The sequence below is a fragment of the Pocillopora damicornis genome, chromosome 7 (assembly GCF_964200805.1).
Source record: "Pocillopora damicornis chromosome 7, jaPocDami1.2, whole genome shotgun sequence".
Classification (NCBI taxonomy): Eukaryota; Metazoa; Cnidaria; class Anthozoa; order Scleractinia; family Pocilloporidae; genus Pocillopora; species Pocillopora damicornis.
Genome location: NC_142676.1, coordinates 6,401,029 through 6,532,977, shown reverse-complemented (window position 1 = coordinate 6,532,977; position 131,949 = coordinate 6,401,029). Strand labels below are relative to the sequence as shown.

The 131,949-nt window shown below is 37.9% G+C and overlaps 13 protein-coding genes and 2 long non-coding RNA genes across 24 annotated transcripts; 8 read left to right on the top strand and 7 right to left on the bottom strand.

The window, feature by feature from the left end:
• Positions 1 to 5,145: 5,145 nt before the first annotated feature.
• LOC149042275 (uncharacterized) lies at positions 5,146 to 12,510 on the bottom strand. The gene is made up of 7 exons (XM_089212284.1): positions 12,414 to 12,510; positions 9,411 to 9,479; positions 8,983 to 9,048; positions 8,014 to 8,175; positions 6,692 to 6,769; positions 6,126 to 6,193; positions 5,146 to 5,256 (listed from the first exon to the last, which is right to left on the bottom strand). Exons 1-5 carry the CDS (start codon positions 12,508 to 12,510, stop codon positions 6,762 to 6,764), a joined length of 402 nt encoding a protein of 133 aa, XP_089068410.1. The 3' UTR covers positions 5,146 to 5,256; positions 6,126 to 6,193; positions 6,692 to 6,761.
• A 6,719-nt stretch (positions 12,511 to 19,229) lies between these two features.
• On the top strand, positions 19,230 to 60,186 carry LOC149042272 (peptidyl-prolyl cis-trans isomerase FKBP2-like). Of its 4 annotated transcripts, XM_089212795.1 has the most exons (7): positions 48,032 to 50,959; positions 51,161 to 51,251; positions 51,564 to 51,617; positions 51,815 to 51,836; positions 52,949 to 52,995; positions 53,253 to 53,288; positions 58,608 to 60,186. In XM_089212795.1, exons 1-7 carry the CDS (start codon positions 50,918 to 50,920, stop codon positions 58,667 to 58,669), a joined length of 354 nt encoding a protein of 117 aa, XP_089068921.1. In that variant the 5' UTR covers positions 48,032 to 50,917; the 3' UTR covers positions 58,670 to 60,186. The 4 variants fall into 4 exon arrangements, with proteins under 4 accessions (XP_089068919.1, XP_089068921.1, XP_089068922.1 ...); XM_089212793.1 differs by lacking the exon at positions 48,032 to 50,959 and adding exons at positions 19,230 to 21,033; positions 21,522 to 21,589; positions 22,358 to 22,620 and having other exon boundaries at positions 51,161 to 52,995; XM_089212796.1 differs by lacking the exon at positions 51,564 to 51,617.
• LOC149042274 (uncharacterized) lies at positions 30,161 to 42,491 on the bottom strand. 2 transcript variants are annotated; one of them, XM_089212780.1, is made up of 9 exons: positions 42,101 to 42,491; positions 41,003 to 41,067; positions 38,983 to 39,051; positions 38,557 to 38,622; positions 37,585 to 37,746; positions 36,194 to 36,271; positions 35,632 to 35,699; positions 31,457 to 34,729; positions 30,161 to 31,139 (listed from the first exon to the last, which is right to left on the bottom strand). In XM_089212780.1, exons 3-8 carry the CDS (start codon positions 39,047 to 39,049, stop codon positions 31,469 to 31,471), a joined length of 3,702 nt encoding a protein of 1,233 aa, XP_089068906.1. In that variant the 5' UTR covers positions 39,050 to 39,051; positions 41,003 to 41,067; positions 42,101 to 42,491; the 3' UTR covers positions 30,161 to 31,139; positions 31,457 to 31,468. The 2 variants fall into 2 exon arrangements, with proteins under 2 accessions (XP_089068906.1, XP_089068905.1); XM_089212779.1 differs by having other exon boundaries at positions 38,983 to 41,067.
• Positions 45,844 to 48,026, top strand: LOC149042273 (uncharacterized). 2 transcript variants are annotated; one of them, XR_016188559.1, is made up of 4 exons: positions 45,844 to 46,064; positions 46,780 to 47,017; positions 47,420 to 47,502; positions 47,731 to 48,015. It is a non-coding gene; the product is annotated as an uncharacterized LOC149042273 (long non-coding RNA). The 2 variants fall into 2 exon arrangements; XR_016188560.1 differs by having other exon boundaries at positions 45,847 to 46,064; positions 46,780 to 47,028; positions 47,731 to 48,026.
• Positions 60,187 to 62,059: 1,873 nt separating the features above from the next.
• Positions 62,060 to 79,320, top strand: LOC113674445 (uncharacterized). Of its 2 annotated transcripts, XM_089212789.1 has the most exons (25): positions 62,060 to 62,406; positions 63,706 to 63,771; positions 64,649 to 64,705; positions 65,221 to 65,286; positions 66,329 to 66,385; positions 66,689 to 66,754; positions 67,159 to 67,215; positions 68,292 to 68,348; positions 68,863 to 68,928; positions 69,814 to 69,870; positions 70,385 to 70,450; positions 71,518 to 71,574; positions 71,855 to 71,911; positions 72,210 to 72,266; positions 72,960 to 73,091; positions 73,538 to 73,699; positions 74,248 to 74,345; positions 74,607 to 74,669; positions 75,252 to 75,381; positions 75,830 to 75,910; positions 76,320 to 76,427; positions 77,352 to 77,489; positions 78,009 to 78,068; positions 78,785 to 78,859; positions 79,271 to 79,320. In XM_089212789.1, the coding sequence occupies exons 1-24, from the start codon at positions 62,320 to 62,322 to the stop codon at positions 78,803 to 78,805; spliced, it is 1,866 nt and encodes a 621-aa protein (XP_089068915.1). In that variant the 5' UTR covers positions 62,060 to 62,319; the 3' UTR covers positions 78,806 to 78,859; positions 79,271 to 79,320. The 2 variants fall into 2 exon arrangements, with proteins under 2 accessions (XP_089068915.1, XP_089068916.1); XM_089212790.1 differs by lacking the exons at positions 64,649 to 64,705; positions 65,221 to 65,286.
• Positions 79,321 to 80,205: 885 nt separating this feature from the next.
• On the top strand, positions 80,206 to 81,864 carry LOC113674450 (gem-associated protein 6). Its single transcript, XM_027190926.2, has one exon. The coding sequence runs from the start codon at positions 80,224 to 80,226 to the stop codon at positions 80,740 to 80,742; it is 519 nt and encodes a 172-aa protein (XP_027046727.2). The 5' UTR covers positions 80,206 to 80,223; the 3' UTR covers positions 80,743 to 81,864.
• On the bottom strand, positions 81,662 to 85,639 carry LOC113674449 (adenosine 3'-phospho 5'-phosphosulfate transporter 1). Its single transcript, XM_027190925.2, has 2 exons — positions 85,172 to 85,639; positions 81,662 to 83,672 (listed from the first exon to the last, which is right to left on the bottom strand). The coding sequence occupies exons 1-2, from the start codon at positions 85,437 to 85,439 to the stop codon at positions 82,591 to 82,593; spliced, it is 1,350 nt and encodes a 449-aa protein (XP_027046726.2). The 5' UTR covers positions 85,440 to 85,639; the 3' UTR covers positions 81,662 to 82,590.
• Positions 85,640 to 86,775: 1,136 nt separating this feature from the next.
• LOC113674444 (tafazzin) lies at positions 86,776 to 94,039 on the bottom strand. Its single transcript, XM_027190921.2, has 11 exons — positions 93,811 to 94,039; positions 93,265 to 93,393; positions 93,054 to 93,102; positions 92,588 to 92,654; positions 92,010 to 92,028; positions 91,618 to 91,698; positions 90,863 to 90,904; positions 90,611 to 90,673; positions 90,060 to 90,112; positions 88,827 to 88,904; positions 86,776 to 87,929 (listed from the first exon to the last, which is right to left on the bottom strand). The coding sequence occupies exons 1-11, from the start codon at positions 93,923 to 93,925 to the stop codon at positions 87,837 to 87,839; spliced, it is 789 nt and encodes a 262-aa protein (XP_027046722.2). The 5' UTR covers positions 93,926 to 94,039; the 3' UTR covers positions 86,776 to 87,836.
• Positions 94,040 to 95,504: 1,465 nt separating this feature from the next.
• On the bottom strand, positions 95,505 to 99,869 carry LOC149042271 (uncharacterized). Its single transcript, XM_089212775.1, has 3 exons — positions 99,648 to 99,869; positions 96,893 to 97,284; positions 95,505 to 96,328 (listed from the first exon to the last, which is right to left on the bottom strand). The coding sequence occupies exons 1-3, from the start codon at positions 99,852 to 99,854 to the stop codon at positions 96,085 to 96,087; spliced, it is 843 nt and encodes a 280-aa protein (XP_089068901.1). The 5' UTR covers positions 99,855 to 99,869; the 3' UTR covers positions 95,505 to 96,084.
• Positions 99,870 to 99,946: 77 nt separating this feature from the next.
• Positions 99,947 to 103,216, top strand: LOC113674446 (uncharacterized). Of its 3 annotated transcripts, XR_016188547.1 has the most exons (3): positions 99,947 to 100,049; positions 100,142 to 101,652; positions 102,359 to 103,216. XR_016188547.1 is itself a non-coding variant. In XM_089212772.1 (2 exons), exon 2 carries the CDS (start codon positions 100,258 to 100,260, stop codon positions 101,233 to 101,235), a length of 978 nt encoding a protein of 325 aa, XP_089068898.1. In that variant the 5' UTR covers positions 99,947 to 100,049; positions 100,142 to 100,257; the 3' UTR covers positions 101,236 to 103,216. The 3 variants fall into 3 exon arrangements, 1 of the variants encoding a protein (XP_089068898.1); XM_089212772.1 differs by having other exon boundaries at positions 100,142 to 103,216; XR_016188546.1 differs by having other exon boundaries at positions 99,974 to 101,652.
• Positions 103,217 to 104,010: 794 nt separating this feature from the next.
• On the bottom strand, positions 104,011 to 105,978 carry LOC113674448 (uncharacterized). The gene is made up of 2 exons (XM_027190924.2): positions 105,514 to 105,978; positions 104,011 to 104,281 (listed from the first exon to the last, which is right to left on the bottom strand). The coding sequence occupies exons 1-2, from the start codon at positions 105,936 to 105,938 to the stop codon at positions 104,233 to 104,235; spliced, it is 474 nt and encodes a 157-aa protein (XP_027046725.2). The 5' UTR covers positions 105,939 to 105,978; the 3' UTR covers positions 104,011 to 104,232.
• A 501-nt stretch (positions 105,979 to 106,479) lies between these two features.
• On the top strand, positions 106,480 to 125,097 carry LOC113674451 (scavenger receptor cysteine-rich domain superfamily protein). Its single transcript, XM_027190928.2, has 17 exons — positions 106,480 to 106,704; positions 108,157 to 108,489; positions 108,926 to 109,261; positions 109,934 to 110,272; positions 110,582 to 110,917; positions 111,338 to 111,509; positions 111,585 to 111,742; positions 112,413 to 112,781; positions 113,126 to 113,479; positions 114,096 to 114,261; positions 115,138 to 115,349; positions 115,738 to 116,088; positions 121,568 to 122,179; positions 122,540 to 122,583; positions 123,028 to 123,110; positions 123,691 to 124,119; positions 124,687 to 125,097. The coding sequence occupies exons 1-17, from the start codon at positions 106,593 to 106,595 to the stop codon at positions 124,763 to 124,765; spliced, it is 4,485 nt and encodes a 1,494-aa protein (XP_027046729.2). The 5' UTR covers positions 106,480 to 106,592; the 3' UTR covers positions 124,766 to 125,097.
• LOC113678188 (uncharacterized) lies at positions 116,642 to 118,706 on the top strand. Its single transcript, XR_016188548.1, has 2 exons — positions 116,642 to 116,972; positions 117,291 to 118,706. It is a non-coding gene; the product is annotated as an uncharacterized LOC113678188 (long non-coding RNA).
• Positions 117,917 to 120,252, bottom strand: LOC113666049 (uncharacterized). Of its 2 annotated transcripts, none has more exons than XM_089212774.1 (5): positions 119,691 to 120,252; positions 119,226 to 119,468; positions 119,045 to 119,121; positions 118,708 to 118,910; positions 117,917 to 118,631 (listed from the first exon to the last, which is right to left on the bottom strand). In XM_089212774.1, the coding sequence occupies exons 2-5, from the start codon at positions 119,378 to 119,380 to the stop codon at positions 118,230 to 118,232; spliced, it is 837 nt and encodes a 278-aa protein (XP_089068900.1). In that variant the 5' UTR covers positions 119,381 to 119,468; positions 119,691 to 120,252; the 3' UTR covers positions 117,917 to 118,229. The 2 variants fall into 2 exon arrangements, with proteins under 2 accessions (XP_089068900.1, XP_089068899.1); XM_089212773.1 differs by having other exon boundaries at positions 119,592 to 119,745.
• Positions 125,098 to 125,697: 600 nt separating the features above from the next.
• On the top strand, positions 125,698 to 130,967 carry LOC149042270 (AN1-type zinc finger protein 3 homolog). The gene is made up of 4 exons (XM_089212776.1): positions 125,698 to 125,884; positions 126,026 to 126,069; positions 126,226 to 126,579; positions 128,850 to 130,967. Exons 1-4 carry the CDS (start codon positions 125,835 to 125,837, stop codon positions 128,996 to 128,998), a joined length of 597 nt encoding a protein of 198 aa, XP_089068902.1. The 5' UTR covers positions 125,698 to 125,834; the 3' UTR covers positions 128,999 to 130,967.
• Positions 130,968 to 131,949: the final 982 nt, after the last annotated feature.

Genomic DNA, 131,949 nt, shown 5'->3' with positions numbered 1-131,949 from the left:
TGTTCTTTCAGTGCGTGGTCATAAAGACAGCTATTTTTCAGTGATCATTAAGTGAGCTTTGTCAAAGTTAGATCTCGTTATTGCGAAAAAAATGTCGAAGTACTACGAAGTCGCAAAAATTCTGGCTGTGCGTTCCATTGACGGACGTAAAGAGTATCGGGTGAGATAGAAGGGTTTCGGAAGCAAGGACGACATTAAATTCATTTTCTTCCATAACTGGAAACCTCAAGTTGTCTATGATGTCATCTCCAAGGATTTTACGGCGTTCCACTGTATCAAGTCCGAGCTTTTCACATTGGTTTGCCGCCCACTTATTGATGGCAGTGAACAATTCAATTTCCTTGACGTTGAGTGTGTTCCTTTTCACCAATTCAATCAAGTCTGATCGGTCCATTTCGAAGAACTCGCTTGATTCCAAAACATCTTTGGCTTCTTTATCTATAAATTTCCAGCAAGAGCGCCAGAGAGACTTATTTTCAATTAACTTGGAGTGTTTCAAGACACAAAAGATGTTACTTGAATCCAGATGCTCATGAAGCGGCCGCGTATCATGAGAATTGATCGATATCAAGGAATATTGCTGCTTTTTTGCGCTAAGAGCATATGCCATTAAATAACTAATTCGCCCGCGGTTTAAATACTTTGTAAGCATTTGCGTTGTCATTAGATGGTTTCTTTTTGGGTTTCCTTTCAAAATTCTTCATTGCTGAAACCAGTGTGTCGATATCGATGGGGATAAATGTGAGTAACGAGCATCCTTATGTTCCGACATGTATTCGAGAATAAGCCGTAATGTAATAAAGATCGTCGGTGGAAAATGTCGTTTGAGATCAAGAGAGTGAAAAGACAATAGACTTCTTATCTTGTCTCACAAATCTTGCCGTCTGGAAAATCAGATGCCATCTTCACGGTACATAAAATCTTCAGCGGCGTTCAGTCACTCATCTCTCAAAGGATTCAAGTTCATCTCGGTTTTTGTTTTTTGTTTGTTCTTTTTTCCAGAGGATGAAAAACTTCGTCAATGTCAGTGCGCAACAAACGCAAACCAAGACCCTGTTCTAAAGCCGCGGTTACACCTGCGATTTTTTTGCTTGCGATGGTGATGCGATTTTTTCAGTTTCACGGAATGAGTTTAATTCAAACAAGTTTCATTCGTGACCATTCACACAAATTTCATTTGGTTTCATCACTCTTTGTCAGTATCTCAGTTGCGACATGCTATGTCTTGACCAACCCTCCCTGAGTAGCAAGTGACCTTGAACAAAAAGTAACTCCCTACTCCTCCCCAGGGTAAGATTTGACATACACGCGCTTTCGCTAAATATTCAAATTTCGCGCTCGTGCAGTAATCGGCTATGTTTGAATTTACCTCGTGAATTTCGCTATTGTAATGGCAGCGAGTTTGAATTTCCCTCGTGAATTAATAAGCCATTGTTTGGCTCTAAAGCTATTGTTTCAAGATATCCTTTTATGGATATTTGAGATACTAAACAAAGGGCATTGTCTTTGAATTTGACCAGCTTTTCTTGATACGAAAAAAAAAGATACAACAATTAGAGAGCAAAGGAAGCCCAGGCATTAAAAACTTGCTCTTTTTCAGCCTCGTTTCCATGTCCTGGAGGGGCTCCAGATAGCCGTTAGCCGTAATTTCCTGCGCAAAACAAATTTCAATCTTGAAATATTCATTTCGTGATAAAAACCCTTAACCAAGTTTACAAGCAAAATTTGAGCCAAATCTGTGAACGAGCCTGTCTCATTAGCCTCTCGTTTTGCAATTGGGTAATTGGTTTAAACAGCGCCCTCAAAATATGTCGCAATGCCAGTACATGAACACTCTATCACGTTCAAAGGCATAAGAAAAATCTGTCGCAGTATTGGTAATACGAGGATTAAATACTGACCATAAAAAATCTGCCATTTTAATTCCAACAAATCTTATGATCATGACACAATAACTAATTATAACTAAGTATTAAAATTCCTCCGAAAGTTAATCAAAATTTCCATTCGACTGTAACTAAAATAATCAAACAATCAAACGACTGATTATTTTTCAAGTTCTATGGAAATCTTTATACATGCATATGGCTGTAATAGCTGTATATAAACCTTAAGGCAAAAACCGATTAAGAAAAAAATTGTAAAAACATTGTGAGAAAACGTTTTCTAGGTGTTTCAACTTGAATGTAAATGTAACACCTAAAACTTGTTTGTAGATAACAACCTCATTCATGTTAAATACAAAAATTTGATGATGATTTCAAGACATCACGAATTAAAAATATTACTTTTAACCTAGTTCAAACAATTCATTAAAGATCAAAAAACTGCAAAGTCCTTTTCCTTTTGCGTGGCCAAATCCTTACAGCTCATAAGAGCATTCAAGACAAGTAGAGAATCAACTTTTGAAAAAACAGAGATCAGTATGGGCTCTTGAGGGCTCGTTCGGTTGTCCCTGCTCTCAATAGAGGACTCTTACAGATATTTTGTAGGTAGCCGTGTGGTTTCTGCTCCAAATGTCAACGCTTGCGGGCAACTTTTTACTTTCTTGGGTTTCGTCTTTTCTATGATACAGCTCCAATTCTCGCTGCCTTAACTGAAAAGTAAAAAAGTCACAATTCAGGGAGAATCGAGATCATAGAAAATTTTTCATTCAGCCTTGCGACATGAAACGATAAACTGCCCAACAATTATTATAGCAGAAAACTGTATTTACTCCTGTCAAATTATCTAAGAAAAAGTCTGTGTTCACTCAATTTAAAAGCATCTCAATTTCCTCGGGAAAAAAAGAAACTCCTAAACTCTACACAGCAAGAAAACAAAAACAGCATTTATGATCAAATATGTATCTCTAATTTGGATTTAAAGTTACTTTTTAGTGCGTAAATGTTATGAAAAGAATAATTACATGGATCAGCAACTAAATGTCGTTGAAATCAATTGCAAGTGTGACGTCATCACCAATGAGTACAAATGGTGCCCAGTACTTCACCTCCTTGAAGGTTTCGGATTCCCTCAGACACTTCATGGCCTGATTGAGAGCTTTACTTGCCTTCTTGCCTTTAGCAAGTGCATCGTAGAAGAAACTCATGAACTCCAGGGTTCCCTCGTCTGCAATCGCCCACAAGGTTACCACAACAGATCTGGCGCCAGCACCCAAGAATGCTCGGGCGATGCCAACCACATCCTCGGCCATGACCTCCCCACGAGCACTGTGACAACAGCTTAGAACAACCAGTCGCGCCCGCAGTCCAGCCAGTTTCCATTTTACCATTTGCTGCTATGTGTACTAAAGCCACTGATGAGAGTCGTTTTAACACTTCATCTTTTGTTGCCATTTCTCCAATGAGGGGGGAAATACTGAGGATTCGTCCAATCATCTCCACCTCTTTCCTTGCTCCCGGAAGTTGCACCAACCGTCTTCCTTGATAGATGATCTCTTCGAAACATGGGTCGCCAACAAGCAATGCACCGCTCTTCAGGTGAAGTTCAGCTGGGCAATCATTGATTAGTTGTAAGGTCGTCAGGGACGGAAGCACGCGAATTCTGAATAAATCACTGAGATAAGTTGACTTCGAGTCCTCCAATGCTGCATAAGGCACAAGACAAAATGGCCCCTCAGGAACAACTGTAAGCTCGTTTCCTTCGATCAGATCCGCAATAGGAGTAACGATGATGTCATAAAGCTTCTGTAGAGCACTTGATTGTGAGTACCTTACATCAACTTGAATCATATCATTCGCCGCTTCCTCCGCTTTCGGCGAGCCATAGGAAAGATTTTCGCATTTAACAGCATCTCTTGCATCGATCTCCTTCAAAGCAGTTTTATTCAATTGCTCGATGAAAAATTCCAGTTCCTCTTCATATTTATAATTGTTGACATGTACCTTTCTCAACTGGACATTATCGTCGCCAAAGAAAACCCAGTAGTAAACGCACGGTCCACTGATAGCTATGAAAACTGTACCTGTTGGAACAAAACTCAGGGTAAGGAACGGGCCGCTGTTCCTTGAAGAATCTCGGGGCTGATATTTTGTGTCCAGCAGATCTTTTGGAGCTTGAGCACGTCCTTTTTCTGCGGCGAGAAGGGCGTTGACAAATTCATTTTGAATTAGGTTTATACGCCAGAATCCTGTATATGCACTTTTATGCTGATTACGATACCAAATCTTCCACTGATCGTTAAATCTCAGACCGGCCCTGATACTATCATACGCCTCTACACAAGAGTGAAAGCAGTCAAAGGCCCTCTTGAGATTTCCTTCGCACTCAAAATTTTTTCCAAGAGAGCAGAGTGAGAATGCCTCTCCGGCCTTGTCCCCCACTTCTTTAGCAATTTCTAGACCACTTTGATGGTAATCGACTGCTGTTTTGAACTGTCCTAGACCAAAATAAGCGCAGCCGAGATTGGCATAACTCCCTCCCTTTTCAGCCTTTGTTCCCACTTCTTTAGCAATTTCTAGATGACGTTGATGGTAATCGACTGCTGTTTTGAACTGTCCTACACTATCATAAGCGCGGCCGAGATTGCCACGACTTCTTCCCTCTCCAGCCTTGTCTCCCACTTCTTTAGCAATTTCTACATCACGTTGATGGTAATCGATTGCTGTTTTGAACTGTCCTAGACCAAGATAAGCGCAGCCGAGATTGTCATAACTGTATCCCTCTCCAGCCTTGTCTCCCACTTCTTTAGCAATTTCTAGATCACGTTGATGGTAATCATTTGCTGTTTTGAACTGTCCTAGACTATCATAAGCGCAGCCGAGATTGCCATAACTTCTTCCCTCTCCGGCCTTGTCTCCCACTTCTTTAGCAATTTCTAGATCACGTTGATGGTAATCAATTGCTGTTTTGAACTGTCCTAGACTATCATAAGCGCAGCCGAGATTGGCATAACTTCTTCCCTCTCCGGCCTTGTCTCCCACTTCTTTAGCAATTTCTAGATGACGTTGATGGTAATCGATTGCTGTTTTGAATTGTCCTAGACTATCATAAGCGCAGCCGAGATTGCCATAAGTGATTCCCTCTCCGGCCTTGTCTCCCACTTCTTTAGCAATTTCTAGATGACGTTGATGGTAATCAATTGCTGTTTTGAACTGTCCTCGATTATGATGAGCTATTCCTAGAAGGCTACAACGGATTCTCCTCGATCTTTTCTCTGTCTACTTTGGCATTTCCTATAATACGCTCTTGGCTCTCTATTATTGTTTGAGATTTGCTCAGTAAGTGAAGCAGAGGTTTCTTATCCTTCTCAATCTTAAAACGGGTTAAGAATAAATAACTGATGAGTGGATGTGTACAAATTTCAATAAAAATAAAAATATTAAAGGTATTATTCCATAAGTTGAGACATTTCATGTATGTGAATCGCTGAGAAAGTAAGTATTTCAGTCAAATCCTAAAACCTTACATCTAAAATTTGCATTTTTACACTAACTGAAATGATACTGATTCTAATTTTGAAACAATGGCTGAAATATTTCTAGATTGTGAAACGAAATAGCTTCAAGAATTTATCGAAAATGTGGCAAATGTAAACACCAAGAAAATTATGAAGACCTTTATGTGGCCAACAGTTCTGACGACGTGGGCTGAAGAAAAACGGATCCGTCCGTATATTATTAGCTTCGAAGCCAAGGAAATTTATGTGAATCTGAAGAAGTTTTTATCTCAGAAAGAATGACGACTCGGACTATGAGTCAGACAGGAAGCTCGTGGTATTTTGCAGAATTTTGGAACATCGCTCTCGCAGTGTTTTTCTCAAACACCCCTAAAAAAACATGCGCTATTCCCTAAACAATCCTTAGAAAAGGACATAACTGTCGAAAGTGGATTTCTTTTTACGATTTCCTATTTTAAATATTTCTTACCAGAGTGAATATTAATATAAGTGTTAACAAGCTCACTAGGCGTAATCATTGTTTGGTTTGGGCGTCCTGCTGATATTCTTAGAGAGACACTGATGAGGGGCGTTCTGCGAATTAGATAAAATGCCCCTTCTGTCAAGTGAAATGTTTTGGAATAATTGAAAATATTTTAGTGTCTTTTAACTGCTCAGCTTGGTGTTAGTGAACACTGCTTGCATTTCTTTGCGTATAACGTTTGAAACACTCGTCAAAGGATACAGCCAATCCCATATGTAGCCAGCTCCTTGCTTCTTTGTACAAGCAAAGCTCCACGCAAGCACTGGCGGCTGAGAAGGTAATGACGTGAGGTATCTAATTAATTACTATCCACATATAAAAGTAGCCAGAAAATCGTCCCACACCCCATTCACATCAGCAAAACATTTTTAGTCAAACCGGGTTTAACTGAATGAAAACCAGAAAGAGAGGACTGAAAAACTGAATTTTCCATAGAATTCATACAATCGCTTATTTGCATTTTCAATATGTTATATTTGAAGTCGACTAACATCGGTTTATACTAATTCTAGGAAGAAAAAATTTAAACTTTGTTTAACAAACGACTTCAAACATTTAACATTTAATCTTTGGTGTAAATGAACCATTACTGGTTTAATTTTCATTTATAGCTCACTGACCTCAACTTGCACTTTTTATCTACGTAGCAAACATCCACGGGCCAGTTATTGTTGACACCCGAGGTATAGTCAGCTGCCGTAATCCATACAATTCTCTTGAAGAAATCATAGCAAAGTGGTTTGATGAATTTTGACTACAACACCCACCTTTCTTAACAGCTTTGATTAAATTGGGTTCCAACTGAACAGAAACTGTTGCATCATTGAGACATTCTTCTTAGTTTCCTAAGGAATTCAGGAAGTAAGTATCAGTCGTCATCACTTGCCAATTTACGTATCCGTCTTTATACCTGGCCTAGACTTGGCCTTAGTTAAAACCAGGAGAAAATCATTTTATCGGGTAAAATTGGGGGAGATAAGGTTCACATTTTGACCCAGATTTGACCCAGATTTAAGAGAATGTGGTCAAACACCTTCGTTTTTCGCCTCTTGTCCTTTAGATATTTCAAACTTGGCAACTGAGTATGATCACAAGAAACTCACAGAGTTCATCTCAGGGCAATTCTCCTAATATTGATTTTTAGTTGGTGGTTTACTTATCAAAGAAGCAGCTCTACGCTTCCTTGGTATAAAATTATTTCAATTCTCCTTGGGGAACGATGTGTTTCGGAAAAAATATTGTTCTTGGCAACCTTGAAGACCATGAAAAAAAAAAAAACAATTACTCGGATCTGGGAATTTCGGTTTTTCTATAGCTTTTATTCGCTTTAGACTATATGACCCTGTAAGTGCTTTGACCATATTTGATTGCTTTTCCGGGCATCTTTTGAGAAGATTCCTTGCTTTTTTTCTCCATAAAATTCGTCTTTTAAAAAATTCATTGATTCTTAAGTAAGCAGATAGCCGAGCCATTATTTCGGTAGTCGAGTCAGCAGAATATGAGTCACAACGACTGGCTAGGGAGGACATGACGTCACGTAAGAGGATTACCACCTTGATTTAAGGATACGCACTTTTTGAGGGGTAACCGCCATAAACTAAGTTGTTCCTTTTTAGCTTGATATCATCGTAAGCCGGCTGAGACGCAACAATTCGAAATGGAAGATGTTATACTGAGTTAATTGGACGCGTAATTAATTTTAACCACAGAACGGATAAACCTCCGCACAACAACAGTCCTGAGATGTTGGTCTTCGAACCTGTGTGGGAATTTCGATATTCTTATTAGTTGCTTTGCAATTTATTTGGCGAGTATACTTTTCATAATTTACGATAAGAATATCTCACAATTGCGATGAAACTTTGCATGAGAATTTCATCCTAATGGAGAATTTCCACGTGTGCGATCGATGTGAAATATTAAAGTTGTCAGTTTCATTTCAATATTCATGCGATAAAAGGATGCACAAATGGCAGGGAAGACAGCAGGCGAGGATAAAATCCCGTTTAAAATGGGTGCAGATTGTACATTCATTAACTTCACGGAGTACGTTCCATGAAGAATTTAGTTCCTTTAAAAAGATTCTTACCCAAATGGAAATGAGCTGCTGCTCTTTTGCTACAAAGCTTGGCGTTCAGCCGTATATCTTCGCAGTTCACTTGAAGACCTTCCGAGTAGGAGTTTATCGCGTTTTGATGTTCTCCCTGTCTGTATTCTTTGTTACCTTCCTCGAGACATACTCTTGCTATATCTGAAAACACCGGTTTAACATTAATGATTTCGTTTTAACAAGGTTTCGTTTTCATGTCGTTAGATCCCCTTTTTAATTCCTATCCTTTACAGGCCTTTCGTTCTTTTTGAACAGTCGGTTACTGTATACATGGGCCCGCCGACCATAAACCCTCACCTCACTGATATCTGTAAGTTTTACAAACCGTTAACTCTAAGATGATGTTTTGAATCACTTCTAAATGGTCTCCAGACCAATGAAATTCGGGAACTCTGGCCATATATGGTGTGGTGTGTTTGAAGGAACGCAGAATCAGATAAAACTTTTCGTAAACGTTATTGCCCATTTGATTTCCAAGATCAGTTTCCCCTCGACTTTAGTTACAAATGTTTTACCACATATGTTTTTTAATTGTATCAGGATATATTTAGCAATAGCAGTGATTCATAATTTATAAAGCAACTGCAAAAGTGTACGTGGTGTAAATGAGAAGCATTCTCAACATTTTCTTTGATTTTGATTCAAATCTATCCCTGATACTGAGTACGATACTAATTTTTTCATTACATTTTTCTTGAATTTCTAGCGGTAATAAATTTAATGATGATTTTCATTCCATGTATATGTATACAATTGTACACCTCACACCTACAGCTTGTTCGTGACCCACGCAGCAATAAAACTCAGTGTTTCTCTGTTGATAAAGTTTAAATTCGAAAATATAGTTTTTGTTTCAAAAGTTATTCACAGAATAGGTAAAAAACTTAAAGGAAATGTGCCTAGTTAAAAACCACACCGAGGCGTCTTTTAAAGAATCTAATTTCTCACCTCTTAATGGATCATCGTATACCTCGAGTTTGGTGTCATTTGATGTCACTTGACTTTCGTTTGTCCCTGAAATTCAATCATTTGATAAACATTATTACTATTGCCAGAGAAAACGGCAAAAATATGAAAAATATAACTTTATTAAAATGAATTATTATGGGTAAAAATTCATTTATAGTCCATGCGAATTGCTCTAGTAATGACGACCGAGTTTGAAAAGCGCTTGCTGAAAACTGATGTTCAGATCCTTTTTCCCGTGATGTCAACGGCCATTTTGAATCGTTATGTGGATTACCGCTGTACTTCCCGTCCCAGACTTGCCGCTCTTGATAATACCCACTAAAGATGTACTTAACAATTCCACCACTAAACATTACAACCGCTTCAAAATGACCATGTGGCTACCTTTTTCTACTGCTCTCTCTCACCTGTGACCCGAATCTCATTGTTCAAATCCAGTTCTTCTCCCGTTGCCGGAAGTTTAATCTCCGCCATAGCTGGAAATAAAATAGAATAGAATTTTACTGCGCTTGAAAACATCCTCACGAAACAAAAAAGGATACTTAAATGAAAATAATACAAAAAGAAAGGCGGAGAGCAACTTGTCTCTGATACTTAGATAAAACGAAAGAGTGAAAATTTCAAAGCTTTCTCCCTCATGCTGTTGTTATGGGATTTTGCTTAAAAAATTCCCCACTCTCCGGATACGGACGGCAGTGTAATGCCTGTGGGTTTCCCGTGAAACGGGGTTGTTGAATCTTCGAGTTGTACGGCGCATTTTACAAACTCAAAACGCAGTCAATATTTTGCACAACTATCACGAGTTCTTCCAAAATCCCGCAGCCTATTATGCAAAGAAACGCGTTTACATACGATCATCTAAACATACCTATCAACCAATTGGAGCGAGGGTAAGATTTCATTTGGTTTAAGTATTTTCTTGCGAATTTTCCATAGCTCTCGTGAATCAGAGTTATCACTGCGTTTTTCCAATGTGTGAAAAAGGCTCCAGCGAATAAAATATTCCACAAATATTCTTCTAAAGAGAGCTAAGTAATCATAAGTGACCGGAAGCCGCTAACCCGTGACAAAATGTGTCTAGAGAAAAGTCTTCCTTTTTCATTTGTAATTTATTATGATCCAGAATTTTCTGAATAAGATGGTATTTTAGGAGCTGTATATTTATCTTTGCATCGGCCTTCTGGCTATCGTGAACAATAATCTGCTTACACATCAAAAGTAAGTGGAGAACCAAGCGCTGGTTCTCGCATCTTGTAGGCCATTGAGAGACTTTGCTGCCAGATTATAGGAGCATTTGAAACCGAAATAAAACTGGAAAAACCTTTAGATATCACAAAACTATGGAGAAATTAAAAAATATCTGTAAATGCATTGCTGACCTAAAAGAATCTGTTGCTGTTTAATTTTAAAGGGAATATAAGGAAATTTCTCTTGTTAGACAGGCGTGGTATTCTCCGCGTCCTTCAGAGCAGGATTCTACGCAACCATTAGCATTTTCTGAGCCTAAATGTTTACGTTCCGAAGTAAACACATGAGCTAATGTCGTTTGCATTGCGCAAAGAGCATTCCCGCCAAAACTGAATTCCGACCGAACCGCGAAATACGACATATCACCTTTTGGATGAGTAGTTTAAATTGATGAAAAAAAAAATCTTTTTTGAGGACTCGAACAATATTTGCAAAGCTTCCAAAAAAAATAATAAATAAATAAATGGTAACGCTGGCGAAGTTTCATTTTCATACATGATCAAGAATTCGTAATAATTAAAATTTTGGGGTTAAATTTTTAATTTTTATGTCACCTCGCTCTTTATCACGTTACTCCAATTTCTCGTCCTTTTTTTTTCTTTTCATGTGGTGTAACCCACGAGCGAACAAGATTAAGGCGAATCCAGCTGTGTGTGGAATCAGCCACCCGAGAGGGTGTGATGTGCTCTCTCAAAATTTCCCACATTGAAGTCGAAAAAACAAAATGATGTGCTTGTAGCCGGTCCATCACTTTGTAATTTCTTAACCAGACATTTTTTTGTTTCACAAACATAGAACGTTTTTCAGCAGTTTTAAATACAAAGGAGCCACGAGTATATCTCCTTATAAGTCAAAATAAAGAAAACTGCAACGAGTCTCGCAGTTTCATTCATTTTGGTAACCTCTTGGTTTATATAAATAATTTTTCTGTATAATATATCCCTTATTGACGAAACCATCGTCGCGGTCCTTAGCAATCCTGAGAAGGAACTTGGGCGAATTTACGGCTGCTTAAGCTCTTGATCAAGCTTGTCCAGTTGCGGGGTATTACGTGTCATGATTAACAATTACTCGCCGCAGGCTCAGGGAATATTGTTGAATAATCCCCGAGACTAATCATCGGAACAACTACACTATATTAATTTATAATATTAAAATTTTTTAGTACCTGTTCAACCGCCATCCTCTGAATCGGTTTATCCTCCAAAAGTTGTCATTATTATTTCTACATGCCTGAAAATATCAAAAATAATACGTTTAAAATTTCGATAAAACCATGAAAGATTTCATATTAACGAGCAATAGATCAGTCTACAATCCCTTGTCACGAGTAAATAACAAATCTCTTCAAATGTCCAGTTTAGAAATTAAAATTGTTCTTTTACTTCATTAAAGTTCTCGTGCTTGTCTTTTTCTTTGTTTTTGTTCTTTCTCTTGAATTGTGTGTATATTTTTAATGTTTCTGTATTCCTATTACTTCATCCTGCGTTTTAAGGAGCGGAGTAGGTCACAAATATGAATGTAACGCAGAGTCTAACTTCCCAGCGGCCAGGGACAGTCTCATGGACTAAATGTCCAGTAGTCAGGAATTTTCACAGAAATTCTACTGAGAGGTTCTTTCAAGCTTCTTAAAAGTGTTGAATGCTTGTTAAGAAATTTCATACGATTCCAAAGTTTAGTAAGTTTTTTGGTTGACGAGTTATTGCCTAGTGTCATGTAAAGAGTGTTTGATCCGCTCAGGAAGTCATTTCCCATGCGCCCGTTACCTGCCACGTTCTCGTTGCCTTCGCGGTCACACAACAAGCAAGAGCTGCCACTAATTAGTGTTAAGAATTACTAACAGAAATATAATTCCTTGAGTGAGGCTTAAGCGTATAACACGGCGTTTATAGGTTATATTTGGACTGACCAAAAATCACTGTAAATTTTTCAGGTGCACCTGATAGCCGGCAAACTTAAAACTCAACTGACATCATTAGAAACTAAAACCTTGCCGTAGCTTGAATTTATCTAACACTTTTAAAATGTAACAGAAAATTTTCTTTTATATCGACAATGAAACATTTGCGGCTTTGATCACCGCTTGTGTCATAAGAAAAAATCGAGAGAAAATTTCCCTATTGATTAGCGCTGGTGCACACACAGAGTCATCTGCAACCCACCTTCGGATACGTTGGTGGCTGGGATGCATGCGGGCACTGGCCTGGACGTTGAGCCCTCAGCATTTTCTTCGGCAAAGCTGGCTTGGCGGCGGGCCATACCCGCCTTCATAAACAGTAATGCCGCCACAAGATAAATATACCCTCAAAGATGGTTATGAAAAAATTTTAAAATTTGCTTCTCAGCAACTGCTGGTAAGGACCACCTTTAAATAAACAAAGATAGAAGACCTCTTTGGAATAGATACACTGAAGACACTACTGCAACTTTGAAGATCTGTTGAATTATACAATTCTTTTTAGTCAGCCTGTTATTAGAGTATTTTGCATATGGTTGGGTAAGAACAGAGTATAAGAAAGAAGTTCGAAAGAAGGTTTATTCTCCAACTACAATGCTTTGTATCTCCAAGACACTTCGCTGATCAAAACTTTCTTCACGGCCATCGGCGTTTTAACTCGCTGAAGAGGAGTTGAAATCAAATGCTTTGAGGGACCTGAGATGTTCTTTATATAATCAGCTCATAAATCGGTTAAATATTTGTCGCTAAAACCGAGAATATTTTTAATTTTCCCAATCAACGAAATTGTGCCAAAAGCAGGAATTTCAGATAAAGAACGCTTAGAATTTTGTAATCGATGAGTATTGGGAAAAGGCCGTTTTTGAGTGTTTCTTTCGTAGGAGCTAAATGTTTGGAATATTTTATCGAAAATTCCGTGTAAACGTAGCTGATTTCTTCTTATCATTTCTTTTTTTAAAGCTTCCGAACTGGAAGGACTACTTGCTAATATATAGCTGAACTGCATAGAGCGGGCCCGGCATATTCCAAATTCCAAACCCCATCAAACCTTGAAGTTTGAAAGTTTCATCAGAACTGTTGGTATATTTAGGTCACCTTCAAATCCTGTGGAAATAATGCGATAAAATTTTCGTTTAATTTAAGCTTAGAGAAGATGAAAATCACGCTGTGGCAAAAAAACAAACAAAAACAAACAAACAAACTGAGCAAGTCTTTAGTTTGAATTTTTTTTTTAATTGTCAAGGTTTCAACTACACCTAATACAGCAAGCTTGGAAAGAGTACAGAACTAGACGAAGAGTAATAATTTTTAGCCTTAGTGATCTAAATTTTACTTATTTCATCTGTAGTCCGTGTTCAACTTCTACATTTTTAAACATCCCAAAGACCAAAACAATTGACCGTAAAGAGAGTGAATTTTTTGTCTTTCAAAAATTACGATTGCTCGTTTATTCCAGACTGAACAAGAAGACAAGCAATCATTTGATTACTTATAAACGACAAACGTGAGAAATAATAATTCAGACAGCTTTTCATATTAATGCTTATGCAAAGCACGTGAATATTATACAATGTTACAATTAGTTTTTAATTCAATATTTCAAACTACAATCTTCTCCTCCTCCTTAATTTCTTATTTCGTATTGACGTGCGGCTCACGTGTGATATAATCTAACGAGATTTGAACTTGGCATTGGCAGTTGACCCAGACACTTCCGTGTACTCTTTATTTTTGTCTTGTTTCGTTTTGTTGTTTTTTTCTTCAAACTATATAGAATAATCTAGCACCTCTCTGGCCTTCTGATTGGCGGTGTTTCTGTAACATCTAGAAAATTTATCAGTATTAAAGGCTAAGGGTTTAGTCACGGATGCAGAAGGTTCCTATGCAAAACTTAAGCCATCGGCATCACTATTCCTTGCAATGGACCAATAAAAACAATAAATTTTTTTCCATATTGCTCTGTGCAAAGATCCATAGAAAAAGAAAAAGTCAGGAGATGTCCGACTATTTTACCAAAATGCAAAGAGTGGAAGATTTGGACAGCGTTGATTTCCAGGGCCTAATTGAAGTTAAGAAACTTTGGAAAGGAGGCTTTGGCGAGGTAGGAGTTTCTGTAATATGTATATTATAAATATTAAGACACATGCGGCTACTAAGAACCCCCCTTCGATCGACGAGTTAAAGGAATTTGAAGACGACATGCTAAAAATGATACAATCGACGAAACTCAAACAAGTAAACAACCCTTTTCTCAAGACGACGAAGACGACACCAAACGCATAAAAAACGAAACCAAGCTACTCATCGCCGCTGACAAAACAACGAACCTTTACAAACTAGAACCGTCAACATACAACGATCTACTAAAGCAAAATAACACAAAGTCCTACAAAAAAGCACAACCTAATACCACACGAGCCATCCATTCAGAAAACAAAAACATCGCAACGAAACGAGGCATCGATGACAGAGTGGACATGACAGTTAACAAAGACGCTTTCATAACACTGAAAGACCACAAACCGAACTTCGCTAACAAACCGACCTGCCGACTAATTCACCCCAACAAATCCGAGATAGGCAGAATCAGCAAAACAATCCTCGACAGAATCAACAGCAAAATCACGAGAGCATCCGAATTCAATCAATGGAAAAACACAGCATCCGTGATCGAGTGGTTTAAAGCCATTAAAAACAAACAACACCACAGTTTTATTTGGTTTAACATCGAATAATTCAACCCCTCCATCAGCCAAGACCTCCTGAACAGAGCACTCGACTTCGCCTCAGCCTACGACAACATCACCGACAACGAAAGGAACATAACCCATGCAAAGCATTCGATCCTAATGCCCAAACAAAAACTTATGCAAAAGAAGGCCGATACAACATTTGACGTCACAATGGGCGGCTACGACGGTGCCGAAACATGCGAGCTAGAAGGAAGTTCCCTCTTTTCCCAACTGCGGAAACTCAACATCAACATCGGACTTTACAGATACGACGGACTGGCCATTTCAAACACCACACCGAGAGACACAGAAAACATCAAAAAAGAAATATGCCGCATCTTTAATCACAATGGACTACGAATCACCATCAAAGCCAACAAACAGACCATCGATTTCTTAGACGTCACTTTCAACCTGAAAAAAACACCTACCATCCCTTCACAAAGCCTAACACCACACTACAAGACGTCCACCGCGAAAGCAACCACCCACCAACCACCACAAAGAACATACCCGCCGGCATTAACGAAAGACTGTCATCCCTTTCATCTGACAAAGCATCCTTCAACCAAGCCGCTCCTCCATACAAAAAAGCACTCGACGAATGCGGATACCGGTACACTCTACACTACGAACCAGCCACGACTAACAACCGAAAAAACAATGGAACAACATACTCTGGTACAACCCCCCATTCAGCAAAAACGTCAGCACCAATACCGGACACAGATTCCTTGCCCTAGTAGACAAGCACTTCCCGAAAGACCACAAACTTAGAAAAATCTTTAATCGTAACACAATCAAGATCAGTTACAGTTGCATGAATAACACTAAACAGGTCATCGACAACCACAACAAACGCATTTAACTTCATCCAAACACATCAATGACACCGCAGATAACACAAACACAATAGACACCAAAACTTGCAAATTAGTACAATCATTGTAACGGATTGTAACATGGTACAATTTAACGCTTAAAGTCACCGCCTCTAAGCTGGCATTAAGTGCAGTAGCAGTAGTTACTTGCGTTTTATCATAGCAAGTATGTTTAATTCAAGATAAAGAAGATATCAAGCTTTATTAACAATTACAATATAATTTGGTCTTCTTTTCACGAGGTACAGACCTCGCTGCACTCATTCCCGAAGTCATGACCACGAGCCAAATATTTTTCCATCCGACCCACCAACTCAGTCTATAAGTACATAATCTGATACCTTGAGGAACAACTCAAAACAACGAGACAAATGTTTAAAAAAAAAACTGCATAAAAATTTCCCCGTTCACCGGACGACCAGCTGCCAATTTACAGAATGCAGCCAAGGAGTTGCCTAACCTTGGTTGAATTAACAGTTACATTAATGGTTGAATTAATGTCGCAACAAACTGTTCAAAGTATTGTTAAGTAGACTCTTTAACGCTTGGCTATCCTCCTCATACTTCAGGTCTCGCAATATTATTGCCAAAAAACCCATGGATATTACGCAGTAAAAACCTTTAAGAAGAATGAAGCAAAAAAATTGATGGTGTTGAAAGAAACACTCATCCTCCTCCGCTTTGCTGGGAGCTCCTGCGTTACGCAGTTATGCTGGGCATTTACCATCAAAGTATGTATTTAAGAGGTAATTTAGTGTTAACAACTTAAATTAGCCACCGTAAAGGGTAAAAAAGCTAGACTAAAGCTGACACTTCGAGCGTTAGCCCTTCGTCAGAGCGATGCATGTATTTAAGAAACGTTTTTTATGGAACTTTGCACATCGTACCAGTGGAGCGTTGTGAGGACTTCTTTGTTTCAGACTCAACGCAAGTTGAGCCTGCCACTGTTGCAGTCAGTTTTTGTTTATTAACAAATAGCTAGTTATTGTTTAGGAGCCGATTTTTTTAAGGGGGGGGGGAAAGATTTAAGGGAGGGGGAATCAGTCGTCGTCAACAAAGTATAAGGGAGGAGTTAGGGTAAATTGATTTCAATTAACATCCAGTGAGAAAGAATCATAAAACATAAAGCATTAATTGAAACAGCTGTAATGCTGAGTCAATACACTAAGTAGAATATGTTTTTTTCACAGCTCACAAAAACAGCATTAGCGCTGGAGTTTTTGCCCGGCAGGGACTTCGCTGGAGTTCTTCGAGGGGAGGGAGGAAAACTGAGTGAAGAACGCGCCAGGTAAGTTTTGAATGAACATAAATTTTACGCCTTGTGAAGGAAAAAAAGCTAAGCATCCCAGGAGTATTTAAGGTTGTTTTCCTAATTGTCACTCATGCTCATTAATTCTTTACCAAAATGTAGGCTTTTTCTATGCCGCTGTCAATGCATTCAGTCTTAAGTTTGCAGACTTGCAGTTGCTTATTTTCTTTCGACTAAGACCGAGATTACAACGTAGAAAGTCAATTAAATGTATTCATACGACAGCGTCTGGTATTTCAGGTTTTACGCCGTCGACATCGGCCTAAGATTAAAATATTTGAATTAAAAAAAAGTCATCCACAGGTATGTTTGTGGCATAACGCACTCAGTAATGTCTCATTTCGAAGGAAAAATTTGCTTTTTACCCAGTGTCTTGGAGACCTTTGTCAAACAACACAGACGATATTGATAACGATACCAGTAACGATAGAGAAAATGACAGCGACAACGATAACAATAAGACTGACGACAAGAATTATAGAAACGAGAAGGATTATGGGAATGATAAAGATACTTCACAGTTTAGAGAAGATAAAACAGCCGGCATACACCCGTTTCTTTCCAATTGCTTCTAGGATACAAAAATATCTTCTCGTTCATTCCGGCTTAATTCCAATATCAATTAACTTACCTTCCCTGTCAAACAAGCTATCTTGGTGCAAATTGGCTAAAATATAATGCACCAGTGGTGGACGACGAATCTTAGTGAGAAAACGAGAAAGGGCTTGTTTTTGAAATCGTGGCGCCACAATTGACATGAGCTGTATTGGAATGGAATCTAGAAAGAACAGGTAGAAGATTTTCCATTATAACAGAAAAATTGATGTAAATCTGGTTTGCCCTGATGTAAAGTGATGTACACTAAAAATGAGTGAAAGAAGTTTTTTCCAACCTATTTCATCCGAGATCCAAAACCGGAAAATATTCTGGTAAACTCAAATGGCCACCTGAAGTTGTCAGACTTCGGTCTGAGCGAAGTTGTCGCCTTTACAATCACTGAAGAATGTGGAACTTATTCATATATGGCGCCTGAGGTATAAGGCATTGTAGCAGATTATACTGGAAAGTCTTTGTTCAAATTTCTGGTGTTTTTTCTCACTATTTATTTACCTTCTCGTTAGATTTTTAAGAAAGTTCTTCTTTCTTTTCCTCTTACGCTGAGGGTAAAATGTATTCCTATAATCTTCCACTAAGGCCAATCTTAAGTCAAGGCATTGTCAAACGAGAACCAACAATTTTCTCAGCAACAAAGGGGTATGTAACCTCTCTATTTTTCACGAAAATTTGACAAATTATGATAGTAATATTTTGTAATGCCTCTCCGCCCTCAGTTCCGACAAAAAGAGAGTAGAAGGACCCCTTGCCAGAAGACCCTGACCACGCCCATGTTAATGCATTGATATTTCAAATCAGGCTCATGCAGTTGAATTGTTAAAACACTTTTTGCAATGCTAATGAACTGCACTCAGTCTGTGTTACAGATGATCATGGGAGAGTCTTATACTTACTCTGTGGACTGTTGGTCCTTTGGCGTGACTTTATTCCTGATGCTAACCGGCAAGGTTTGTTCAAATAATGTTGCCACAACTCACTCATATAAGACATGTTTGCAGTGTCAATTTAATGATAACGACAATGATATTGAATTTGGATCAATACACTCTCAACATCTGTAAATAATAACTGGCCCTTGGGAAGGACGCAAATGCTTACGAATCAAACCTTTAACAGTGGAGTAATCATGAATTGCCATTACCTTTCGTCCCATGGGAAGAGGACACCCTCCTGTGGCAAATATGGTAAGGGGACATACCACCTGAAAAGGGGATTTGTTTTAGGCTTCAGGTGTCCTAAAGGTTACAGAACAGATTACATTAAATGGACAGTAAAGGAGGTTGGAAATAGTTCACCGAGGGATTTGGAAGAGAACAAAAGTTCAACGCTGATTAATATCATGAGCCCATTTCAATAGTTTAGAAAAACGTTGCAGTCCTTTGTGCGTTTGTGAAATGATTGAAAGTTGTACATGACAGCGGCATCTTTTCTGCAAAATATGGCGAAAGAAAAGACTGAGAAGGGCTTGGATATGACTGAGGACCGAAAAACAAAAAAACAATAAAGGTTCCTACCCCCCATGTGGTATGCTATACAAAACTTACCAAGAGATATACATACATGTACATGTTTATAACTTAAAAATCATGAAATTTATTATTCAAACTAAGTTTTAATAAATCTTTACATTAATATGGATTTTCTCATGAACCAGCTGTCAGTTATGTTAAATGGAAATTACCAACTTCCACAATAATTAACAATAATTACATTGTTATCTTACTTCCCTAACCTACATTACTGGTTGCCTTTGTTAGAAAACCTTGGAACAGTCAAGCTCAGTTGCCTCAAACGCTGTCAGAGACTTTTTGTTGACAATACTTTTAGTAGAAATTTCATGCCTTAGACAAACAAATTCAACACCTAATTAATCTTTCTTTTTTCATGATTATTGTTGCTGCTTTTTTTTTCAGTTTTTGCTCTATTTTCATGACTAATTGCTGTAATTTGTTTTGCTGTTTTTATTCTTACAAAACATTTTTGTAAGAGTTCCAATACTTGTGGATCATCCACACACTTTGCAAACATTTGGCATGCAGACAAGACAGAGGTAGTCAATGTTCCCTTTGAGAAAAAACACCTTTTAAATGACGTCTTCAATTTACTTTATTTGAAACTCTGATCTGAAAATATTTGTCAACAAGACTTGTTAGTAGTGAGAAGTACCAACCAAGTTTCCTTTCATAACTTAATTTCTTAAATGTCCCAATCACTGGATCTCCCAAAAAATATTACATCTTTTATATTTGGTGCATATTACAAGTCCTTCTTTATATAAAAATGAAAAGTGCTAGTCACACTTCAATAATAACAGCTCTTAAGTTTACTTGTTGTTCTTCTCTGTCTGTCAGCTATCAACAAAATTGTTTTATACTTCAGGCAGAGCATAACTATTTGTGGACCAGAGTTCCAACGCACCTCTGTAATCGCATATAGCTACTTCTGTCTCTTGTACAAATGTTTCTCCTTTGTAAGACGCACTCTACTCTGTTGTCAATACTGCTTTAAGTTCAGTGGAAACGACTGACTGAGGAATCGAGATGGCGGTGTTGGAACGTGTTGCTGAACGCTTGCTACGGTCAAGCTTTGTAGATTTAGGTACTGGTACACTGGGATCATCTATGTATCTCTTATACTTCCGAATGTGGTATCCTTCTTTTATAAATATGAGGGTAAAAGACGATTTGTAGTCGCATTCAAAACTTTGATTGGCTTGTGTTATTTCTCACCTTTGCCATTAACACAACTCAAGTGAGTTTCGAGTCTTTGTTTCCTCAACAACTTTCGGCCACAAATCGTGCATTTGTAATACGATCGATTCTTGTCGATTATTTCTACATAGAGTGAGCTCACATCATTATTTATATCACCAAGGTACCATCTTTTAGAAGCAGAGAACCGGTTGAAGAAGTCAGAATAAAGTTGTGCGCTTCTCTTAACACTGCAATCGGCAAGCCAGCGGATTCACTTTGCTAGCCAATGACAAGTCCTAAACGATCCACGTGATCATGCCCGTGATCGGAAACAAAGAAGACTCCATTTGGCGCTCATCTTTGAATGTACTTTTCATCGGTTGATCGCTTTTCTCAACTGTTTTGCTTTATATAACATTTCTAAAGATAGCTTTTATTGTGGTTCAATGGGAAAACGAGAATAGCGTGAGTGTTGTAAAAGAAAAGAAAGTCGTTGGCGCCGTGGAGTTAAAAGAAGGGACAACAGTTGACATATTGATTGGTACAAACAAGGACCGAGTGGCCATCTGTAAAGCTACGATTTTGAAAGTTTGTGGTGAGTAAAAATTGCGATATTCGTTACGTGATTAAAATCTTATAAAAGAATAGATGTAGCGGGTTGAATTAAGCTTACATAACGCTCGGCGCAACTGAAACTAGAATAATTCTGAGAATCGAATCGGTCACTTGCATGCCGCAGTTTCTTAAGCTTGTGAATTACAATGAAATAAACCTATCTGTAAGGTTTCAAGATTCCTTTAGTCACGTTTGGGAACATTCAAGATTCATAATAGGAAATGTTATTAAACAAACCTTAGTACATAAAGAAGCCCTCCTTGGTTAAAACAAAATAATGTATTCAGCCCTTTTTTAGTAAAATCCATGAGAGAGATGTACTAACTCCAATATAAAAGTCACTCAATATAACAGAGATTTCTCAATTTGAGAATCCAATGAATGCCCTTTTCCTCATAGCCATCTTAAAAGCCTGGTCTGAGCTTTAAATATACATATTTTAATACATTATTTTTTTTTCAAATTCAGATGTCAAGGAATCCAGATACAAAATGGTCAAGGTTCTTGTAGACAACCTCATTCAAGGCCAACTCATTGTGAGCCCAGGAAAAAAAATACAAACAGTACAAACAGCAGCTAAGTTTTCGGTGTAGGATAACTTCATTCAAATTTATTGTTACAGTTACAACAAGATTTTAATCAAAAAATCAATTTTATTTGTCTGTAATTAGCCCCTTCACTCCCAAGAGTGCTTGGTTTTCAAATATAACTTAAGATATTGTATTTTATGGAAAAGAATCAACAGATTTTATTCACAATTTGTGTCAAACCAAATTTAATGATTGATTAGATCTATTTTGTATGAATAGCTGTAATTGAGGATTAATCCGTATGAAGTTTTCAAGAAAAGAAAAATAAATCAAATTCCATCCTAATATTACCACACATTGATGTTAATAATTAATCAAAAATATTTTACATGAAAGCCTTAATTAAGCTTCTAAATAAATTTCATTGTATTTATTTTATATCATTAGCCTCACATTTTTGCTTAAAATTCCCAGTAATTCTTAAACATTCCTAAAAATTCCCAGAAATTCCTAGGAATTTTTTAGATTTACAGCTTTTCAGGGAAAGTCATTGGTTCTCTGAGTTGCAATTCCTAGGAAGTCCTAGGAATTCTTAGGAATTCCAAGTCCTGTTGGCTTTAAACTTGGAATTTCTGGGAATTTCTAGGAATTTCTAGGTTTTTAGAACCAGAGTTGTTATGGTTGGGTATTCCTAGGAATTCCTAGGAATTCCCAGTCCGAATTTACCGTGAAAATTCACACCTTTATTCTTAGGAATTCCTAGGAAAATCCTAGGAATTCCTAGGAATTCCAAAAGCCATTTTGCAAGGGATTGCCTTTTAAAGATACCTATTAAAGCTGTATTCAGAAGCAAAGACACGTAGGTAGTATACTTCTGCCTTATTTTTATATTAAGGGATTTCTTTTTATGTAACATATATCCATTTCTTTAATTTCCTCCTTAACCTGCCTGCAAATAATTAAATTTTATGTTTTAATTCAAGTGTGAGATGATAAAACAGAAGTGTTGCAGAGTTCTCCTTCCAGACTGAATTCAGGTGAGAACATCAGTAAACTAGTTGATGTCATATGCTTCTCCTGAATCTTTAATTTTATTGCTCTGTGTTTTTTTTACAAAGGGTCTTTTATATCTTTGTGTGCCAGCTAAAGAGTAAAATCTCGTTGAATAGATAATAAATAAATCCATCTTAAAGTTTTTGGCATTTACTATTTTAAAATTCATAAATGGCATTCTCTTTTAACCCATGTAAAGAGATATTACACATTTCTTGAACTAAAATCTGAATCATGAAGTCAACTTAACTTTAATGAGTTTGAAACTTCATTGTAAATAAGAACACTTTACTGGAGTATGTTACATTTATTTGCTGCCTTTCTGGTGCATATGATTACATAACCCTTTAACTCTGAAGATCTCATCAGTAATTCTCCTTTCTGTCTGCCAAACAATTTATGTGCTGTTAGGTTGGAGGATTTGGAATTGGATCAACCGATTATCCCCTAATTGATATTTTTCCTTATTCTCATTACTTGTCTGTTTGATATTGTACTCATGGTGTAATGAGAAATTCTCTCTAGATCACCAGTGAGACTAAAAGGGTCAAAATGGGGGATTTCATTATATTGTAATGATTAAAATTGTTCAAAATATAGCAAAAAAAAGAATGTTATGTTATGTTTCATTTCTCCCTGCTCTCAATATAGTGGAAAAACCTGTTGCTGGTTGCTTATGTCTTTAATGTTTAAATGTTCATGGGAAATGCTTTTTTCTTTTTTAATTGAAGATAGAGAAGTTTTCAAAGCTGATAGAAATAAGCTGTTTGCAAGTAATGAAAAGCAAACTGACAATCATACCTCAATGCTTGACATGCTTCTCTCAAATATGTCAGTTGTGTGTATTGAAGTGGTGTCTTTCTTGTGCTGTGGTTCATGAGCAGGGTTTTTGTTAAGATTTTTAGTAACAGGGAACTTTTCCTAAGTAAGAGGGACCAAAATGGCGGCTCTGCCCACTGGGGGGGTCCGGGGGGCCTCCCCCGGGAAAATTTGAAAATTTTAGGCCCAAATGGGTGCATTTGAGGCTACTTTTGCACACTTTCTGTTCTTATATTGGCTGAGGTCTGGAAACGTACAGCGGGTTCCATTCCATATGATGCACTCTTATTGTGCTTGCCCTTTGCCTGGTGAAGTCTGCAGAGTAGACAGTACATACCCTTCTCTTTAATGAAAAGAAAATTGTTGCATCGTAAGTTAAATCGCGTCGAAAGATCCATGCATGGTCAAATTTTTTCTTTCCTTTCTCCTTCTGGTAGTTGCACGTAGTTTCAGTGCAGTGGTAAAAACTGTGCACAACTTCGTCCGCTGAGAATAGATCATTGATCATATCGCGCGTAGCATTGATATCGGGAACACTAGGCTTCGTTGAAGCTCGGAGGTGCGGTTGATGTGCTGGCCGCTGAATCTTCCGTAAGCATTTGTTGAGGAGAAACACTCTGATTAGGCTTAGGTAGATATGTCACGTAACGTTGTCACAAAGATGAGAATTGCTGTTTGACTGTTTTCTCTCGAGAGCAAATGCTAGACTGAACTGTAGCGATGGAACAAGCTGAATTTATTGCCGTTGTCTGTCGCAACACCATGAGAAACCGCGACGGAAATACGCATTTTTTTTTCTCGCGAGGCTTTCAGGTTTTGTAACACTATTTATTTTTGACACATTTACTCACGAATGGAGGTTATTCGATACCCCGATGACGAACTTTGGAAGTGCCGATAAATGCGTCTGTTTTGTTTCATAACGTCTCAAGTCACGAACTCCAAATTAGCTGCACGTGCAGAAAATTTATCACAAAGAAACATACCCAAAAGCAGAGAAATAATACAAAATTTTATTTATTTTACCGTAATTTACGTTCAAATTTAAAATTGTCGGCTGACCATAGTCTCCACAGGAGTTTTAGTACAAACTGAGCGTGAAAATAGCCGAGTAAAGGTCCCGGTGTCCCGGCCCTAACAAAAACCCTGATGAGCCGTCACCTCTCATCAAGTCCAGCTTTGTTCACCCCCATTGCACTTGCCTTAAACCAACATCTACCAGAATCCTTTAAATAGTTGATACTAAGATAGGAAAGGGCCCTGGTGGTCAGCATTGAGTTTGGTCTTTTCTCATGATAAATTTTGTAAACAAATACAGGGTTTCTCTCATTGAAAACCCAGTACTTCTGACAGGTTCTTTGTGATTGGACAAAACGTTTTCTCCACAGGTGAAAATGTCATTTCTCTGATTTGATTGGCTGTAAACAGCTGTGAATGGCAAAAATATTTGACAGATCATAATACTTACTTAATGACTGAGTGGGAAGTCCGTGCATCATGATTGAGAGCCAATATTTTCCATCCGATGAGTACGGGAAAGAGCCAGTTTGAATGTGTCTCAAAAGGATAATTTTTAGAATATCCTCTCAAAAATCCCACTCAAAACTTACTTTTGTCTCCTTGGAGTCCCCTAAAATCTTGCATGGTTGTAGGTCAGTGGACACGCATTAGGAACCAAGGAAGGTTCACACATTACTGTTACATTACATGCAATAATAAGATACATGAAAAAGTTACTCAGTTGCGATTGGTTAAGGTAAATGCAGCCTATAGGTGATTCAATGCAGAAGAGGGTTAATTCCGTGCAAAGAAGTAACAAACCAGACTAAACAATTCCTTGAAATGTTTAGCCGGACTTTGAATTTTTTTGCGCCTTAAAGAAGGGAAAATACCATTGCATATTATTGTTTTGATTGTATGTGGTTGTTTTTACCAAATGTACAATGTCATTTGCAGGCTTTGAATAAATTATTTTTGCACTTGATGCGCATGCTTTGCTTCTGCACAATTATTATAAGCTTTCTCGTATTTTTTCATGTATATTATTAATATGTAATCACAATTTTTCTCCTGCAGTTTGGAATAAATGAGCATGAGTAAATTTTTTTCAAAGACCACAGACACATGGTTTAAATGTTGTAAAAGGGTTAAGATTCCCTCTGCTATGCTTCAGCATGTTGATAATTTTGTTTCAAGAAAACATTTTGTTATGCTGTAAATGATCATTTCTTAGATTGGTCAAAAAACTGACAGGTGAATTCATGCGTGTAATTGAACTTTATTTTCTGATTGAATACAAAATTCTCTGAGGGATTTGTTTGCTGACGTCATGAGCGTGCACAATAGGAATATGAAGCAAACTCATGCAATTGAATTTGATCAGACAAATTTACTAGCTATGTTCATTGTAAAATGAATTAATCGTATGACAGTGAGGAAGGAAAATTCACTTTTTCATGTTGGTTTGATTCTTGGCTGGTTTAAAAGGCCCAGTGAGATAAACTATATACCAGGCATAAATTGACTTCACTAATTTAACAGCAGTATGTTTCACTTAATTTTCAACAGTGTCACACTTAATTTTGTGAACTTTTACTCCTTTTTTTGTGGAATAGACTAATGTGTCAAACATGCATAACAGAGAGGGTCTTGTTTCTGCTTGCATGGTTCATTTACAGGGTATTTAAAGATATTTATCAAAGACAAGGGAAATAATTTAATGCAATGTTTCCTCCTCAACTCCTTGTGAGAAAATGGTTTCCTCAGGTAACATGACTTGTAAACCAATTATAATGAAGAAATTGAACTCAATCAGCTGATACAGAATTTTTAAAATTTTTTCCATTCATAACCCAAAATTAGTTAATTTGAATTAGCTGCAAGAGAAAGGTCACAACTTGAAAAGGTTTCCTTCAAACTTGAGTTGTGTTAATTTGTTCTGTGTGTTTAAATTTATTTGATTTTTAGGGTACTCTGAGGGACGGGACACAATTTGACAGCAGTATCCCTTGAGGAGAACCATTCGTGTTTACATTAGGAGTGGGACAAGTTATCAAAGGTGGATACTTGTGATATAGCATGCATGGCTATGTGCAAAACGGGCTGATATTTGTAGTTTGCCGTGATATTATGCATTTAAGCAAGTGATTGCACTTTCTACTGGTTTACCAATTAATTGCCCCATGTGGGAAGTGGGGAGAAGGCAAGAAACATTTGGACATCACAAGCTTATGGGGATCTATTACTTTAATTTATTAACAAGCATTGGGTTTAATGGTTTGATAAACTTTAGGTTTCAGAATGTTTATAGTTAACTTAGTTCCTCAAACATCTCATATGTTTTTTTTTTACCCAACTGTTTTATTTTATAGTCATTTGTTATAAGGCAGGGAAAACAAAGCAAATAGAGGAGTGGTTTGGGACAGGTCTTGTAATGTTCTTGTTGGATTACATTTTAAAATAACCAACTGTCTAAACAGCTGTGCAATTTCACATGATATTTGTACTCAATTTGTGCATTATTTGTACTCTCTGGGAGCAGTTGAGTAATAATGTAAGATATCTGGTTATATTAGAAGTGTTTTTATTATTTAATAAGTCATGATTTAATTTTTGTTACAGGATGGGATCAAGGACTATTAAAGTAAGTTACAACTATAGACCATTCATCATTTGTTTTTAAGTCTTATTTATACACAATAAATTCCTCTCTCCACATTACTTACATTTTCAAACTACTTCCTCAAACTTTTCCAGAACTGTACCGAACTATACAAGAAAAGTAAACTGTGAAAAGCAAGCTTTTGAACCTTGTTGTTCCTTATCTTAATTTTGTTAAAGCTGGGGTGAATTTTGTAGTAAAAGTGCTAGTGCATATGAGTTATGGATAAATGGTCTGGATTTAGTAGTCTGGTGTAAGAGAATTTCTGGCCAGTGATTCAATGTTCAGTGTGCAAGCATGAAGTGTCAAGCATAGTCCACACAACATGGCAGGTATAGATGTATTGGGGGTCTATAAAATTGACATTTTTTTGCTCTCTCTACTTATAGCTAAGGCTGAAGAGAACCTGAACAGTTACTAATAAACTGGCTTCAAACCATTCAGCAAATGTGGAACTAGCAGCAACATAAAATTATTTTTACCCTTGTGGTTTAACCTGTTCAATTACTTATAGACATTAAATTACAAAGCATGAAAACCAACCTCTTTGGAAGTCCTTTTTTCATGCAATCTTGAAAAGCATCAGTTGATTTGTTGACAACTTGAAATACAGTTATTGCAAAAATTTCAATAACTATGAAAAAAATGAAATATTTTTAGTCAGTAGAGTTAAGCCAAAGGGTTGTCATTTAATTTGGTATTGTTTTAGCCTACAAAGTATTATCTTACACTGTTAAATGGTCACTTAATTAGTACAGCAACTAACAATGGCCAATGAAAAAGAGATTCAAGAGAATAGGGTGAGCTGGGAAGAGCTGAGGAGGAAAGGGAAGAATAGGCAACAGTGACGTTCTCTTTTTATGATCATATGTGCCTAAGGGTATGATGAGGACAGGCTGACTGACATATGGTTTAGTTCCTATAGTTCTTTTTGGTGCCCAGCTACCAGCTTTTCTGTTTTAACATTTTGCTGTTACTTACTCAAGGTATAAATAAACTTCTTGTTGTTATTGTTGATTGAAACTTTTTTTTTTTCGTGTTGTTTTTAGTATGTGTGAAGGAGAAAAGAGGAAACTTGTAATCCCATCAGACCTTGGTAAATCCCTGCTCTGATATTTAAGTATATAATTTACGTCCAATGCAGTGAGTAGGAATTGTTGCCAGTAGATACTAGTAGGATTGATAATGGGGCAACTTACCTTGCTTGAAATGCAAGCTTATGTAGATATAATTTATCTGTTACATATGAGCAAGCTGAATTATGCAAGAATTCTACCAGTCATATTCTTATTAAAATAATTTTCAGCTGTTTTTGCTATACTAAGAGGAATTTTCTTTCTTTTGTGCAGGTTATGGGGACAGAGGAGCTCCCCCTAAGATCCCAGGTGAGTAAACAGCTTGTGGTCAACAGAGACAATGCTGAGTCAGAGCATTACATGAACACCGAAGACATTGATACCAACCTCTGAAATTGTGAAATCTGGAAAGATTTGATTTTGAAGCATGGTGTCAAAGCCACCCCACCCACTTCCCCCACAGATTTGTTCATCAACACTCTGCTAGTCCCTCCTCACAGCCTGCAAGTTTGCACATAATCTGACAAAAAAGGAAAAACCACAAAACTACAACTATCTTATTTAAGGAATTATTTTGAAGTATTAATTGCTCATAATTCATATTGTCTCAGTACACTCTTAAACTATGTATTTAACCTAAGGTCACCAGAGAAATTTGAAGTAACCATGACAATGCAAAACACAGGGCAACAAACCAAGTGGTCTATGAGCAATTGTAAAGTGGCAAATAAAAATCCCTTAACACTTTGACCCCTAGAAGTTACCAGCAGCTAATATCTCCCTTTAGTATATACCACACAGGTGAATAGTACTTTTCACACGCACTGATTGGCTATTTGAAAGTGAATAGCAAGTACTAATCACCTTCCAGCAGCCGATGACACAGCACGTCAAGAGTTTAATTTCTGACCATTTTTTGCTATATTGAAAGAAACAAACTAAATGTTTGGTATCTGTACGGTACCTGCTAAAACAATTATTTGCATCCACTTTTGTGAATAATTGTTAAATAATATCAGCCCTGAGTCAGACATTAAGGTCACAAGAATAAAGGAAATCACCAACTAAAGAAGCTCTTGATTGTTACACAAAATTTTTCCTTTTAACACCCTAGGAAATGTAGAGTGAACAGTGTGGAAAATACCCATACTGATGTTAGGCCAGTTAAGGTGTAAGGGGTTCTTTCCTTGTGGGATACATGAAGGGCTTCTTCAATCATATTCCGGCATGAACTTTTTTCCTCAAAGCGCAACTTAAAATGAATGTACGCCAATTATTTTATCTTTTCAGGGGGCGCTACATTGGTATTTGAGGTTGAGCTGTTGAAGATAGAGCGAAAAACAGAATTGTAATCAGATCTTGAACACCATATAGCGTGAAGGAAATCTTCTGATGTCAGAACTTTTTGAAAATAAAACTGTCTGTAAGAAAATCATAGAATACTTTCTGTTCATGTTAATTACGCTTTATATTTACTTATTTAGATTTTCGGGAAAGGACGGTTTTTGATTGACGAGAAAAGTGTTCTTTGATTTTGTGGGTAGAAAGTTATCGGTTTTTGGGCATATCTCTAGCACAGAATATGTCCCCGCATTTCAAACTTGAATTTCTCCCACGTGCTCCTCAAATAGACTTCCTGTTGACTTTTTTGAGTCATGGGTTTGGATTGCCATGAGTTTTCTTAAAGGAACCAATCACACCCGAAGACTTCCTACTACAAGTAATGAGAATTGGCGCATTCATTAAAGTGTGGTGTTGTCAAGTGCCTTAACAAGCGCCTTTGCAAGCGTCTTGACCAGCGCCTTTACAACCGTGTCCTGGAGGGGCTCCTAATGACCGTTCAATCTTAAAATATCCATTTAGCGTTAGAACCTCTAGCCGAGTCTACATGCAAAATTTGAGCCAAATCAGTGAACCTGCTTGTCCGACCAGCCTCTCGGTTTGCAATTGGAAAATTCGCGTAAACAGAGTGTTCATGAACACTTTATAGCATTCAAACGCGTAGGAAAAATCTGTCGTAGTATCGGTAATACTAGGATTAAATACAGGTCTTAAAAAATTGTGCCATTTTAATTCCAACAAATCTGATGTTCTCGACACGAACTAATTATAACTAGGTCTAATACCTCCAAAAGTTAATTAAAATTTCCATTGGACTGAAACTAAGATAATCAAACAATCAAACGACCAATTATTTTTCAAGTTCTATGGAAATCTTTACGAAAACATATGGCTTTAATAGCTTTATGTAAACGTTAAGGCAAAAACCGATTGAAAAAATCTGATGTTCGTGACACAAAAACTAATTAAAACTGGAAAAAATTCCTCCATAAGTTAATTGAAATTTCCATTCGACTGTAACTAAGCTAATTTAACAATCAAACGACCAAACGACCAATTATTTTTCAACGTCTATGGAAATATTTACACACGCATGTGGCTGCAATACTTTATATAAACCTTAAGGCAAAAACCGATTGAGAAAAAAAAAAATGCAAAAACATTTTGGGAATACGTTTTCAAGGTGTTTCAACTTGAACGTAAATATAACACCTAAAACTTGTTTACAGATAACAACCTCGTTCATTTTAGATAAAAAAAATGTGATGATGATTTCAATACATCACTAATTTAAAAAAATTACTTTTAAGCTAGTTCGAACAGTTCATTAAAAATAAAAAAATGCAGTCTTTTTTCTTCTGCGTGTCCAAAATCCTTATAGCTCATAAGAGCATTTAAGACGTGGAGAATCAACTTTTGCAAAAACAGAGATCCATATGGGCTCTTGAAGGCTCTTTCGCTTCTCCTGCTCTCAGTAGAGGACTCTTACAGAGATTTTATAGGTAACCTTGTGGTTTCTGCTCCAAATATGAACGCTTGCGGGCAACTTTTTACTTTCTTGGGTTCTGTCTTTTCTATGATACAGCTCCAATTCTCACTGCCTTAACTGAAAAGTAAAAAAAATTATAATTCAGGGAGAATCGTTGAGATCATCTAAAATTTTTCATTCGGCCTTACGACATGAAACGATAAACTGCCCAACAATTATTATAGCAGAAAACTGTTTTTCACTCCTATCAAATTATCTAAGAAAAAGTCTGTGCCCACTCAATTTAAAAGCATTTCAATTTCTTGGGGAAAAAAAGAAACTCCCAAACTTTACACAGCAAGATAACAAAAAAAGCATTTATGATCAAATATGTATCTCTAATTTGGATTTAAAGTTACTTTGCAATGCATAAATGTTATGAAAAGAATAATTACATGGATCAGCGACTAGATGTCGTTGAAATCAAGTGCGACGTCATCACCAATGAGTACAAATGGTGCCCAGTACTTCACCTCCTTGAAGGTTTCGGATTTTCTCAAACACTTCATGGCCTGATTAAGAGCTTCACTTGCCTTCTTGCCTTTAGCAAGTGCATCGTAGAATAAACTCATGAACTCCAGGGTTCCTTCGTCTGCAATCGCCCATAGGGTTACCACAACAGCTCTAGCGCCAGCACCCAAGAATGCTCGGGCGACGCCAACCACACCCTCGGCCATGACCTCCCCACGAGCACTGTGACAACAGCTTAGAACAACCAGTCGCGCCCGCAGCCCAGCCTCCATGACATCTTTCATCGTCAGTAGATAGTCCTTCTCTTGAGGTTGAGGGGTTTCTCTTGTGGTGTTTGGTGCCAGGATAACTTCACCAGTTTCCATTTTACCATGTGCTGCTATGTGTACTAAAGCCACTGATGAGAGTCGTTTTAACACTTCATCTTTTGTTGCCATTTCTCCAATGAGAGGGGAAATACTGAGGATTCGTCCAATCATCTCCGCCTCTTTCCTTGCTCCCGGAAGTTGTACCAACCGTCTTCCTTGATAGATGATCTCTTCAAAACATGGGTCGCCAACAAGCAATGCACCGCTCTTCAGGTGAAAGTCAGCTGGGCAATCATTGATTAGTTGTAAGGTCGTCAGAGACGGAAGCACGCGGATTCTGAATAAATCACTGAGATAAGTTGACTTCGAGTCCTCCAATGCTGCATAAGGCACAAGACAAAATGGTCCCTCAGGAACAACCGTAAGCTCGTTTCCTTCGATCAGATCAGCAATAGGAGTAACGATGATGTGATAAAGCTTCTGTAGAGCACTTAATTGCGAGTTCCTTACATCAATTTGAATCATATCATTCGCTGCTTCCTCTGCTTTCAGCGAGTCATGGGAAGGATTTTCGTATTTAACAGCATCTCTTGAATTGATCTCCTTCAAGGCAGTTCTGTTCAGTTGCTCGATGAAAAATTCCAGTTCCTCTTCATACTTATAATTGTTGACATGTACCTTTCTCAACTGGACATTATCGTCGCTAAGGAAAACCCAGTAGTAAACGCACGGTCCACTGATAGCTATGAAAACCGTACCTAATGGAACAAAACTCAGGGTAAGGAACGAGACGCTGTTCCTTGAAGAATATCGGGGCTGATATTTTGCTTCTAGCAGATCTTTTAGAGCTTGAGCACGTCCTTTTTCTGCGGCAAGAAGAGCGTTGACAAATTCATTTCGAATTAGGTTTATACGCCACAAGCCTGTGTATGCACTTTTATGCTGATTACGATAAGAAATCTTCCACTGATCGTTGAATCGCAGACCAGCCCTGATACTATCAAACCCCTCTACAGAAGAGTGAAAGCAGTCAGAAGCCCTCTTGAGATTTCCTTGGCACTCAAAATAACTTCCAAGAGAACAGAGTGAGGATGCCTCTCCGGCCTTGTCTCCCACTTCCTTCGCAATTTCTAGATGACGTTGATGGTAATCGATTGCTGTTCTGAACTGTCCCAGACGACCATAAGAGCAGCCGAGATTACCATAACTCTTTCCCTCTCCGGCCTTGTCTCCCACTTCTTTAGCAATTTCTAGATCACGTTGATGGTAATCGATTGCTGTTTTGAACTGTCCTAGACCACGATAAGCGCAGCCGAGATCGCCATAACTCTTTCCCTCTCCGGCCTTGTCTCCCACTTCTTTAGCAATTTCTAGATCACGTTGATGGTAATCGATTGCTGTTTTGAACTGTCCTAGACCACGATAAGCGCAGCCGAGATTGCCATAACTCTTTCCCTCTCCGGCCTTGTCTCCCACTTCTTTAGCAATTTCTAGATGACGTTGATGGTAATCGATTGCTGTTTTGAACTGTCCTAGACTATCATAAGCGCAGCCGAGATTGGCATAACTCTTTCCCTCTCCGGCCTTGTCTCCCACTTCTTTAGCAATTTCTAGATGACGTTGATGGTAATCGATTGCTGTTTTGAACTGTCCTAGACTATCATAGGCGCAGCCGAGATTGGCATAACTGTTTCCCTCTCCGGCCTTGTCTCCCACTTCTTTAGCAATTTCTAGATGACGTTGATGGTAATCGATTGCTGTTTTGAACTGTCCTAGACTATGATAAGCGCAGCCGAGATTGCCATAACTCTTTCCCTCTCCGGCCTTGTCTCCCACTTCTTTAGCAATTTCTAGAACACGTTGATGGTAATCGATTGCTGTTTTGAACTGTCCTAGACTATGATAAGCGCAGCCGAGATTGCCATAACTCTTTCCCTCTCCGGCCTTGTCTCCCACTTCTTTAGCAATTTCTAGATGACGTTGATGGTAATCGATTGCTGTTTTGAACTGTCCTAGACTATCATAAGCGCAGCCGAGATCGCCATAACTCTTTCCCTCTCCGGCCTTGTCTCCCACTTCTTTAGCAATTTCTAGATCACGTTGATGGTAATCGATTGCTGTTTTGAACTGTCCTAGACCACGATAAGCGCAGCCGAGATCGCCATAACTCTTTCCCTCTCCGGCCTTGTCTCCCACTTCTTTAGCAATTTCTAGATGACGTTGATGGTAATGGATTGCTGTTTTGAACTGTCCTAGACCACGATAAGCGCAGCCGAGATTGGCATAACTGTATCCCTCTCCGGCCTTGTCTCCCACTTCTTTAGCAATTTCTAGATGACGTTGATGGTAATCGATTGCTGTTTTGAACTGTCCTAGACTATGATAAGCGCAGCCGAGATTGCCATAACTCTTTCCCTCTCCGGCCTTGTCTCCCACTTCTTTAGCAATTTCTAGATCACGTTGATGGTAATCGATTGCTGTTTTGAACTGTCCTAGACTATGATAAGCGCAACCGAGATTGCCATAACTCTTTCCCTCTCCGGCCTTGTCTCCCACTTCTTTAGCAATTTCTAGATGACGTTGATGGTAATCGATTGCTGTTTTGAACTGTCCTAGACTATGATAAGCGCAACCGAGATTGCCATAACTCTTTCCCTCTCCGGCCTTGTCTCCCACTTCTTTAGCAATTTCTAGATGACGTTGATGGTAATCGATTGCTGTTTTGAACTGTCCTTGATTATAATGAGCTATTCCTAGAAGGTTACAACGGATTCTCTCTTCGGTCTTTTCTCTGTCTACTTTGGCATTTCCCATAATACACTCGTGGCTCTCTATTAATGTTTGAGATTTGCTCAGTAAGTGAAGCAGAGGTTTGTTATCCTTCTCAATCTTATATGGGTTAAGAATAAATAACTGATGAGTAGATGTGTACAAATTTCAATAAAAATAAAAATATTAGAGGTACAATTCTATAAGTTGAGACATTTCATGTATGTGAATCGCTGAGAAAATAAGTATGTCAGTCAAATCCTAGAACCTTACATTTAAAATTTGCATTTTTACATTAACTGAAATGATACTGATTCTAATTTTGAAACAATGGCTGAAATATTTCCAGATTGCGAATCGAAAAAGCTTCAAGAATTTATAGAAAATGCAGCAAATGTAAACACCAAAAAAAAAGACCTTTATGTGGCCAACAGTTCGGACGACGTGGGCTGAAGAAAAACGGATCCGTCTGGATATTATGAGCTTCGAAGCCAAGGAAATTGATGTGAATCTGAAGAAGTTTTTATCTCAGAAAGAATGACGACTCGGACTATAAGCCAGACAGTTTGGGGTTAATGTCAGCGTCACTGGACGTTCTTTTAATGGAAGCTCGTGGTATTTTGCAGAATTTTGGAAAATCGCTCTCGCGGTGTTTTTCTCAAACACCCCTAAAAAACATGCGCTATTCCCTAAACAAACCTTAGAAAAGGACATACCTGTCGAAAGTGGATTTCTTTTGACGATTTCCTATTTTAAATATTTTCTTACCAGAGTGAATATCAATATAAGTGTTAACAAGCTCACTAGGCGTAATCATTGTTTGGTTTGGGCGTCCTGCTGATATTCTTAGAGAGACACTGATGAGGGGCGTTCTGCGAATTAGATAAAATGCCCCTTCTGTCAAATGAAATGTTTTGGAATAACTGAAATATTTTAGTTTCTTTTAACTGCTCAGCTTGGTGTTAGTGAAAACTGCTTGCATTTCTTTGCGTATAACGTTTGAAACACTCGTTAAAGGATACGGCCAATCCCATATGTAGCCAGCTCCTTGCTTCTTTGTACAAGCAAAGCTCCACGCAAGCACTGGCGGCTGAGAAGGTAATGACGTGAGGTATCTAATTAATTACTATCCACATATAAAAGTAGCCAGAAAATCGTCTCACACCCCATTCACATGAGCAAAACATCTTTAGTCAAACCGGGTTTAACTAAATGAAAACCAGAAAGAGAGGACTGAAAAACTGAATTTTCCATAGAATTCATACAATCGCTTATTTGCATTTTCAATATGTTATATGTGAAGTCGACTAACATCGGTTTATACTAATTCTATGAAGAAAAAATTTAAACTGTATTTAACAAAACGACTTCAAACATGTTTAATCTTTGGTGTAAATGAACCATTACTGGTTTAATTTTCATTTATAGCTCACTGACCTTAACTTGCACTTTTTATCTACTGAGCAAACATTCACGGGCCAGTTATTGTTGATACCCGAGGTACAGTCAGCTGCCGTAATCCATACAATTCTCTTGAAGAAACCACAGAAAAGTGGTTTGATGAATTTTGACTGCAACACCCACCTTTCTTAATAGCTTTGATTAAATTGGGTTCCAACTGAACAGAAACTGTTGCATCATTGAGACATTCTTCGTAGTTTCCTAAGGAATTCAGGAACTAAGTGTCAGTCGTCATCACGTGCCAATTTACGTATCCGTCTTTATACCTGTCCTAGACTTGGCCTTAGTTAAAACCAGAAGAAAATCATTTTATCGGGTAAAATTGGGGGAGATAAGGTTCACATTTTGACCCAGATTTTTACGACGCGGGAATTTACCTACGACATTAAGAGAATGTGGTCAAACACCTTCGTTTTTCGCCTCTTATCCTTTAGATATTTCAAACTTGGCAACTGAGTATGGTCACAAGAAACTCAGAGTTCATCTCAGGGCAATTCTCCAAATATTGATTTTTAGTTGGTGGTTTACTTATCAAAGAAGCAGCTCTACGCTTCCTTGGTATCATATTAGTCCATCGCTGGAGTTGCCTTCTTATGCTGAATAAGCCGACGCATACCCGAATTTCCTGAGTGCTGTATTACAAATTATTTCAATTCTCCTTAGGGAACAATGTGTTTCGGAAAAAGTATTGTTCTTTGCAACCTTGAAGACAATGAAAAAAAAAATAATTACTCGGATCTGGGGATTTCGGTTTTTCTATAGCTCTTCTTCGCTTTAGACTATATTTGACCATATTTGATTGCTTTTCCGGGCATCTTTTGAGAGGATTCCTTGCTTTTTTCTCCATAAAATTCGTCTTTTAAAAAAGTGATTGATTCTTAAGTTGGCAGATGGCCGAGCCATTATTTCGGTGGTTGAGTCAGCAGAATATGAGTCACAACGACTGGCGAGGGAGGACATGACGCCCTTTAAGAGGATTACCACCTTGATTTAAGGATACGCACTTTTTGAGGGGTAACCATCATAAACTAAATTGTTCCGTTTTAGCTTGATATAATCGTAAGCCGGCTGAGACGCAACAATTCGAAATGGAAGATGTTATACTGAGTGAATTAGACGCGTAATTAATTTTAACCACAGAACGGATAAACCTCCGCACAACAACAGTCCTGAGATGTTGGTCTTCGAACCTGTGTGGGAATATTCTTATTAGTTGCTTTGCAATTTATTTGGCAAGTATACTTTTCATAATTTACGGTAAGAATATCTCACAATTGCGATGAAACTTTGCAGGAGAATTTCATCCTAATGGAGAATTTCCACGTGTGCGATCGACGTGAAATATTAAAGTTGCCAGTTTCATTTCAATATTCATGCGATAAAAGGATGCAAAAATGGCAGGGAAGACAGCAGGCGAGGATAAAATCCCGTTTAAAATGGGTGCAGAATGTACATTCATTAACTTCACGGAGTACATTCCATGAAGAATTTAGTAGTTTTAAAAAGATTCTTACCCAAATGGAAATGAGCTGCTGCTCTGTTGCTATAAAGCTTGGCGTTCAGCCGTATATCTTCGCAGTTCACTTGAAGACCTTCCGAGTAGGAGTTTATCGCGTTTTGATGTTCTTCCTGTCTGTATTCTTTGTTACCTTCCTCGAGACATACTCTTGCTATATCTGAAAACACACCGGTTTAACATTAATGATTTCGTTTTAACAAGGTTTCGTTTTTATGTCGTTAGATCCCCTTTCTAATTCCTATCCTTTACAGGCCTTTCGTTCTTTTTGAACAGTCGGTTACTGTATACATGAGCCCGCCGACCATTAACCCTCACCCCACTGATATCTATAAGTTTTATAAACCGTTAACTCTAAGATGATGTTTTGAATCACTTCAAATGGTCTCCAGACCAATGAAATTCGGGAACTCTGGCCATATATGGTGTGGTGTGTTTGAAAGAACGCAGAACAGATAAAACTTTTTGCAAACGTTATTGTCCATTTGATTTCCACGATCAGTCTCCTCTCGACCTTATTTGCAAGTGTTTTATCTCAAATGTTTTTAAATTGTATCAGGATATCTTTAGCAAGAGTAGTGATTCATAATTTATAATGCAACTGCAAAAGTGCACGTGGTGTAAATGAGAAGCATTCTCGACATTTTCTTTGATTTTGACTCAAATCCCTCCCTGATACTGAGTACGATACTAATTTTTTCATTACATTTTTCTTTTATTTCTCGCGGTAATAGATTTAATGATGATTTTCATTCCATGTATATGTATACAATTGTACACCTCGCACTGACAGCTCGTTCGTGACCCACGCAAAAAAAAAATTCAGTGTTTGTTCTGGTGATAAAGTTTGAAATTCGAACATATAGTTTCTGTTTCAAAAGTTATTCACAGAATAGGTAAAAAAATTTAATAAAAATGTGCTTAGTTAAAAACCATACCGAGGCGTCTTTTAAAGAATCTAATTTCTCACCTCTTAATGGATCATCGTACACCTCCAGTTTGGTGTCATTTGATGTCACTTGCCTTTCGTTTGTCCCTGAAATTCGATCATTTGATAAACATTATTACTATTGCCAGAGAAAACGCAAAAATATGAAAAATAAAACTTCATTAAAATGAATTATTATGCATAAAAATTCATTTATAGTCCATGCGAATTGCTCAAATTATGACGACCGAGTTTGAAAAGCGCTAGGTCAAAACTGGCGTTCAGTTCCTTTTTCCGTGATGTCATCGGCCATTTTGAATCTTTATGCGGATTACCGCTGTACTTCCAGTCCCAGACTTGCCACTCTTGATAATGCCCACTAAAGATGTACTTAACTATTCCATCACTAAACATCACAACCGCTTCAAAATGACCATGTAGCAGTGTTTTTCTATGGCTCTCTCTCACCTGTGACCCGAATCTCATTGTTCAAATCCAGTCCTTCTCCCGTTGTCCGAAGTTTACTCTCCGCCATAGCTGGAAATAAAATAGAATAGAATTTTACTGCGCTTGAAAACATCCTCACGAAACAAAAAAGGATACTTAAATGAAAATAATACAAAAAGAAAGGCGGAAACCAACTTGTCTCTGATACTTAGATAAAACGAAAGAGTGAGAATTTCAATGTTTTCTCCCTCATGCTGTTGTGATGGGATATTGCTTAAAAAATTCCCCACTCTCCGGATACGGACAGCAGTGTAATGCCTGTGGGTTTCCCGTGAAACGAGGTTGTTGAATCTTCGAGTTGTACGGCGCATTTTACAAACTCAAAACGCAGTCAAGGGTTTGCACAGCTGTCACGAGTTCTTCCAAAATCCCGCAGCCTATTATGCAAAGAAACACGTTTACATACGATCATCTAAACATAACTATCAACTAATTAGAGCGAGAGTAAGATTTCATTTGGTTTACGTATTTTCTAGCGAATTTTCCATAGCTCTCGTGAATCAGAGTTATCAGTGCGTTTTTCCAAAGTGTGAAAAAGGCTCCAGCGAACAATATATTCCACAAATATTCTTCTGAAGAGAGCTAAGTAATCATGAATGACCGGAAGCCACTAACCCGTGACAAAATGTGTTTTGAGAAAAGTCTTCCTTTTTCATTTGTAATTTATTATGATCCAGAATTTTCTGAATAAGATGGTATTTTAGGAGCTGTATATTTATCTTTGCATCGGCCTTCTGGCTATCGAGAACAATAATCTGCTTACACATCAAAAGTAAGTGGAGAACCAAGCGCTGGTTCTCGCATCTTGTAGGCCATCGAGACACTTTGCTGCCACATTATAGGAGCATTTGAAACCGAAATAAAACTGGAAAAACCTTCAGATATCACAAAACTATGGAGAAATTAAAAAATATCTGTAAATGTATTGCTGACATAAAATAATCTGTTGCTGTTTAATTTTAAAGGGAATATAAGGAAATTTCTCTTGTTAGACAGGCGTGGTATTCTCCGCGTTGTTCGGAGCAGGATTCTATGCAACCATTAGCATTTTCAGAGCCTAAATGTTTACCTTCCGAAGTAAACACATGAGCTAATGTAGTTCGTCATTGCGCAGAGAGAGAATTCCCGCCAAAACCGAATTCCGACCAAACCGCGAAATACGACAAATCACCTTTTGGATGAGTAGTTTAAATTGTTGAAGAAAAAATTAATAGTAATTTTTGAGGAGGTCGAACGATGTTTGCAAAGCTTCCAAAAAAATAAATAAATAAATAAATGGTAACGCTGGCGAAGTTTCATTTTCATACATGATCAAGAATTCGTAATAATTAAAATTTTTGGGGTGAAAGTTTTCATTTTTATGTCACCTCGCTCTTCATCACATTACCCCAACTTCCCGTCTTTTTTTTTGTTATTTTCATGTGGTGTAACCCACGAGCGAACAAGATTAAGGCGAATCCAGCTGTGTGTGAATCAGCCACACGAGAGGATGTGATGTGCTCTCTCAGGATTTCCCACATTGAAGTCGAAAAAAAGAAATGATGTGCTTGTAGCCGGTCCATCACTTTGTAATTTCTTAACCAGACATTTTTTTGTTTCACAAATATAGAACGTTTTCCAGCAGTTTTAAATACAAAGGAGCCACGAGTATATCTCCTTATAAGTCAAAATAAAGAAAACTGCAACGAGTCTCGCAGTTTCATTCATTTTGGTAACCTCTTGGTTTATATAAATAATTTTTCTGTATAATATATCCCTCATTGACGAAACCATGGTCTCGGTCCTTAACAATCCTGAGAAGGAACTTGGCCGAATTTACGCCTTCTTAAGCTCTAATCAAGCTTGTCCAGTTGCGGGGTATTACGTGTCATGATTAACAATTATTCGCCACAGGCTCAGTGAATATTGTTGAATAATCCCTGAGACTAATCATCGGAACAATTATACTATAGTAATTTATAATATGAAAACTGTTTAGTACCTGTTAAACCGCCATCCTCTGAATCGGTTTATCCTCTAAAAGTTGTCATTATTATTTCTACATGCCTGAAAATATCAAGAATAATACGTTTTGCTTTACTAAAATTTCGACAAAACCACGAAAGATTTCATATTAACGAGCAATAGATCAGTCTATAATCCCTTGTCACGAGTAAATAACAAATCTCTTCAAATGTTTAGTTTAGATATTAAAATTACTCTTCTACTTCATAAAAGTTCACGTGCTCGTCTTTTTCTTTGTTTTTGTTCTTTCTCTTGAATTGTGTGTATATTTTTAATGTTTCTGTATTCCTATTACTTCATCCTGCGATTTAGGCTCAGTTATATTTCTTTCAATGGAGGACACAGGCCATCCGCAATCAAAGTCTATTTTTCAATTCTCCTGAGCAGGACAGTTTCTGCCATATAAAACTGAATTGACAAGGATGAAGACAACCTACGAGTTATACTGTTATTGTACCAGGAGCACAAGCGGTGCACATAACACTGGAATCAGCCATGCTGTAGTTTCATAAATCTCTCTTGGGCAGATAAATCAGCTACCTCAATGTTTATTATGTTTATCTTAGTGTCAGCATTGAGAAATAATTCCTTCATCGAATTCAAACTTATAAAGAGAGAGGAGAAGTTTTTTTCTCGGGGTCGAATAAAGAAAAATCTTTTTATCCGTCACGGATAAAAAATTAAGAGAATCTAAGCATCTTCGAGGATTCAATCTCTAAACCCGTAGATTTCGATGTTTTTAATTTCTTCATTTGACGATGGAGCTTGAACTTTACTCTCTTTCTTAATCCACTTTCAGACATGACGTTCTCGACAATTCAGATGCCAGGAGAATGCGGGAAGTTTTGTCAAATACGAACCCAGCGTATGTCTTGACTCACTAACGAGGTCTTTTGTAGCTTTTAACTTGAGCTTTAGATCATAAAATTTGAATGTCGAGGTTCGAATCCTCGAGGGAAGCTAGATATTTTTCTTTCTCCCTCGCTTACAACGAATTAATGTCATATTTCTCCGATTCTTTCGTCTTAAGTTTAAATTTTGTTCATTTGTATTTAGTCATTAATCCAGTACTCACCTGCAACTCTTGTGAAATTGTGATTTTCCCCGCAAGCGTATAACAAAACGGTATACTTGGTAACACGAGCAGTTTCGAAGAAGCTGAATACAATTACGAGCTTATTAAACTGAAAACAAAAAATGGTGTATCATTTGTTAAATTTGTAAGTCACGAATCTATTTTTTGGTCCTGCATTCTATTTTACTTTTCAATCGTCATGCTGGAACTGGATGTCAAATAAATCTTCAGCTTTTTCATTTTCGTGTTAAGGAGCGGAGTAGGTCACAAATATGAATGTAACGCTGAGTCTAACTTCCCAGCAGCCACGCACAGTCTCATTGACTAAATGTTCAATAGTCAGGAATTTTTACAGAAATTCTACTGAGAGGTTCTTTCAAACTTCTTAATAGTGTTGGATGCTTGTTAAGAAATTTCATATGAATTCAAAGTTTAGTAAGTTTTTTGGTTGACGAGTTATTGACTAGTGTCATGTAAAGAGCGTTTGATCCGATCATGAAGTCATTTCCCATGCACCGTTTCCTGTCACGCTCTCGTCGCCTTCGCGGTCACACAACAAGCAAGAGCTGGCACTAATTAGTGTTAAGAATTACTAACAGAAATATAATTCCTTCAGTGAAGCTTAAGCGTACAACATGGCGTTTATAGGTTAAATTTGGACTGACCAAAAATCACTGTAAATTTTTCAGGTGCACCTGATGGCCGGCAAACTTGAAACTCACCTGACAAAGAAACTAAAACCTCGTCGTAGCTTGAACTTATCTAACACTTTAAAAACATAACAAAAAATTTTCTTTTATATCGATAATAAAAAATTTATTAAAGAGACTACATTTTGATTTCAGTCGAAGAATTCAACCCCAACGGATTTATTTGCGACTTCTATCACTGCTCGTGTCATTAGAGAAAATCGCGAGCAAATTTCCTTATTGATTAGCGCTGGTGCACACACAGAGTCATTTGCAACTCACCTTGGGATAAAGTGGTGGCTGGGATGCATGCGGGCACTGGCCTTGACGTTAAGCCCTCAGCACTCCCTTTGGGAAAGCTGGCTTGGGGGCGGGCCATACCCACCTTCATAAACAGTAATGCCACCACAAGATAGCTATACCCTTAAAGACGGTTATGTAAAAATTTCAAAATTTGCTTCTCAGCAACTGCTGCATCAAATTTAAATAAACAAAGATAGAAAACCTCTTTGGAATAGATACACTGAAGACACTACTGCAACTTTGAATCTGTTGAATTATGCAATTCTTATTAGTCAGCCTGTTATTAGAGTATTTTGCATATGGTTGGGTTCGAACAGAGTAAGAAAGAAGTTGGAAAGAAGGTTTATTCCCCAACTACAATGCTTTGTATCTCCAAGACACTTCGCTGATCAAAACTTTCTTCACGGCCATCGGCGTTTTAACTCGCTGAACAGGAGTTAAAATCAAATTCTTTGAGGGACGCGAGATGTTCTTTATCGAATCAGCTTGAAATCGGTTAAATGTTTGTCGCTGAAACCGAGAATATTTTTATTATTTCCTATCAACAAAATTGTGCCAAAGGCAGGAATTTTAGATAAAGAACGCTTAGAATTTTGTAATTGATGAGTATCGGGAAAGAGCCGATTTGAGCGTTTCTTTTGTTAGAGCTAAATGTTTGGAACATTTTGTCAAAAATTCCACTCAAAAGCAATTTTGTGTTGCGAGGAGCCACACTGGATTATTCCACGGTTAGAAGTCAGCGGACACCCACCTTGCATTTCTGTTTCTGGCGCGCGCCTATATAAAATGCTGCTATAATGACGCAATCTAATTGTAAATCAGAATCAAGACCACCATTACGAAGGCCAAGATGGTTTTTGTAACGTCTTGGATAAGTTCTTTTACATTCGCATGTTAAAGGGAATATTTTTCGCAGCAGTCAGAAACAGAATGCGAAGAAAGGTAGGTCTTAAATCATTTAGTCCAATTTCAATTAAAGTTTTTAGTCCGTGAGTAAACAACGGAAAACTTTTACAGACTGATTGTGCGGCTAGCTTTATCAAACCATTAAAATACTTCACCGGCTACCAGACAGAAATGTGAATATCCAAGATTTTAAGTCAAAAAATTGTGTTTAACTGCCATAATTGGAAACGAGACCTTATTGAACCAATGTGTGAGAGCTGGGTGGGCGCTTGACAAAAATTGCGAGGTGAGATACGGCGCAGGGGTGATATTTAAATCGGACAACGAAACAGGTGGTAAATATCATTATGCTGTGAAAATATTTAGAGTTTCTCTCGCGACTTGAGGTTTGTAGCTTTAAAAGTCATGTAGCGCGTACAACAACAAAAAAATCCATGCGATCATCACAAGCAAACATTGAGCAATAAACACCTCTCCGATTCAAGTCAATAGACGTGCTCTGTAACGGCTGCCACGCCTTTGCCACCGGACATTGATTCGTTATAAGTTTGTTTCGTATTAAACGTGTAAAACCGCAATAGTGACGTTACTGTTTGTCCATTAGGGACGTGACCTTTAAGTTCCACCCAGAACCGCATATTAGTTAGTTATCTTGCGTTGGGCTAACGATAAGACGTGTTTATCGAAAAGCGCCCTTTTGCCCACCTTATCTCGAAGTTTGTTTCGGTCAAACTCTTACAAGCGGGACTGTAAGTGCTTATGTTCCTTTTCTTTGTGCTTGTTTAAACATCTAGTCTTTCGGTAGTTTCGCCCAGTTTTTTATATCAGTTTATTTGCAACCTCGTAACACGTGGCTTACGTTGTTCATGCTTTGTTAGTAAGCTGCTCGTTTTTCACACTGGGTTATTAGCTTTGTTAGAATTCGTTTTCACTCACTACTCACTACTTATTTAGCTTGTCGCTAGATTTTTAAGAAAGTCCTTCTTTCTTCTCCTATTCTGAGGATAAAATGTATTCATTTAATCCTCCACTAAGGCCAATCTTAATAAAGGCATTGTCAAACGAGACCCAACATCTTTCTCGGTAATATGGGAGTATGTTACCTCTCTGTTTGTCACGAAAATTTAACAAATTATGATAAAAACTTTTGTAATGCCTCTCTGCCCTCAGCTTCCGACAAAAACAGAGTAAAAGGACCCCCTGTTAGAAGATCCTGACCACGCCCTTGTTAATGCATTGATATTTCAAATCAGGCTCATGCAGTTGAATTATTAATACGCTTTTTACAATGCTAACGAATTGAACCTTTTGCCTCACTGTGACATTACATTTGATTAAAAACATTAACACTTTGTAAGAATCGCCAATATTCCAGTCCAAGAGGAAGTACAAGAAATTTACAGATTAGTAGCTGACGCCCTGAGGTGTGTACTCAACAGGATTTACAGTGCAGGTTTTGTTTTATCAACTCAAAATGCTTTTAAATGGAAATGTTCACAAATGACGTTAATTTAGTCAAACAAAAATACGTTGAAACTTAAACCAGCCAAACAAAATGCTCCACCAACCAATCATGATCATCGAGGTTTGCGGATCACAAAGTTTTGCGATGAACTAAAAGGACCCAATGGACTTTGCCTAGAAAGTATGAACAACTCTCTTAGTGAAGTGCTTCTAAATAAATATTTTTGGCAAACACTGCAGAGGAAATAGTGCAGTTCATTTTTTAAGGTATTTCAACTTCAACGAAACAAATCTTTTATTTCTTTCCCCTCCCCCTCTCCTTATTTTTGACCGTCGACCGCCCCCTTGGTATAAATTTATTCCTCTCCCCAGCCTTCCGCTGCCATTTAAATCAAAGATGGCGGCCATAATCGTCATGAAATTACTTAGCACTCGCTTGCCAAAATTACGCCTGCTCTGCAGGCTATAATCACCTGCACACCTTCTTTGAACCAAGCATAATCTGAACCATCCGTATGGCCATTGAGACAATTTCCTTCCAGCTGAAAAGGGGTCATCATCAAAGGGAAGCGAACTACAAGGGATCCCAGATAGAAGAGGAGGTAAGTCGTGTCTTATCTGGGTTTTCTCTAACGGTAAGGCCTAGAAAAATTCAATCTTTTTTTACCAATCGTCGTTTGATGCTAGCTTTAGTTTATAATTAAAATCACGTTTCGGCAAAACAATGACTTTGGCCTTCATCGCCTAAAAACCCTCGCGCCGGTTCATCGCTCGAATAACATTCTAAAGTGTTCGTATTCTTCAAGTTATTTCTTGTCCTGTCGTTTGGAATGTTTTATACGGTCGTGGTGTTAATGGAAAAGAAGTTATCTTACGGATTTTGTTTTGCCTAGAAAGTTTTCAAATGATAGCGAACGGCGAGCGCAAGTTTCTATCTCTTTCTCTCTTCAGTCAACTATCGTAGGATTTACTCTATTTTTTTTTAAAAAAATCGCGCTTTGTCGAAGAAGTATTGTTTTAGCCTGAGAAAGAAGTAGTGGCCTTTCCCGAAATTCAAATAAATCGAGATTGACTCAGCGATGTCCATGTTTACATTAAGTCTGACGCGACAATTTGATTTTGACAATATTGTCATATGAGAACCCGTCAAACACCTGAGAATTAAAATAAATAAAATAAAATACGGACCGGAAATGTGTGGTGCAAACAAACTCGCGGGTGAAGTGGAGTTAGTTCTACTGTGGAATGAGTGAATTTCATTGTTTAGTCATGGTACTTTTCAGCGCTATGTTTTCATGTTTTCTACTCGAACTTCAGGAAATGGTTTCAATTGTCTCACAAAACATGGAGCCACTTTCTCTTCGCTCAACATCTCGAGGCGTACGTAATGCTCGGCTTACGGTGAACATGCCTGCGATACGATATTTTTTTCCTAATGGTGGAAACTGAAGAATCGATCTCTGAAACCGATAATGATCACATTTTGCAAGAAGCGTTTGAGTTGTGATCGTGTAATTAAACGGGGTCTTGGCAATTTGAGATCACAAGCACGCTGGTAAGCACATGGTTAGTGTAAATAATTGTTGTTCACAGTTTTTGAATTCGGGACCCGTTTTTGAAAGTCCGTTTCTGTAACCTTCCTGGATATTTTCTGTTGAATTCATTGAGGTACAATCTCGGAATTTCATAAGCGATTATGAACGATAAATTCGTCTCGGCACCATAATTCAGGGAGGTTTCGTTAACCGTGACATTATCAGTTTACAATTCGTGAACCAATTCTGTAACCTGCTTGGATATTTTCTTTTGAATTAATTGAGTCACACTCTCGAAATCCGTATATGTAGCACAAGTGAAGCACATTTTCAACTTTCCAAATGATTTTAGGAAACTATACTTAATTGATTCACGATAAATTGACCTGCCATAACGCGTTGATTATTTTATCATTTTGTAGCCCCAAAAGCTCGGCTTATGACTCTGGAGGTACTGAACTTGATATACTTGATTCACAATGCAAGGTAGCCTTCAAGGAGGGAGGTTAGAATAAAATTACTTTTACGACCGTATATTGCACCCGGTTTACATATGAAGATAATTGCTTAAAAGATACCTATTTAAGCTTTATTCAGAAGCAAAGACAAGTAGGTAATATACTTCTGCCTTATTTTTATATTAAGGGATCTCTTTTTATGTAACATATATCCATTTCTTTAATTTCCTCCTTAACCTGCCTGGAAATAATTAAATTTTATGTTTTAATTCAAGTGTGAGAAGATAAAACAGAAGTGTTGCAGAGTTTTCTTTGTTGAGATGCCTCAGCAAAACATTTTCATTTCCATAACAATAATTTAAAAGGCTTCCAAACAAACTTTGAAACATTATTTTTACAAGTATCTGTCATAATCTGACACCTGTCAATTAGAAAGTGCATAACTAAAAAAAAGCATAAGAACATTTGAAAAACAACGGAACTAGTTTGGCAAGGACTGTCATGACAATGTTTTCTTCAAAAACAGTCAATGATCTGACAGAAAGTATTATTTACTCTCATCGATGATTCAAAGATTTACCTCTGTTCATTAAATAAACGGCGAGGAAAGTAATTGTGAGTAAATTCAATTTTTTTATTTTGAAGTTGTGAGAGTTTGCTTGTTTGTTTGCTGCAATGGCATGTGTAAATCTGGTCTTTCCTCCACAAAAACTAAATTCAAATGGCACACTCCAACAAGACACACGGGGATTTAATGTGGCCTTTTCTCAAAAAATTCCTTCAGTTTCTCTTGTGCAATTTATGGTACAAATGTTCAAATTGAACAGACTTGTAAAGACTCACCGAGAGCGTATATTTGTTGGAGAACTTAAATTAAAACTTCGCTCGCTCTGTCAATGCAAACAAATTGCTTGAGAAAATTCAGGTATTAAATGAATGAAAGTTCCTTCGTTCAGTTTAACTGTAACAAAATCTCTCACATTTTAACTTTCTAGGTACATTTTGTGAACTATTAAAATTAATTGCAGATGGGTTTTAGGCCGCTTGTCAACCAACATAATGACACTATTGTTTATACAAATTCATACTGAAACCGAAGTGATTTGTCAACCAAAGTGATTTGAGTGAGAGAAAAGAGAGGATTCATAAGTTATTCATCGGCTTGAGGTAGTTACCGACGTGTTTGCTTAAAAATACTGCCCAGCCAGAAACACGAGCTATATATTTACAAAAAATGGCAATGAAAGTTGGGATGTACTTGGCGATTCACGAAAGTGTTACCGTGGCCTGTGGGCTGAGATAGGAAAATACTGACTGGGTAAAGAACCAATCAGATTGTAAGATTCGTTACCGTGCCCTCTCAAAAAAAAATAGGATTACATAACCCTTTACCTCTCAAGATTTCATCAGCAATTCTCCTTACTGTCTGCCAAACAATTTATTTGCTGTTAGGTTGGAGAATTTGGAATTGGATCAACCAATTATCCCCTAATTGATATTTTTCTTTATACTCATTATTTGTCTGTTTGATATTGTACTGATGGTGTAAGGAGAAATTCTGTCTAGATCACTAGTGGGACTAAAAGGGTTAAAATCGGGGACTTCAATATGTTATAATGATTAAAATTTTTTAAAATGTAACCAAAAAATTGTGAGGAGAATCTGATGTTATGAGACAATGGAAAAACCTGTTGCTGGTTCCTTATCTCTTTAATGTTTAAATGTTCATGGGAAATGCGTTTTTTTTTTTCAAGCGAGGATACAGAAGTTTTCAAAGCTGATAGAAATAAGCTGTTTGCTAGTAATGAAAAGCAACCTGACAATCACACCTTAATGTTTGACATGCTTCACTCAAACATGTCAGTCGTGTGTACCTACTGTTGTAGAGGTGTCTTTCTTGCCTTGTGGTTCATGAGCTGTCGCCTCTTATCGAGTCCAGCTTTGTTTACCCCCATTGCACTTGCCTTAAACCAACATCTACCAGAATCCTTTAAATAGTTGATACTAAGATAGGAAAGGGCCCTGGTGGTTAGCATTGAGTTTGGTCTTTTCTCATGATAAATTTTGTAAACAAATACGGGGTTTCTCTCATTGAGAACCCAGTACTTCTGACAGGATCTTCGTGATTGGACAAAACGTTTTCTCCACAGGTGAAAATGTCATTTCTCTGATTTGATTGGCTGTAAACAGCTGTGAATGGCAAAAATATTTGACGGATCATAATATTTACTTGATGACTGAGTGGGAAGTCTGCGCATCATGATTGAGAGCAAATATCTTCTGTCTGATTAGTACGGGAAAGAGCCAGTTTGAATGTGTATCAGAAGGATAATTTTTAGAATATCCTCTCAAAAATTCCACTCAAAACTTACTTTTGTCTCCTTGGAGTCCCCTAAAATCTTGCATGGTTGTACATCAGTGGACATGCATTAGGAACCAAGGAAGGTTCATGCATTACTGTTACATTACATGCAATAATAAGATACATGAAAAAGCTACTCAGTTCTGATTAGTTTAGGTAAATGCAGCTTATAGGTGATTCAATGCAGAAGAGGGTTTATTCAGTGCAAACAAGTAACAAACCAGACTCAACAATTCCTTGAAATGTTTAGCCAGACCTTAAAGATGGGAAAATATCAATGTATATTATTGTTTTGATTGTACACGGTTGTTTTGACCGAACGCACAATGTCATTTGCAGGCTTTGAATAAATTATTTTTGCACATGATGTGCATGCTTTGCTTCCACATAATTATGATAAGCTTTCTCGCATTTTTTCATGTATATTATTAATATGTAATCAAAATTTTTCTCCTGCAGTTTGGAATAAATAAGCACAAGTAAATTTTTTCAAAGACCACAGCCACATGGTTTAAATGTTGTAAAAGGGTTAATATTCCCTCTGCTATGCTTCAGCACGTTGATAATTTCGTTTCAAGAAAACATTTTGTTACGCTGTAAATGATCATGTCTTAGGTTGGTCAAAAAACTGACAGGTGAATTCATGCGTGTAAATGAACTTTATTTCCTGATTGAATGCAAAATTCTCTGAGGGATTTGTTTGCTGACGTCATGAGCGTGCACAATAGGAATATGAAGCAAACTAATGCAATTGAATTTGATCAGACAAATTTACTAGCTATGTTGTAAAATGAATTAATCGCATGACAGTGAGGAAGGGAAATTCACTTTTTCGTGTTGGTTTGATTCTTGGCTGGTTTAAAAGGCCCAGTGAGATAAACTATATACCAGGCATAAATTGACTTCACTAATTAAACAGCAGTATGTTTCACTTAATTTTCAACAGTGTCACACTTAATATTGTGAACTTTTACTCCTTTTTTTGTTGAATAGACTTCTGTCAAACATGCATTACAGACAGGGTCTTGTTTCTGCTTGCATGGTTTATTTACAGGGTATTTAAAGATATTTATCAAAGATGAGGGAAGTAATTTAATGCAATGTTTCGTCCCGAACTCCTTGTGAGAAAATGGTTTCCTCAGGTAACATGACTTGTAAACCAATTATAATGAAGAAATTGAACTCAATCAGCTGATACAGAATTTTTAAAGTTTTTTCCATTCATAACCCAAAATTAGTTAATTTGAATTAGCTGCAAGAGAAAGGTCACAACTTGAAAAGGTTTCCTTCAAACTTGAGTTGTGTTGATTTGTTCTGTGTGTTTAAATTTATTTGATTTTTAGGGTACTCTGAGGGACAGGACACAATTTGACTGCAGTATCCCTCGAGGAGAACCATTCGTGTTTACATTAGGAGTGGGACAAGTTATCAAAGGTGGATACTTGTGATATAGCATGCATGACTTTGCAAAACAGGCTGATATTTGTAGTTTGCCATGATATTATACATTTAAGCAAGTGATTGAACTTTCTACTGGTTTAGCAATCAATTGGCCCATGTGGGAATTGCGGAGAAGGCAAGAAACATTTGGACATCACAAGCTTATGGGGATCTATTACTTTAATTTATTAACAAGCATTGGGTTTAATGGTTTGATAAACTTTAGGTTTCAGAATGTTTATAGTTAACTTAGTTCCTCAAACATCTCATATGTTTTTTTTTTTACCCAACTGTTTTATTTTATAGTCATTTGTTATAAGGCAGGGAAAACAAAGCAAATAGAGGAGTGGTTTGGGACAGGTCTTGTAATGTTCTTGTTGGATTACATTGTAAAATAACCAACTGTCCAAACAGCTGTGCAATTTCACATGATATTTGTACTCAATTTGTGCATTATTTGTACTCTCTGAGAGCAGTTGAATAATAATTTAAGATATTTGGTGTATATTAGAAGTGTTTTTACTATTTAATAAGTCATGATTAAATTTTTGTTACAGGATGGGATCAAGGACTATTAAAGTAAGTTATAACTATAGACCATTCATCATTTGTTTCTAAGTCTTATTTATACACAATAAATTCCTCTCTCCACATTACTTACATTTTCAAACTACTTCCTCAAACTTTTTCAGAACTGTACTGAACTGTACAAAAGAAGTAAACTGTGAAAAGCAAGCTTTTGAACTTTGTTGTTCTGTATTTTAAAATTTTGTTAAAGCTGGGGTGAATTTTGTAGTAAAAGTGCCAGTGCATGTGAGTCATGGATAAGTGATCTGAATTTAGTAGGCAAATGTAAGAGAATTTCTGGCCAGTGATTAAATGTTCAGTGTGCAAGCATGAAGTGTCAAGCATTGTGCGCATGACATGGCAAGTATAGATGTATCCATAGGACCTGACTTGTCATTCCCTAGGGGGTCTATAAAATTGACATTTTTTTGCTCTCTCTACCTAAGGCTAAGGTTGAAGAGAACCTGAACAGTTATTGATAAACTGGCTTCAAACCATTCATTAAATGTGGAACTAGCAGCAACATAAAATTCTATTTACACTCGCGGTCTAACCTGTTTAATTACTTATGGACATTAAATTACAAAACATGAAAACCAACCTCTTTGGAAGTATTTTTTATGCAATCTTGAAAAGCATCAGTTGATTAGTTGACAACTTGAAAATACAGTTATTGCAAAAATTTCAATAACTATGAAAAAAATGAAATATTTCTAGTCAGTAGAGTTAAGCCAAAGGGCTGTCATTTGATTTGGTATTGTTTTAGCCTACAAAGTATAATCTTACACTGTTAAATGGGCACTTAATTAGTACAGCAACTAACAATGGCCAATGAAAAAGAGATTCAAGAGAATAGGGTGAGCTGGGAAGAGCTGAGGAGGAAAGGGAAGAATAGGCAACAGTGACGTTCTCTTGTTATGATCATATGTGCCTAAGGGTATGATGAGGACAGGCTGACTGATATATGGTCTAGTTCCTATAGTTCTTTTTGGTGCCCAGCTACCAGCTTTTCTGTTTTAACATTTTGCTGTTACTTACTCAAGGTATAAATAAACTTGTTGTTGTTATTGTTAATTAAAACTTTTTTGTTGTTTTTTTTTCGTTTTTGTTCATGTTGTTTTTAGTATGAGTGAAGGAGAAAAGAGGAAACTTGTAATCCCATCAGACCTTGGTAAGTCCCTGCTCTGATATTTAAGTATATAATTTACGTCCAATGCAGTGAGTAAGAATTGTAGCTAGTAGATACTAGTAGGATTGATAACGGGGCAACTTACCTTGCTTGAAATGTAAGCTTATGTAGATATAATATATCTGTTACATACAAGCAAGCTGAATTATGCAAGAATTCTACCAGTCATATTCTTATTAAAATAATTTTCAGCTGTTTTTGCTATACTAAGAGGATTTTTCTTTCTTTTAATTGTGCAGGTTATGGGGACAGAGGAGCTCCCCCTAAGATCCCAGGTGAGTTAACAACTTGTGGTCAACAGAGACAATGCTGAGTCAGAGCATTACATGAACACCAAAGATATTGATGCCAACCTCTGAAATTGTGAAATTGTGGAAAGACTTGATTTTGAAGTATGGCATCAAAGCCACCCCAGCCGCTTCCTCCATAGATTTGTTCTTTGAAACTCTGCCAGTCGATCTTCACAGCCTGCAAGTTGCTAAATTGGATGCACATAATCTGACAAAAAAAGGAAAAACCACACAACTACAATTATCCAATAGGGAATTATTTTTAGTAATTAATTGCTCATAATTCATATTGTCTACACTCTTAAACTATGTATTTAACTAAAGGTCACCAGAGAAATTTAAAGTAACCATGGTAATGTAAAACACAGGGCGACAAACCAAGTGGTCTATGAGCAATTGTGAAGTGGCAAATAAAAATTCCTTTGACCCCTAAAAGTTACCAGCAGCTAATATCTCCCTTTAGTATATACCACACAGGTGAATAGTACTTTTTACACGCACTGATTGGCTATTTGGAAGTGAATAGCAAGTACTAATCACCTTCCAGCAGCCGATGACAGAATTGTAATCACCTTCCAGTAGCCGATTACAGAATTGTAATCAGATCTTGAACACCATATGGCGTGAAGGAAATCTTTTGATGTCAGAACTTTTTGAAAATAAAACTGTCTTTAAGAAAATCATAGAATACTTTCTGTTCATGTTAATTACGCTTCATGTTTATTTTTTTAATTTAGATTTCCGGGAAAGGACGGTTTTTGATTAACGAGGAAAGTGTTCTTTGATTTTGTGGGTAGAAAGTTATCGGTTTTTGGGCATATCTCTAGCACAGAATATGTCCCCGCATTTCAAACTTGAATTTCTCCCACGTGCTCCTCAAATAGACTTCCTGTTGACGTTTTTAAGTCGTGGGTTTGGATTGCCATGAGTTTTCTTAAAGGAACCAATCACACCCGAAGACTTCCTACTACAAGTAAGGAGAATTTGGCGCAATCATTAAAGCGTGGTGTTGTCAAGTGCCTTAACAAGCGCCTTTGCAAGCTTCTTGACCAGCGCCTTTAAAACCATGTCCTGGAGGGGCTCCAAATGACCGTTCAATCTTAAAATTAGCTAATGTAGACTAACTGAATCTACATGCAAAATTTGAGCCAAATCGGTGAACCTGCTTGTCCGACCAGCCTCTCGGTTTGCAATTGGACAACTAGTTTAAACAGAGTGTTCATGAACACCTTATCGCGTCCAAACGCGTCGGAAAAATCTTCCGTAGGATTAGTATTATCGGTAATACTAGGATTAAATACTGGTCTTAAAGACTTGTGCCATTTTAATTCCAACAAATCTGATGTTCATGACACAAGAATTAATTATAACTTGGTATAATTCCTCCAAAAGTTAATTAAAATTTCCATTGGACTGAAACTAAGATAATCGAACAATCAAACGACCAATTATTTTTCAAGTTCTATGGAAATCTTTACAAAAACATATGGCTTTAATAGCTTTATGTAAACCTTAAGGCAAAAACCGATTGAAAAAATCTGATTTTCGTTACACAAGAACTAATTATAACTAGGAAAAATTCCTCCAAAAGTTAATTGAAATTTTCGCTCGACTGTAACTAAGATAATCGAACAATCAAATGACCAAACGACCAATTATTTTTCAAGTTCTATGGAAATCTTTACACATGCATATGGCTGCAATACTTTATATAAACCTTATGGCAAAAACCGATTGAGAAAAAAAATTGCAAAAAAATTTTGGGAAAACGTTTTCAAGGTGTATTAACTTGAACGTAAATGTAACACCTAAAAACTTGTTTACAGATAACAACCTCGTTCATGTTAGATAAAAAAATGTGAAAGTGATTTCAAGACATCGCTGATTAAAAAAAATTACTTTTAAGCTACTTCAAACAATTCCTTAAAGATCAAAACAATGCAAAGTCTTTTTTCTTCGGCGTGTCCAAAATCCTAATAGCTCATAAGAGTATTTAAGACAAATAGAGAATCAACTTATAAAAAAAAAAAATCCGTATGGGCTCTTGAAGGCTCTTTCGGTTTTCCCTGCTTTTAATAGAGGACTCTTACACAGATTTTATAGGTAGCCTTGTGGTTTCAGTTCCAAATGTCAACGTTTGCAAGCGACTTTTTACTTCCTTGGGTTTCATATTTTCTATGATACAGCTCCAATTCTCACTGCCTTAACTGAAAAGTAAAAAAGGCATAATTTAGAGAGAATCGTGGAGTTCATATAAAATTTTTCATTCGGCTTTACGACATGAAACGATAAACTACCCAACAATTATTATAGCAGAAATTTATGTTTTACTTCTATCAAATTATAGAAGAAAAAGTCTCTGTCCAATCAATTTTAAAGCATCTCAATTTCTTCAAGAAAAAAGAAACTCCTAAACTCTACACAGCAAGAGAACAACAAAAGCATTTATGATCAAATATATTTCTATAATTTGGATTTAAAGTTACTTTGCATTGCGTAAATGTTATGAAAAGAGTAATTACATGGGTCGGCAACTAAATGTCCTTGAAATCAAGTTTGACGTCGTCACTAATGAGTACAAGTGGCCCCCAGTACTTCTCCCCCTTGAAGGTTTCAGAATCTCTCATACACTTCATGGCTTGATTGAGAGCTTCAGTTGCCTTCTTGCCTTTAACAAGTGCATCGCAGAATAAACTCATGAACTCCAGGGTTCCCTCGTCACCTATCGTCCACAAGGCCACGACAGATCTAGCGCCAGCACCCAAGAATGTTCGGGCGATGCCGACCACACCCTTGGCAATGACCTCCCCACGAGCACTGTGACAACAGCCTAGAACAACCAGTCGCGCCCGCAGCCCAGCTTCCATGACATCTTTCATCGTTAATAGATAGTCCTTCTCTTGAGGCTGAGGGGTTTCTCCTGTGGTGTTTGGTGCCAGGATAGCTTCACCAGTGTCCATTTTACCATGCGCTGCAATGTGTGTTAAAGCCAATGCTAAAAGTCGTTTAACCCTTGTTCTAATTTTCGTATCATTTACTATCAGCCGGGAACCATTTGTCGGACATAACCGCCAATGGTATTCTGAGACTGAAGCGGGCAAAAACGAGTTCGTGTCGCACTTATCGTCGTACTGTTCTTCAAGTACAAGTTTTCAATCCGCTGATATCGCAATAGGAACACCACAAAGGGCTTCATCTTTGACTGCTTCTACAAGTAAACATCCTACAGATGGCACCTCCGCAGAGAGCAGGGGTGACAAACCATTGAGTAAAACACCGCACTTTCCCAACAGCCCGTTCGTGAAGGAGTTCCCTGTCGATTGTCTACCGGAGTTACCTACAGATCTGACGACGCTGATGGACGACAATTTCCTTCACTGCTGGAAATCTGGCGTTTGCCTTCGTCATCCATGGTTGTTCCTCCTGCTGCACTGCGTCGCAGACACTGGATCTGATCAACAGTTGATTCGAACGGAAGTAAGCCCTTGCCGTCAGGGTTGGAGGGTTTTGAGTTTCGCAGTGGACCACATCGACACGCTCATTCGCAAATGGTACCAAGAGTTAGCGACGATGGATGGACAGCAACCCAAAGTCAGGCAGCTTGTTCCCTGTATGATGTGCGAAAGACTCGGCCTTGCAACCTCGTCATCATCATCATAAACTTTATTAATGTGTCTTGAATATCTGGCCGACGGGGTTAAAAACTCCTCTACTAATAGGGGACACTTAATAAAGTTAATAACCTACTAAATATTTTCTATTGAACTATTAAAAAAAAGCCTAACAATATATTTAACAATATAATGTAGTTAAAAAACCTATTAATCATCAACTAATGGGATAAATGATTAAAAAAAATAAAGATTAAGAATTACAAAGGATGCAATTAGAACAATTGTCGTCTTCTACCATTACGTTCAAATTAAATTTACGGATACGATTTTTAAAACTAAATAAAGATGGGAGGGTTCTAATTTCTCTTAGTAGCTTATTCCACGACTTTGATCCCAAGTAGGTGCGGGAATGTTTACCATATTTCTTGGTCCTAAATCTGAGGATGGCAAACTCCGCCAGCCTTAAGTTGTAGGGTAAACAATGCGTGTGAAATAGCTCGCACACTATGGTGGGGCAAAGTTTGTGTTTATATATACGGATATAGTGATATCTTGCAGTCTTCTGTTCTGAAGCGTCGTTAGATCACTTTTGTCCAGTAATGCTTGGTAGCTCGATTGCTTATCTAGGAAAACTGCGCGTAGTGCTCTTTCGAGCTTTCTTTTACCAGTATCACTACAGAAATGCCAAGTCAGGTGGCAATAGGTTAAGTAAGGCGATATGGTTGATTTACACAGAGTTAACTTAGCATTGGTAGAGATAAGTTTTTTAAGCGTCAACATTACGCCTACCTTTTGACTCGCCTTCTTACATATTTATGCCACAGTGAAACAAGTTTAAAATTTAGGATCGAACTGATGTGGATGGGGGTAAACTTACTATCTTCTGTCTTTTTAGCGAATTTATCGTGATAAGGGCGAACAGGAAGGTAACAAATGCTCTGCTACGAACTTTACTTTTTCCCGTGAAACTAAGTGTCCGTTCTAAGACCTCGAGCTATTTTTTCACCGCTCATTCTCGTTTTGCTTTTGTTTTGTTTTGTTTTTGTTTTTTTTTGCCGTTAGCTCCGCCCTAGCTCGCTAGTAGCAGGCTCGTTGTTGATTTCCTCGCAATTAAGGATTTTTTCTCAGTATGAAGGGGCCTTGATGAATTTTTCCATGGGTGACTGCGGATGGTGTAATAGGCGTCTGCGCCTGAAAGAGAGGCTGTTAGACCCCTTTATTATATGGCAAGGTCAGTCCTGAATTAAATCCAAGCGTCCTGATTAGCTCTTACTTAGTCGGGATTTTGCCATACGGACCGTTTCCACGGTCATAAGCCATGTCTTTTTCGTCGCTAAAGCTGGCAAATTTAAAGTAAATAAGTTTGGTACGAGCGCCATGTAGTAAACTACTTATTTACCTCGCGTGCTCTAGCTGCACTGGGGAATATTGGTCCTCGGTCAGTTTCGCACGGACCTCGCGCCAATATTCCTTAGTGCGACCCTCGCACTCGTTCAGGGAGAAGTTATTCCTTTATGGATTTCTGGAAGCATGCTTAACAGACGGCGGTAGACTGCCATTAACCGTCCTTTAGTAAAATCCCCAGGTAAGGATATACCTTCCAGTCACCTCAGCTAGTATCGAAGAAAAACTCAAACAGGAAATGTAAAACAAAGGCCAAAATTGTTGATATAGTCTTCTTATCTCTCAGGTCGTTCGCGGGGAATGCCGAGGACAGACAGTCGCCATCAAGTTCTACACTCAAAGCGATGAATCTGAACCCTTCAGGCATTACCGCGAGGCGCGCAAGGAACTGAACGCGCTGCGTCGTGTACGACAGCGTCCTTTCCTTATCAACATCATCGGTGTGTCTTTGCGCCCCTTGTGCCTTGTGCTGGAACTAGCAGAGCGCAAGGCTCTCACCGAGATCTTATCTAGCCCAAAGTTGATTGATCGCATTGTTCTCTTTCGGATTGCATATCAAGTTGCAGACGCACTGAGATTCCTTCATGACATGGGTGTCATCTACAGAGACTTAAAGCCGGAAAACGTCCTTGTTTGGTCCTTGGAGGAACACGCTGATCTTCACGTTAAGCTCATTGATTTTGGCACGGCGAACTTCGCGACTTCGACTGGTTTGATTTCATGCGCTGGATCTCCCGGTAACCATGCACCTGAGATGTTGGAATCAGCAAACAAAGAGGAATACACCTTTCAAGTAGACGTATATTCGTATGCGATCCTCCTTTACCGAATTATCACCCGCTTAATTCCGTTCATCGGATACGATTTAGGTGCAAAAATCAACGTGGCTGTAATTGCTGGAGAGCGTCCGCAGTGGAAACACGTTCCGGTAGCGACTTTCGGCTTTCCGACGCTTACCGAGCTTATGCTTTGATGCTGGTCGGGTAGGCCGACCAAGAAACCGACGACCGCTAAAATAACCGAGCAAGTCTGTCATCCCACGTTCCAGTGTTTGATAGCCAAGCAGCTTATCCCCTCAGTCTGTGCGTCATGCTTGTCTCGCACAAGATTCCCTTGATCTGTGGTTAGCTTGTGATGACCACACAGGCAACCGAATTTTTGTCTACGATGGTCGCACACTCAGCATGAAGTTTTCTTTCTCAATTGAAACCTATCAAGAGCAGCGTCTCTTGTTTCAGATCCAGTACATACATATTATGGCACCTTTCGTTTTAATCGCTGCCCGTGGAGAGTTTGCCTTGGTCAACGCTTACTACACTTGGAGTGAGTCGCGTTACAAGTACGTGGCATCCATGAGATTCGACCAACCAGTTAGCTGCGTCGCATCAAACGATGAGTACGTGTAGGTTGGGCTTCACGATCGAAATGTGCATTGTATCTTGGAAACATATATGAAGAAGAGCTTCAGGAAACGTGCTTTTCACAGCTTCAATGTTGGACGCCACCGAATTCTGGTACTCACAGCAGCACAGGATAAGCTGTCCACGAGCTGATTCATTTACAGATAATTAACGAAACCAGGCGAAATGGAGGCTTTCGACATCGACGCCGTATGGTACGGTGACCCTGAGGGACTGGAGAACAACCCACAAACGCAAATCTCCTTTCCAAAGGTTTCTCGTGACGAAAAAAGCGTTTTGTCTGTGTGCAGGTCCGTACTCAGCAAATGGGATTCAGAGAACAGGCAGAACCACTTCAGCGTTGACTGCGCAGTTGTTCTTAGGAGTCTCTCTGCGGAATCCGAGTCACACAAAGATCACGATGACGCAGTTGGAGCCCACCACCCATCTATTTGGGTGGGCATTGCGAATGGCCAGATAATGATATTTGATTCGGAAACAGAACATCTACTCACTTGGTTTCATCCTTTTGACCGTAGACGCAAACCCTACTTTGCGGTCGAAATGTTCCATGATGATGTGGGAACTGTTGTCCAAGAATGGCTTCGCAAGAGTAGAAGCCAAAAGCGGCTGAGGACGCTTTTCTTGCAGCCACAGTACCAAAGCAAAAAGTAGTGATCAGCCCTTGCAGAAAGGCGATGAAAGTAATCAACAGTGAAAGTTAGAGAGAGTTTATTGTCATGATCTCATGCTTTGAAGATCAGGTAAAAATACCCTGAAGAGACTGGCTAGCATATGACGGGTGTCGGGGCAAGCGCATTAGCTCGACCATTTAAACCAGAGTGGTTTCTGATTCTTATTTCCATTCATTGCGTGGAATAAAATAATAGAGAACTGCTGGCTTGGCCAGCTTTCGATAAATACAATCTTTCCAACTTTGTTCTCAGTCTTCTTTCTATCAGCTAAGGTAGAAGAGAGAGAGACAGGTCAGAAGTGGGAAGAATAGAAAGCATAGGAACGTCTTATCTGTTTTGGTGTAAAGAAAATTCAATTGAGGTGCCTTGATGTTGCTTGTGTACAATGTGGGCCAAATTCTATGTAATAGGAGGTCTTGGCTTTTTCTCCTTCTCCCGGCTTTGTAACCAACCCTTTTACCTCCTTCCTCTTTCTTTTCCTACTTTCCCCTTTATTTGGTTACAGTAAAAGTCTAATATGCGTTGAAATCTCTGTATGACCACTTCAAAGCAAGCAACGCCTCACAGACCTTTTTGCACTGGATACACCTCAGACACGAGTGCAACTTTGAAACTGTTGAATTATGCAATTCTTATTAATAGCCTGTTATTGGAGTATTTTGTATACGGTTGGGTAAACAGAGTAAGACAGAAGATCGACTGCCAGCATTTCACTTCCTTACACTAAATAAGACCATAAAGCGTTAATCTCGTACTCGTGATTATTCATCTCAAAGACTTTCGAGGCTCTTTTTCCGACCCCGCGTAACCTTTGTCGTGGAAACTTTCATACAAGTTAATTCTCTTTACTCGAATTGCGTTTCCTGACAAGTCAAAGCGAAAAATTATGTGGCCCGAAACACTGAAAGACTCTGGGACTTTTTTGTATTGTTGTTGTGATGAGAGGGCAGGGAGCTTCATAGTTTAGTCCCCTTCAGGTTTCGCTAGTTAAGGGTCGTTTAGGTACATTTCCCAACTACAGTGCTTTGTATCTCAAAAAAAAATTACGATAAAACGGTTTCTTCACGGCCGTTGGCGTCTTCGCAGAACAGGAGTTAAAATCAAATGTTTTGAGGAATCATAAATCTTCTTTTTGAAATGAACCTATAAAACAATTAAATATTTATCGTTGAAACCGAGAATATTCTTTGTATTTCCAATGCCCTATCAACAAAATTGTACCAAAAGCCGGAATTTCACAAAAAGAAGGCATAGAATTTTGTAATCGATGAATATCGTGATCGGGAAAGAGGTAACTGTTGAGAATATTTGATCAAAAATTCCACTCAAAACTAGTTTTTTTATTTCTAGGAGTTCACCGGAATATTCCATGGTTATAAGTCAGTAGACACACATTTAACTAGGGAGGTTCTCGCGTTAATATTACTTTAAATGTAATTCTTCATGAATTTCTGTTTCTAGCGCGCGCTAAAAAGAAAAAGCTGCTATTATGACGCACTCTGATCATAAAACAGACTCGGGGAAAACATTACAAAGGCCAAGATGGTTTTTGTAACGTCTTGGATAAGTTTTTTTACATTCGCATGTTTCAGGGACTATTTTTGGCAGAGGTCAGAAACTGAATGCAAAGAAAGGTAGGTCTTTAATCATTCAGTCCAATTTCGATAAAAGTTTTAAGTTTGTAAATAAACAACGGAAAACTTTTACAGACCGATTGTGCGGCTTGATTTATCAAACTATTAAATTGCTTCACTAGCTACCCGACATTAATGTGAACATTCAAGAGTTTAAGTTCAAAATATGTGTTTGAGGCAGGCTCAAGGTATTTAACATCTTAATGCACTAAATAAATAGAAAGAACAAGGCTTTATTTTTGCAAAACTTGTGTTGCGACCAAGTATTAATGGTAGTCGTCATTGTGACGCTAACATTTCTTTTTTTCAGTTTTGAAGAGGAAGCCCGCAAGAAAGATAGAGAACAGAAAAGACAGGTATTCTGATTTCTTTGTAATGCTGTGTCAACGTAGCAGATTGATTATTATTATTATTTTTTTTTAAAGCTTCTGATGAGGAAGGATTACATGCTAACAACTGAACTGCGTAGAGCGGGCCCGGCATAATTAACTGTGAAAATTGTCAAGAGAAGATAAAAATCACACCATGATGGGAAAAAAAAACAAATCGAATGGGAAAAAAAAAAAAATCCAGCAAGTCTTTAGTTTACTTTTTTTTCAGTTGTCAAAGTTTCGACAACACCCATTATAAAAAGGAGAGGACATTTCTGAAAGTAGAACGCATAATAAATAACAAGTACATGATTCTGTTTCTCTCCTGACAAATTAGAGCTGCAAAGTTAATTCAACGGGTTCGAAGCCTATATGGTTGACTTTAGAGCTCTAATATTTCAGACTCTTTGAAAATCTAATCAATCTTTGTCCAATATCTCACAAATGAAAAAACTTTGAATGATAAAACCTTTGTTTTACTCACCCACCGAAGCGGCGCAGCAGTGTTTTTAAAAGCTGCTAACTTGTCAACTAGTGTCATATGCTTTAAACATTTTTAAATGGAATATCTTCCTTGAGGAAATTAAGATGTAGTTTACTTGTAACTTTCTAAATTTTACTTTGTAGAAAGTGGAAAGTAGCGGATTGATATAAAGGTAGCCATTAGGGGGGAATGATTTCCGTCTCTGTCTTTTCTTTGAGGGGCTATTGGAGAATATTTTCCATTTTTGAAATTCCATTACAGCATTGCAGCATGCAAAACAAAAATTTATATTCACAGAAACCTTTTAAACTAAACTGAGCAAGCAGCGTAACATATTGATTAATTGCTTCAGATTTCTCAATTTAATTTCTTCTAAGTGAAATAAAGCTGTCAGGGACTGTCTATTTGCTCGAGTTGTCACACATCTTGTTACACCCTCCGTCAGGCGGGTTTTTGAATCGGCTGTTTGGACGCACTCAAGTTACCGAAACGTTGTGAAAAGGTTGCCGTCATAAGGAGGTGGGCGTTGGGAGGTGGAAGTTACTCTTGAGAGAAAGACATTGTTGGAATGTGGCGTTTGTTGAAAGTTAATCGTTGTTGAGAAAGTTCCCGTTGTAGGGAGAAGATCGTTTTCAAAACGTTGGGCGCAGCAGTTCCACAGAAAAAAATAGACCGTTGATATCAACATCAACAGAATATGAAGTTTTTAAGATGATGAAACTGGAAGTTTATGCGATGATCATGGATATTTTGGATGCTGATATTAACTATTAATATCAAAATGTTTGTCCTCTTTGCAGAATGAATGCGCCTCCATAATTCAACGGGCTTGGCGTCGACTAATATCAAAAAGACTTGAATTTCAGGTAATTTGATATAGTAATGACAGTATAATAACTGTTATACATTGTAAATTAAATCATTTTGTTTTATGGAGCGATTTTAGTTGTATAAAATGATGGGATTATTTTAAAATAAAACGGGAAGGGGGTTCCAAAGGTTAGCATGAAAACATTTATTTCAAGATGTTTACAATGAGTTCGCCTTAAAGGAAATCCAAATCGAGAGTGGAATATTTCACTCCATGTACACTGGGCTTCAACTTTCCAACTCTTCAAAGGTGCTTATGGTGACATCTCATTACAATCACAATGAAAATAAATAGATTAGAAAAAACAAAACAAAACAAACAAACAAACAAACGTGATGCTTGTGAAAAACATCCTAACCGAGACTGAACTAGCAATATGTCATTGTGAGGGGGTGGCTGTTGTAAAAAAGAGGCAGTTCATGGGAAGGTGTCCTGTGTACAGAGGTGAACCTTTGAGGAGGTGGTCATTTCTAGGAAGGCAGCCGGTGTACGGAGGTGACCGTTGTAGGTGGATGACTGCAGAAGAGACTTTTCGTAGACAGTAGACCTCTATTATGTAATTCAACATGGCATGACGACTTTAAGATGCTGATATTCTATGCTGACATTATCAAAGTTGTTGTTTACTTTGCAGAATAAATGTGCCGTTAAGATTCAAAAGGCGTCACGTCTTATAAATCTTAAATGCAAGTTTCACTATTAAAACTTTCTCGGCGATTTTAGTCGTAGTCTGATCCAACAAGATGAGATTCTTTCTAAAAAGCATTATTTGTTCCCTTTCGACTCCATGGCCTTATCAGGGAAATGGATTCACAATTATCATCAGTATATAACTACTTATCAGTTTGTAATTACTGCTTTTCTCCTGACAGAACAAGGCTGTCAAATTAATACAGAGAGCTTGGAGAAAGCATCGAAGAACGAGGAGGGTAATAATTTTTAGCCATAATATTCTGTATTTTTCATATTTTATCTGTAGTCCGTGCTCAACTTCTACATTTTTAATCCTCCACATAGACCAAAAAAATTGACTGTAAGGGGAGAGAATTTTTTTGTCTTTGAAAACACATCTTGTTGCCCCCCCGTCAGTCGGGTTTTTGAATCGGCTGTTTGGACGCACTCAAGTTACCGAAACGTTGTGAAAAGGTTGCCGTCATAAGGAGGTGGGTGTGGTGAGGTGGTTGTTGTTCTTGAGACGAGGGCATTGTTGGAATGTGGCGTTTGTTAAAAGTTAATCGTTGTTGAGAAAGTTCCCGTTGTAAGGGGAGGACCATTTTCAAAACGTTGGCCGCAGCGGTTCCACAGAAAAAAATAGACCTTTGATATCAACATGAACAGAATATGAAGTTTTTAAGATGATGACACTGGAAGTTTATGCGATGATCATGGATATTTTAGTTGCTCATATTAACTGTTGATATCATAATGTTTGTTCTCTTTGCAGAATAAATGCGCGTTCATAATTCAACGGGCTTGGCGTCGACTAAAGTTAAAAAGACTTGAACTTCAGGTAATTTGATATAGTAATAACAGTATAATCACAGTTATACATGGTAAATTCAATCATTTAATTTTATGGAGCGATTTCAGTTGTATAAAATGGTGGGATTATTTTAAAATAAAAAGGGAAGGGGGTTCCAAAAGTTAACATCAAAAATTTTCTTTCAAGTAGTTTACAATGAATTCGCTTTTTTAAAGGAAATCCAAATCGAGAGTGGGATATTTCACTCCATGTACACTGGGCTTCAACTTTACAACTCTTCAAACGTGCTTATGGTGACACCTCATCACAATCACAATGAAAATAAATAGATTAGAAAAAACTAAACAAAACGAACAAACAGTGATGCTTGTGAAAAACATCGTAATCGAGACTAAACCAGCAAGGTACAGAAGTTAAATCATATTTCATAGCCTCCCTTAATTAAGTATTGTAGACATTTCATCCACTCTTTAGTGATATAAAGCCGACAAGGTTCCCAGTTACAAATATTTTTCTAAATTGGGCCTTGACAAAAGAAGAGTGTCGTTGCAGTTGGGACACGCTTTAGATGCTGTGTCATTGTGAGGGGGTGGCTGTTGTAAGAAAGAGGCGGTTCATGGGAAGGTGTTCTGTGTAGAGAGGTGGCCCTTCTGAGGAGGTGGTCATCTCTAGGAAGGCAGCCAGTGTACGGAGGTGACCGTTGTAGGCGGATGACTGCCGAAACGACTTTTCGTAGAAAGTAGACCTCTATTATGTACTCCAACATGGCGTGACGACTTTAAGATGCTGATATTCTATGCTGACATTATGAAAATTGTTGTTTACTTTGCAGAATAAATGTGCCGTTAAGATTCAAAAGGCGTCACGTCTTTTAAATCTTAACTGCAAGTTTCATTATTTAACTTTCTCGGCGATTTTAGTTGCAATCCGATCCAACAAGATGAGATTCTTTCTAAAAAGCGTTATTTGTTCCCTTTCGACTCCATGGCCTTATCAGGGAAATGGATTCACAATTATCATCAGTATATAACTACTTATCAGTATATAATTACTGTTTTCCTCCTGACAGATTGAGGCCGTCAAATTAATACAGAGAGCTTGGAGAAAGCATCGAAGAACGAGGAGGGTAATAATTTTTAGCCATAACATTCTGTATTTCTCATCCTTTATCTGTAGTCCGTGTTCAACTTCTACATTTTTAATCCTCCACATAGACCAAAAATATTAATTGTAAGGGGAGAGAATTTTTTGTAAACACATCTTGTTACACCCCCCGTCAGTCGGGTTTTTGAATCGGCTATTTGGACGCACTCAAGTTGCCGAAATATGAAGTTTTTAAGATGATGACACTGGAAGTTTATGCGATGATCATGGATATTTTAGACGCTCATATTAACTGTTGATATCATAATGTTTGTTCTCTTTGCAGAATGAATGCGCGTCCATAATTCAACGGGCTTGGCGTCGACTAAAGTTAAGAAGACTTGAATTTCAGGTAGTTTGTTATAGTAATAACAGTATGATCACAGTCAAACTTTTTGTTTACTTTGCAGAATAAATGTGCCGTTACGATTCAAAAGGCGTCACGTCTTTTTCATCTTCATTGAACTTTTATACTGCAAATTTGCCGCCATAAATTGAAAAGATTAAAATAAGAAGAGCTCAAACTCAGGGTACTAGGAGATAGTAATAGCGGTTGGTACAGTGTTAGATGGCAAGTTTTATCATTTAACTTTCTCGGCGATTTTAGTTGTAGTCTGATCCAACAAGAGGAGATTCTTTCTAAAAGGCATTATTTGTTCCCTTTCGACTCCATGGCCTTACCAGGGGAATGGATTCACAATTATCATCAGCATATAATTACTTATCAGTATATAATTACTGCTTTTCTCCTGACAGAACAAGGCTGTTAAATTAATACAGAGAGCTTGGATAAAGCATCGAAGAACGAGGAGGGTAATAATTTTTAGCCATAATTTTCTTTTTTTTCATCATTTATCTGTAGTCCGTGTTCAACTTCTACATTTTTAATCCTCCACATAGACCAAGAAAATTGACTGCAAGGGGAGAGAATTTTTTGCCTTTGAAAACACATCTTGTTACACCCCCCATCAGTCGGGTTTTTGAGTCGGCTGTTTGGACACACTCACGTAATTTGATATAGTAATAACAGCATGATCACAGTTATACATGGTAAATTCAATCATTTAATTTTATGGAGCGAATTTAATTATATAAAATGGTGGGATTATTTTTAAATAAAAAGAGAAGGGGGATCCAAAAGTTAACGTCAAAAATTTTCTTTCAAGTAGTTTACAATGAATTCGCTTTTTTTAAAGGAAATCCAAACCGAGAGTGAGATATTTCACTCTATGTCTACTGGGCTTTACAACTCTTCAAACGTGCTTATGGTGACATCTTATTAAATCACAATGAAAATAAATAGATTAGAAAAGACTAAACAAAACAAACAAACAAACAAACAAACAGTGATGCTTGCGAAAAATTTCCTAATCGAGACTGAACCAGCAAGGTACAGAAGTTGAAATATGATTTATATTTTATAGCAGGGTTGGTCATCCCTAAATTAAGTATTGTAGAAATTTCATCAATTCTTTAGTGATGTAAAGCCGACAGGGTTCTCAGTATCAAATATTTTTCTAAATTGGGCCTTGACGAAAGAGGAGTCTCGTTGCAGTTGGGAGACGCTTAAGTTGCTGTGTCATTGTAAGGGGGTGGCTGTTGTAAGAAAGAGGCGGTTCATGGGAAGGTGTTCTGTGTAGAGAGGTGGCCCTTCTCCAAAGTTGGTCATTTCTAGGAAGGTAGCCGGTGTACGGCTTAACTGCAAGTTTCATTATTTTAAAACTTTCTCGGCGATTTCAATTGTAGTCTGATCCAACAAAATGAGATTCTTTCTAAAAGGCATTATTTGTTTGCTTTCGACTCCATAGCCTTATCAGGGAAATGGATTCACAATTATCATCAGTATATAATTACTTATCAGAATATAATAACGGCTTTTCTCTTGACAGAACAAGGCTGTCAAATTAATACAGAAAGCTTGGAGAAAGCATCGAAGAACGATGAGGGTAATAATTTTTAGCCATAATATTCTGTATTTTCATATTTTATCTGTAGTCCGTGCTCAACTTCTGCATTTTTAATCCTCCACATAGACCAAAAAAATTGACTCCAAGGGGAGAGAATTTTGTTGTCTTTGAAAACACATCTTGTTACACCCCCGTCAGTCGGGTTTTTGAATCAGCTGTCCGGACGCACTCAAGTTACCGAAACGTTGTGAAAAGGTTGCCGTCATAAGGGGGTGGGCGTTGTGAGGTGGATGTTGCTCTTGAGACGAGGGCATGGTTGGAATATGGCGTTTGTTAAAAGTTAATCGTTGTTGAGAAAGTTCCCGTTGTAAGGAGAAGACCATTTTCAAAACGTTGGCCGCAGCGGTTCTACAGAAAAAAATAGACCTTTGATATCTACATAAACAGAATATGAAGTCTTATGAGGATGAAACTGGAAATTTGATGCGATAATCATGGATATTTTAGATGCTCATATTAACTGTTGATATCATAATGTTTGTTCTCTTTGCAGAATGAATGTGCGTCCATAATTCAACGGTCTTGGCGTCGACTAAAATTAAAAAGACTTGAATTTCAGGTAATTTGATATAGTAATAACAGCATGATCACAGTTATACATGGTAAATTCAATCATTTAATTTTATGGAGCGATTTCAATTATATAAAATGGTGGGATTATTTTAAAATAAAAAGGGAAGGGGGTTCCAAAAGTTAACGTCAAAAATTTTCTTTCATGTGGTTTACAATAAATTCGCTTTTTTAAAGGAAATCCAAATCGAGAGTGAGATATTTCACTCCATGTACACTGGGCTTCAACTTTACAACTCTTCAAACGTGCTTATGGTGACATCTTATTAAAATCACAATGAAAATAAATAGATTAGAAAAGACTAAACAAAACAAACAAACAAACAAACAGTGATGCTTGCGAAAAATTTCCTAATCGAGACTGAACCAGCAAGGTACAGAAGTTGAAATATGATTTATATTTCATAGCAGGGTTGGTCATCCCTTAATTAAGTATTGTAGAAATTTTATCAATTCTTTAGTGATGTAAAGCCGACAGGGTTCTCAGTATCAAATATTTTTCTAAATTGGGCCTTAACGAAAGAAGAGTCTCGTTGCAGTTGGAAGACGCTTAAGTTGCTGTGTCATTGTAAGGGGGTGGCTGTTGTAAGAAAGAGGCGGTTCATGGGAAGGTGTTCTGTGTAGAGAGGTGGCCCTTCTCCAGGGTTGGTCATTTCTAGGAAGGTAGCCGGTGTACGGCTTAACTGTAAGTTTCATTATTTCTAAAACTTTCTCGGCTATTTCAATTGTAGTCTGATCCAACAAAATGAGATTCTTTCTAAAAGGCATTATTTGTTTGCTTTCGACTCCATAGCCTTATCAGGGAAATGGATTCACAATTATCATCAGTATATAATTACTTATCAGAATATAATTACGGCTTTTCTCTTGACAGAACAAGGCTGTCAAATTAATACAGAAAGCTTGGAGAAAGCATCGAAGAACGAGGAGGGTAATAATTTTTAGCCATAATATTCTGTATTTTTCATATTTTATCTGTAGTCCGTGCTCAACTTCTGCATTTTTAATCCTCCACATAGACCAAAAAAATTGACTCCAAGGGGAGAGAATTTTGTTGTCTTTGAAAACACATCTTGTTACACCCCCGTCAGTCGGGTTTTTGAATCAGCTGTCTGGACGCATTCAAGTTATCGAAACGTTGTGAAAAGGTTGCCGTCATAAGGGGGTGGGCGTTGTAAGGTGGATGTTGCTCTTGTGACGAGGGCATTGTTGAAATATGGCGTTTGTTAAAAGTTAATCGTTGTTGAGAAAGTTCCCGTTGTAAGGAGAAGACCATTTTCAAAACATTGGCCGCAGCGGTTCTACAGATAAAATAGACCTTTGATATCTACATAAACAGAATATGAAGTCTTAAGATGATGAAACTGGAAATTTGATGCGATAATCATGGATATTTTAGATGCTCATATTAACTGTTGATATCATAATGTTTGTTCTCTTTGCAGAATGAATGTGCGTCCATAATTCAACGGGCTTGGCGTCGACTAAAGTTAAAAAGACTTGAATTTCAGGTAATTTGATATAGTAATAACAGCATGATCACAGTTATACATGGTAAATTCAATCATTTAATTTTATGGAGTGATTTCAGTTATATAAAATGGTGGGATTATTTTAAAATAAAAAGGGAAGGGGGTTCCAAAAGTTAACATCAAAAATTTTCTTTCATGTGGTTTACAATAAATTCGCTTTTTTAAAGGAAATCCAAATCGAGAGTGAGATATTTCACTCCATGTACACTGGGCTTCAACTTTACAACTCTTCAAACGTGCTTATGGTGATATCATCTCATTACAATTACAATGAAAATAAATAGATTAGAAAAAAACAAAACAAAACAAAACAAACTAACAAACAAACAAACAGTGATGCTTGTGAAAAACATCCTAACCGTGACTGAACCAGCAAGGGACAGAAGTTAAATCATTTTTCATAGCGTCCCTTAATTAGATATTGCAAAAATTTCACCCACTCTTTAGTGATATAAAGCTGACAGGGTTCTCAGCAACAAATATTTTTCTAAACTGGCCCTTGACGAAAGATGAGTCTCGTTGCAGTTGGGACGCGCTTTAGTTGCTGTGTCATTGTGAGGGGGTGGCTGTTGTAAGAAAGAGGCGGTTCATGGGTAGGTGTCCTGTGTAGAGAGGTGGCGCTTCTGAGGAGGTGGTCATTTCTAGGAAGGCAGCCGGTGTACGGAGGTGACCGTTGTAGGCGGATGACTGCAGAAGAGACTTTTCGTATAAAGTAGACCTCTATTATGTAGTTCAACATGGCGTGACGACTTTAAGACGCTGATATTTTATGGTGACATTATCAAAATTGTTACTTACTTTGCAGAATAAATGTGCCGTTAAGATTCAAAAGGCGTCACGTCTTTTAAATCTTAACTGCAAGTTTCATTATTTTTAAGACTTTCTCGGCGATTTTTGGTGTAACCCGATCCAACAAGATGAGATTCTTTCTAAAAGACATTATTTGTTCCCTTTCGACTCCATGGCCTTATCAGGGAAATGGATTCACAATTATCATCAGTATGTAATTACTTATCAGAATATAAATAATGCTTTTCTCCTGACAGATTGAGGCCGTCAAATTAATTCAGAAAGCTTGGAGAAAGCATCGAAGAACGAGGAGGGTAATAATTTTTAGCCATAGTATTCTGTATTTTTCATATTTTATCTGTAGTCCGTGTTCAACTACTACATTTTTAATCACAAAGACACAAAAAATTGACTGTAAGGGGAGAGAATTTTTTGTCTTTGAAAAAATTACTTGTGCTTATTTATTCCAGAATGGACAAGAAAAAAATTAAATGATTTTATTACTAAAAAATGACAAACGTGAATTGAGATCATCCTGGATTATCTACACAATTAAACTTTATCATTATATAAGTACTGCTTTTCTCCTAACAGATCAAAGCAACCAAATTAACACAGCAAGCTTGGAGAGACTACCAAACTGGACGAAGGGTAATAATTTTTAGCCTCAGTGATCTAAAGTTTACTTATTTAATCTGTAGTCCGTTTTCAACTTTTACATTTTTAAACATCCCAAAGACCAAAAAATATTGACCGTAAAGGGAGTGAATTTTTTGTCTTTAAAAAAATTACAAGTGCTTATTTATTCCAGATTGAAGAAGAAAAAAATGATTGATTTTGTTACTAATAAATAACAAACGTGAAAAAAACAATACAGTATTGAGATCATACTGGTTTATCTACACAATTAAACTTTATCAGTATATAATTACTTCTTTTCTCCTGACAGCTCAAAGCAACCAAACTAATACCAAAAGCTTGGAGAGAGTACAGAACTAGACGAAGGGTAATAATTTTTAGCCTTAGTGATCTAAATTTTACTAATTTCATCGTAGTCCGTGTTCAACTTCTGCGTTTTTAAACATCCCAAAGACCAAAAAAAATTGACCGCAAGGTGGGTTCTTTTTGTAGAACCCTTGGTTTTCAGTGTACAAATGTTACGACCATTTTAGGATGCTTATACTACAAGACTGGCTGACTCATCCTAAATAAACTTTTCACATTAATTGAATAACTCGTCTGAGTGTAGTCAGAATATAGTAATTCAGACAACTTTTCATAATAATGCTTATGCAAAGCAAGTGACTATATTAGACAATGCTTTAATTAGTTTTAAATTCAATATTTCAAACTTCAATCTTCTCCTCCCCCCTTAATTTCTTATTTCGTAATCACGTGCGGCTCACGTGTGATATAATCTAACGAGATTTGAAGTTGGCATTGCCAGCTGACGCGGACACTTCCGTGTACTCTTTATTTTTGTCTCATTTTCTCAGACTATATAAAATAATTAAGCACCTTTCTAGCCATCTGATTGGCTGTGTTTCTGTAACATTTGATAAATTTATCAGTATTAAAGACTAAGGGTTTAGCCATGAATGCAGAGCGTTCCCATGCAAAACTTAAGCCACCGGTATCACCATTCCTTGCAATGCACCAATGAAATCAATTAATTTTTTCCATTTTGCTCTGTGCAAAGATCCGTAGAAAAAGAAAAAGTCAGGAGATGTCCCATTATCCTACCAAAATGCGAAGAGTGGAAGATTTGGACAACGTTGATTTCCAGGACCTATTTGAAGTTAAGAAACTTGGGAAAGGAGGCTTTGGCGAGGTAGGAGATTCTGTTATATAAATAATATAAATATAAATATATAATAATACATATATATATATATATATAATATGTATATATATATGTATATATATATATTGTGGGAGGAAGAAGACAAATAAACTAAAAGTTCATCCTTACAGGCCTGTTTTGTGGTTGCCCACCCATCAGGGGATTTAGGAAAAATTAGAGACTTAAATTAAAGATAGTTATGACTTGTTTAGTCTCAAGGATTGATTATTTTCAAATTTGATCCATGGTTCAGTCTATCTTCAATTCTTATCAATTTCTTGGGGAAAGAGTGCTGCTGCAATGCGGAGTCGTTCGGCGTTTAGAAGACTGGGGAAAACCAAAACTAAAGGTTGCGTCAATTAATGTCACCACAAATTGCTCAAAGTACTGTTAAGCAGATTCTTTAATGCTTGGCTATTCTATTCCTACTTCAGGTAGCGCAATTTTATTGCCGAAAAACCCATGGATATTACGCAGTAAAAACCTTTAAGGAGAATGAAGCAAACAAATCGATGGTATTGAAAGAAACATTCATCCTCATCCACTTGGCCGGGAGTTCCAGGGTTACCCAGTTATGCCGGGCGTTTACCATCAAAGTATGTACCTAAGAAACGGCTTTTGAATACATACAGAAAGGTTGGCTACAGGAGCAGATAAAACACGTCCATATTTAGGAATCTTTTACTGGCGTGGCCATGGAACTTTGCACATCGTAGCAGTGGAGTGATCATGCCTTCAGGAGGCAACAATAAGCGTGCTGAGAAATTCATTGTTTTAAACTGAACGCAAGTTGAGCCTGCCACTATCTCAGTCAGTTTTTTTTATTAACGAATAGTTAGTTATCGTTTACGAGCCAATCTTAGGGTCCAAAGGATTTGGGGGGGGGGGGTCTACTTGATTTTAAGGGGGAAGGGAGGAGGGATTAGTCGTCGTTAACAGAGCATAAGGGAGGAGCTTGAGGAATTTGATTGTCAATGAAATTCCAATGAGGAAGAGTCAGAAAGCCTTAGGGAGGGATTAAATGAATTTTAATGAACGATTCATTAAGTAATTAACGCCAGTTTGTTGAAAAAAGAAACAAAGCATTAATCAACACAGCCGTGATGCTGATGTCAATAAACTAAACAGAATGTTTTTGTTTCAGCTCACAAAAACAGCCTTAGCGCTTGAGTATTTGCCCGGTGGGGACTTTTCTGGAGTTCTGCGAGCCCAGGGAGGAAAACTGAGTGAGGAACGCGCCAGGTACGATTTAAATGAAAAGAAGTTTCAACGCCTTGTGAAGGAAAACAGCTGAGCATCCCGGAAGTGTTTAAAATTGTTATCCTAATCGTCAATCATGCTCATTAAATCTTTACCAACATGTAGGCTTTTTCTATGCCGCTGTCAACGCATTCAGTTTTAAGTTTGCAGACTTGCAGTTGCTTATTTTCTTCTGACTAAGACCCAGGTTACAACTTAGAAAGTCAATTAAAAGTATTCATACGACAACGTCTGGTATTTCAGGTTTTACGCCGTCAATATCGGCCTGGGATTGAAATATTTGAATTCGAAAAAAGTCATCCACAGGTATGTTTGTGGCATAACGTACTCTGGAATGTCTCATTCTGAAGAAAGATTTGTTTTTTCCCCAGTGTCTTGGAACCCTTTATAAAACAACACAGACGATATTGATAACCATAACAGTAACGACAGAGAAAATGACAACAACAACGATAACAATAACACTGACGACAAGAATAACAGGAACTAGAGGGATTATGGGAATGATAAAGAGAAATATTTGAAAAATAACGCAGCCAGTATACACCCATTTCTTTCCGATTGCTACAAGGACACAAAAAAATTTTCTCGTTCATTCCGGCTTAATTCCAATGTCGACTAACTTACCTTCCCTGTCTAATCAGCTTTCTTGATGCAAATTGGCTGAAACATAATGCACCACTAGCGGTCGAGAAAAAGAAAAAAAACTTGTTTTTTTAAATCGAGGAGCCACAATTGACATGGGCGGTATGGGATTGGAATCGAGAAAGAACGGGTAGAAGATTTTCCATTGTAACAGAAAAATTGATGCAAATCTGGTTTGCCCTGATGTAAAGTAATATACACTAAAAATGAGTGAAAGAAGTTTTTGCCAACTTATTTCATCAGAGATCTAAAACCGGAAAATATTCTGGTAACCTCAAATGGCCACCTGAAGCTGTCAGACTTCGGTCTGAGCGAATTTGTCGTCTTTGCAGTCACTGGAGTATGTGGAACTTATCCATATATGGCGCCTGAGGTATAAGGCTTGTAGCAGATTACCCTGAAAAGTCTTTGTTCAAATCGCTACTGTTTTTTTCTCACTAATTATTTATCTTCTCTATGGGTTTTTAAGAAAGTTCTTCTTTCTTCTCCTCCTTCTCTGAGGGTAAAATGTATTCCTATAATCTTCCGCTATGGTCAATCTTAAATCAAGGCATTGTCAAACGAGACCCAACAATTTTCTCGACAATAAAGGGGTGGGTAACCTCTCTGCTTGTCACGAGAATCTGAAAAATTACGATAAAAAACATTTTTTATGCCTCTCCGCCCTCAGTTTCGGACAACAAATAAAGTAGAAAGACCCCCCTACTACACGATCCTGACCGCGCCCTTGTTAATACACTGATGTTTCAACCAAGCTCACGCAGTTGAATTTGTTAATACACTTTTTGCAATGCCAATAAACTCCACTTAATGTGTTACAGATGATCATGGGAGAGTCTTATACTTACTCTGTGGACTGGTGGTCCTTTGGCGTGACTTTATTCCTGATGCTGACCGGCAAGGTTTGTACAAATAATATTGCAACAACTCACACATTGCAAATATGTTTACATTTGTACACAATAACTCGCCCTTCGGAAGGACACAAATGCTTATGAATCAAACTTTTGACAATGAAGTAATCATTAATTGCCATTACCTTTCGTCCCGTGGGAATAGGACACCCGCCTATGGCAAACATGGTAAGGGGAGACTCCACCCGAAAAGGGGATCTGTTTTAGTCTTCAGATATCCTAAAGGTCACAGAACAGATTCCATCAAAGGGACAATCAAAGAGTTTGGAAATATTTTACCACCGAGAGATTTGGAAGACAATTAAACTTCCACTCTGATATAAATCATCAGCCCATTTCAATAGTTTAGAAAGGCGTGGAGTGATTAATTAAATATTTTCATTTTTCTGCTTATCAGCTACCATTTTATGGTAAAGACAAGAGACAACTTTTCGAAAACATCGTATACACAACGCCTGATATCCCCAATTGGCTTGGGAGAGAGACCAGAGATTGCCTTTTCAAGGTCAGCCAACGAAATCCAAAGTTATACGATTTAAGTAAATAACTTTCTTCTAAGACAAGTGAGGATGTCCTCTTTTGTTTTAAATGATACCGATTTTCTCAAAATTATCAGACATAACCTCTGACAATTGATCTCCTTCTGCCCCACTGCAAAATTAAGTTTGATTAAAAACATTGGCGTTTAACATGCACAGGTGGCGCGAGGAATCATAGAATTGCTTCGGTAAATTTAAATTAAATTTAAATTTAAATTTTCGTATACACAACGCCTGATATCCCCAATTGGCTTGGGAGAGAGACCAGAGATTGCCTTTTCAAGGTCAGCCAACGAAATCCAAAGTTATACGATTTAAGTAAATAACTTTCTTCTAAGACAAGTGAGGATGTCCTCTTTTGTTTTAAATGATACCGATTTTCTCAAAATTATCAGACATAACCTCTGACAATTGATCTCCTTCTGCCCCACTGCAAAATTAAGTTTGATTAAAAACATTGGCGTTTAACATGCACAGGTGGCGCGAGGAATCATAGAATTGCTTCGGTAAATTTGACGCAAAAATCACCAAGATTCCGGTTAAAGAGGAAATACAAGAAATTTACAGATCAATATTTTCAAATTTTTCAAGCTGTAACTGACATCCTGAGGTGTGTACTCAACAAAATTTAAAGTAAACGTTATGAACGAACCAAAATTAATTGAATTCAAAATAAAAAATTAGATCATTGAGGTTTGCGGATCACAAACTTTTGTGATGAACTAAAAGAACCCACTGTAATTTGCAGAAAAAAGTTTAAACAACTCTCTTTTTAAAGTGTTTTTAAATTAATATTTTTGGCAAACACTGAAGAGGAAATAGTGCACTTCATTTTTTAAGTCAGGTATTTCAATTTTAACGAAACAAATCTTTTATTTCTGTATAAGCAGCTTCTCCAAAAATGCCCGGATGTGAGGCTTGGCGTTGACAATTTCCAATACCATCCGTTCTTCAGCTGCCTTCAGTCTTCAGAACCTTTGGCACTTGCATGTGGTTCATCCGCGGTAAATACGACAGCAGAGAATGAGGTATGCTGGTATCAGTGTCAAGTAGATCCAAAATCAATCTATTTGACTGTAAGGGGTTTCATGGCAGATAGTGCTTCCTGAAAATGTAGCCAGAATTTCTCATATATCCATCTACGATTCATGTTTTCTCTTTTTAACCTCAACCTTCTTTACTTTCTTTTGGTTGCTTCTTGTCTCTTCAGGTTTCTCTCTACCTGCAAAAATTATTACTAGAAAATTTCCCTCGACTATCATAATTTTCATGAACTCAAAAGACAAATAAAACTCTCGTGATGTAGCTCCTTAAAAGTCCTCTTTAGTAACTGACCTGTGCACCGTCTTCAAACCAAGCATAATCTGAATCATCCGCCAGGCTATCGAGTCAATTTCCTGCGAAAAACGATCGATTTACACCAATGTCGCGCAGGATTTGTTAGACTCAAAACGAGAATCCTGATGACATTACAAATGTTCTTAGAGCACATGGTCTCCATTTCTTCTGTTCCCTATTTCATTTGCATCTTCTCCACTTCGTTATAGATTGACCAAATCTCTGGATTTTCATCCCTACTGTCAGACGATGAAAGCATCATCATTGCTGTAAGTGTATAATTCTCTTTAAAAAAAATATAAAACAAAAAGCTGGGGCCCTTTTAATTATCACTCTGGAATCGATAGTTAGCCATAACAATTGTTTCTCTTCTTAATCTTTGTTTCTTGACTCAGCGTGACGCTACAAGTGTTTAACAAAAAAATTTTCGACAAACCTTCAAAAGAAAAATAGATGAGGCAATAAGCACCAATAAAAATATTAAACGAAACCAAATAAGAACCAAAAGTAAAGTGATAAACATTACGGGTAAGAAGCGCGAGAAAACAGCAGTGATCAAGTCACATGCAATAAGTTTTATTTTTGTATTTGATTGGTTGAGACAGTAACGCCAGTTTTCTCTGCAACAGACCCTGCGCAACTTTGAGCTGCCGATCACCACTTTGAACTGGAAGAGGTGAATATATCCAGTTCAAAGTGGCTATCGCAAGTTAAAGTCGCGTTCGTCAGTTAACACAAGAACAAAGCCCTTAATAAGTATTGCATTGTTTGGTTGCGAAAGTGGCAGATACTCTGGCCAAGTAGTTACCAATCAGAATTGTATGATCGAGAAGTGCACGATCGATCGTTCGAGCCGTTGTTGGAATATTTGCCTTTAAGTCATTTCACTCATTCAAAATTAATCAATCCATCCAATAAGTCGTTTGTTTATCTTCATATTAAATCAGTACGTTTTTCTAATTTGTATTTTTTTTTCTTTTCCTAGGATGATAATCCTTCAGATTAATTACAAGTTTTGGGTTTTCCAAATCTATGTTAAAGTAGATGTGAATTTATCAATGTAAGTGTATAAGGAATTTTACTATGACAGATGCATCTTTATTGGTTTCTGAATGGATGTGAAGATAGTCTGTTATCGTACATAAACCGACCTGTTTCCCAATAAGTAGCTCAAGTGTTTCGCCCTTCACACCCTGACTAAGTCAGTCTGTATATCTTCCACATCGTTCTCTCTAAGTTTCCTATTGCACCGGCAAGGGAAATTTTTAATGACAATCAAACTGAGGGGAGTGCAATTTGGTCTGAAATCACACACGTATAAGATCAAAATGGAACGAGCGACGACTGAAGGATGGGTGAAATACGAATGAAATAAACCTTAATATTCATAACAAAACTGCATTGATTATTGAGAGTGGTAACGTATAGAAGGTTTTATTCACTAATCCCAATTTTTTTTCCTTTTTTGCAGATGTTCAATCGTAACTGAATAAAAGATGGTTTTTTCTTCGATCTAATGAATGTGTTTCATGTTTGTTTGTTGCACAAATGACTGCTCACTCCGAGAGATCTTCCTTCTTCAACCAAAACCTACAGGAAATAACAATCGCCTTGAGAAACTTTTAAAAACAGGAGGCCTCAGAACGTAGAGTAAAAAATTAAATGTCTAATAATTACAGGGACTATTTTGTGTACAGTGTGTGCTAGAGTTTCGATCGTTGGAGACAACCAAAAAGTGGAAGGCGAAATTGGTGGCAGTACTGCTACAATTCCCCTTGTTATAACCGCTGAACGTCTTTCGCAAACTGTTTCACTCACCTCCACTGACCGAGATAGCAATAGAAGGGGCAAGTTCCATCTCCTCTCTTAGTACATTTGAACCTGAAATAAGCAGCACCGTATTAAGCGGTTATAACCTGTATATAGCGGTCATTTGTCAAAGTCCCGAATTTCAGGGTTTCCCCTTAATCTCTGTAATTTTCACCTCGATTAAGCGATCGTGGTCATCCTTTACCGAGTGTCAATGGCCTGTTTTTATTGTCTTCCTCCTGTATTGAATGTGAACGGTCACTGAAAATGGGACTACTCCAATAAAATCAAGAATAATCTTTCAAATTATTTTTTGATCCCTGTTTCTCTTACAAAATCGAAGTAGGTAGTATTTTCGAGCGAGATTCTGCACATTAAGTGGTCAATTATGGTATAAAGTGACGTTGTTTAGCGATTTTTTTTTTATAATACCCCTAATCTGTGGAACCAGCTGTTTTAAGCGGTCACTCCGCCATTCCCCGTGGGTTCGAATGCCGTTATGTCAAAGATTGATGGTCAGGCCTCATTGATGATGTTGGGTAGGACAGGATTTCGGAGCGGCCGAAAGAGCTTGGGAATGAGTCGCCTGCTATTATTCAGCGGTTGTTGTGCGTAATGGCGGACATTATAAGACATGTTGAGAGTTGGACTTCTCTTTCTAGCGTTTCTTTGCAAGAATTCATTGACAAGAAAATAATTATTTGTCTCTGTGACAACAGTAGGAAAGAAGGATGGGTACTTGCCATCGACCCAGTGACATACACCGTGGTTCTACAAGAAGAAACGGATAACCTCACCTCCAAGAAGCTGACTTTTATTCTAGGGCATGCGATCACGCGCGTTGTTCAAGAGGAAAATGGAGGTCCCTGTCCGGCAAAGATTAATTTTATTGAATTGGGAAACTCTAAGGAGTATTCAGAAGATGAAATTTTGAAACGAAAAGGCGATCTGATCGAGTGGCTGACGAAGAATCGAATTCCAGTTACGGAAAGTTCGGAAGACAATGCTGTATTGTCAGTAATGGGAGTTCTACTTGTGGAACCTCCGTATGATCCTGAAAGCTGCAGATGTGGCAATGAAATCGTGTTGGATCGTATTCAGAAGCTTATACAAGCACGAAAAGATCACGATTGACTAAAATGCTCTTCAGAAATACTTGAACCCAAGATTGTTCTTAGTGAAGGCTTGTGCTTAGGAGAGCCTCCTTCCAAGCTAAACCAAATTTAAAGAAACAGCGGAAATGGTTAACTCTGCCATTTTGTGACCACAAATTTGACACTTTTGAGAAAGTACTTCTCACATGGCCATCACCTAGTAACCGATGTCCTCATATAAAATTGGTCACTCTTTGGGGTTGAAGGGTTAATTTTTTCAAATGGGGACACATATCAAAGACCCATTGGGACACCAAATATGAGAAACTCTTTCCCTTTACAACTTAAACTAGTCTTTAATGACTATCATAAGCAGAATGCATCTCTTTGTTTGTTATTACCCAAATATTTAAAATATAATCTAATACAGGCATTCCACACAAAAATGTCTATTTTGTACTGACATGCTACCTAACAAATTTCGATATAACCACCTGCAAAGCATCAGTTAAGGAAAGAATGACATCATAAATTTTAGAGATATAGAGGTCTCAAGAGGCTTTAATGAAAACCTGAAGCTCAGAATGAAAGCTTACCAGAGAGAATTAGCCATTAGAGACTTCACATTAAGGACAGTTAATAATAGTTTCTGCTGATTTACTAAGTCACAGTCATGAGTAAAGACATACTTCATAATAAAGCTGGCCAGATTGCCTTTTTTTTTAAGGAGAAGCTTTCTACTCCATAATTCACAAGAACTTTTCCCTAGATATTTAACCCGAATTGAATTATTTACTAAAGTATGAAACCACCTAAGCTTGGTCTAAAAATAGTATTACACATTTTAATGAATAATAACAAATAAAAAACTACATGCCAACTCTAAAGCTGAATAGAGAAGCATACTTTTAAACTTGAAAAAAGCTGTATATAATAGTAGTGATTTAAAATGAAACATCTTTATCTTATGAGAATTTTCAACTCATTTTATTACTTAACACATTATACTAGTGGAACAGTGTGATCACTTAGTGATTGGGTATCACAGTAAACTGAACTTTTATTATTTGAAATCACTGTAATAATGACACTTTTCTCCACTCACAAATAAGGAAGATTGAACAGTTTAATAAATACAAGGGTCCCATTCACACCAGAAAAACATGTTTTGTCAAACTGTGTATAACTGAATGAAAATCAAAAACAAACAGAAAACCTGAATTTTTCATCCAAGAAAATTCAGGCTTATTAGGTATTAAGTAATCACCGAAATGTATTTATAAAGTACTAAATTTGAAGTCAACAAACTTGGTTTAAGTGGCTTCAATGAAGAAAATATATTTCAATGAAGAAAACAATTTTAAACCATGTTAAACAAAAACAACATGTTTAAGCTTTGGTGTGCATAGTGTTCAATAGGATAACTGCTTGTTACAGATGAAGGAGCACTAAACTGAATTTTTTATTTTATCTTTTCCTATGGGAGGGGGGTGCACTTAGCAAGCTTTCACAAAAGCAATGCTCCTGGTATTCTTAACTCTTTAACTCCCAGATCAAAATTGTCATTCTCCTTACTGTCAATCATACAATTCTAATGATGTTAGTTCAGAGAATTTGGTATTGGATCAACTAATTATCCCCAAACTGATATTTTTCTTTATTCTTTTCACTTATCTGGTTGATAATGTATTAATATTTTAAGAAGAAATCCTGTCTTGGTCACTCATGGCAGTTGAAGGGTTAAATAAGAGTGTATGTATGTGTGTACATGAAAAATATTGCCAGTGGCAGATTCATCTTCTTTTCATCAAAAGAGAGAATTGAAGGATACTTTCCAAAATTTTCATTACCAGCTTTCTGCTTACCCAGCCCATTTTAACTAATGAAGTTAGGACTTATTGGAAGATTTTGCACGATACCTAGCATAAACCCTCAGAAAGAGAGCCACAAATACAATAATCACACCAAACATTGCTTGAGCTGACAGAGGGTGGTTATACAGGATACACGACAGAAGTATGCTCAACATCATCCGTGTGGTCATGATAATGGTGAAGACAATTGGACCAAATGATTGAATGGTGTAAAAAATAAACAGCTGTCCTGTTGCTGACATAAGAGACAACAATACAGCATGGAATGCAAACTCAGGGTGGCTTAGTGCAAACCAAACTGAGGACAAGAAGCTTCCACCTTCAATCATTGACCACATTGTGAACAGACTGGAAAAGAGATTAGTTCCTAACATCATCTGCATGGAGGACATTTTGTGTTGGGTGAACAGCTCTGACTGCCAATTGGAAGTGAAGCTGTCAAATGCCATATAACCCAAGAGAATAACAGCACCTGAAAAAGTTGTAGCTGCTGCAGTTCGCTTTCCTGATGGATCAGCTGCCAAGAGAAAGAGGCTAACCCCACCAGAAAGGAGAACTGCAACAACATATTCATAGTATGGATATGTTTTCTTTGATATTATTTTCCCCATGATCATAACAGGGATTATTTTTGATGCTTTACATAAGACTTGCGTTGGAAAACTGACAAATTTCAATGCCTCATACTGACACCAGCTGCTCATTATATTTGAAAAGGAAGAGTATGAATACTTGTACAGCGGAGCAGTGTGACGTGGTTGCCGGGTGAATATTATATAAATAAGGGCTACTGTCAAAGCCAGGATGCGGTTAATGAATACAAGGAATTGAGAGTTTTGGAATTTCACAAGTTCTACAGTCCCATCTGCCCTACGTTCTTCATAACTTCTTGTCATGATTCGTTCTTGTAAGACTCCCCATGTGAGATAAGATACTTGAAGACCAGCAGCACAAAAGAGAAGCTTGATAGTTGTCTGAGAAAAACCTGGCGAAGGAGGGTCCTCTTTTGGTTTAATGCCACCATCCTCAACGCTTGGGGTCTCTGGTGGTGTGCCAAACACACAAAGCTGAACAGAACGGAAGAGGCAACCTGTACCTGTAAGCAATAAAACAGACAACCATAAATATCTCGGTTGAGAAAAAATAACTATCCCTAGAATAGGCACATACATAGCCCTCATGGGCATGTTACAGACTCACATAATGACCAGTGTTCTCCCTTATTTCATGCATGAAAGGTAAAAGAAATGTTCAAACTGGTGGAGCAATCCTTTTTGCTTATTGAAATTTCAAGAATTCTGCACAATTTTCAGGTGGTAATAAGAGTTACTAAAAGCAGTAAATTTAACTGATTCATATCTGAAAAGGAGACCACTGAATGACCAGCTCAGTTTAAAACATTCATTTTACTGCTGGATAATTATATATGATCCCATCCCAAAAAAAAAAAAAAAAAGGGAAAATAGGATTTATTTATATTTTACTCGTTATGTAAGGCATGTATCTCTGTATTATTTGAAGGGGACTTTTACAGTCATGCAGTGCCGTCAACTAAATTCATATACTTCATGAAACTGTTCATCCTTAAAGTTTTCCCTTGACTAGCAGTCAGCTTATATAACTATGATCCCAGTGATTATTCTTTGAAAGTTGCCCTCAACCCTTTGACCCTAAAAGTGACTAGCATCTAATTTCTCCTTACAATATCACCCCTGAATCAAAATGTAAGGTTGAGGGAATGAAGGCAATGATCACCAACTAAAAAAGGTCTAGATTGTTTCACAAATTCTCCCAATCAGCAACTTGGGAAATGTATGGAGAAAGTATGGGGAATATGAATACTAATGTTAGGGTGTAAAGGGTTATACTGCATGGTCTGTGCTTATATAACAATAACTCAAGTAGTCTCCACAGCAACTACTCTCACATAATGGCATTTGTTTCATAAACCTTTTAGGAAATTCAAACACACATTTTAATAAGCTATTATCATTTCCACTGAAACTTCAGTCACTGCACTTTTAATATTTGATTGGGTTTACAGGGACTCCCCTAATCTTTTGCAAAAATGGTCTTGGTTCACTAGCAGACCTCAAGAAGAAAATTCAGGAGATAAACCCTTGGCCAGTCATGCACAAACTTCTGTGCCCCATTTGTATTGCCTCAATGTGCCTTCCCCCCAATTAAACTAAAAAGTTGACTGTCATTTTTTGCCAAACCAGAAAAACTTACTGAAGACATAATTTGCACCCTTGAAAGTAATCGTAAATGGATAAATGGGCAACGCTTTACTACAACTGATACTATTATTATTGAAAATTAATACAGTCAAAATTGTTCATTCAATGATCACTATTCTCAAGAGACTCAGGTGGCCCGTAGATATGTTTTAAAACCTGTTTATAATATAAGGAAGCTATGTTTTTGGACAAATACTTGCTACTTTCCGCAAATAAGAGGGAAGTACATCTACACGACTATTAACGTCAGACACAGTCACCTGCTACCAACTAAAGCTCTACGAAACTGTGGGCTGACATCTCTATACTGCAAAATTTACAATCATTACACGTATGCATAATCCTTTAGACTTACCGCTTCTTTCGTTGAAGTTCGAGTTCTTGAGCATACGAATAATGAAGGCTCCGGGTATGATTATTGTCGCATAGCCAAGAAGGTTCCAGGACAGATTCGTGATCCAATTGTCACTGGCAGAAGCTTCACGGGTACCCTCTTTAGCATTAGTTCCTACACCACTCTGAGTATTTCCTAAGTTTTCATCTCCTGTTGCCTGAGCGCCGTATATTGCCACAGAAAGTAGCAAAAAAAGTAAACGCATAACGTAGATATTTCTTCGAAACATCTTGAATTTTATGACGAGATTTGCGTAATCGTGCTTTGTGGTCACCAGATCAAACACTGCAGTGGTTAACTAGAATTTACGAAAATTCTATACAAACAATTTAAAAAGGCAGGATTTTCATTTCACGTTGAATATTCAGAGCAGTGCACTTTGCCACGTACAAAGCTTCAGATCACCGCCATGACAGCAACTTCATAACCGCAAACATGACCGTTCAGGTCCAGTTTCCCCGGTCCATCTTTAATCCCACAACTCCTTGCAAAACGCTAACGCATTTATTTTGGAAAAGAAGAACGTGAATAAAGTGCAAGAAAACTCAACTTAGATGATAAAAAAATGTATGTAAAATAATATTTTTCCAAATTTTTTTTCTCCCACTACCCCCTAGCAAGCTTGCTTACTGTGCCGTTTGCGATTGGACCCCCACCAGTCACACTAATTCAGACCTCAAATTAGAAAACCAATCCACAGGAAACCTGAGCGAAGAAAGAACACTTAAGAATTAGCTACTCAAAGGCAACAAGAAGCCACTTCGAACGATATAATTTTTTCCTCCCCGCGATGATAATTGAAGTTAATTGCTTTCGCCTGTCAGATATCCTTCAAGTTCGACCTGTTTCACCAGCAATCAAATTTTACTTCAAATACCACTGCTATGTTCCATTCCGCGAATCTCCACTAACATGTAACAAGCTTATTCCTGTTATGAATGTGTTTACCTCGACCATCTGCTATTGTTTTAGGGACTGCCATCTGGTTTTAAAGATGACTCTAGGACTAAATTTTGTTACAAGCCAATGAATTTTGCGAAATGTTTACATTACCATCCGCGAAAAGAAAATAATTTGCATATTCCACAAAAGTATAGCCTCAATTTAATCTGAAATCACTATAGCAAAAATTTTTCATATGTGATACATTTGCTTCCCTCTTGTGTTAGTTTCACGTATTTTTTGCGACCTTTCAAAATCGTGTGTTCACAAGTCTACAGCTTCAAACTTCATTTCGACCGATCGTCCAATTTTCCCCAATAGCAAGTAATAGCTGACCTTGAAGCCAAAATTGATTTGTTTCGTTTCCTAGCAAACGAAACGATAACTGCCACGCAACACACAAATTATGGTCTATATTCGAAATTCACATCGAACATCGGATTCCAGGTGGTTCCCGATCAAAAATTATCCATCATGACAAATCGGTGACAACTAAATCCCTAGCAACTCACCGACACACTTAGTCTTATTTTTGGTCAACTCGTTGGTATCCAGAGTGAACTCGCCAACGTTCATGGTTGACACGGCAACTCTGGAGATGACATGATTAAATAGTAAAGACGTATTTTAAAAAGTATTTTTAATATAGTTTTGTGCTTTAAAAGAATTTCCACATATATCTAAAGAAGAGACTCCAAGTACTTTTAAGAAAGTCAGTAAATTCATCTAGATTTTCTATTTTGCCCAAAGTAAAGAAATCTTCGAATGGCCCAAAGAACATAGCTCTTTGTATCCCGAGATCAATACAAAGCTGTACTGTTGTATTGTTGGCGAGTTCAACGCGTCGTAAGACAGAAAGGTAACCCTCTAATACCTCTGGATGACCACAACGCCCCATCTTGTCAAATATGACAGTAAGCCAAGCACGTTTGGCTCGAAGTGGTAAAAACCCCGTATGGGCAGAAAAGGGGACGTTTATCATATTACCACAAGCCATATGAGTTTTGTTCCTTTAATTAACAACTTGAAATAATCATACTGTGTTTTACCTCCAAAGAAATCCGAATTTACAAATGGGCGGAAAAAAAAACTAGGAAAGAAATGTGTCTATTTCACTGACAAAGCAAACAGCGATCAGTCGTTCCATTTTTTTTTCCTTAGTCCGAAAAGCGGAAGAAACAAATCGTCCCCCGAAACATCATGCTATCAGTTTTCCGTCCCTTTTTGCGCTGGAAAGATAAGGAACATGTAATCTCAATGATTCGAGCATAGAGAGGGATTTGTAATGACACTAAAAAGCGTTTTTGGATAGCACGCACTTCGTGCACGTGGCAGACGTTTGCAAGCTGGAGCAATTTTCATCGTGATTTTGTTTTTAATTTTACGGCGAGTCACATTGACAGAGGCCCCTCAACCCTTCTAAAACTCCCAGAAGTGATTAACATTTAACTTCTCCCAGTTATATTCATACATTATCCAGTAAATAGAGGTGATGAGAATACTCGAGCGGATCAGGTAGGAGTTGTCTTGGTCCAACACCAACTTCTCGTAACTAATTCACAAGGAGATGTGTAGCAGCTAGAGGGGAGAATTAGCAATCAGATCATGGGAGTTAAAGGGTTAATATTGTCACATAAATTAGCACCGAACGCATTTCAAATATCTAAAAATATTGGCTAAGAGGTTATCTCCATTTGCTGTGCAGAAGCCGTGTTTCCTCCTTAAGCTCCTTAAACCGCTCCTGTATCTTATCAGTGATGTGTTTTCTTGTCTCCATCTGAAATGAACGAAGAGAAATATTTTTAACAATGAGCTTTTCAAATTTGCAAGAAAAAGATAAATCCAAAGTTAAAAAGTTCACTTTGCCCTAGTGTCAACACACCTAAGAACAAGTCGCCAATGTCCACGGTCAACCCTCATATAATATAGCGTGTCATTGCAAATAAGGACGACGGCGAGTTAACCAAAGACGAAGGCGAGTCGACCAAAGCGTAGGCGAGTTGCTTAGGGTTAGGGTTAGGAAGGAACCATCCTTACTCCTCCAAGAGGTGTAATGCCGAAGCAGAACCCCAGACTCATTAGAACCTTAACTGGGACGAACAAACTTCTTCCCATTTGTCCCTCTACCCCTTGTAAATGTCATAACAAGAAAATTGGACCACAAGAAAAAATTTCAACATAATAGTGTAGTTTGATCGTCCGGGTGAGTGTAGTCCTGAGTAGGATTGTTATCGTTTCGACAACCTGAGCGGAAGTCATCATCAGAATCAAGTGAATTGTTGTTGTCTATAGAATGTTCTTAGTCCGGTTGGTATAAACTGATTGGTCAGTTTTGCCGTGATGTTGGCTGTAAAAGACTATAATTCTTACAGCCAATAACTTTGATGATGACATCCGCTCAGGTTGTCAAAACGTCAGTCACCACTACCGACAACAGTCCTTCTCAGGACTACCCTCACCCGGACGATCAAACCACACTATTACATGTTACCCCTGGGTTAAACCATTTACTGTATGGAGAGGATGGTAGACTGTTTCCACAAAACTGGAAAGGGGTTTAAAATTTGCAGCTTGCCGTCCTTGGCAAGGATTGTAGAAAGCTTGTTGGTACCCCATGCATTACTTGGCGTCTAAAAAACTGATAATAATGATAATATCTCACTCGAAAACTTACCGCAGTTTTCTTGGCTTTTCGGTACTCTTCTACAGTCTCCGTGAACTCCATTGGTTCTCCTATGAGCACTGTGACTCTCTATTGTGAAAAGTAAAATTTTTTAGGCTTAGCTACAATGTAACTACCGAAGGGTAAGCGATGAAAGCATATTTCGGCATGTTAAGCAAGAAGAATCCAATCGCTACTCCGTTAAGAGGTGACATTCCATCGTTTGCAGCCACTATCCAAGCAAGTTTCCTTAATTATACTCTTGGGCGAAGGGTGGATGTGTAAGATTAGAGAGTCTTACCCAAGAATGCTACACAATCAGGGCTTAAACCTAAACTTCTTAACCATAGACTTTTCTATCAATAGTGCTCATTCTCAGATCCAGTGGTCTCTCGTGAGAAAACATTCCTTTAATCTTTATAGCCAGTCAATTAATTAATCAACCACACAGTTGTTCATTCAACTGGTTGGTTGGTCAGTTTGTAAGTCAGTGGGTCCATCAGTCAATTAATTAAATTAATTATCAACTCAATCATGACTTACTCTGTCAGTCAATACGTTGCTAAATAAGCAAATCCCAAAATCAGTTCGTCAGTCAATCAGTCTGTCAGTCAGCCAATGGGTCAGTCCATCAATTTGTCCCTCCTTGCCTCAGTGAGTCAGTCACTCAGTCAGCCGGCAAGTCAGTTTCTCATCAGTCTGACGGTCACTAAGTCAGTCTGTCGGCCGGCAAGTCAGTTTCTCAATCAGTCTGACGGTCACTTAGTCAGTCTGTCAGCCAGCAAGTCAGTAGCTCAATCAGTCTGTCAGTCACTTAGTCAGTCTGTCAGCCAGCGACTAAGTTAACCAATCAGTCACGCAGTTTCTTGGTCAGTCTGTCAGCCACCCAGCAAGTCAGTTGCTCAATTAGTCAAGCAGTCACTCAGTTGGTCTGTCAGCCAGCAAATCAGTGAACCAATCAGTCAGGCAGTTGCTTATTCAGTCTGTCAGCCAGCAAATCAATAAACCAGTCAGTCAGGCAATCACTCTGTTAGCCAGTGAGTCAGTTGGCCAGTCTGTCAGGCAGTTACTCAGTCAGTCTGTCAGCCAGTAAGTCAGTTAGCTAATCAGTCAGGCAGTCACTCAGTCAGTCAAGCCATCAATCAATCAACCAATCAATAAATTGATCAGTCAGGGTATCAGTCAGTCAGTCAGTCTGTCAGTCTGTCAGTCAGTCAGTCAGTCTACACCAAAATAGAAACCAACCTTCATTATTCTTGGAATGTAGGGACTATAATTAGGTAAAACATCATCCATTCCTACAAAAAGACAAGGAGCACTGTTAACACTGAAGGGTCCTTTGCAAATTAAAGTTTTAAAGCCCAAGAGGTTCATATTCTACAAATTGTTATTAGTGTCTTGAAAAAAAAGAAAGAGAAAAGAAAAGAAAATGATACAAACAAGTAATTTTCTGAACATGAGTTTTTAAAAAATCAACAGTACTCTAGAGAAGTGCAGCATAAAAGCATTCCATATTTCTAAATTCTCAACTGACCTAAGTGAAAGGGTGCAATGTACAGAGCTGTTTCTTACAACAAAAACAGACAAGATAGTTGTGAATATTTTCACAACATAGCAAGTGGCACATTCTGCTAGTTGGTATAGCTGTGCACCGTAACATTTCACCCAATATAGGGGTATAGAGTCTTTGAAAAACTGCACCAGGGCAAAATGTTCAAGAGAATAAACAAAGGGTACGTTTCACCATCACCATGGCTTTCAAAATAAGTTCCAAAGTTTTCAACAGTTTACTTTACCTTCATGCCAGAATGGGACCACAATTGGTGTTACTTGTGCCTCTGCAATTAGCCGCCCAACACCTGACAGAATAAACTCTCATTACTGGTCAGGAGTAAAAGATTTAAGAAAGAAAGCTGATAGAAAATGGGGTGAGAGAATGTTTCTCAGGGATCTAAAAAGCTGGATCAATATTTCCCACGTAACTCAAAATATTTGCAGACCATTCAATCCCAACACTAAACAAATGTCTTACAGATACATGCACCTACCCCATTTAAGTCTCTTGATAGAATCATTTATATTAACAGCACCTAAAATGAATGAAGGAATGAAGATATTACTTACAAGTTAAAAACAAGTATCACATTGAAACAACTCAGTCAGTAAAGGTCAACAACCTCTAAATGACAGTTTAAAGGAAAATCACTGACACTAGTTGACAATTCAGGCTTAAAACTTTGCTTGAAAGAAAAAAAAAGCTTGGATAGTAAATGGTGTGATAAATGGTGACTCTATCCCTTAACCCTTTAACTCCCAGATCAAATTTGTCATTCTCCTCACTGTCAACCATACAATTCTTATAATTTTAGTTCAGAGAATTTAGTATTGGATCAACAAATTATCCCCAAATTGATGTTTTTCTTTATTCTCATCACTTATCTGTTTAATATAATTGTATTGATGTTGTAAGGAGAAATTCTGTCTTGGTCACTCAAGGAAGGTAGAGGGTTAAGCAATAATAGCAGCATACAAAATTGTTCTCCACACTGTTCTCCAAACACAAACACAACTAATGGTACTACTGACATGAATTTGTCCAAAGAACTAACCCTCTTTTCCATAGTAGTAGTCTTACAGGCAGCTGAACACCACTGGTAACTGGCTTTTATTGAAATCCCTGCTTACATGCATACCAACTATTGTGTTTTAATCAATCTTTGATATCACAAGTAAGAAAAATTCGATTTTCTGATAACTCTACTAAGATTCCTAAATTATAAGCTCTTTAGCATTAATTGGTTACCTTCAGGAAAAACATGAATCCATTCTCCTTTATTCAATTGTTCGATAGCAACATCCATGCCTTTCTGAAAAATACCATCACCTGATGGATAATAATACTTTAAGTTAGACCTCTGCGCCTCATCTAGGCAGGTTAAATGACTGACAGAACTTTCTTGAATTTTGCCATACTACCCTGGAAACTCATCAGTACCATCAATCACTACCCAAAGTAGTATTTGGACTGTCACAAGGTTTGTCTGATATACCTTTAAATTCTAACCACTCAGATCAAACTTGGAAAGTTTGATCTTAAGTGCAAAGTACTTATAACATTGAACTAAATGCCCATAAAGAAAAGCAAACTTAACATGTGAAATTTTGAACAACCATCAAAGTGAAGGAATGGCTTACCTCTGATGACAGGAATTGCCTAGTAGTAGACAAAAATAAGTGAAAAATAAATAAATAAAAATAACTTCTAGGTTAACAGACTGCTGATTGAGGGTTCGAGCCTCTGACTAGACTAACACCTAGAGTCATAAAAATAATTAAGGAGATTTAACACTCTTTACATGTACATTTGTTTCTAAAAGACACTATTGATGGTCTTATCAAAAAACAAAAAAAGTATGTAGGCTCTTCTCCTTTACCTACAATACCATGGGGTTTACAGGGAACACTAAAGAACCCACACACTAGTCACCAAGAGTCCCTGAGAGCTTTGTGTTCTGGTATTGTGATGTGGTCTTGGTCTATCAAACTGCTGAGCTCAGAGTGGAGAATATTTGATCAAACTAACAGATAAAGCCGCTACACAAATCCAACTTAGAGTGCATGAAGAGTATTTTGCTTCACACATGCTATCTGTTATACAGGTTTATATGCCTTCTTTTTGTCTAAAAAGTAACAGATCTGGCCTCAAGCTATTAAATTCTATACATGTCATATAGATTATAAGTGACTTAAGCCATTCACTTTCATCATCATACCTTTGCTCTGCTAAACAAGAAGGTACGGAAAGGAGTTGAAAATAGAAGTTCTTGAGCACCAAGAGTCCTGAGGAACACAGAGTGCTTCTGTCAGTAAACTACGCCTAAATACTGTTCAATACTAAGAAGATTATGTGGACAAAAGTGAAGTCATAACCATTTCCTGTTGCATAACATTGCCAAGGAGTATGTCTACTCTTCCCAATACATCACAATTAACCCTCCCTCCTCTAGCTTTTCTTTAGTATCTATGACAGTTTTCTGCCATCAGATTATACTCCTGGCGGGTGGAGCCATTGTGAGAGTAAAGAGTCTCTCTCCAGAACACAACACAATCACAATGTTGGGGCTCCCACTTAAGCATGTTTCAAGTTCACTGCAGTAACCATTAGGCAACTCTTGTCTCAAGTATACCAACTCTGGCAGACCCTAAGAAATTGAGATGTCAACTATTTGGAACACTCACCATCGAATCTGTTTGCTTGGGTTAAGAACACTTTTTAGTTGTAAAAGTCCTACATAAAGAAACATGAAAGTTAGGTGCAAGACCTTTTACAAATAGATTGCTCTTCTTACTTTCATCAAGGGGCATACTCTGTACAAATATATTTAATAGAGGGTATTACTTGGCTTATAAGAGATTCAACTACAAACCCTCAAATGATGTGACTACTTACCCCACAAGCATGGATCATCAAGACAAGATGTATGGTTACACACTGTAACTAATGGAACCCCATCTGGTCTGTCTTTAGCATTCCTCTCCAAAACATCGAAATTGTACTTTCTAACTGAGTTAAACCATTCTACAAAAAAGGAAAAAACACGAGGCTGTCAAATCATCTGCAAACAAATATTAGTCTACAAAGTTTTAAATACACATTTATATAAATGGTATATTTTTCACGCCGAGAGTATATTATATGTACCTGTATCATGCACGTTTTTGAAGAGAGCAATATGACAAGAAAGCTGCACATCTATGCATGACTTTCGATGGCCGAATAATCTAGAGGCTTCCCAATATTTATATTTAGTTCACTTAAGCTTACTTTTCGGGCATAATTCTGAGTTCAGATTTCTATAAATCAATAGTGTTGGTCATTTCACATCTTTAAGACCTGTTGATTTTGATACGATGGATAAAATTCAATGAGTTTGACACTAACGAAACGCCTAAGTCTTCTTTAAAGGCGACCGGACAACTCTCTGCCAACACTCACCTAGAAATATTTTACTTGAGAGACCGATCAAGCCAATAAGGAAAGTACTTTGTAATCTCCAGGATAGTTTGTCCATAACTGCCATCTGTAACGGCCATTTTAACGCCGATTTCATGATCACTAAGTATCAAATGCACATGCGATACACCATGCAGCACACGACGTAAAATGTGCAATAATTTACACAACGTAAATAACAAGTACTAAGCAATCCACTGGAGTTACTGTTGCGGGCTCAAGGTTTTCCATTTACAAAATTTTAGGAGGGAGGGGTAAGTGGGGAAATTCACGGAGAGCTTGCAGTTATTTCATTTACGATGAATTTCAATAATCACCGAAAAAGAAAAAGCGTTGCACAATCGATGTGAATAGTTTTTTTTCTTCTTCTTTCAACAAAAAAACAATTTATGTATGCCTTACCTATTTTTCTTCTACTGCAAATTATCCAATTCAAATTTGGAAAGGTAAACTAAGGAAGGGACTCCTGGATTCCACTTTAAATCCCAACCTTGATAGAAATAGGTACAATGAGGTACAATGAGACCAGGCAAAGTGTCTACACACAGTATCAAAGGCTAGTAACAACTAGTTGCAAAAGTTGAGACATGTAGCTTACAAGAGAAAATTGATCACCTTGCCATGTAACATAATCTCTACATGTAACCCCTACCCCATGAAACCCTGCTTTTGAAATAATCCTGGCTACTTACGCAGTATCATGTACAAGAATTAGATGAACAACTTTTAATCAGGGAAGGGGGACCATTTTTTTTTTTTTTTTTTTTGCAAAAAATTTCTTGTGTCATCCTAGGAAGTCCACAAACACATTTTGTACACAGTGTCTCAACATTTTTACAATTGGTTGTACAGATAAATTCTGCTTGAAGAAAGGATCAAGGGCTTTCATGAAATGAACTGACAGGCTAGGATAAGTGTCAAGGATAGTGTCAAGTTCTGTAATAGGAGAAAAAAAAAAGACAGCCAAGGTCAACAAATTTTGGCTGAATAATTCTGTGCCCATTTTTTGATACCCTATGACACCTCAATCCTTTAGCCCCTAAGGGTGACTAGCTTCTAATTTCTTCTTACAGTATCACCCCTGAATCACATACATAGCTTGCATTTCAATAAAAATTTTCTACATGGTTTTTCAGCATTCCTTAGCAAGTCCTTCCACAAAACCTAACAGTATATATTTTTGGAAATTAAAACTTATCAGTGACCTAACAGATATAGGTCACACTCAGCATCTCCACTACCATTACATTTCAAATTTCTCTACGAGAGGAATCTTGACACATGCTCCTAAGAATGAATGTGAAGTGCAAGAGCAATGCAGAGCCCCACCCTCTGGTGTCCCCCTTTTGTTTGATCCTATTTGGCTCCTGCTTTGCTTACATTCTAGATGGTGATCCAAAAGAATATGGAAATCCCATAAACAAGCATTTTCAAGAGGGAAACACGGTAGGAATTAGATGTTTCTGAATCAGTCACAACATGAAACAGTTTGACTGTTTAAAACTCAATTCCTAAATTTTTTAGCTCAGTATAGAATACAACAATGCAGAGTTTTAAGATGCATCCATGCTTACACATATTCCTATTCTTTAACAACTACCAATAAATCAAGTGGATGAAAATGCAACAAAAATGATGGATGTTTCATGTCTAAAGAGATTTTTAGAGGAGGAAAATTGAATATATTTAAAGTTTATTGCCTATTTAGCAACTATTATTACAATTCTGTTTACAATTTTCAGTGGCAATGGTGACCACCTCATTCCAACTTACGAACTAATAATAATTTTACTATCACTACTACATTTCAACCTCTTACATCTAACATCAGGGCTCCAAGCTCAACTTTTCTTGATAGTCACTATTTGAAAACTTTAACTTAGAAAGTGGCCTCCAGAAATAAGAGTTTAGGCAGGGAGAGTGATGAATGGCAAAGGACAATTGGTGCAGTATCACATGAATTACCTGTACTTAATACCAAGGACCAGATCACTTTTCTTTGAAACAATCAAGACCACTGGCAATTTGGCTGGCCATCAATTTAGGATGCGCACTCATATCACCTGAATCACCTGCAAAATTAACCACTTTTACAAAAAATTTAGTTCCCAAAATTACTTTTTCCTACTATAGCCACCAAAACTTTTAGAGCTTTGAGTGCTAAATATATTTTTCCAAATTTCCTAGCTTAAACAAATCAGGTTTGACAAAGATGTTTGCTCTAATATCACAACCCCTAAACAATATGCTGTGATGTCATAATTCTCCTGACAAGCTATTTCTGAAACCAAAGAGGTTCTTTAGCCAGGACCAGAGCCATGATAGTCCATTCATAACTGTTTGCAGGAAGCTAACTCCTTCTCCATGAAAAAGGTTTCCTTCACTGTCCAACACTTCTTCACTCTCATCATTTTCTTTTCTGTGATCACCAAGCTGGTCCCTCATCTTTTCTATGTCCTCCCTGGAGTACATCTCCATGCCTGGCATTCCAGGCATTCCCCTGAGGAAAAAAAAGAAGGAATAGAACAATATTGTTCATGTTTGCAAAAATAAATATGTTTTGCATGTTTTGGGCCCGAGTCAGAGTAGCTTTTATTTTGGGCTGCTAGGTAAGGGTTTAAATAACTATGAAAAGGGTTCAAAACCTATTTCTGCCCAACCACACAAACTTTATTACTACTGCCAACAATGGAGGACATAAGGAAAATATAAACTGGAAAAGGGACAACAAAACAGTCTATACAATCATGCAAGTGTGAGAGGGAGCTGAAATACCACAATCTCTATTTAAGCCCGTAAAATGTGCCAAATGCCTGACAAAGTGATAATAATTTATCTTTTACATTTCTACAAAATTCATTCAATTATTTATTAATTGAACAAGTTGGGGTTGGAAATCTGCTTTCTCTAATTTGCTTTTCCTTTATCTACCAGTGATAAACCAGTGAGTTTTTTAACATTCCTAGACTGCTGAAATATCTCTGACTATAATAACATCCTAAAATATAGCAAATAATCAATATTGGCACAACACTCTGGTATCAAATCTTTAAAAACTCCTTGCCTCATTTGTTTTAGAACTTCATCTGCTTTCTTTTCATCTTCAGTCATCACATGAAACTCTTCATCAACTTTTCTTTCTCCAGCCTTCAGCTTTGGTTTCTTTCCTTTGCATACACTTGACATGGAGTAGCAAACTTCATTGATCAGTCTAGATAAAGTTAATTTGTCTTTCCATAGCAATTCTGCCAGATCTGTGTCGACATCTCCAACAGACTCCTCACAAGCCTTTGAAACAGTCTGACATTCTCTTTTGCATTTTCCAACATCAGTTTGCTCAGAAAGTCTTAACTCTCCATCCTTTTCCACAAGGTCTATTTTTGAAATCCAACTTCCCTCCTCTTTCTCTGGATTGCAGGATTTCTCCACAAGCTCAATTACTTTATCTTCTTCAAGCTATCAATCAAAAAAATTAATTTTAAATACAGTGACGCCTGTATCAAGCAGTAAACCAACGAAAATTACTGGTGTCTCCTTTGTACAGGGCACCTGCAGGATACTAATTATTAAGTGGATTGCTTAAACTTACCAGTCGTTAATTGTTAACACCAAACATGGCAGAGAGATTTGTGGCCAAACCGTGAGACATGATCAGTTTTGGTACATGGAGTAACACATAACATGCTAGATAATAAGTTATCAGAAATATAAAGAAATGTAATCTTCAGAAGTGATTCAGTCAGTAAAATGAACCTAAAATTTCTTGTCAAGCTATACAAGAATACAAGCTCATTGAGATAATGTCTGCTGAATGTCTTCTTACAACTGGGTGTTCTCTAAATGTTATTGAAATCCAGGGGGGTACCCAGGAATAAAAGTGACCCAGATGCAAACAATCAAAATTCAGAGTAACAGGTACATCAAAGGTTCAACTGAGTTTGAAATATGCAATTTTGGGATTTTTTTTAAGGGTCAGAGGACATTCTTTTTTTTGGCAAAAAGGGATGAAAACCAAATGGAAGTTTTTAAAGCAAAGGATTCATTTTTTAACTAATGTTTACTAATTGAAAAATGGTAAGATTAGAAAAAAATAAATCAGCTACCAGACATTACTCAGAAGACTAAAAAAGCAATGCCTAAAATTCAAATATGTTCTTGCTGAACTAAAATCTTAATCTCCTTGTCTTTCTGTCAAACATAGTCATCACAAATTTTTCAACTTCAACAGTTAGCCTTATCTCTTCCTATTCATTAGTTTTAAGGAAGACAAGTTTTTCTAATTTCAAACTTTATGATGATCAAGCTGACACTGACAAAAATAAAAAAAATGTAAACCACCTTTAGTTAGTAAATTTTCCAAGGCATCAAATGCAACACCACAATGTTAAACTTCATTCATAAATTTGAGAATCAATTCATACAGAGGATGGAAAACCCTGTTGAATCTCTGGATTTTTCATTTTTCCTTTCCCTTTTCATGACATCCTACTAATCTAGAATAAACAGAATAACAAAGACTGATAGCGTTCACTAATAAATATTTTATACCTCTTGTCTGAAAATTTCTTCAATGTGAAATTTTCAATAACAGACATCTGTCAAAAAAATTAATTAATAAATATATTTTAAAAAGTATTTCAGTAAAAAATAAAGTGTAAAAAAAACAGTTACTTAAAGTTGAACATACTCATCCACTAAAAAAATTCCAGAGCTGAACCAAAACAAATAAAATACAATTGGCTGGGTCTTGATCAGTATAGATATCTTAAAAAATAAGACAATATCTCACAGATCTTGTGAATTGCAACGTTTGCTAAAAAAAAAAAAGAACAGAACAGACATTTCTTAAGTTATTTTCAATCAACCCCTCTATCTGTTAAAAGAAGTTAGATGATCTCAAATATCTTTTTCCAGGATATTTTCTTAATAGACATCTAACATTATTAACATCACTTTTGAACAACAGAAGAGGGAGATAATTTACATGTATTTTAAGGATCCAGGTACTCAAACTGAGGAAGGAAAATATAACAGGCTCTTTGGCCCTAATTCTAGTTAGTTCATAAATAAATTCATCATTCCTTCATCTAACTGGGTCACTCCTTAGAAGACTTCAAACATATCAATGGACTACATCTGGATTTGTTAAATCATTCATGAAGAAATTATTTGAACAAAACAGAAATAATCAAATAACAGAACTGATGGAATTATTAATAAACTCAACGACTCCCTGCTGCACACAATGACAACAAAGTTCATTTTCATTATGTCTGTGAAAAGCAGTATTGACTCAGAAATAAAAAAATGTAATACATTACAGCTATTGAAATTTTTTTTCTCAAATTCAAGAAAATAGTTCTCAAGTTGATGTGAAAACAAAAATTTGGCTAAACTGCAGAACACCCTGCCATTCATTTACATGTCATTGATTAAGAATAGCGTCTATTGTGTATGCTTCGATCTTCATAGCCTCCCGACACATGTAAATGAGGTGGACCAAAATGGCTAGGTATTCTGCAGTTACTCCACAAGTTTTATTTAAAAAAGATTTTACAAAGAATATCCACCTTGAGCTGGGTATGGAATATTGGGCATGTATTTGACTAACAAATGAGAGTGTCAGTGTGGAAATGCAAATAAACTGGTGTGAATTTTAAATGTTTAAATGCACAACGTTGGCATAAAATATGTCTATGTATCGGTCATTAGCGGAAAAGAAATGCTTCTGCGGCTCACGATTCCATCATAATTTTCTTTTTCAAAAGTGCACCGGCAGTAAGACAAAAAAATTGGCGCAAATATAATGTCAGACATACCCTTTTCGGTTTTGATGTCCCCTCAGCTGTCCGCATATCATGGGTTTTGCCATATAAATACTTAACCGCCTTTTGACATGTTTCACATTTGATGTGAGGAATATCCTCCTTAATAGCGTAGTATTTTTCTTTCTTTGGTAACTGACTGTATAGCGTAGAAATACATAATGATAATGTGAGAAAAATTAAGTGCAAACTGTGGGCCATTATCAACAAGCCTATGACCGTGACAGACTGGGATAGGATTGGGGTAGAAGCTTCACGTGTCAATAGTAAGCCAATCAGAATCACCAAAAGAAACGTACCCACAACGTTCTAATCCTAAAAGAAATCGATGTTCTTCACGAAGTGTACATTGGAAAAGTTTAGTTCTTTCACCCTACTTGGACGCCAAACTCAAACGTAAGTCACATTGATTTACTCAGTGATATTATAAACCTATTGACCAATAAGAAGAATTTCGAGAATGTCTAATTCGCCTCTACAAAATGCAGGATTCGAGACATTCTCAAACATCGCAGCGTTCGAAGATCCTGACTTCGAAGACGACTTTTTTGGCGGAATTCCGAGTTTCACTCAAGATATTTGGACCAACCCAAAGTGCAAAGGGATGGAAAACGATGACGATCTTCCCCTCACGAAGTATCTTTTGCAATTCAACGATGATGAAGGATGGAATTCTGAGGAAGAACAAAGTATGGAAGGAGATAGTTTTGAATGCGAACGTGGAGGCTTCGGATGGGATATTGATCCTATTGACTTAGATGCTAATGCATTTGAGGATTCAGGGCTCACTCAGGATACACCCGATAAACCTAAGCAGGGAAAAGAAGAGGTGGTGATAAAGGAAAGGAACTCTGTCAGGAAGTCGACCAAGATGAAGAAATCTGATCATAAAGAAGGAAAATGTAACTATGACCTCGACGAGAACGAGAGTTTAAAGAAAAGGAATCCAGGTAAAAACACTGTAAAGTTTCATTCTGTTCAGAGCAAAGAAATATCAACCAAGGCCGTGGCACAATGTAAAGAAGTTTTCAAGAAAAGCACTAATTCGACAGCGGAGAAACAAAAACCCCTGACCACCTCTAAAACTCAGGCTGAGAAAGCAAAACAACAGCGGGAAAGAAAGAAAAAGTACATTCAGGAACTGGAGGATACCATAGAAACTCTTAAAAGAGACAAGGCAATGCTAAAGCAGGCCAGCACTCAGCTTCATGATAAAATAGAGGGTCTTCAGGATGAAATCCGTTACTTAAAAGGCGTGATACAAAACCAAAGTGAATTGGCAACAATTTTGAGGAGCGTTGCCAACACTCCTGGTATTTCAATCAGCTGTGGTGTCTTGCAGGACAGTGAAGGTAGTGATGGTAAGACAAACAAAAGAAAATATAATGATCATGTGGAAGATTCTGGTGAGAAAGATTGCAATATGCATCACAAAAGGAACAAGAAGAGAAAAATAGAAGAGAGCTCAGGTGACAAAATCAGTTCAACTGATGCAGGGGTTTGTGTTCATGTCCAAAGTGGTAAAGTATCACTTGAGTTCTGTGCAGAATGCAGCAAGAAAGCCAATGGTGCAATAAACTGAGGTGAAACAGGTCAAAGGAATTCAATGCATATAGCATACATGAAATTGTAGACACTGACACAGTTTTTACTTGAAAATTGGTAGATGAGTTGAATTTAAAGAAGTCTGCACCCACTCTAATTTTAACCCATTAGGCTATCATGAGGTCATTTGTCAGAGCATGGTGAGGCATCAATGATACTAGCACAAGGGTTGTGCGAGTAAATTATAAATCAAAGAAACGTTGCCTAAACTAGAGGCTTTTAATGTATCAGGTAAAACCTTCTCACAATAACATTACATATTTCCTTTATAAATAAGAACTGTCCACTTTGATTCTGTCAGATATGAGCACTAACAATAAGAGAAATCTCCTTCAGTTTCATTTCTTTGCAGGTTTCAACATTCTCTCCAGGACTTTGATGTTGATAATACTAGGTTAGTATTGTGATACTGATGTTTGAACTAAAACCCATAGAGTATCTTAAGATACTTAAGCTTTCAATTTTTACCAACAAATTTTTGCAAATGACTCAAAACAAAAGAGTGTCATGGCAGGCAATTTTCATAAGCAATATAAATTAATTTTTCATATTTCAGTTTTGAGAATGGAAAATTTATTTTTCCTAGTTATCACAGACTACCTAATTTTCTTAAATTAATGTTCAAGTTTTGTTTGTTTTATAAATTATGACGTTGTTTCTCATTTTTTGAAAAACACAATATCTTCACCTGGGGTTCTCAACATACCATTTATATCTTCACATGAGATTATAACAATGTCATCATGGTAACTGGGTGAAGTACAATAGCTGCTACACTTTTCTTGAAGGGATTTTTTAAATCAACATCGCCGTGGGTTGAAATCAACCTTATCTTTGGCGAGAAATGAAGTAATTTTACAAGAGAAGTTGTTTTATGACAGAAATTGAAGTAGATTTTTGTTGAAAATGTATGGTTAGATATGTACATATGATTTGTATTGGTGTAATAAACAGAACATTTCATTTCTGCTTGTGGAAGAAATGGTGCAGCTTATATGGCCAATAATCAATACCCAAAATTAAACTTCGCAGCCACAAGCAGTCATGTAATATTTTATATATCTTAAATCTAACTTTTTTCTTAAAAATTTTTTGATTAGTGCTGGATGAATGCACTGTAGAGGATACTTGCCACTCCTTGCACCCACTGGAGTCAAGTGTCTTTGTTTGGGGTGTGAGTTAAGTGTAAGTAAAGTCCCTCAAGGTTTAGTAAGTATTTTCATTTGAGGGACACAGGTAAAAGTTGTATTAGTTTCAAAATATTACTGTTAAGTATTTCTCGTTTCTTGTTGTATTTGTGTACATGGAGTTCTGTATGTTCTGAATTAGGTACATGTGGGAATGTAAACAGTTTTGAATACCAAGTTTTAAAGGTGACTTGCATTGTCCTGTCAATCAGGTGTTTACTACGGTTGAAGCAAACAGCAAAACCCTGCACAACAGGTAGAACTCGCTAAATCTCTGTGTGCATTATATAAATGACTTTCATTTTTGTAGCATTACCACAGGGGTTTAAAAAAGGAAGGAATATCACCAAGAGGGTGATAAAAGGGTTTGATCTGGCAGTAAAATTTTGGAATTCATTTTGAAAAAGTTGAATCTACACCTGTTCAAATGTAAAGAAAATAGTTATTTAGTTTTTTCAAGCCATTTTGTTTTTTATTTAGCCAAAGGTACCTGTTTATTTTTGGTTGGAGGACCTGATTGACATGTCATTTTTTTCTGCCTTAAAACAAGGACATAAATATATGAAATTTTAGAATTCTTGACTGATGGAGATAAAAATTGACTCTAACGAGACCTTTTGCATACATTTTTTTATTATTACCGCATGTACCTGTATGTGTATTTTGTACTTATCAGTTACTGTAAGCTGAGAACAGAGATGATACTACTCTGGATTAGCCATGGGCTGTCAAACTAGTGATACTTGGAAATAAAAAGAACTGGTTAGATACTGTTGTTGTTTTATTTATTAATTTCTTTTTACTATTGTGCATGTTTTTCCCCTGTATGTTTTGATGGATCAACATATCTTAACTCTTTAACTCCCTGACCAAATTTGTAATTCTCCTTTCTGTCAACCATACAATTCTTATATTGTTAGTTCAGAGAATTTAGTATTGGATCAACTAATTGTCCCCAAATTGATAGTTTTCTTTATTCTCATCACTTATCTGGTTGATATTGCACTGATATTGTAAGGAGAAATTCTGTCTTGGTCACTCATGGGAGTTAAGGGGTTAAGTAAGCAGCAAATGGTGATACTATGATTCTAGTAATGATCATTCATCTGGGTTGTTTGCATTCAGATCATGAGTAAAAAGGGTCAAAAAAGGATCTTGTTTCAAAGGACCTTGATATTAAAGGGGTGCCTACACATTTGTCATTTTGTTAACTGAGAAGGCTCTAGGCAGAAATAGCCTAGCTTTTTTGGGCATTATTATAAAGGTGCTCAAAATTGCTTAACTTTGCTTGTGGCCTTTGTCCAGAAAGTAGGCAAGTTTGACTCTTTGTGAAAACTCATGAGAAGAAAGTTCTTCATTGTGATTGACTAATTCTGTAGAGTTTCAGTTTTATTTGAGAAACAAGGTTTTTCATTGTACCTGCATTAGAATGGCACAATTTCCATCAAATGCCTCCATACTACAAATAGTTTGCTGAAATCTGTTTCCAGAAACTCAGTGGTTCAGGTGGTGAGGGTAAAGCTACAATTACACGTTGCCTTGCTAAATAATGTTTAAGTCCTAGGTGAACTTGATTTTTTAGTATTTTATTACATTTTGTGTGAAAAAACATGCCTATTACAAACAATGGAATGAAAAATATCAAATAAAACTTTCTTGTTATAAGTTAGTTGTGTAAATTATTTCAGTCACTCCAGACATTGCCATTAGATACTGTTTTTTACTAGAGGAACAGCTAGTCACCAACATTTTAACTGTTTTCAAGTACAGGTAAATCAGCTTATGCCTCAGTGTAGCTTGAAGAGCCTGTTTGTGAGATGCATGTCATCTACATATCTGTAAGAAAAAATAATAATGTTACTTCCAACTACACTGCAAGCCATTTTCCCCCTCAAGTCCTCCAAGGGCTGTGGAACAGTTCACACAAAGACTTGGTTCTGATTCCAGAGTCTTTATGAGCTGAACCAGGTGCACATTACTGGCTGATTTTATTACCTTGAAGAAGTATGGAGAAGGTACTTTTAAGGATCTTATCAGAATCAGTTGAGAAGGAACACTTCAGTTTGGAGCAGTTTAGCTGTTCTTCCTGCTAGTATGGACTAGGATCAACAATACCATGTGCCAAACAAAGGGCGTGTGTTACAACATATTGAAGCTATTTTCTGTGAACAGGCACATTTTCTTTTCTTTATTTGGGACAGTCCAAATTTCAATTAAGTGCAGCTCACGAAAAGTGTGATGTTTGTACAAAGCCTGAAAATAACTTGCCCTCATGACAAAATTTAAAATGTGCTTCAAAGTTGTGAACCACCAGAAAGCCACAACACATGCGACTGTTGTTTCCAGTTGATGCTTTTGTGTTACCTCTTACTCATCCCTTTCCACTATCTGCCCACTCAAGAACTTATCATTCGAAACAGTAAAATTGACTTTTTTTGGTCCGGACTTAAGACCCCGTCTCATCCCCTAAGAGGTGCAAGTCCCAATCCCTCTTGTCTGTGGTTGTCTGTCAAGCTAAGGAATTACCAAGCTATCAAATTTATAATTAAGCATTTAAAATCGATCCACAGCTCTATCCGTCCAGCTTGAAGTAGTATATTTCAGTAAGAGGGGTAAAGAAACAAGGCATAATGAACTAGGGAACTTTTTAAGTAAGGACTTGCTCAAAACTGGGCGATAAATGAAAGGCTTGTGCATGCAAGCGCACCACGGCCTTGTTAATATGCACCGCTGTTTCGACGAATGCTTACAGCTTTTGTTAAACTTCGGAATTTCTAGAACCCAAACGCTTTTTGTGCAAATCAAATCTATACCCAGGGTTAGCTTCACTCGTTAACGCAGTATTCATGTCCTGTATTTAGATTTAACAATGACCACCTAAGTTGTAATTACTTGAGAACTTGACAAACGCTAGACGTAAACAAAGCCTCGTTCATTTCGTTTACTTTCGCAATTAGCCCGTTCTTTTTTTACTCCATCGAACAGTAAGTGATAACAATGTGTTAGATATCACTAAGAGCACTTAACAATTAAGTATTATTTTAGAGTAAAATGGATGCAGGACCTACCGTGTCATAGGGCTGTTTATATGTGGAAATCGCTGTTGATTTTTTGGGTGAAACCTCGGCGCAAGAGGTAAGCCAGTTCCCCATCGTGGAGAGATAACTCGATCTGGAACGCCTTTAGAAGGAAACATCTGTCTCAGTGTGGACCACTCTTCACATCTAGTTGCTTGAGTAGAAGGATACCACTTTTCTTCTTCAAGATGCCGTGAAAAAGTCTTCAACGAAGGTTGTGTTTCGCGTTTCCAATGATTGTCGACAGCCATGTCTGGAGGTCCGCTGATAAATTTTGACCGCTGAACAGGAGCGTTACTTCTTAGGTCCAGAGGATCGTGTCTTTTGTTTACCCACACAACATCGTTTCTTTCTGGTTGTATTATAGCGGAATTTTTGTACCCATAGAGCAACCCACCAATTGATTCTGCAGCCATTTCTGAAATTCCTAGGTCCTGTCGACTTCAAGACTTTCCTGTTGCTAGGCAACGCTCAGCTGGCACTCGGAACCGGAAATTCCAAAACAAATGTCCTGAATAGTCTCTTGCTCAGTCTCTTACGGCAAAGGGCACCTTTCCGTTTTCTGTGGTGTCGGGATTTCGCGAACGACCTCGTTCCCTGATAAAAAAGTGCACGAAGTTAAAGACGCGCGCTGATTATTCTTCTAACGGGCTCAGGTAAGTTTAAACCCGTTGGACTGGCTCTTTTCGATTTCATTTCGTTTCCTTCATTCTTAACGCCCAATCCTTCGCTCCATCTTCCAGCCTTTTGATCTTTCAAGAATTTTTGATCTTATGTATTGGCTGAGGCTACGAATTATTGGAAGAAAATTTTCCCTATGAAATTTTGCAAATTTCGTAAACAACCGAAAAACTATTGAAATAGTTTGAATTTGATCAAATACCAGTCTGAGAGGCGATTGGACGAGAACAGTTGAATGGCACTTGAGGCTACGTGGTCGTCTCAAATGATTGACTTTCGGTTCTTTGTGTTTATCTTAGCATTATCGCTGTCGTCTGCATGTGACTTTTGCATGTTAATTTACATTTTCTTACTCTTTGTGTCAGCAAGAAAGACATCGTCACCTTAAAATGTGGCCAGAGATCTTTGTCACGACAATTTTCGTGTTTGGTGTCGTTCTATCGTCCACGCAGAAGAGATCAGTTCCTGTTAATGAGTGGAAAGCAGGCAAAGAGTTTGAAGGTTAGATTTCTGCACGTTGAGCGCAGAGTGCGAGGAATAATTTTAGAATGCAACGTATTAGCTCACTCCAATTTAAAAACAGAGAAATTTGACGCCACCTCAGCTACTAACAAATCTGATGTTCTAAGTCGAGATAAATCGCTCTCTAAAGCACGAAAATCTAATGAATTTTTCATTCGGAATAATTTATCTTTGCAAACCAGTGTCAGTATCAGTCGTTTTACATTTTGATATTCCAGAAAGCGAAAGGTCACTGAAGGAGCGATGTCGATTTCACAACTATGCTTAAAAAGCTTCAATACTCAGTTAGAAATTTCATGCTGCGTTTGATAAACGCTAAAACTGGCTTAACAGCTCTCTCAAAATGTTTGGATGCTAAGAATAAAATATTCTAAGCGTGAACCCACTGAAGTGAGACAGTTCATTGACTTTGACAAGCAAACTGGAAAACGATAAAAACTAATGGGTGACGTTTTGATAAAATATAGACATTACTTTTTTAGTTTGTATGATAGTCTCTTATAGGTGAACTTTATTTTATTTTTCTGAGCTGTAACAAAAGGTTCAATACTCGTCCACCTTTTTGGCAAGGTTTGCAAGGGGAATTATGTTGTTTTGGGGTATTAATTTAATTATCTTGAAAACTCAATCACTTTTGTTCTACTGTAATTGTAACGTGGTATTTTTTAATATTACGCCTTACGAAAACAATCGGACGGAACAATGTGGTGTAAAACTTCTGCTCTCAAGCAACATGAAGGATTAGACAGGGAGCGCTTAAAAAATCATTAATTCACGTTTAGAGCTTGTACTTAAGGTTAAACTGCAGATTACTTTAGTTTAATAGGCAGACAACATCGTAGACATCTCCCACTATAAATGAGCCTCAATCTTTCTGTACGTTAGCAGCCCATGCACGCTTACCATGAAAATTTTGTCGAGAGAGATAGTTGACATATAGGTTTTGTATGAACTGAAAGAAAATTAAAAGAAAACATCCGTCGCCGGGAGGCAATAATGTAGTTGGTGACCTTTTTCAAATATCAGGATTGGGGAACAATATACAGGTAACGGGTAATAGACGAACAGTTTTCTTCTTTGTAAAAGGCAAGAACTATTACAAATGTTTCAATTGCAATCTGATTTTCTCGAAATTTCCATGAGTAATGTTCTGGAATTACCTCTGTCAAGTGTCCGTGATCCATATTTACGAACCATTTAAGGAGATCTTTGACACGTTGAGGCTTGGAGCGTCCATTTAACGCCAAAATGACTCGGTAGGCACCATATGCGGTCTTAAGAAAGTATGTGTCAGAAAATGTGCGGCGGTAAACACGATTTTATCGTTGCTAAAAGAGTACGTGTGAAAATATACGTCTTTCTGCAGTTTGCAATTTTGATGAAGGAACCTAACAGTTCGAAAACTGTTTTCTTTTTTTTTTTTTCAATTAGTTCGACTGTCGCGTGGGTTCGCTCCTTACGCTGGTCAAGTGGTCGTTTTCCATCAAGGGGTCTGGAGCACAGTTTGCGACGACGCCTGGGACGAGAGCGATGCTTTTGTTGTATGCCGAGAGTTAGGTTATCCCAACGTTACCTTGGTAACAAGACGATCTTTCTTTGGTCAAGCGGGGACGATAAATTTTGAAAAGGTTCGTTGTAATGGAAACGAGACAAGACTGGGTCAGTGTTACCACAAAACCTCGACACCACAGTCAAACTGTAAAACTGGATGGAGAAGGGAGGCAGGAGTGATATGCGAGCCCGCTAAGAATGCGGATCCCAGAGGTAGTGTGATTTTTGATCGCAGAATTAACTTTCATAGGAAATACGACATTTTAATTGAATTTCGTGAGACCATTTCAAGGTATTGACAAGGGTTAATCAGAACAGTGAAAATATAGAGAGGCCTATGAGAACTAGAAAAGAACAAAAATAACAAGCGGGCTGTTCCCGTTATTTAAAGGAGATCTCAAATGTCCTTCTCGCGATCGGTTTCAAGTTTGTGTCTACGAATAATTGGTCGGGTGGCTTAGGAGATTTCTAGACCATTCACACAGAGAAGTATATAAAAATAAATGGAAACTCAAATCACTCTTAAGCTCAATTGAAAATTGTCCTTTCAATACCATGTGATGTTTCTACTGTAATTAAGATGTTAAGTTTATTGTAGAAGGTGCAATACCGTGATTCAAAGAGGGAATCTGTTTTTTTTTCTTGTCAGATCTCCCTAGAGTCCGCCTGTCAGATCTAACCAACTCGGAGGGCTCAGGACTAGTGGAGGTGTTCATGCATGGTCAGTGGGGAAGAGTGTGCGATTACTCTTGGGATTTTGATGATGCCTCAGTCGTCTGTCGTCAGCTTGGGTATCCTGGTGCGGAACATTCCACCTGCTGTGGCATGTACTTCGGGAAGGGTACAGGACCTCCTCTTATGGCTCGTGTGGACTGTTCAGGAACAGAAGCATCGATATTTCATTGCAGTCACGTGGGGAAGGACGATGCAAGGTGCTCTAGACGTTCCAGTGCTGGAGTTGTATGTAAACTGAATAAACCAAATGGTGAGTACTAATCATTTAATTAACAATGAAACAAAATAAGACAAGAGAGGGATCTAGAAAGTGTTAATCTATTAACCCTACCTCAAGATTTTCCTCCAATGCTGGCAATCAAGAGAGAATGAAGGTTCACGCTCTCATGCTGTTAGACATTTCTTGGTCGCTCTAGGGAGAGATAATTTTAATTAAAGTCACGTCGTGTAAGCCTAATGTTTCGTAGCTCTTGCGACTCACCCGGGTCTAAAGTATACTGTAAGAAAAGAGAGAATAATGGGACACATAATACTCAAGTCCCAGAAAACCAAAGTCTGCTCAGGGGTGTTCAGCTGATGAGGCCAATATTTAAGGTCATTTATTCATCACATCACGGGTTTATTTGGAGCCAATATAGTTGGTAGAGTGCTACACCGGTATCGCAGAGGTCATGGGTTCAAATCACGCATAGGTCTAATTTTTTTTAGGCCTTATTTGCACCAATGTTTAGGTAGTCTACATTACTGCAAAGATCGGTTCCATTCTTCGGTTCGATTCACTTCTATTTACTCTCCTCTGAAGCTTGCTGTTCGTCCGTTTCTTCCTGCTATTATTTGTAGGTTTCATATAAAGCCCTTAGTTGTACTCCTCAACCAAAGGTCCTGGAATTACTTTAATTTCTTTTCCCTTTTACATTGTCAGTTCGCCTGGTTGGTTCTCATCTCGCACATGCGGGTTTTGCGCAAATTCGTCACAATGGTCGCTGGGGATCTTTCTGTGATTGGGACTGGGGACTAGAACAAGGTCATGTTATTTGCCGTGAATTGGGTTATCGAAGAGCTCTCTTTACAACCCTTGGAGGCGTGTTTGAAAGACAGTCGGGTCCAATCTGGATAGAGGAGGCACAGTGTCACGGAAATGAATCATCCATCTTTAAATGCGATTTAAAGTACATCCGGGATATGGACGAAGTGTATGGCTGTGATCATAGTCACGATGGAGGTGTCATCTGTGAGTCCGAAAAAGAATTAGGATCGAACGGTATGTTGGCTCAAATACAGGAAACGAAACATGGGCCTCTTGGTTATGAGATAATTCGCCCCAATGCAAGTTCGCCCCCACCTTATACGAGCTCGCCCCAGCACAACGAGTCAACTTTAAGTCAAAAAGAAGGACACTTTACTGGAAATATTTGACGTGGCGTGGTGCAGGAGTGAGCTCAACATTTTCCATTTCACAGGCGCTTTTATATGAATCACACAGCGTCTAAAATAGAGAGAATATCGGAGTATTTTATCCCCCCTCCCCCCCTCTCTCTCTTTCTTAGCTTCCTTCCCTTTTATTCAACAGAAACAGCTGCAGTCAGATTACAAGGTGGTAATTCTACTTACATGGGAGGGGTGGAAATCCAGCGGCATGAAATCTGGCACTCTGTTTGCAGTATTGCCTGGGATAAACATGACGCTGATGTTGTTTGTCGTCAGTTGGGATTCCCAGAGGCTGTGGTGGAACTTGCCCATGGTCAGTTTGGTTCCAAACCTGGACCTATGTGGTTGACGAGTGTGCATTGCCATGGAAACGAGACCTCACTGGACCAATGTGTGAGCGCTGGATGGGAGATTAAAAAAGATTGCGGAGAGAGATATGGCGCAGGGGTGATATGTAAAACGGAAAACGTTACCGGAGGTATATAAAGTGACCATAAGAAATTAGTGTTTAACACGAAAACAAAGCCAAAAAAAGAAAATTACGTGACAAGTGAAAAATATTCAAGGCGCATAACGCAGTAACAACTAGCAATGCAAGCACAAGCACAAGCACAAGCACAAACGCAAAGGTAACAGCACTTACTTTACCGTGGAAACAGGCTCGACGATAGCACAAACACAACGATAATAATTTTTCCTTTGTCTTGTGCTTGCGTTTGCGCTTGCGTAAAAGCTGTTTCTACCATGAAATAGGAGATATTATGCTTCCGGTTTTTTTTGCGCTTGTGAAAACCAGGCTTAAGAGTCACATTATGAATAAAAGTATACTATTTTGGCCGAGGTTCAAGTAGAAGAGATAATCACCTACTGAAGTAAAATATTTGATCTTTCCTTTCAGACGGTGAAATAAGACTTAGCGGATCAAGTGAAGTAAACGAGGGTCGAGTGGAGATTAAATTGGGAGGAATCTGGGGCACAGTATCAGACTTGGAGTGGGATCTTCGTGAAGGTCACGTGGTATGTCGTCAGCTAGGATACCGTCAGGCCGTGCGCGTGTACTCGCATTCAAGGTGATATATGTTCCATGACAAACAAGGTCGCATGTGCAATGTAACATATGTTTTTAATTATCTGTTTTTCCACAGGTATGGCTCTGTGGATAAGAAGATTTTGCTCAGCAACCTGGACTGTACTGGAGAAGAGGATAGCCTCTTGGGTTGCCATCGCGAGTTGAATTTCAGGCTTTACTCGCCAGGCGATAATGCGGGGGTACAATGCACGAATGATACTAATTATAAAAGTGGTGAGTAGTTAACTGTGGACAAGCTTACTTTCTCCCACCCATTCCTTCACCTCCACCGAAAACAGTTCTTCCCGATAAATAATAGAGTTTCGCGACTGCAATGATCGGCACAAAAAGGGCAGATTGTGATCTGACTTTGAATGAGGTAAAGCCTTAAAAGTGAGGTTATCTTTTCTCAGAGGCACTGAACCAGGGTGATATTAGACTAAAGGTTATACTCGCAATCTGGATTCCGCAACGCATGCCTTTTTTCTAAAGAAGTAAATGGGGTAAAAAATTTCTAAAGGAACTGTGGTGCTAAGTCGGCGGGGGGAAGGGTAGAACAAGACAACTTGTGATGTAAATTGGTCACCGGTAAAATTGGTCACAAGGCTTTTGTCAGAGCAAATAGCTACAGTAATTTTTAAATCGCAAACGGTTTAAGGAATCAAGAGAGAATCCGGAAATGGCCAATCTCTTAACTCCGAATTTTCCATTCCCCTCGAAAGCACTTGGGCATCTTGGAATGTTAATGCACCGCTATTCAAATCAATAAATGGCTCGTAAGGAATTTTACCGAATCAAGGTGTACATGAGGGAATCTTGATCTCAATCTGACTCTCCCTTTTATTTTCTCTTGCCCTGGGCAATTTCAACTGAAGGATTTGACATTTAACTTGTGTTTTAACAGATGTTGAGGTTCGTTTGTCTGGTGCAGACACGCCTAACTATGGTCACGTGCAAGTTAAGTTTAATGGTACCTGGGGCACCATCTGCACCATGCGTGATCTACCTTACCCGTCGGCGGAGGTGATATGTCGTCAGCTGGGTTTAGGACCTGCGCTAAAACAAACATTTATGAATGATGAATGCACCGCAGTGAGAGAAGGCGTCGAGACTGTTTGGCTGTCTAGCTTGAATTGTCAAGGATTTGAAGATTCTGTTGATCAATGTCCTCACAGAGGATGGGGTAAACTTGACCCTGAGTACTGTTTAGGTTGCACACCTAAGCATTGCAGTGCCTGTTTGATATGTCAGCCGGTGACCACTAATACTACAGGTAAAGTGGAACAGTCGTTAATTTTATTGGCGTTGTTGTTGTTTTTTCATTCCCCTCTGCCCAAGCGTATTTGGGTAAGTGATCGCCGATCACTTCACTGGATGTGTCAGCTCACACCGTTCGCACCATCCGTAATCGATCGCACCCTCAATTAAGAAAAAAATCCTGTTTTGGAACGAAGCAACAAGGGGCAATTAACAAATGAATGCAAAAGATATTACACGTATACACATGAAAAGTAATTTTTTACTCTCAAAAGCGATATTCAGAATCCTTTTATTGCTCCACATTTTCATCAGTAAGATAAATTGAATGCACTAATAATATCATCGCACAATCTCTAGACATATCACTGCGCATGGCCGGTTCCAATCTTCCTTACGCGGGCCGTGTCGAGGTCCAGTACGCTGGAGTCTGGGGCGTGATATGTCCACGCTTTATGAGTGGCACTGTATTTAAAGTAATTTGCCGCCAATTGGGATTTGAAGACGTAATGGGTGACGTTACATTTTACGGGAGACGAAGGCGGACACCCCTTTATGGGAAAGGAAAAGGACCGGTCTGGCTTAGCAAAGTACAATGCCATGGCAACGAAAGCAATCTGTCAGAATGCGTGATTGTCAGTCCCGGGGAAATTCTTTGGTGCTCACACACAGAGGCACTGGAACTCATGTGTCGTCCTAAAAATTATAGAGCACGTAAGTTGATTAGTAGGTAGAAATAAGTGATCAAGGAGAACTAATTCGCGATGCAAACGAGTTTAGGAGGTTTTCGCACGGGAATTAGTCCTTGCCAACTAGTTAAGACACAAATTTAAGGAAAATAATAAATAATTAAAAAATAATAAAATAATTCAAGGACAATCTTAAACTATGTATGGCTCCATTCAGTTCTCAACTGATGAATGGACACCCCGCAAGACGCCGACACTACTGTAAGAAAGACACCTTTTTGAGTCAGACTACTCTTTGAGAGAAACACCTCAGTAAGACAGACACCTCAATAAGACGGACAGTTCATTGGACAGACTCCTGAGTAAGACGGACACCACAGTAAGTTAGACGCCTCAGTAGGAAAGACAGCTGGGTGTAATAGACACCTCAGTGAGACAAGCGCCATAGTAAGACAGACACTGACCATCAGAAGGAGAAGTGGAATCGCTCCTGATAATTCCCGTCGTAGAAATATTTAGCTTTAATACGCACGTTTAATTTTATCTACGATATAAGCCCGATATAAAGTAATCAGCCAAAAATTTTACATCAGCCCACAGCACTGAAATCCGTGAAATAATGATATACTTTGATTGATTAGCTTATCAGGTCCGCTTGGCTGGATCTTCCGTGCCGCATGCTGGGCTGGTTGAAGTTTTATACAATGGCACCTGGGGTACAGTGTGCTCCAGTGTGTATCAGTGGGATGTATCCACACCAAATGCATTAGTTGTCTGTAGACAGCTTGGATTTGGGCCACCTCTCAGGTCAGTGTGCTTATAGAAATGGATGTAAAAAATTAACCAAAAAAAGAAGGGCTCAGTGGTTTTGTGGAGAGCGTGGTGGCTCGTAATCCGGCATCTTGGGACCCACTCCGCCTGGACCACCAAATCGATTTATTGCCGGGTAGTCCTTAGTTCTATTCCACGACTTCACTTGTAAATAGCCAACTGGTTTGCTTCCTGCTAGTTGGTAGACAACAAGCAGTCTCTCCTTTTCGGCGCAGTCTGTCGTAAAAAAATCCGCCGAAAAAAAAATAGTTGATTTTAGCGAGTCGTAAGCGCGCTGTGCGGAACAGTGAGATTGAGGCGTTTGAAAAGTGTCCTTCACTCCCAGACTTCCATATGGTGCGCTTGTTTTCTGACACGCGAGTCCGTTCTCGCGAGAACTAGGGACTGCTCGTAATCTAGCTAAATGGGGATATAAATAATTTTACTTTAATAATACAATTTTATTATTTTTTGCAAGATACTTGAGTGTTTTTTTTCATTGAGCCACAATAAAAACTAGTGACTCACTGCTAATTGTGTCACCCTTATGAAGTTTTTTTTATTGGAAGAGGGAAGATAGTTTGTCAAGAATCATGCGAATAAATGATTTTCACAAGTTAACAGAAATTTAGAGTAAAAGAAGATTGAGAAATTAATAACTTGACTGGGATTGAAACTGTTTTTCCCTGATACCGGTTGGTTGTCACTTCGAACGAATCCTCCTCATTGGCGCGATTTAAATGTTATATATTTTTTTTAATCACTGCTATTATCTCTTTTAAAACGTTGCAACTTACCTTCCTCATTGGAAATCAGTTGGGATCACTGTTATACTCTTGAGTGACAAAAAAATCTCTTGTTTCTTCTGCACAGATCAGCCAGTAGCTGGTTAGCTCCGGTTTTTTCCAACTGTGCATCACGTGAGCATGCTACTGGGCCTATCTGGCTGTCAAACGTCAAGTGCCGAGGAAATGAAAGTTCTGTAGACCAGTGTCCAAGTCCTGGTTGGGGAAAGACGGAGCGGCATTGTAGCCACACCTCTGACACTTGCTTGGTGTGCTATAATTCACGGTATCAGAACTCTGGTGAGACACTTTTCTACTTTTTTATTTTCGTCTGGTTTTTTGAGAAATATTTCAGTGCAAATTTGCTTTGTGCTCCACAGAAGTAAGACTCGCATTGATCAACGAGGTGATTTGCCGTCAGCTCACCAAAGCAAGGCACTTTCTGGGTGTCAGGGATATCAGGGGTTGTAGCTGACAGCGCCTCCGCTTTTTGCTGACTCGACATCAACAACAAAGACAGCAACAACATTTTACGATATTCATAGTTTTCACGCGATGAGCTTGAGAGATTTTGGCCGTAAACCAACCGTGACTCACAAAAAGCTCCTTTGCGAATGCATCTTCTTGTTGACGGGAGTTATGATTGGAAGCATGTCCTTTTATTCTTGTTCATTTGTTTGTTTTACAGAAATTGCTTTGGAGCTTACTGGTTCCCAAGTTCCTTACGCCGGCCGTGTCAAAGTACGCTACCAAGGGGTGTGGGGCACGTTTTGTTCCGACGAATGGCAACATGAGATTGCTGAGGTGATTTGTCGTCAGCTCGGTTTTGATGGCGTTGAACTGGACTTAACTTTGAACAACATAGACGAGTATAACCGGCCTAAAATATATGACGTGGGCCCGGGCCCGGTTTGGTTTCGCAGCTCTGGATGCAAAGGTCATGAAAAAAATTTGTCTGAGTGTGATCTCACTGAGGACAGATACTGCTTAGACGATAACGTGGAGCTTATTTGCAAAATGGAAAATGTTTCTGTTAATGGTAAGCGGTTTCAATTTGTCAAGATGTGTTGTAACGTCAAAGAAAGGTTAATTGGTGGGGTCGTGCGAGTTGATTGAACAATACCGCGGGAGCTTTCCTAATTAGTTTCCTTTTCTATGAAGCTAAGCGACAAGGAGTATTATCTCAAGATGCCAGTCCATCGCAGTTTGACAGTTTTCTGTAACTCATTTATATCACGGGTTTCGATAAAAGCCGATTACTGGCGCCCATAGAATCTCTCACAACCGATAAGGCCTATAGACCTAATTCCAAAACGGCAGCTGCCTCACATGATCTGGATCGAGTTGCATGAGAACGAGGCATCGAAAGCCACGATTTTAGACCAGTTTAGCACGCTCTTGTGTTTGGGTTTCGCCTTACGGTCCCCTTTCTGAGCGTAACCACTAGGAGAAAAAGATAGTGAAACCCCTGTTAACACTCATGAGTCGAGAGGCACTCTGCACGGCTGTTTCGTGGTGGAAATTTAGTTCGCGCATGCGGTCTACAGGAAAGATCGAGTTAATTATTATTTCTCTGGTTAATACAAAATTATGCATTTGCATAAATCTAGCGTCCATGGCAACCCTTTGGGCTAAGATATAGTTTAGCCAATGAAATCTTGCTGCGTATCTAATGTATGCGGGTGAAACTTAGCATGGCGGATGCTTACACATGGAAGAGGCATTTGCCGTCGAAAATTTGAGTAAAATCGGTCAAATTTTGCCTGTGTTCGACGAAAACACGTTGCTATGGTGGAGTCTAGCAAGCACACCCTATTAAATCAACTGAAAACTTTGATTTCAATTTGGAAAAGGCTCGAATTTTTTCCAGCAAAGCAAGAGTCAAAAGAGAAGAAATGAAAGCTTACTGAACAACCGACAGAGGTAAGTGTTTTAATCCGAATTGTTTAAGACTCCATTCGAGGCGCTTTTAATACGTTAAGATCGGCCGTTATGCGACTCCATTTTGAATCTCGGAGGTACTGAATTTCTAGTGAAACAGTCTGTAAACGACTGGAAAGGTTTAGTTTTGGTTCCAAAGATTGTAGTAACACTTTTATTCGTCTAAATTAGAAGTTGAGCAAATAAATTACACTATATTTACACACATAGTACTCGTTCTTAGTCATCGAACCGACACATTGCTATTGAAAAGGAAAGAGTTTTACTCGTTCGCTTTTCGTTTTAAAATTCTTTCTTTAGGTTTGGGAGCTTTCCCTGCTAGTTCCGGACTCGTGGCAATGTGATGGTTGACAAGGATTTGACGCAATCTCGTGTCCTTTTTCTTCACATGGTCAAAATGCTGGGACTGGGTATTGAATTCAGAGTGTATTCCTTCAATCCCTTGTTCACCGTAGAATCCAAGGCCCATGTGCCATTGTCGAAGAAAAGGGCAAACATGTTCTTCTAGCATATGCAGCTTTGGTGTGATTGTCATGTCTGGAAATTTTTCCCTAAGGAACTGAAGAAAATTTGTGATGTCTTCCTCTGCAACAAGAAAACAAGAAAAGGTGGACTTAAGACATGATCTTATTGCTGTATTCATGTTTTTCCATGAAAGTCAGGTTTTTTCTTTCAGTTACCTAGCTTGTCAATCTTGCCATCATTGAGATAGTCTGCATAGACAAAGTGACAAGCAGCAAATAACTTAAAAACTTGTTCAAATTTCACGCTAATTTCTCTTGCTTGAGAAAGGAGGGAAGGACACAGCTCCTCTGTTTTTGTCAGCACAGCACTGCATTAAGTTTAATGATGTTGTCTTCCTACCAAAAAAACAAATGCAACAATTCAATGAAATTTTGTGACTCAACAAATTCCTACTCTAAGGGTAGAATTTGTGTTACCTTGCAGCAAGTGTGTACATGATTACCAATGAATGATTTTCCATGATAAGCTTGTCTCTCAACATTCATTTTCTTGAGAACCTCATCCAAATGAACCGATAGTGGTCCATTGGCTTTCTCAAAGGCAGCCAATTCCATTTGTTCATCTGCAAGCTTTTCCTATAATGTTGAGATAATACTATTTAAATCTGGGTTATTTGACTTACTGCTTAGTTGCTATAATTTGATAATTTGAGCCCTTGTAATATTACAAATAAATGATCTATAAAATAAAATGATAACTTCTTTAACTAAAAAATTAAGATGGGTTTGAAACATGTAAAATGGATTTGGAGGATTGTACAGCTATGATACTGGAAAGCACCAATATATTATTTTTACCTCCTCCTTTGCATTTCCAAGGAGTTTTGGCTATCTCCTCCTGTAGTAGTGTAAAGTAGGCAGGCATGATATCAACATTAGCATACAGACTTTGTAAATTCAGCAACTCCTGTAAATAATTGGCTTTTTCATTAAATTGTTGTGCTTGTCTGGTATGTAGTTGGGCAGTTCTGAATGCCTGGATTTTCTCATCATTCTCTTCACTGTCTCCTGCTAGAACCATTTGAATTTTTTTGTCCAGCTCAAAGCACTGGTTCTCTAGTTCGTCAAACAGTTTCTTAAACACACCCAAGCTAATGTGAAGTCCAGGAACACAAACCTGAAATAGACAACCATTTAGTTAGGTGGCCTGTAAGTCCCTCTTCAAAGCAATAAAATAAACTCTTGTATCTTACTTTGTCCAATTCATTGTCCAGCAGTTTCTCGTGAATCACATTGTGATAAAACTTCTGTTGACTTGTAACAGAGCCATCTGCTACAAACTTATCATAATCCTCTTGAATGTTTTCAAGACTTCGTTTTTCAGCATGCCCATGTTTATGGCAAGAGACTTGCATTACTTCATGATTTATCTTGCACCAAAGACATGGATATTTGCCTGCAAATACAATTCTTATGGTGGAAACCTGTTTCACAGAAATAGTTATGTAAAGTAGAGGCTACATTTATATTCTTTTATTGAATTGCTAAATCATTATTATTTGTATATGTGAATTATTGTCTGGATCATACCTGAGGCACCAGCTATTCCAAATAGCTTGCATAGGAACTCATAGTCACCAAACAGGAAAACCACTTTCTTTTTACCTCTAGAAATGGGCAAAACAAAAATAAAAATTTAATTAATATTATGCTATTTCAAGTCTTTATTCTCCTGATTAACTAAAAGTGTGGTAAATTTTTTTTCACTTACGCCCAGGTTGCTTCTTTCAAGGTGTTTACTTGTTCTTTATATTTCATTAAGGCTGTCTTTAAATTAGCCCAACTATCTTTTGCATGAAACATGGCAAAGACCACTGTGTTGGTTTTAGAATTTTGATGCCTCAGGTTAGCAATCTGGAAGGCCATTTTAAATGACCCACCACCAGCATCTCCTCCAAGTTTTATGTGCACTTCATTTTCTGGGATTGCATTGTTCCATGTCAGCCTTCCATTCCTAAAATGATAACCAACTATAATTAGACTATAATTCACAGCAATAGGCAACAGAAAATGATAAGCAACGAGCACAAAATATGTGTGGAGTTCGACATTTTGTCTGGACTGGTTGATCAAGTACCTCTTTGCAAATTGGGCACATATACTCATGCTTGATGTTTTCAACAAACTGTTCTGGGTAAAGAGGTTCTGATCCTCTAAAGCTTTGTAGATTCTTTACCTCCTCAGAGAATGAGAGTGAGGCTGGGTCAGGTTGGAAGCTTAAAGTGCCAGACATTCCTTCCACCATTTCCACTTGTTCCTTGGGTTCAGCTGAGTCCTCTCTGGGTTTTATTCCAGGTTTAGTCTTCTTCTTCCTACCAGGTTTCTGTTGATCCTTAAAGAAACTGCAGATCTTACAGTTTCCAGTGCGTTTGTGTGGAGGCCACACATTGATTGCAAGGCGTGTGCCTCCTCTTAAAGCAAGCTTGTAACACTTGTGGCAGAACTTAGAGGGCACATGTCAAGGTCATCTTTACGAACTTTGACACCAAAGGCTGTGAAAATAATCTCCGTCTTATCAGCGCAAAGAAAACTGTTCTCATACTTATCTTTTGCCTTCTTCAATCGCTCTCCACAAATTCGGCAAATTTTTTTCCAATATTTGTTGATGTTCAGAGAGACCAAAGTTAGCCATCTGAATGCACTAATCGAACCGAGTTGTAAACTAAACTTGGATTAAGCAACGCAGTTCTAAGTTGACTCAAGATATGTTCCGAAGTTCCTTTTTCCGGCCTTTTATTGCTTCAGAAGGGTACATCCTTAGGGTTTGTACCTTGTTTCAGGAAGGGGTGTCTATTTATCTCTCTCGATCGGTTCTTCAGGGGTGCGGGAATATTTGCGTTCTTGTGTTATTGCGTGTAGTTCATTCCATTTGAAGGGAGAGGGAATATTCGCCAAAAACTATGTTAATCACGGCCAAGAAGAACGATTTAACTATCAGATCAAAGCACAAATGGTAACATATAATTGTAAGGTTTATTATCCGTGATCATGATTGAAATGTTGACCGAAAGAAACGTCTTGTCCGTGCTTTCACTATTTCAAGTAGCTCCCCGTGACAGATCGATGACATACACTTTTCGGGGAGGAAATCACACGCACGTAGCTCGACTTTCTTGCACATAACAGAAGGTCGTGGACATTTTATCAGTTTGTCATAAATCGCGTATTCTTTGTTTAGCCCATGGGTAAGCATGAGTTCATTCAGAGGATAAATTCGCGTAGTTTAGGGACATTAGTTCGAGGTCAAAGGGGAGATGGACGCCATATTTACTATTTTGGTGGAGATGTGTAATCGCAGATTACACCGCTCAAAACAATTCGGATTAAAACGTCATGGTAAAGAAACTGATGGCAAAGGAGAGACGTAAAGCCTGAGTTGTTCCTTTATTGAAAGAAAAATTCGAATCAATCAGAATCTTGCCTGAAAATAAGAAGACCTCAGAAAGGCGATAAGTCATCTCGCGTCAAAACAAGATGCCATTAAGCCGTCGCATAGTTAACTATCCCGCACACGCAATCTTCCTTAGGAGAACATTAACCAGGGAAGCAAAATACAATGTCTGCGCATAAGCTAGCTATTTCCTTGGGCTTTGCGCATATACTTTTTGCGACCTAGTTATCAGTGGGCCCTTTCTTGTTGAGCCGTTAAACGTACATTTTCAGCGGTTTCAAATTGAAAATGTCAATCTGACATGCGCGAACTAAATTTCCACTGGCGGGCGTTTTGAAACAGCCGTGCTCTGAGGGTAAACCGTCTCGTTCAAGAACAAAACACGATGATCAGCCTTGATTCAGACTCAGACGGTTAGGTGGTGCATTCAGCACGTTAACCATGATCCCCCCCCCCCCTGAAAATTAACTAAACTGAACCGGTTGGTTTTAAATTGCATTTACGGTATGCTCTTCAAAGAAATCAAATTTTTTTCACCGGGGCAGCCCTTCACTGATGAATATACACAATCCAGGGTTGTCCTTTTTGGTTTACTCTTACTCATTTGTTTTATTAGGAAATTCAGATTTATTAGAACATTCTTAAACTTCTATTTCCTCCAGAATTCGCTGTCAGGCTCCATGGAGGAAGCCATTCAAACGAGGGCCGAGTGGAGGTTTTCTATGGTGGCCTCTGGGGCACTGTAAGGACCTCCAAATGGGACCTTACAGACGCCATGGTTTTTTGCCGTCAGCTTGGTTTCCCAAAAGCTCAAGCCACTTCATATAAACAAAACGACCTATCCAAGCAAGTGTTTTGGTTCAGTAATTTTGAATGTGACGGAAGTGAGGCCACGTTAGGGCAGTGTAAGCACACTCGGTTAGGAAAGGCCCTGTATAATGACGACGAACCTTTGGAAGTCTTTGTGCGCTGCGCGCCGGGCACGGCGAACAACACTTCCAAGTTCTTTCCCACACCAGCTGCATCGATTGCAGGCTTAAAGACCACCACTGTAACTTCAAAACAGGTGCCACCGAACACTGCGAACCATGTACCTAGCCAAACTTATACCTCTCAAGGTCCTTTGTCTACCTTAGCACCATCCACCACAGGCCCTCCCATTAGTTGCCCTAGAAATAGGTGCCAAAATGGCGGCTCATGTGAGCTGGCGGAGAGGTCATGGGAATGTCGCTGTTTGGAAACGTTTTCTGGGGACTACTGCGAAGTTAACGTTGGTAAGTTTATGGAGAAATTATATTGTCGTCAGATCCGTAATGAAACTTGCCAATTGTTACCTGGACTAGAAACCTCACAGACCTCCTGCAGCTCAGGCTGTCAAATTTCAAGAATCTTAGCACAAGTGTGAACGCAAATGGTTTGATCACTGGTACGCTTGTCAGTGAATAATCATTATAACCGCTTAATAAAACGCCACCAGCTAATATTTATTAAACTGAATCGTTCTTCAAGACAAAACTTTGACTAGTATAAAATGACGATTCATTAGTAAATATAAGAGAATATTATATCTGGTGTACTGACGCGCGACCTTGTAACATTTTCATTTTGAATTTCTTGATTTGTATATATTTCAGGAAGTAATGCAGTCTCGATGATCTTGAAAATGACTTTAAATCAAGTGAGTGGCATGTCTAAATACATTTATTAATCCATTTTAAGTTATGTTATGTCAGGAGCCCATTACACGGAGCCTCCATACTAATTGTACCCCTAAGTCAACCTTGTCCCGTATCTTTTTATTTTTAGAACTGAAATATGTGGGGAGTTCTTTAATTTCTCGCGAAAACACGCTAACGTTCGCATAATTGAAATACTTTCGTGCGGTCTGTATGTGACGTAAACAATAGAGGACCACAGCTCTCTTATGGTTGGCTATTATGTAAACACCCGCGAAAAACTCCGTGGGAAGTGCTTCTTAAGATAATAAGATACGGACTCAGAGGATAATTATGGAAGATGGAAGCTCCGGGTAACGGGCTCCTGAACGTTATGTCCTTGTTATCGTGTTGAAAACAAATGAAATTTGCTGTATATTTCTCTTTCTTTTTCCTATTTTTCTTAGTGGAAACCTTTCGACTTTAAAAAGACTCTAGTTGATCTTTTAACAAGCCATTGCAAGTTGAACTCGTGTCTGGCTAAGGGAAAGTAAGTATAATAATACGTAATCAAAAACAAAAGCGATAATAAAACCATGTAACGAAATAAAATGGTTTTCTTTGTTTCAATTTCATCCTCCAAGGGTATTTCCGTCAAGTCAAAGAGTATGTACCAATGCGAAAATGATGGTACCCTAAGTTAAACTATGTAACCAATTATTTCAAAGAGGGAGGGGAAGGAAAGGCAGAAAAACTTTATGTATAGGAAACTGCGGTTAAAATACCTTAATGAATAGTTTGCTTATTTCAAAGTTATAACTTTCCTCTACGCTGGCTTTCATGGCTGTCTCGCACAACACGAGTTGAACGTGCTGATAAAAACGAAAATGAGTGTATTGAGAAATTTTTTAAACCATTCGGTAGCGAAAGATTTGGCGATAAATATTAAATTTAATGAAATTCCATGGCTAACCCTTCTTGGTTACCTGAATGACTTTTAAAAATTTTACGTCTGTTACTTTCTCATCTTCAAAAACTGACAAACAGATCTTTACTTTCTTCCTGACTTGCTTTGAATGGCCTTTAGTCGCTGAGCCATTTCGTTTGAATAATGTTCTCCAATTTTTCAGGAAATTAAGAACGAAACGCCTGATAAGTTCTCCCAGTTTCCGACCCGATGACATCATAATTCTCCAGGGCTACCCTAAACAGGTGCAGGGTACAAGTCTCTTGAATGTGAGGCTGGCCGTGAAGATGCCTGGGGATAATAACAATACCGTGATTTCGCGTGAAGGATTGCACCGTTTGCTGGTGAAAGTAGCGCCGGGAATTCATCGGCGCCTGGGTCATGAAGTTGCTTATATCGATAAAACAGATGTTCACTCAGCTCCAATTTCTTCTGTCCAACCATTAACTGCTCCTGCTGTTGGCCGCGAGTCGAATGGACGTGAGTTTTCCACGTCTCACAGCTCCGCGTTGATAGCGCTTGGTGTTGCTCTTGGAATTGTGAGTCTCATTGCCATCATTATGATCATCTTGTACTATCGGAAGGTAAAACGGTGAGTACCGTAGCAGTGAAGGAAGTTTGTTGTACAAGAAACGCTAGGAAAAGAAATAAAGGGGCACATAGGGGTGGCAAGTGGATGTAGGAGGGGAAAGGAAGTTTTGCAAGCTGATGTTGGGCTGCATTGTGAGACGCTGAACGGCAGTGGGCAGTTCATGGACAGGATATTCGAGAAAGCAAGGCGACACTAGGAAGGGGGTAGGCAGAAGTTGGCTCGAGGGGGGAGTGGGAATTAGGAAAGGATCTAATGTTCTGAAGCCCGTAGGCCAAAGGCAGTAATCACATTCAGTTGCAGGGAAACGCATGGTCCATTGTTTAGAAGAGAAGAAAATTAAAGAAGGTTTTTTTTCCGATTGTTCAAAAGATCATCTTCGACGAGATTCAAACCGTTATTGCTATCAGCATTTCCTTCCGTCAAAAAGGAAATTATGGCTACTGTGTTACTAAGCAAGAAGCATGTGGGAATAATTTTATTAGAGGATAAAAAAATCAGTTGTATAAATGGATAAAATATCTCCACTAGCATGGTGTTCCAATGACAAAAATGCTCGATCTTTTTCAGGGAGGAGGTTTCATTTGATCAGGAAGATCCGGGCGCGGACGAGAAACCCGGAGAAAATATACGATTGATGGCTCTTTGAATCACTACATGCTCTTCAGGAAATAATTACCAGAGTGGACACTGTCATCATTACAGACTGTTGTAAAACTTTAAGAACCACACGCCAAAGAGGTTACTTGACAACATGTAAATCATCTCGCAATTAACTAGAACTGATACATACGTGTACTCGATGCGTGCATTCCACGCGTGAAGTAAGGGAGACGCGCCTTATGCACTGGACAACAGTCTACGCCAAAAACATTGGACTGTAGGCCTCGATCTACACACAGCCACATAAAAACAGATAAACAACAAAAAATGTCGCCTGATAAGGATGAGATAATAAAAGTGTGCGAGCTACAGAGTCAATACCTTCCTGTTTTCAGTAAAACTCATAGCCCACTTTCCCCGTGCCCTTCCTGTTCTGAAAGGTGACGTTAATTCTTGAGCAAGTAACGGGAATATTTCAAAAAAGGAGACAAACTTGGACATTTTGATTCCCCCCGTCATTTGATAGCACCTTATAATTAAGACGACTAGTGTATCACATCTTTATCATTTCATGGATCGAATGACAGCTTTCTCTGACCTTTTATCCAGCTTGAGCTCAGAAATGTGAAATTTATGGTACAAGAGACAAAATTCATATGACAATACATTAATTAAACTTAGATGAGTTCTGTCCTTGCGACGATCCCATGCCAGAAAATAAAACGAGCGCATTCATGCGGTGTTGTTGACATCTTTGGATGCCTCCTAAGATAGTTCTTTGTGTAAATTCTATACCGATAATGAGATAATGAATCTTGATCAATTAATTTTCGACGAAATCTTCTTAAATGTTTGAGCAGTTTGAAAAAAGGATAATAATTCCTTTTTGTAATAAAAAAGGAACTGGTAACGAAGTTGTGTGAGAGCGTTTTGCATTTGTAAGGAATGTGAGAGACTGGATCGAGACCTAGATATTTCCATATTTGGAGGGTAAACATCCAGGTAAGTGGAGTTTTGGTACCCAGTCGGTAGAAATCTTTTTAATTTACGAGATGAGAGGGGCTTGATTCCCTGAAAATTCGCTTGCGATTTGTTTGTTGATACTTGCATTTGTTATGGAAAACGCTGGAAGTACGCCACCGCGATGTCCGTGCGGATTTTGGGGGTAAGTTCAGCGTTGTGATGTTCACTGAGAGCTTTGATCCTCTCACAAAATCACGACTTTCCAGTTGATCGTACAAACCGTTCTGAGTTAGGGTACAGTCTTATTTGAACTTTCGGTTTTTGTTTTCTTTTTCATGTATAGATCTCCGCAGACTTTGAATTTATGTTCCAAGTGTTACAAGGATGGTAAGAAAACTTCTAACTTGTTATATTTTAATTAAACTGACAACAACACTGTCTTCATTTCGCGATCTAGTTGTACGTCCAAACTCTGTGATAGTCAAGCAGTGTTTTGAGGGATATGAGTAGGTCTGATGATTTGTCCTTTTCGTCTTCTCTTAGAATTGCAGAGAAAAGGAAGAACAGAAGAAAAAGATTCGGCGCGTTTAGTGAATGAGTCTAATGCTCAATCGTCAAATCTCGAGCAATCCAAACATGACGTTGAAAAGAAGCCTTCGACCAGTACTGCAGAAGAAGGCAACCGTGAAATTGAACTCGGCAATGACTATATAAATTGTGGCATTAATACAAAATCCAAATTAAAAGTAGAGAGAGATGATCCTCAAGATACAAGCAGAGAGAAAGAATCAGTGAACAAGGCGATAGATGTTCCGCTTCAAAAGAAGAGAAAACGGTGTTGGACTTGCAACGCAAAGCTTGAACTCGCTCAGAGAGAGTTGGGGAACTGTAGGTGTAGTAAGTATTGAAAGGTTCCTTACTTCGTTATTTGCTGATGATTTGTTTTTGTAAGCTCTCTGACATATTCAATAAACCCAATTATGTGGTGCCTGACCCTGCATATTTTTAATAACTAGAGAAAGAAGTGAATAAATTTACTCGTGTCGCTGGTAGCTAGAGTTTGAGACAACTCTTTCTAATCGCCTATTATGTACAGAGGGCTTTTGAAAACAACATCGCAGTGATAGATACTAGTTGTGTGGGATAGATCCTGTGAAAGCAGAATTTAAGTCTAATGGTCTTCACACTAATCAACAAGATGGTGAACAGAATGCTTTCATGGTCACCTTTTCAGAAAACAGTGATCTATGACATGGTTTTGAGGTAAATTTGTGCAACTTTTGGGATAGAGACATTTCAAGAAGAACTGCAGAAAGCCATAGATATGTTTTTTGAAGGTAACAATGTCTCCATTTTTCAACTGGCTATGGAAAATCTCAAATATATCAAACAGCACCAGTGATCCATTGCCTCTCTTCTCTTCTCTAGAAGAAACCGGTCACTATATTTATTTTGCCACCTGTTAAAGCTCTCATAGAAGACCAGGTGCACTATCTTAATGGACTTGGGCCAGAGGATTGTCCACCTATTAAATAGGGCTAGTTGTTTCTTGAAGTGATTCTCTTGACTGAGAAAAGAGTCACTTTTACTTCATGCTTGCAGTGTAACTATCTCTCAAAGAAATCTGTAAAAACCTTGAGATTCTGCAGCAAATGATCCAACTTTTTTCAAAGACTGTGGCACTGTTTATAAATGTATGTGGAAACCGCATGGACGTTGAAAATCTTAGATTCATAAGGGTGATGCTGATTGAACATCATCCTATTCTTACTCTATACCAAAAATTGCTCACAATCTCATCCTAGATCCTTAAAGCAAAGTATATATTTTAACTTAGACACTGAATTGCAAATTTACCTGAAAAATGGAAAATAAGTTCACTTTAATGTTGTAGTTCATCTTGATAACCTTTCACACTAACACATGCCACTTTGCAGGAAATATTATCAAAGTACATAATTTTGCATAGATAAGAGTGAAGTCACTGAACATGATTGGTGTCAGGTTTTCATAGACATTTCCTCTCTTCTGTTTCACCTGGGGGGGGGGAGGGGGTACAGCTACACATAAGCTAGTTTCTTGTAAATTGTTATCAACATATTAATTGGCGCTAGGATGCTAAGGTACAAATCAAGGCTAATTTTGTTTAGTAAGTCCAGTTCAGCTGTGCACCATTTGTTGCTGATCACATGAATTTTCATCTACCATTTGAAAAAATTCAGAATTTCTTTTGAGTATCAAAGCCTTAGATAATGGTGAGTTTTCATTATTTCCTCTATAAAATTAATTGCTGATAACATTTTGACAAGGCCCTCTGGCTCTGAGGCATTATGCAGCTTTGTATGCAACAAGCATCTTGTGCACTGCTAGGATCAGAGTGATGAGTAGGATGGCAGGAAATTCAACCAGACCTCATAAAAACCAAAGCATTATTTGCATATTTTTAATGACTGTAAATGAGCAAATTAGTTATGAAGCATTCCTCTACTTTCCTACAACTTGATTTACAACATAGTTAGTAAATTTGTCAAATCAAATTCAATTGCATGAGCATGCTTCATATTCCTATTGTGCACTCTCATGACATCAACAAATAAATCCCTCAAGAAATTTTTGCCACAATTTTTTACTTTGGGATTTTGTTGAAAATGTTATAAAACAATTGGTTCATATGTCAGCTGTGCGTTCATCAAGATATGAAGCACTTGGGAAGTTTGGTGAGCACTCAAGAAGCTAGAGTTTCTCTTGGCTATGCCTCGAGCAACTCTTACACATCTTTCATGCTCAGTGTTTAAGAAGTGGGAAGCAATTATTTATCTTTTACACTCAAACATTAATGCATATATTCTCCACACTTTTCTCTTTAATTCTCCATGGTACCAACATGGAGAATTTGTTTTTACAATTGGGAGATTCTTAAATTGGTGATTAATTCCTTGATTCTCGTGACCTTTGCAATTGATTTAAGGGTGATACTGTATGGAGAATTTAGAAGATCATCACTCATAGGGGTTCTAGGGTTGATGGACATGTCCTTGGAATTTGGTCAAAAAGTAAATAAAGATGTTAAACTTTAAATTTGTTATGACCATGAGACAGATATAAATCTGAGAACTTGTTATTGAAAATAGAGCACTTAGTAAATAATTTCTGTTTTTTCCCTTCAGGTTATACTTTTTGTCAGTTACATCGATTACCAGAACAGCATAACTGTGCATTTGATCACAAAGAGAGTGGAAGACAAGAGGCAAGGAAAAAGATGATCAGTCCTGGACCAAAGAAAGTGGGAAGATCTTTCCAGAGAATAGATGAATGAGGTGCATTTTAGTGGATCTAGGTTTAAATAATGTATGGTAACTTATATACCATACAAATGACTACAGTAACTATTGATTACTAAGGGCTCGGTCTAATTTGTATGACATGTTGTGTTTGTGACTGAAGTAATGAATAAAAACCTGTTGGATGACAGATGAAGTTTATCAGCAGTCAGCTCTGGCTTGGAACTTGGACAGTAACATTTTATTGAAAAGCTGATTGGAGGTTAAAATTATTTCGAAAGATATGACAAAGAATTTTTTTTCCCTTGGTGGCAATGTCTTGGTTTAACACCAAACATTCAGAAATGAAAGGTAATGTAGGTGTGTGAAGGTCACAGAGGAAAAATTAAAGTCAAATCACAGGAATATTATTCCCATGAGTGACCAAGACAGAATTTCTCCTTACAACATCAATGCAATATCAACCAGATAAGTGATGAGAATAAAGAAAATATCAATTTGGGGATAATTGGTTGATCCAATACTAAATTCTCTGAACTAACATTATAAGAACTGTATGGTTGACTGTAAGAAGAATTAGATATTTAATCTGGGAGCTAAAGCTGGTTAAGTAGACAGTCGATGAACATACAGGCAGCTTTTGTAACCCTCCATGCCTAAGATCAAAATATATATTCTCCATGCTATTCTTGGTACACATCTTTAAATACTAACAAGGAGAATTTGTGAAACAGTCAAGAGCTTCACTTGTAGGTGATCATTTCCTTTATTCTCATGACCTTCATGTTTGATTCAGTGGTGATGCTGTAAGGAGAAATTAGATGTTAATTCCTCTTGGGGGGAGAAAGGGCTAAAAGTTAGGGGGGGGGCTGTAAACCAATACTGCCTTGAAAGTCATATTTTTCAGATGTTTGAAAGTCATCAGCTTGATGTGTTGGGTATCTGGAGGCTTTACTCCACTGCAAGTTCACCTCCTAACACCTCTGCATATGCAATATGGAGTCTAAGTCAACCAAGTTCCTGTGAAATGCTGGGTGCAACAATGCAGGAATGCAAGTATTAAACTGCAAATTGTATATGTGTTGGTCATTGCTTAACATACCTAGGAATTTGCATGGTCATCAAACTTTGTCACGGTTTTGCTGCATCATTGCATTTTATTTCAATATGTTACAATTTTGACAGCAAACAAGGATGTGATGCAAATTGATTAAGGTGGGGGCAAGCTTGCGGCAGTGGTAAGGAGGGAACTCTCATTGGGGTGAAACCTCCATGAACTGATGTGTGCAAGTTAGTGAAATGTCAAAGATACCAGATTGTCATGAGTTTATTTTCCCTTAGATTAAGAGGGCATTGTAACAATTCCTGTCATCTGATTGGTTATTAATTCGGTATGGATTTTGTCATCTCTACTTAGGCTCATGGTAAGGCTTCCATGAATGTTTGTTTTGGTCTCTTTGTCAGAAAAAAAAATGGGTTGGTAAACACCATGGGGTCAGGCAATACGGGACAATCTGTGACCCCGCACACGAAAGTACTGCCCTCATTCTGCAGCCATGAACAGCAATTTAAAGAACTTAGTCACAGTTTTTTTAACTGCATGGACCTCTCAGGGGTAACTAACATATGTGTTTATAAATTGTGATGTCCCCAACAACAGGGTTTCACTTGTAAAGTAAACGAAATTGATTGTAAGGGTTTCATTTACAGAACGGAAATATACATACAAATGAAAATTTCAAATCTTTGACTTGATACCTCTTAGAGTGTTCATGATTTAAAGTGGACTGATTATGGTGAATAGAGATATTTTGTAAGAAATGTTTACTGTAAGAAATTTTCCTTCGATTTCTGGTTTATATCAACGATAAATTTTCAAACTTAGTTAAGGATAGCTATCTTAAGTATTCATATATTGTGCAGTTATTTTGTTCATAAGTTTTTAAAAAGTATGATTGTTCAAGGAAGAATGTCAAAGGAATAATAAATTTAAAAGTCAAGGAATTATTTTTCAGATATTGCTCCCCAGATCCCTCAAAGTCTCACCTCTACTCCGCCAGAGTTGCTCAGCCGTAGAACACCAGCTAAATAAAGACAAAAAAGAGCATGTAGCGGCCGACACAAGGGTAGCAAATTTCAACGACAACTATGAGTTTCGCTAATGAAGACGCACTATGAAGTGAGGATATATTTTACGGAAAAGACTTGAATCGTTTTATTAGTGTAGTCGAGGTATCCAAGTACTTATCGTAAACTGAAATATGAAATTATAAGGAAGAAGCTAAGCTAAATTTTGAGTACGGACCAACATTCCAATCATTCCGATATAAAAGCAAGATCCCAAAAGACTAGCTAAAACTCTAAAACAAACTCACAAAAGACTATCTTCAAAGGATAAAGGAGAACCGCTTGAAAACGAATTCTAACAAAACTAATAACCGAGTGTAAAAAACGAGTAGCTTACTAACAAAGCATGAACAATGTAAGCCACGTGTTACAAGGTTGCAAAGAAACTGGTATAAAAACTGGGCGAAACTACCGAAAGACTAGATGTTTAAACAAGCACAAAGAAAAGGAACATAAGCACTTACATAACAGTCCTGCTTGTAAGAGTTTGACCAAAACGCACTTCGAGATAAGGTGGGCAAAAGGGCGCTTTTCGATAAACACGTCTTATCGTTAGCCCAGCGCAAGATAACTAACTAAAATGCGGTTCTGGGTGGAACTTAAAGATCACGTCCCTAATGGACAAACAGTAACGTCACTATTGCGGTTTAACACGTTTAATACGAAACAAACTTAAAACGAATCAATGTCCGGTGGCAAAGGCGTGTCAGCCGTTACAGAGCACGTCTATTGACTTAAATCGGAGAGGTGTTTATTGCTCAATGTTTGCTTGTTATGATCGCATGGATTTTGTTGTTGTTGTACGCGATACATGACTTTTAAAGCTACAAACCTCAAGTCGCGAGAGAAACTCTAAATA

Excerpts from the sequence above, each read along its gene's own strand:
- LOC113674450 (XM_027190926.2), top strand. The coding sequence starts at position 80,224 with ATGGCGGACATTATAAGACATGTTGAGAGTTGGACTTCTCTTTCTAGC.
- LOC149042271 (XM_089212775.1), bottom strand. The coding sequence starts at position 99,854 with ATGGCCCACAGTTTGCACTTAATTTTTCTCACATTATCATTATGTATT. Across the intron at positions 97,285-99,647 it reads GGACATCAAAACCGAAAAGG|CTTGAAGAAGATAAAGTAAT; the intron begins GTATGTCTGACA and ends TTTGATTGATAG. Across the intron at positions 96,329-96,892 it reads GAAGTTCTAAAACAAATGAG|GGGAATGCCTGGAATGCCAG; the intron begins GCAAGGAGTTTT and ends TTTTTTCCTCAG.
- LOC113674445 (XM_089212789.1), top strand. The coding sequence starts at position 62,320 with ATGGTAGTCGTCATTGTGACGCTAACATTTCTTTTTTTCAGTTTTGAA. Across the intron at positions 62,407-63,705 it reads ATAGAGAACAGAAAAGACAG|AATGAATGCGCCTCCATAAT; the intron begins GTATTCTGATTT and ends TCCTCTTTGCAG. Across the intron at positions 64,706-65,220 it reads AGCATCGAAGAACGAGGAGG|AATAAATGCGCGTTCATAAT; the intron begins GTAATAATTTTT and ends TTCTCTTTGCAG.
- LOC113674446 (XM_089212772.1), top strand. The coding sequence starts at position 100,258 with ATGGAAAACGATGACGATCTTCCCCTCACGAAGTATCTTTTGCAATTC.
- LOC113666049 (XM_089212773.1), bottom strand. The coding sequence starts at position 119,620 with ATGAGTATATGTGCCCAATTTGCAAAGAG. Across the intron at positions 119,469-119,591 it reads TGTGCCCAATTTGCAAAGAG|GAATGGAAGGCTGACATGGA; the intron begins GTACTTGATCAA and ends TTATCATTTTAG. Across the intron at positions 119,122-119,225 it reads TTGAAAGAAGCAACCTGGGC|AGGTAAAAAGAAAGTGGTTT; the intron begins GTAAGTGAAAAA and ends GCCCATTTCTAG.
- LOC149042274 (XM_089212779.1), bottom strand. The coding sequence starts at position 39,094 with ATGTTTTCAAGCGCAGTAAAATTCTATTCTATTTTATTTCCAGCTATG. Across the intron at positions 38,623-38,982 it reads CAATGAGATTCGGGTCACAG|GGACAAACGAAAGGCAAGTG; the intron begins GTGAGAGAGAGC and ends ATCGAATTTCAG. Across the intron at positions 35,700-36,193 it reads AATCAAAGCTATTAAGAAAG|CCGCCAGTGCTTGCGTGGAG; the intron begins GTGGGTGTTGCA and ends TTACCTTCTCAG.
- LOC149042272 (XM_089212793.1), top strand. The coding sequence starts at position 53,256 with ATGGGGACAGAGGAGCTCCCCCTAAGATCCCAG. Across the intron at positions 53,289-58,607 it reads AGCTCCCCCTAAGATCCCAG|GTCGTTCGCGGGGAATGCCG; the intron begins GTGAGTTAACAA and ends CTTATCTCTCAG.
- LOC149042270 (XM_089212776.1), top strand. The coding sequence starts at position 125,835 with ATGGAAAACGCTGGAAGTACGCCACCGCGATGTCCGTGCGGATTTTGG. Across the intron at positions 126,070-126,225 it reads TTCCAAGTGTTACAAGGATG|AATTGCAGAGAAAAGGAAGA; the intron begins GTAAGAAAACTT and ends GTCTTCTCTTAG. Across the intron at positions 126,580-128,849 it reads GTTGGGGAACTGTAGGTGTA|GTTATACTTTTTGTCAGTTA; the intron begins GTAAGTATTGAA and ends TTTTCCCTTCAG.
- LOC113674451 (XM_027190928.2), top strand. The coding sequence starts at position 106,593 with ATGTGGCCAGAGATCTTTGTCACGACAATTTTCGTGTTTGGTGTCGTT. Across the intron at positions 108,490-108,925 it reads TAAGAATGCGGATCCCAGAG|ATCTCCCTAGAGTCCGCCTG; the intron begins GTAGTGTGATTT and ends TTTTCTTGTCAG. Across the intron at positions 115,350-115,737 it reads TTCACGGTATCAGAACTCTG|AAATTGCTTTGGAGCTTACT; the intron begins GTGAGACACTTT and ends TTTGTTTTACAG.
- LOC113674444 (XM_027190921.2), bottom strand. The coding sequence starts at position 93,925 with ATGAAATCGGCGTTAAAATGGCCGTTACAGATGGCAGTTATGGACAAA. Across the intron at positions 93,103-93,264 it reads TGATGATCCATGCTTGTGGG|GACTTTTACAACTAAAAAGT; the intron begins GTAAGTAGTCAC and ends TTCTTTATGTAG. Across the intron at positions 90,113-90,610 it reads GGTCCCATTCTGGCATGAAG|GAATGGATGATGTTTTACCT; the intron begins GTAAAGTAAACT and ends GTCTTTTTGTAG.
- LOC113674449 (XM_027190925.2), bottom strand. The coding sequence starts at position 85,439 with ATGTTTCGAAGAAATATCTACGTTATGCGTTTACTTTTTTTGCTACTT. Across the intron at positions 83,673-85,171 it reads GAACTTCAACGAAAGAAGCG|GTACAGGTTGCCTCTTCCGT; the intron begins GTAAGTCTAAAG and ends TATTGCTTACAG.
- LOC113674448 (XM_027190924.2), bottom strand. The coding sequence starts at position 105,938 with ATGGCTGCAGAATCAATTGGTGGGTTGCTCTATGGGTACAAAAATTCC. Across the intron at positions 104,282-105,513 it reads ATAAACAGCCCTATGACACG|ATATGTAGATGACATGCATC; the intron begins GTAGGTCCTGCA and ends TTTTTCTTACAG.
- LOC149042275 (XM_089212284.1), bottom strand. The coding sequence starts at position 12,510 with ATGGCCCGCCGCCAAGCCAGCTTTGCCGAAGAAAATGCTGAGGGCTCA. Across the intron at positions 9,480-12,413 it reads AGCCACCAACGTATCCGAAG|CTATGGCGGAGATTAAACTT; the intron begins GTGGGTTGCAGA and ends TTTTATTTCCAG. Across the intron at positions 9,049-9,410 it reads CAATGAGATTCGGGTCACAG|GGACAAACGAAAGTCAAGTG; the intron begins GTGAGAGAGAGC and ends ATTGAATTTCAG.